The 139414-nt window shown below is 35.4% G+C and overlaps 1 protein-coding gene and 2 long non-coding RNA genes across 8 annotated transcripts in view; 2 read left to right on the top strand and 1 right to left on the bottom strand.

Annotated features, from left to right (window-relative positions):
• Window positions 1-18854: 18854 nt before the first annotated feature.
• On the bottom strand, window positions 18855-89751 carry LOC141386128 (uncharacterized). Its single transcript, XR_012407266.1, has 3 exons — window positions 89527-89751; window positions 71494-71586; window positions 18855-22689 (listed from the first exon to the last, which is right to left on the bottom strand). It is a non-coding gene; the product is annotated as an uncharacterized lncRNA (long non-coding RNA).
• A 20757-nt stretch (window positions 89752-110508) lies between these two features.
• vegfc (vascular endothelial growth factor c) overlaps window positions 110509-139414 on the top strand; it is a 58128-nt gene continuing 29222 nt past the window's right edge. Inside the window, 4 exon segments of one of the 6 annotated variants that reach the window (NM_205734.1) lie at window positions 110509-111049; window positions 131827-132040; window positions 132261-132448; window positions 139054-139193. In NM_205734.1, coding sequence (NP_991297.1) covers window positions 110939-111049; window positions 131827-132040; window positions 132261-132448; window positions 139054-139193 — 653 coding nt within the window. In that variant the 5' untranslated portion in view covers window positions 110509-110938. 6 annotated transcript variants of the gene reach the window in all.
• LOC141386131 (uncharacterized) lies at window positions 128077-131243 on the top strand. Its single transcript, XR_012407270.1, has 2 exons — window positions 128077-130472; window positions 130615-131243. It is a non-coding gene; the product is annotated as an uncharacterized lncRNA (long non-coding RNA).

Here is a 139414-nt window from a genome sequence, read left to right as displayed (position 1 = left end):
TAAACATTTGATTTGTTACAAGTTCATATTAGTAACCTCAGCACAATCTCAGAGTAAAGTGAGCAGCTGAAGTCTAATTTTGCAGTAAATGTCCTTTAAAATGAAATTATAATCCTAATATAAGGGTTGCAGATTTTTAAAAACTGTCTGTCATCAGTGTTGAGTATTGTAAGGATAGCCTGGCCTGTTTGAAAATAATTAACAGCTGTAAATATTCTTAGAAATTTAGCAAAGTAATCTAAATTATATAATGGTAATTAGTTTATGAATATTTAAAATAGTTATATAGCTATATAAATATTTATAATATACTTTTTTATCAATTTAAATAACTTAAAATCTGTAACATTCTTTTACATTAGGCTTTTTTCTTGCAATACCCTAATATGCTGTGTAATGTGAAAGAAACACTCCAAAAATAACTTGTCTCATATAAATTGAATTATACTTCTGAAAAATGTGGAATTTGACAGATAGGGTAGGCTATAGTGAGCAGTGTGACAGGAGGAAGAAAAACAGATTTTGATTTGTGGCACTCTTTTTCTCTGTTCTCTCGAGTCTGTTGCTCTTTTCTTTGCCCTTTCTTTCCCGCTGCAGGGGTCCTAATCAGGACAAGCCTCTCTCTACTAACAGCCTGTCCGTCCCAGATTGACCACTCACTGAGAGTTCGCCTTCTCTGTTACCAACACGCATGCAAAATCAGAGCAAAAAGAACACACAAGAACATGTAATTCCCCTTTCTCTTCATGCAATGCTGGATCTATGAATTAATATAATACATATTCTACTCAGTTTGTAATAAAAATATACTGCAATTGCGTGGTTTTGCTCCAGGTCTCATTTTACATCAAGCTGTTTCTCGCTACAAAATTAAATAAAAAATTAAATATCAAAATAATTTATTTACATCACTGCAATATCTACAGAATAATTCTTAAGACTTTCTTGAAATCCTCGTAACAATTTGCAAAAATTCAAGTAAATTCTACTATATACTATTCTTATATCAAGTGCAATTAACATGTTGATGTCATGTTAAATTCTACTTCATGTTTAAGCTAACACTCAAAATAATTAAGTTAAAGTGATTCGATTATCTTTAAGTTTGATTCTATATTTATTTAATCAAGTAATGTCAAGTTCTTTTTTTTAGTAGAAAGAACATTGCTTTTATCAAATTAAGTTAAAGTTATTAGTTACAAATTAGTACACTTGGTGTAACTTAATTAAATTAAGACGCACATTAACACTCAAATGAAATGTGTTATTTGTTTAAGAAAATTGAACCCAAGAGCAAATTTCCTATAAAAATGCTTACTGATCAACAGAGCTATTGTTGGCACAGGTATGCCTCTCTGAGTGAAGACTGGCAATGATGCTGATAATAAAAATGCCAAGACCCAAAGCAGTGCTACTCTTCTGTGGTAACTTAAAAACTGAAATGAGATGAGCTTTTATTTATTATTTAAAATTTGCTAAATATTTTAATTGAATCCTATGCAAAGAATGCTGGGAACTATACATCAGTTACTAAACATTTATTATTAAAATGTACTTAAAATATTACTGAAATAAAAAATGTTGACTCAACTGTAAATTGTAAGGCAACTTGCTGCAGAGCTTGTTATAATTAACTCAACCTTTATCCCAAGTACTGCGCTTGACTCGGTTTAAGTAGAGTAACTGAAAAATGTCCTGAAGCTGGTTGCCTTAAAATTTTAAGCTGACTCTTTTTTTTACAGTGTAAGTTTATAACAATTAAAATGATTTAATTACAAATAAATTAATAATTGTCATTGAATCATCATTATTTTGCAAGGATGTTATTTTATTTATTTATTATTATTTGTTTATATGTATATAAAAGCAAAAACTTAATAAAAAAATATATACAAAATAATAATAATAACATAACTTTTTTCCACTCATTTCATTTATCACATCAATGTTAACATCAATATCAATGTTAACATTAATATTATAATTTAAATAATTATGACAGCATATTTATTACATTTTACCATACCAAAATGTCTCTTCTTTTTTCAGGGTACATGTCTTTTGACTTTTGATGGTTTCATTATTTTCATTCACCACACCACACAGTTTTTTAGACTGTATAGTTTAATACATGGTTAATAAGAACACTTCAGGTAACCTGTCCATGCTGGCATTTGCCAAATCCAGCATTGCAAACAGTGCACAATTAGGCCTTAATCATGCATTAAACATGTTGAGTGCAGCTAAAAATGTGTTTGTAAATTAATGCTGATTTTACCTTATACATTTAAGTAATTTATTTATCCAATTTCATCAAGAAATAAAAAAAGAACTAAAAAAAACATGGTTTTTACACCTTTTCTAATGTCAAGTTTAAGATTTTTTAAAAATTTATACCAGCATGTTACATGTTGGACAAATTAGACATTTACTCTACATACACATACTTCATCAAGCCTAAGCCCAATGAATTACTCTCATATACTGTCTTTATTAAGATTTTATCCAATATTATTTAATTAATACTACATATTTACTAAGATAAATTATGATAAAAGCCACACAATTACATTTCAAGCAGTCTCTGATACTTTTTAAACATTGCAAACACTATATTAAAACCAATATTTTTCAAATTAAGAAAAAAAGGTATAGTATATAATGATTATTATTAGAGCTGGGCAATAATCATAATTAATCAGATCCAAAATAAAAGTTTGTTTTGACATTAGATATGTGTGTATATACATTTACTATGTATATGTGATACAAATACATAATTTACAAAACAGTTTTGTTACCAAGATATTGAAATTTACATATAATTTGCATCATATACATATATATTTTATATCTAAATAGAAATAAACATTTTCTCAAATGTATACATGCATGTGTGTATTTGTAAATACATAATAAATATACACCGTATTATACACAAGTATTTAAGTCAAAACAAACTTGGATGTAATTTGGATGCGACTATTGCTTACGATTAATTTTTTTGCCCAGCACTAGTTAGTGTATTACTGATGTTTTTGACTTGCATTACATTTTACCTTTAACACTTGTACCCGTCTAATTATTGGAGGGAAATTGTATACCCTGCAATGCCTATTTGAGTTACAGCCATTTGTTATTTTTTTTAATGCACCACCAGTTGAGAGAAACAAGTCTAAACAAATGTGATTCTTAGGATCAACAGAACACACATAAAAATGAAAATACTTTGTGAGTGTGGTGTTAATCGATGCTTCATGAGTAAAAGATTTCAAAACAGATCAAATAAACAGGGAAAACATAATAATGGGACGGGGGATGTAGGGGATATCTCCCGCAGACCATGCCGAAGGCAAAGGGTTCAGTAACAGAGACTGATTGCAAATCAATATCCCTCACTTGTACTGCATATCGCACAGCTGAAGATTTGGAAGTTGTAATATTGTTTTATGGCCTGATCTGAGTCTTCACACTCCAATATTCTTCATTGCATTGTCTTTTTTTTCTCATGTCTTTCTATCGATTGGTGCCCATCTCTGTCTCAACCGGATTAAAATTTTCAGCATAGCCATCCTGAATTATGCAAAGCATTCAAAACATCTTTTACACCCCAGCACCTCAGTTTAATCAATATTAATAGTTTTGAATCATCTTTCCCACATGGCTAATCTTGATCCATGCACAAAAGTGCGTTTTGAGCTGGACATGGGGGAGAACGGGTCAAACTCGGGAGTGTAAACAATAAATAGGAGGAAGAAATAGAGGAGGCTGATAAAACAAACGTATAAAATAAGACCCTGAGGGAACTACCGAGTTGTTTATATACGAAAAAGACCATAGAGGACAAGGAGTCGACATAAAACAGCCAGGCAGTGAGGAGTGAATCAACATCAAATCAATGTTTTCATAGCCAACCCAGGTCTTCCTTATCGTACGTTAGATATGCTAATCCAATCATGTTCAGAATGGCGAAGCAGCAAGCAGATGAAGGGACGAAAGCTTCGGCAGCAAGTCCTAAACTGCACAGCGTCCAGTTAAGCTGAGCTAACAACACACACAAAAAGTGTGTTTTTGTTTGGAAACTGATGTAAAACATTTTACACTGTTACCAATAAAGCCTAAGCTTCAGTGATGGGCTCGAACGGACCCCCACTGAATCGAATTGATTTGTGGAGAAAACAACACTTAACTTATAAAGGGCAATAAATATTTATGAGATCTGAAGTTATCCTAACCTGATGGCCGGGCGATGGTCGGAAAACCCCATTCCGTCCATCATCTCCGCATTCATTATTAATCACTCTCGTCCAATTGTGTGTATATGCCATCTTTGTTTAACTGTGCTGTCATCATGTTGCAGATGAGGTAAATAAACTGACACTGAAGTGTCATCTCCCCACGATGGAGGAGGAAAAAAGGCGTTTTCCATTGAGGAACTACATCGATTTCGAGAAAGCACCCGAAAACCTTCCTCTATGGCTAATTATAACTCTCCACACCTGAATATGAAATCGCACTGAATACATTTTAGGGTTCACTGAGAAGCTGGAACAATATTTGCATTGCTTTATGCAGGTGCTTTCTTTGAACTGTCAAACTCATTTTTCCCCCGTTATTGACTTGTAGAATACGCGGAGCCATGTTGATATTCTGGGGGACTCATCTGAATGCCCGCTCCACTATATTTCTATATCTGCTAATAAATATCCTCTCAGACTTTTTCACCCAAAAAAAAAAAAAAGCGCATGCAGATTTTGGCTGTCATGTATGTCACGGTCACATGCAATTAGAATGATGTGCCACCCAATGACATTAAATAAATAAATAAAAAATGCACTCTTAAAAGTGAATCCCGGTATCCCATTATAATGCAACGCATTAGTACTGTCTAACAGTTCATTACAGCTCGGGGAGCAAATACACATATAAAATAGAATACAAACATTATCTGTTTTATTGCTCTGCACTGCTGACAGAAGGTTTCAGGGAGAGAGGAGGAAAAAAAAAACATTTTACAATAATGGTTGCCTCGGGCATTCTGGGAATGCTGTGAAAATTTAAAGTTTAATTTATAATGGATAATGATCACAGTCCTAAAATGAAAAATTTGAAAGACTTTCAGCAGATGTAATGATTCCAGAGACAAATGACTATCCCTGCTATTGAATTTAACATTTTGATTATTGCCTCAATGAAATTTGGAGTGGGAAGGGAAAAAAAAAACGAAAACTAAGCAAAACAAAACAATGATAATTGTTATAAATGAATGAATGACCGATTCATCCATTCTTGGTTATTGCAAATGAGCAGATATGCTATGAGCCTTGCCAGGAAATGGAATAATTTGCCATGCAACACCAGATGTGCAGAACACCATTCATTCCTTAATCCTGTCTCTTGCGTCTATGTGTAGGTGCATCAGTGTGTTTACATTGAGAGTGTTGGTTAGAGTGTCATGTTTGAGGAAAATCTGTAGTCATAAATCATTTGCAAACAATCCCATCTTCATGGATCTTTAAACAAGAGCTACAATTATGTGGTATAATCACCTAATATTTTAATAAAGGTTTTATTTTGTACCGTTTGATAACCAGGTACTGTTTAGAGCTCCCTCTAGTGATGTTTAACTTGCTTTCTCTTAAATCTCCACAAAAGCCCTGATGTATTTTGTCAAGTGTGGTTGAAATTCTTCATCCGTGGGTCTCTAAGTAGGGCACCATGAAGAAAAAAAAAAAAAATACTGCAATTTGTGTGTGAATGAGCTACATGCTGCTTTAATTTAAATGAGGATTTGAGGTTTTCTATAAGCAGAAAAGAAACATTTCCCATGAGAGTTGCTGTCATTCACCTTAAAGTTCAGTTTCCTCCGAGGGAACTCGTCATGTTCTCTGTGAAAATGTTACTCAAAAAAAACGTATGAATAATTAGGCTCAGATCTCAGATATAATTGCGCCAAATCATGAACAATGAGAGCAAGGGTCTTGATGAAACTAACATCAGATTTTTTTATAATAGAACAATTAACAAAGAAATAGAAAATAGCTAAATTACAATTTCCCACAGGAGACTTATATTTTTCTGATGTTTACAAACTTTTCCTCACTCTGTTCGTTAAACACATCCTCTTTTGAACTTCACCCCCAGATGCACTCAATATTTAGACCCACAAGCCTCTGGTGTGTACCAAAATAACACGATGGGTTAGACTAATAGCTGCAATTAATAATTTCACATCTGGGTGAAGAGTAGAATTTAAATACGGTCTGACCAACACCAGCCCGATGGCACTTTCTTTATGAATTCAAATCTCAGTGTGGATCCCTAAGGCATCTTTTAATATGAATGAGGATGTTGAAATATACAGATTAGAGAGACAAATCTCTCTGGCACACATAAGACGTCATCTAGTTCATTCCGGTTTTAAAATGCATTGACATCCACATAGTTTCAGCATCTGTAAGTGGCTTACTAAAGTGTTAGGATAAATTCCATAGACAACCATTTAATATTTTAAATTGTAAATCAGGAACATTAAGTCTCATTCAAATTTCATTCATTGCATTCTGTTTTTCAATCCAAGGTGCATCTCACTTTACACAAAATTAGATTATACCGCCTGACATTTAATTCTTAGAATCACAAATTTCACACCATAAAACAAAAAAAAAGAAATAAAAAGCAAAAAAAACAAAACAAATAAAACCGAAAAAAATACAATATTTTATAAACCTCGAGGCATAGATGAAGTGAAACAAGAATTTGATCCTATGCGTATTGTTTTCTGTTGTGAGCAATATAATACTTTTCTGTAGGCCAATATTTTAAACATGTATAATTTAAAATACCTAAATTTGGACAAGAGTTATGAAATTTTGGTTAGAGAACAAATTGAACCAAACCTCTTATATAAATATGATATAATACACAAATAAATATATACTATATAAATATAGTTGTTGTTGTTAGTAGTAGTATAATTATCATTACTATTATTATTTTTATTATTATATTATTGCCATCATCATCATCATCATCATCATCATCATCCTATAATTATTAATAGTAAATCGAACTGTAATTAGTAGTAGTAGTAGTAGTAGTACCATTATCATTACTATTATTATTATTATTATTATTATTATTATTACTATAATTATTATTATTATTATTATTATTATTTTATCATAATCATCCATATTATCATTTATTATTATTATTATTATTATTATTATTATTATTATTAATAATATTAATAGTAAATCAGAACTGTAATCGCTACAATTTCTTTATTTCTTTATTTTTTTTGCATTCCTACAAAATATATCTGTCCGGATTTAAAATTACTGTGTGTGAGGAAATAATGACCGCATTTTTATTTTTAACATTTTAACCATTAGCATGTCAACTAACAAGCTTCTGCCAACACACTTTTTTATTGCATTTTTTACAATAAAATTCACTTGTCTAAGCACACATCTTTTATTTTTTGACTGAAAAAGGCTGTGCATATATATATTAATGATGTGTACATCTGCTGTCTCATATTTTCTGCACCAGAGCACACGCGCAGGCAGAAAGACACACAATAGTGTGGGCAATTTTTAGTCTGCCTTGTTTCCATTTTGACCGCTGTGTGGGCAGAGGACTAGTCTGGCAGAGGGGATTATTCATGGCTGACAGAAATTAACATGCAGTCTAAACAGACTCCTTCTGCCTTCACCGTTACACACAGACAGCCATTGCTCCCTTCAGAATAACAAACCGTCAGCCTTTATTCCGCAAGCGCATTGTTAAATTGAGAGTTTCACGTGCGTACAACTAATTCAGATTACTGTGCAAAAGGTCTAACAAGCCTTCAAGATACACAGGAGGATCAAGTTCACTAGCCCAAACTCCTTTTCCCGCCAGCATCTACAGGAAAATCACAGTGCATATCAATGTTCTGGCCCGCTCCTGGAGTCCACTCATAGCCAAGGGCAGCGCTGTGAGTTCGAGTCTTGAATGGCATGCTTAAAAAAACAGCAGTCATGGTCACTGGGCTCTTACTTTGACAAACGTTCCCCCCAAATCCACTCTGCCGGGCGTGCGCCGGTGAGACCTCTCTGACAACAGTGCTACATGGGCTAGTGCCAGTGTGCTGAGAGCTCCAATTACCCAGCAACCCTTCTCCCTCCGTAGCCTGCTTCATCTCAGTCCCAGTGACCTTTCTCAACCAGCCTGGGTCCTACGGAAAAAGTCTTCGGGTTTTGGACCGTTGCCATTTCACTACCTCTCTTTCTCGCTCCCAGTTTCCCTTCATCCTCCCCTGGAGCCGCAGAGACCTGAGGGCCAGGAAATAAGTGAGGAGTATGATGTGGGCTTTTTATAATCAGCTGACGTGACAAACTTGCCCCGCAGAGAGCAGGCGCTTTAATTTGGTCCCTTGCATGGTACGCAGCCAGCGGCCCCTGTCGGCTCGCTGATGCGTTCATTTGAAACTCTCTACAAACGCTGGATGCAGGAATCATTACGGACAGATAAAACTGGCGGCTCATATACAGAGCTGATGGCACACGGGGAGGCAAGAGGCCGGGGGGACGAGTAACGAAAGTAAATAAAACCGGCAAATTCAGGGACCACACAAACAACACTTTGAAGGAGGAGGAAAAAGTGTGTGCTTGCAAAAAGCTGTTGTATTTGAAATAAAATGCTGCAGAGACTTTTGGAGTGAGCTTAAAACTGCAAGTTTCAAAACTAAAGAAAAAATAAAGCTTCGAGCATTCAAGCAGATGTCGTTCACTCAGCTTGTAAAAGTAGAAATAATTTTGCGTGCGGCACGTTGTGAAACAGAGTGGAAAAAGTGAGAAATAGGCATATTTCATTTCATACAAAAGAATTCACATCCTTTGCATAATACACAACAATTAATCCCTTGCCAATATGGACCGCTGCTCTGAACCTGAGGAAGTCATCCAAGCATGAATGGACACAGCATCACTCCGTGTGAATGCAAAAATACGCACAAACATTCATAAACAAATATTTCACACACACACGCAGGTGAGAAGTGTGAAGTCTGAACTTGATGTTCTGTCTCTCACTGTGATCTGACACTGACCCTTTCATCCACGCGTACAATAAAGAAAAGTTTTAACTGCTCTGTCAGCTTAATGAAGGTCTCATTTGCACTTTGTTTAATTGTAATATAAAAGTCTCAGATTTGTATTTTGAAAAGCCCTTAGGATGAATAAAAAGTTTTGGTATCCGAGCACTGGGTGATCCATTATTGAGATCTCTTTTAAAAGCTGCTCATTTGAGCATATCCGGAGAAATTATTTTCCTGAGAGGTTTCTACATAATTGCTTAAGAGATGTAATTGAAGCTTCAGCAATGCAACATATGTATAACATGCGCAGCAATGCAAGTATAACATTTGTTTTTTAAGACTTTTCCTCAAATTCCAAAAGCTTGATAAAAAAGTAAAAATGAAAACATTGTTTAACACATGCTTAATAGGAATACATTGCTAAAATTATATTTTTTAAAGGGAATAATGCAAGCATTAACACAAACGTTTCCTTTTGCATTGCATTCATTTTGATTCCTGATATCTATAAATTAACTTGACTTCGAGGGGGCGGGGAAAGCCGCTGGGAGGATGGGGAAACTAATATAATGGTACATTTATACCATTATTATATGGTATATTAATACCATCATTAATACCGTAATATGATGGTAGGGGAAACACATATATATATATATGTTCATTTAGAATTAAATATATTTTATGAACCTTCCACCTATTAAATATATTCACTGATTTACAGCATTTAAATTTTAATATAAACATTTAAATATGTTTTATAGTTATATCAACATTTAAATGTATATAAACAGCCTTTAAATATATATATATATATATATATATATATATATATATATATATATATATATATATATATAAAATCTATTTTGATGTTAAAAAAAAGGTGAAAATAATTTCTTCTTAAAACCTTCACCTGCATTTTCCCCCCTCGCAGAGTCTAGTCTTGAACAAAAGCATGAGCATTTCAAATGGCATTTGGAATATTTAGCATTCTCAAAGCCTTGAAGCGACTCTGCCAGAAAATAGATTTCACATATTAGAAATTAACTGGCAACCGAGTGAAGAAAAACATTGGAAAATACTAGGGATTTGGTGAAATATTTCTACATAACAATAGCATACAAAAAGAACCCATGGGATGAAAGAAAAAAAGGCTGATTAAATGTGCAAGTAATGGCTGAGATTAAATCTTTTCGGTTTGACTTTAGCTCTCATATATGCTCTGAGTTTAGCTGACCAGCACTAAGGCGACAATTACAGAATAATAGAACTAATTAGAGCATAATTTCTGCAAGGACAAAGCAACAGGCATGTGTACTAATTCACAGCTCTAATGCCTCACAGCTTCAGACTGTGAATGTTACTAAACCAAAAAAGCCAGCATTGTTCCCTTTCTTCCTTTTTTTCTGCAGCATACAATAGAAAACTGCATGACAGGAGCATCAGTCATTACATAAAAGGTGTCTTTACTATTTTAAGATCCCAAAAGGTACAACAGATGAAAAGCAAAGCATGCACACAAATGGAATCGTGTCCTGTTAAACAGTGAAAAAGAAACAGGACAAGAGAAAAAGATACAGCGCTTAAAAATACTGGGTCAGTTTAAATGAAACCTTACTCCAGTGACAGTTATGGCTGGGGAAGGTTTAACCATGAACATATCTGAATTCAAAAAGTAACAAAACTGTTTCACCTGTCTCCAAGAGTGCCCCTGAACACCCGGTCGCTGAAAACTAGATGTCTGCACCTTTGCAGGCAATCATACTGAGTCCTTAACCAGAAGCCTTTCTCAAAAAGAGGACCACAGTGTGACAACAAAATGGCCACTGCATCCTTCACTACAATAAAATGCACACCAGTTGTCTTGCAGTGTAAAATTAATACTAAATTTTGCCAGCATAACAAATTTATACAGTAAACATTAATATATTATTATTTTATCATTATTTTATCACCCCTGTTGTTAAAAAAAGCACATAAAGTGGTTCCTTTTCACTCAAAATAGTCAATATGTTTTTAGAATGTTTTTTTTCCCAGAAACACTATAAAAAACTCTAATTCACAATGAAGTTGCACCAAATTTAGAATACAAATACATTTTTTTAATGTGTATTTAATGCACTTAAGCTTTAATAAAAGGTCTTCTGTCCAGCAGGACTAATTTCTGTCCATCTTAAACATCTGTTAAACAGCTAAACCTTAATTTTGTGAATATTTTAGAGTACACTAATCGTATTATTTTAAAGGTAATCGATGTGAACTAAAGGCCAAAAAAGGGAGATTTTCCCCCCACCAAAATAATGTCAGCACTACTCCAGAGTCCTTTATCAAGCTCAATATGACGAATCGAAATATCCGCCAACAGCACGGTTATATCAACATTATTCAAAAAGATAGATACAGTGCCAGGATTCTCACCCTTAATGAGGGCAGAATGATACATTTGCATGATCCTCTTGAATGCCTTAAGAACGGAAAGAAAGACAGGGCGGGAAAAAGAAAAGATCTAAAGATATCAGGAAGAGTCATCCTTTGCTGCCCTTGTCTGCAGGGACCAGAAGCCTTTCATGTTTTGTCACTCACTGGCGTTTGGCCTCACAAAATGACATTATCTGACAGAAAGCCTCTTGATATGGATGATAATTTGACTGGTGTGTGATGGGGGATTTGTGCTTTACTGAAGATGGATGGAATTGTTTCTTCAGGATCAAGAGCCACACCGTCTAAGAGAGCAAACCTTCTCGTCACATTGTCATGCCCACCGAGCGAGTGGGTGGGTTAGATCAATGGCGGCGGAGCGAGGGGGATTACGCATAATAGTTCCGCTTTTGAAACGGACAATGCACAAGTCAACACTGGTGAGTATGTCCGCACATCAGCTTATGAGCTTATTCCATATTCAGTGTTGTTGGCCGCTAATCTCTAACAGTCTGAACTTCTGATACATACATGTGCCAAAACCCACCCAGAGATGGAAATCGTCGAAATGGCGCAACAACAAAATAACACCTCGCATTCAAGGAATCTGAGACACAATTACACGATGCACATCTGCCACAATTATACATTCCCGACCGGTTATGGCCTGGGCTGGCAATCAATTCATAGTAATAGGCCAAAAGTCATAGCAAGTTAATCTATAGCTCAATCAATCTGAATCAATATGAATGCTGCCCGAGGGTAAAAACATTATCTGAACAGATACGGCCAATTATACCAATGTCACTGCATGCTGCCATGCTCCAATCAGGTAGGCATGCTCCATAAAGGCATGGAATATACCTGTTCAATTTCAGCCTTCCGCTGTGGTGAATGTTAGATGATGAGAACATTCGAGAAGCGTTTTGGCGAGGCGAGCGTGTCAGGCCTAGTTATGGGAATGACAGTGACATGGGGTGGCATTATAACTGACATGCTGTCATAAGAGCTGCTCCAGTATGGCAGTGAAGCCACTGGTGCTGGAGGGTCTCAGTAATTGGAGAAACTTGGGTATGGTGTCGCCCACCCAGAAAGCAGTAGCCTTACTAAAAGACGTCCACATATCGTCACTTGGCAGCAGAGGTACACATACTGGGTGGCTCATTATCGAAAAAGTGGCCGTTGGAGATGAAACGCAGATGGTTGCTTATCCTCCTCGTTAAAGTCTCCAAACTTGCAAAGTCGCCATTGATTTATCTTGCATATAATGAGAAAATTGAAAACCAAAGTAAAACAAGTTATCTGTGCATGTCTGGCTTGCTTTTTCCTCTCACCATGTCTCTCTTTCACTTCCACACATTTTGTATATTGGTGTTAATGAGAGCAAGGCCACCTAGAGTGGTGAGTAATCTAAAGCGGTACATTTCTGAGACTTTAAAAACTCTTTTTTATTCTCAAATGGTAGAAGCAAGGAGAGAAAGAAAACGAGCTGATGTGGACTGGTTTACAGTGCATGGGTTCAAACTGCCGTAAGTCAGATCTAGGCTTGATTACTAACCATAAGAGGGGAAGCTGAACACAACAACCAGAGCAGTAGCTTTACCTTCTCTAATTGTGTAGAGTGTGAACCACTAAATGCCTCTAGATTTGACAATCCTAGTCTATCTGTGTAAACATAAAACCTGTGCAAACAATTTAGGGCATGCTGGAGTATATAACAAGGTCGAATTGATTGAAATGCCTGAAACTTAAAGTGTAAATAATATGATTAATAAGTCATGCAATCTTGCGCGTCAATTTAACATAATCTAAAATTTTAAATATAAAAATTTTTACAAGTGAAAATTCTACAAAACTCAGCTAGTCAATTTAATGTAAAGTTTAGTGTTAGTTTAAAGCAATTTGAAAATACTGTTAATTTAATCCAACAAATATGTCAGCAGCCATTTTTTTAACAGTGTACGGATGACATTTAAAATGATCACAGCATCTGTTACCAAATGTCAATACTTAGAAATAATTTATTAATTATCCCCCTCTCGTTTAAAAAAAGTTCTAAATTGCACTCAAAATGAATGAATTCAATAAAGGACCCAAAAAACACCATTATTTCAAGCTTGTACAGCAACTTTGTGTGAAGAATAGATAGAAATGTAGGATATTCAATAATAATTTTCCCCTTCAGTGCAACCAGAATATTGCAGACAGCGAGTTTAGCAAAGAACCAGATCAGTCAGTTTAGTGAATGAATTTTTCAGAACGGTTTCGTGAATCGGATCACAGACAAGATCAAAACAATAACTTGTTCACAAATAGAATACAAATGTATATAATAACTTCTCAGGAACAAAGTAGTTATTTTATTAAATATCAAGTTCCTAAAAATTCCTCATATAAAACTTTGCTATGTCTTGCTTTAAACCTGAAATAGAGTGCACATAGACTGCAACTTTTATGATTATTTCAAAGATTCAGTCAGACACTGTGGAATGCATGTAAAGGTGCTCTGAATTAAAATACATTTACTTTAATGAGTGATGTGATGATATGATGAGGCAATATCAAATTTCCTGTTGCTATAAGGTGCTGAAGATTTTATCACGATATACGGTATTATCAAGATATCCTCAGCTGCAAAGGTTATGAAAAGGTTACTTTAACAGGTATAATAGCAAATATATTATATAGTTTAGTGAAGTGGATCTTTCGCTTTCAAGAAAGTGGTCTTAAAACTATTAAACAACACCTATTCTTGTCTTGGGACAATAGAAACTAACTCGGGAACCGAGACAACTGTATAAAGGTTAAGAGTAAACAAATGTTTCAAAAATAAAATGCAAAAGGATAATAATTAACAAAAGGCAACACTTTACAAAAGAATTGTCAAATAAATAAAAAATAAACAGTGAGAAAAATCCAGAATTATCACAGTCAATATTTAGATATTAGTTAATATATATATATATATATATATATATATATATATATATATATATATATATATATATATATATATATATATATATATATATATATATATATATATATACATATATATATATATATATATATATATATATATACATACACACATAAGAGCATGAGAGAGAGCTGAAAAGCATGTACAGGGCTGGAAATTATCTCTTTTACTTGGTAGCATTTAAAAAGTTTAGGAGCACCATTTCTGCACTTCAAAAACACTCTGTTGATCCCAGCTGGCGAATCAACATTCACAGCATGATCGCTCTCATCAGCACTATTATTTGTAACATTGGGTGGGTTTGCAAACCTGTGTACTTTTTAATCGCGTCTTCCTCAAACTCCAGCCGTTTGCATTATCCGCGATCACAAAAGCTCCCTGTGATCTGACAGTGGAAAGTGTTAGTTTAGTTAAAGCACCAGACAAAACAACAGAAATTTAAATATCGCTATTGAGAAGCACAGTATACTGCACTTACTGCATACCAACTAAAGGGTAAGGTTTACAATCTAATTTATACATATTGAACCTCTTTAACAATATTACATTTACGTACTGAATGACTGATATTTTTTAGCTTGGTTTGCACTTAAAGTTCTAAAATTTTTAACTTTATTTTATTTTCATGATCAGAGGTAAACTATCTGCTGCTGCTTTCAGTAAATAGCAATAAACATAATGGCAATAAAACTCACATTATTAGCATTTAACACTGAATAAAGCACATGAGGTGTATCTGAGGTGATCATTGAAATAGCCAGCCTGACCTCATGAGAAAACTTAAGTATTTTACGTTTTGTCAATTTAGTTGCTAATTCGTATGAATTCGTATGAGTTCAATCGAATGAAATTGTACAATTTTTAAGAGGCGTGGCACCTAAACCCACCCCTAAACCCAATCATCATTGGGTGATGAGCAAATCGTACTAAACTGTATGAATTAGATCATACGAATTCATACAAATAAGCCGCTAAATTAAAAAGTTACAAATTGCCATGAGATTGTGTTGTCATAGCTTCTGTTGTTCAGCTGCAAGCAATTGAATACATTTCCAAAATATACATTTTAGGTGTTGGTTAGGACAAAAACTCTGTTTAATATGGAAAACATTACTTCTATTACATGCCGTTGCTTTTATTGAGAACACGGTTTAAATCAGCCTTTAGGCTCGAGAGTCAGGCTTGCTCCTGTTGATGTGGTCAATCTGGTAACCTGCTTTGAACCAGGAGTGCAATACCTAGTTCAACCACTGGGTGTCAAACTTACATACTGCACCTTTAAGTCTCCAAGTATTTGGAGCTGTCTGAAATCCACTGCAAATTCAATGTGAATATTCTTTAAAAAAACACTCTAAAAGTTTAAATAATAAATATTTATTGACAGTATTTTGAAAAGCCGATGATATCATCGTTGTGTATTTTCATTTTTATGACATATTGTATTATTGAATATTAACAGAAAATGTAAGACAGTGTACTGTTTCTGAACAGTACTTTCTATTAGTTTGGCTAAAAGGGCAGTTGGTGGCCTTTTGAGTTCAGCCTCCCTTCCATGTTCTTCTTAACCCCCAAAACAGACAGACACCATGCTGTTGGCACATCTCCCCAGCTCCGATCTGCTCTCTCTTATTAGTCATGGCTCTGACAGTGGCCACACGCATGCACACACACACACACACACTAGGGTCCAGAGCAATTAGCAAGGTCAGACTTCTAACAGAGGCCACGGCCAGAGTAACCATGCGTGGTGAACAGGAATCAAGAGAGCGGGAGACATCAGGGGGATGCTGGCAAAATGTTGGTATAACACCGCTTACAAAAAGCAAACAGCAGACTGATGGTGACAGGGTGTGAGGAGGGAAAAAAGACAGATACACTAGCCCCTGGGTGAAAGGATACAGCACACTATGCTACTGCAGAGGCACACAGGCAGATGGCCTTTAATTGGAGGGAAATCCCAATTTATTGGCCCGAAGATGCCACTGGAAACTGAGCGTAAAAAACAAAAAGCAGGCAAGGGGCCGTCAAAGCCACAGACGTGCACGACCGCATGCAAAGGGGTCGATCAGAGACTGTGTGCTCTGCATGTAAACATCTAAATACACGTGCAGATGCACATGTAATATTTCCAGAACATCCCTGAATCACTCCAAATGAAAAAGAGTCCCATTTGATGCTTCCATATCCTCTCTCGCTCACCCTCGCTTTCACTAAGAGGAATGGGAGACAAGAGTAAAATGGAATTCTCCCTTTTCCCCCTATGGCACTAAAGACACAGAGGGTAGGAGGCAGAATGATGGTTTCATAAAGTGAACTGTCTTCCCAAATGGAGAGGAAGGATGGCATAAAGTCAAGCTGACACTGACAGTAACTCAATCCGCCTCTCACACACACAAGAGCAAAAAAGGGGGAGACTGTACATTGCTGCTCATTTAGCCCTATTGGGCCCAATCCCCCTGGCATCTTTTTTCATTAACAGTGCAGGACCTCGTTTGTGATTGTTGAACGAAACACTCTTAACACATAGGCTGTCTGTCGCTTTGCGTGTTCTCAGTACAGGGAAGTGCAGAGTGCGATTTAGCCATGATGGCCAATCAATGGCGATAACAGACCAGTGAGTCTTAATGTGCATTGGTTACATTGTGAATATATAGAGCCTGATTTTTTTTTTTTTCTTCTTAAGCTTCCCTCTTACATGTATTATGTTGCCATGTCCTACACAAATGTGGCCATAGATTTTCAATGTAGACTAGGGTCTCTAAATATAAAACTACAAAAAAACTATTCAGGATAAACAGCAAAATCAGTCCAAGGCACTCGAAAAAATGTGGTAAACATATTAAAAAGCCTTTATAGACATGGCTTTTCTTTAAAACTGCTCCTATGAGTTTTGGCAAACAACTACTTTCATCAGAGTAACAGTGAGAGAGAGAGAGAGAGAGAGAGAGGGACCTTTTGGATCAATAGCTTAAAAGTTAAAAGACTTCCAGGCTTAAAAGGCAAATTAGATTTTTCTCCTTTTTTGTAAAATTTGTTTCCTTTTTTTAATATGTTCTAAAATCTTTCACTTTAAATTGTTGAATATGTATTTATGTGTGTATATATGTATGTGTATATCTGTGTGTGCGTGTATGTATGTATGTATGTATGTATGTATGTATATATATATATATATATATATATATATATATATATATATGTGTGTGTGTGTGTGTGTGTGTGTGTGTGTGTGTGTGCGTGCGTGCGTGCGTGCGTGCGTGATTGCGTGCGTGTGTGCGTGTGTGTGTGTACGTGCATGTTTACGTGCATTTATTTGTAAATTATACTAGGTATTTGTCTATATATATATATAACTATTTTTGTGGTTTCATTTAATATAGATCCACGTTGTCTTATTTGAGAAATGTGTTGTCTAACGCATAATTTAAAAAAAATAATAATAATTTTGTTTGTTTGTTTGTTAAGTTTTTTTTTTACTTCTCCCTCTCTTAATACTGAATTAATGATGATTGTTGAGTTAACCTTGTGTTCAATATAATATTTTAGTATTGTTACTATGTTACATAGACCATTTGTTACTATGTTACTATGACCATTTATGTGAAGCTGCTTTGACACAATCTACATTGTAAAAGCGCTATACAAATAAAGCTGAATTGAATTGAATTTAATATTGTTTAGATATTCTAATGAGTCATGCAACCATAGCATTCAAAAGAAACTCCAGTCGCACCGGATCACTGTTACCCTGATAAAGGCAGTTGTTTGTGTAGGTGCAGTTTTAAGGAATAGCCATGTCAATAAAGGCTTTTAAATATTTTTTCCCAGATTTTTTGAGTGTCTTGGACTGATATTTGCTGTTTATTTTGATTAATTCATTACCCAAAGAGCACTGACACATTATTTAAACTACCCCTGAGCACTTTTTGTTTGATTTGTGACTAATTTGGATGTCTGTGTGAATAAATGTTTGCTTTTTTACACATATATAGTACAATTGTTTTTATCATCTGCCATCTGAATGTGAAACGTCATCTCCAAATCTGCCAAAGGCAACTTAACTCTAAAATAAACATGTTAATATTGTATAAAAGAGTGCACTTCTAAAAGTAGTACAAATATGTAATATTTTTAGAAGTAGTAGCAGTTCTAGTATTAGTATTATTACCTCTACTTATTAAAATTCATCTTAAGTGGACATTATCATAAAATTGAACTTTTAATATTAAAAAATCTGATATTTGTAGTTATAAATCAAATATTTTTTTGTGTAGATCCCTAATTGTGAGACATCTGAGATGCAATTAAACAAGTATAAAACAGTTTGAACAAAGAAATTGAGTGAGTCATCGCAAACTACATTCTCTCCCATATGTCGCTTTTGTCATTAAGCCCAGCTTTATATAATTAAAACACGGTTTCCAAGAAACAAAATCATGCAAAAATCAGTAAAAACAATATATAAAGCTTCTCTGTAATCATATTTACACACAGTGATAAATGATGAAAAGGATATAACACTTCACACGGTCATTTATTTTACTTTTTTAGTTAACTTGAGTCTTGCATACTCCACAACTTGTGTCACCTCTCTGGTTGAAGAACACAAATCAAAGCTGTGTATAATGATTGGGGAGAAAGGGAGCGTGGCAAAACGATTTGCATCTTCACATAATTAGTCATGGGGCGTGAGATGGCATCTCTTCCCACCATCCTTCTCAACGGCAGGTCCCGCACCCTGGTAATGGACTGGTGTTCAGTAACATTGTGCTTTTAGTGTGCGAGGGGGCGGGGGGGGAGGAAAGGAGAGCCGCAGGTCACGTGACCTCACGCGGTGGGAAGCGTGAGCAGTTCAGCGCTGGTGCGCATTCTCAGCGGGGAAATTTGTCCTAATAAAACGTCAGGCCCCGAGCAGAATGAACTGTAATGACTTTCTGAGTTCACTAATGGTCAATAAATCTTAGATTAGAGAGGCCCGGCACAAAACCCCGCGCAAGAATAAGCCAAGCGCTTTCATGGACACACACACAGCCATGTGGCATTGGACGGAATTTGATGAGTTTATTGTCTTAGTTTTCCTGCATTTCCGTTTGATTTGCATAGTACAGCCTAAGTCTTGAAAAAGTTGAAGGGTTCAACATGCATTAATGTTTTAGAAAAGCATTAAACCAAGACAGCTGCAGTTTCATCTTTGGCTTCTGATTAATTTCACTGGGGTTTCAATAAAGACAGGCCCGCAGAGAATATATGTTTTTCAGATCAATTTTTAAAGATGTCCATAGGCTATCCAGCGGCATGTAAGAAAACAAAAAAAAGTCTGCAGATGCACAACAGAAAGAAAGAAAGAATAAAGTCAAACAAATAAGATCTATTTTGGTTTTAATAAATAAGCAAAATAAAGGTGATGAATGAGTTGGAAGATGACTTGACCCTGCTAACCGAACCCTGCGCACAGATTGCCTTCTTTACTCTAATGGCTTCACTTATCATTTGGCAGCGGGGGGGTCACACTGAACGAATTGCACTGTGGACTAAAGGGGAAATTGGTGTAGACGATGCGTATCAATCATATTACCCATGTACATACAGCGGTCGCTCCACTCTCCTCCCACAAGGAACAAAGAAATGAGCTAGCGATCGCCTCCGATTTGACATTACTGAATGGGGTGTGTTTGGAGAGCGCATTACGAGCATTTTAAGTTGAAATATTAATATGGATGTTTCCTCTCATCCCGCTTAACTTGATTGTTTTGCTCTCAAAAAATCCAACAGAGGGAAAAGCAAAATCCAATTTGAGACATCAATCAGAAGAATCAATCATTCAAATGTACAAGCTGACATTATTGTAACCTTTGCCTACTTAAAGAACATTTAGGGAGAGGACAGCCACTACTCAATCAAGACACAATAGGACCAAGTTCCCGCCAGGATAAAATACGCTTCCTGCTCTTGGCTCCCCGAAGAGCAATTCTTCTCACTTTAAACTGACTGGCTGTGATTTTTGGCACTTCGGCGTCCAAATACGGACAGGGAAGCAGAGAGCCGTCTGATTAATGTCCAATGTACCGAGTCTACTTGAGGACATTCAGTGCTGCAATATGTTGCCTCCATCCAGGCGTGCCAACTGGCAGCACAGTACTGAGAGGGACTGGGCATTTGATGGGGATTGGCACACTTATGGGTCACTTGCTAAAGAGTGCAACTGGCGCACAGGCATGGCCAGAGGGAGAGGGATTCAGTGGCCCTCGCAGCCCACAGACAGCTCATATTTTAAAAAAAAATGAAATAAAATAAATCCCCCAATGCACTTCAATGAACAAGTAATACCTGTTTGAGACAGATTTAGGGTTTCAGGTTTTCATTTACAGTAAGATTCACTACTAAGTTCAAACATATTTCATCATGTGCAGGGTGATAATGCACTATAACAGACATTGAAACAACAAAAACACACAGAAAAACAGACAGAACAGTTCTGCTAAACTAGACGATAAGTTAGAAAGGATAACAATAATGTTTGATGTTTGATATTAGATACATGCTACTATTAAATCGTTCTTAAATACTTAGGCATATTATCACAAAATAATTACAATAATAATAAAAACACCAACGAAAATGATGCCATTCAGTAGGGCTGGGCGATAAAATCAGTATCTGTATTTATTGACTGAACACCATTGTCAATATCGAAAAAAAAAAGTTCAGTATGAAGTTTCAGAAGGAAGCTCTATAGTTTTATTAAAATGCGGCTGCTGAGAATGCACCTTGGAAGCAATGGCAATAAGCTTAGTGTGTATGTCATTTGCAATGGAGGCGCGCAACTTGCATGAAGCTAATATGGGAGCATTGCGCACATGTTGCGCAAGCAGCACACACAGTACGCACGCACAATTTTTAGGCAAATGTAGTTGAAAACATCTCAACTTTCCTGAATGTCACGAGCACACCGCGATTCAAGCAAGTAGAACCAACCTGTAATAACGGCAAACTAATTACCTTAGACAAACACAGCGCACCCAAACACTGCAGTGATTTTTACTTTTATCTATAAATTTGGATCGAAGTTGCAGTAATTGTTTGTCCATTTGTCATCCCCTGAAAAATGGTTAATTGTCACCTAGTTACAGAAAGACGGCAGGGGAGAGCGAGCACAAAAACTGAATCAGGGAAACCATGCACTCACGCTTGTCACTTCAGTTCAGAATAACAACACACGTGAAAATGAGTGATGTGCCTAGCAGCAGTGAGGAAATTGTAACTAAAAAAGGATGTAAGGATGTTGCCAGAGTGGCTTTTTGGTTTCTTTTCTTGTGCATCCCAGCCACTAGCACCCCATCTAAAAGATTTTTTTTAGCATAAAGAGATGTGATGTTTAGTTAAAATATTTTGTTTTTGACTATAAAACTAACTGCCTCAGAAAGGTTGGTAAATTAAAATAAAGTGGTTAAATAAAACAAAATCTAAATATTCCTAAATGGATTGTTAGAAATTATTCAATAATTATCGATATGACTGATTTGAAACATGAAATCATGATCATTTTGTTTTTTTGCAATATTGCCCAGCACTACTTATTCAGTGCTTTCTTAGTTGTCTCAAATTTAAGAATTTTACCTTGACATGTATTTTCCCTGGAAAAAAATGTTGAGACTGAAAACCGAACAGATGCAGTGAAGCTCTGGTCTTTACATAAAAGTCTTAATACATGTGTTGCGAAATCAAGGTGACACTATTCATAGCCGAGTGTTTATTTGGATATCTTAAAGGTCACCACTCCATTGTTTTTGGGCAAATTAAAAATTGTATTGGCTGCAGAGCTGAATGGGTGTAGCGAGCGCAACCCAGTGGTTTAAATGTGTTCATCTAGGCGTCATAATGCTCTCAAGTGCATCTTGAACTTAATTGTGTGTAATTGCACACCGAGTTGTTTGATGCACAGCAAGAGAAAGAGCTTTTGGATGGAAATGGCATGGTGCTGTATGGAGCCAAGTGCTGGCAGGGAGTCTCAGGCAGCCGGGGACGAAATCTGTGCTTCAATGTGCGGGCATGTGTGTTTTTCGTACGACTGATCACACACACCTCATCTTTAGAGTGGTCCAAAGAATGTGTTGTTTAGCGTGAACAAGCCTCTTCAGTGTCGACTTTAAAAGAGTAAATGGATTTCTTGGAACACAGTCACAACGCTACAGCCCAAAGATACCTGGATGAAAGGAAACATGAATTAAAGGTCTACTCGGTACAAATCCAAGCTGGTTAATGGGATAAACATGGATGTTCTTTTATCTTTGGCACCAGCATTTTTGCTATGTGCAGCTAAGCAGTGTCAGATAAGGTTGCTGTCGCTTTCTTCTCTGGCTTTTCAGGTCACCGGACCATGCACTTGTCATCATCACAACGTGAACGTGACAGACACAATAAAAGTCAAACAGCATTTATAAAGCTCCGTTCTTACTGCTCATGCCAGTGGAGGGCAAAATGGCATTGGTATAGAAGAGAAAGAGTGAACAAGATATATACAGCACACACACACACACACATATATATATATATATATATATATATATATATATATATATATATATATATATATATATATATATATATATATATATATATATATATATCTATATAGGCTGTGTACGTGTGTGTGCACATTCAGGTAATGCTCACTAATGACCCATCGGGGGGCTGTCAGCTTGGACCGGCGGGCACACTGGCTGAGTCCACTTGCTCCCCAGGGGGACAGTGCTGAAGCCATGCACTGCCCTGTGAAGTAGTTGATCATAAATATTTCAGCCCTCTCTCACACTCACTTTCTCTCTCTCTCTCTTTCTCTCTGTATCCATCTAATGCACAGAGGAATTTTGGCGGCCGTCATGCCCCCCTCACTGCACCTGTCACACACCCTCTAATTTGGGCTCTCTAGAGAGGCTGCTCCCATGTGGACAGCTGTCCCCAGGGGAACCATCCAGCAGCAGACCCCCAGGAGCTGTAATCACCCACAGCACCTTTAACAGAGGAGGGAAAGGAGGGGACCAACTCTGAGACTATGCAGAGTTCATTTTCTAAAGAGTTGCTACAGCCTTGCCACCATACGGGTAGAACAAATATTTCAATTTATATAAGCCATTTAATTTTAATTCAGATTAATCTAAAACAATAATAAAACTTAGTGTAATGCAGAAAGCATGCAAAGGTTTTCTGCTACTGATGCCATTTTTATATTGATGGTCATTATTATTATTTTTTTATCATTATTATTATTATTATTATTATTACAGAGCATATACAGGAATCAAAGTGTGAAATTCAATACTTTTAAGACCTTGTTTAAGACTCCATACATTTTAATAGCTTTAAACCACAAAACAATGACGAGATTTTAACTTACAGTATATTTACAAAATATTAATGTAAGTAACTAATCCAAAACTAAAACATTATTTATATACTTAATAAAGTCTATTAAATCTAGCCAATTCAGCAGATTGGCGCAAATAGAACTGCAGAAATAATGGTGTTGCCTTGATTACTGCAGTAAACAAAGCAGCATGATGTCAAATCTAGCAGGATTTCATTGATTTCATAAACTACACAGCATCCTGATATTCACAAATTTAATTCAGGCAAACTTTAGCATAAAAGCATACATTGCATAATCAAAAATGATATAAGTTTACCTTGCAAAATAGCATTAAGAACTTTTTAATACTTTTCAAGATCCCACGGACACCCTGTGTTATTACTATTCATTCATTCATTTTCCTTCGATTTAGTCCCTTATTTATCAGGGTTCGCCACAGTGGAATGAACCACCAACTCTTCCAGCATATCTTTTGCACAGCGGATGCCCTTACCGCTGCAACCCAGTACTGGGAAACACCCATACACACTCATATTTACACACATAAGCAAGGCAAGGCAAGTTTATTTATATAGCACATTTCATACACAATGTCAATTCAAAGTGCTTTACATAAACAGGAACAAAAGAGACAAGTATAAAAAAACAAATAATAAAAATTATTTAAAAACAGACAAAACAGATAAAAACATGTTAAACTATGTTATAAAGTAATGAAAAATTAGAGAAAGACATAATAGTGCGATCTGTCGGACGTAGCACAGTGCTCATTCAGCAAAGGCACAGCTAAACAGATGTGTTTACAGTCTTGATTTGAATGTGCCTAATGTTGGAGCACATCTGATCATTTCTGGAAGCTTACACAACAGTTTATTCAGTTCACCTATACCGCATGTCCTTGGACTGTGGGACACCCAAACATAGGGAGAACATGCAAACTCCACAGAGAAATGCCAAATAACCCAGCCGGGACTCGAACCAGCAACCTTCATACTGTGCTGCCCATTATTATTATTATTGTTTTAAATTCGCCAAGCAACTAATGAGACATGTACACAGACTTAAATCAAATTGCTTCTATAAAGCCCTGACTAAATTTTACCCATCTCAATTTTTGACCTCTCCTTGCTATACATTTAACCTAGAGATATGGTTTCTGCTTTAATGTACTTGTGTGTACCTGAAAAAAAAACAAAAAAACATTTAATATACAGTACACATTTGTGGCTTTATTATTTCTATTATTTTATTCCCCAATTGACAACTGATGATGCTTAACTTAATCAAAAATGTGACCACAAAATGTCACAAAAATCTTTTTTTCAATTATATTTTTAAGAGCACATTGTTGTTCCTTCAACAGTTGCTTATTAAAAACCAATTCTGACCCAAAGCATACAATAAAATATTGACAAAAAAATAGAAACACACACACATCAACACCGATGCACTGAAGCATTATAACAACCTGCTTAATATCCTGTTAGTGCCCCAACATACAGTACATCCAAAAATATGGTAGGACCTCTAAGTGCATACTCACACAAGGTACAGTTGCCTTGAACCAAGCCAAAGCGCGATTGTTTCCCTTCCCTCACCCCCGACGGCCTGCACTCATACTACATTTTGCCTTCCAAACCTGAGCACATGTCATCTATGATGCGACTGTTCAGTTTAACAGAAAAGAAGTGCTCTCGCTTAGCACAGTAGAGATTGCTTTAGCTATATCATTTTAATTGTTTGGGATGCAGTGACACACAGTCAAGTATTTTGCCAAACAGATCCACAACTTTTGACACTCATAAATAATCACCAAAATCATCATCCTAAATGCATTAAGAAGTTTGCTGAAGGTGCAGCTGACATGCAGTGAGGAGGTTACGTCTCTTATAAACTACAGCAGTTTGCGTTCATTGACCAATAAGAATGATTAATAAATCCATATGAAACAATCACTTATAAGTGACGTTGTGTCTTCAGTTTTAGGCTCAAGTCCGCTTTGCACTCATACTACAAGCATACCGCACCAAAGCCCCACCAAAACCACACTTTGGCACACCTCTTTCAACCGGGCCAGGGCCAGCCAAATGAACCGTACCTGGGCCCGATACGGAGCACTTACACTTCTCAAACAAACTGGGAAACGGGCCTAGGCACAGTTCAGACAGCATAGCACCCTAAAAGAGCCCTGTTATGTGGCACCAAAAACGTTAACAGTTGATCATTCAAGTCCTGTAGGCTGCAAAGTGAAGCTGACATGGATCAAACGGTCCACCAAGTTTCACAAACGTTTATCTAGATTAAAGTGTAAGAGATTTGGTACATAGCTTGGTACACACTAGGTACACATTTCAAAGTGTCTAAATTATTACACACTCTCCAGTGTCCATCTTAGCATGACATTGCTTCTGGGCACAAAGCAAAGATCACAATGGAATGATTTACTGAGTCTGCTTTGGAAAAAAAATAGACAAGGCTGCACCTCTAAACACCTTAAGGATAAACATGAATGCTGACTGCCAGCCAGAGCCCATCATAACATCACTGGCTGACCTCACCAGATCTCATGTCTGAATGGGAGAAAATCCCCACGGTGATGTTTCAACATAGTAAGAAGCTTTTTCAGAAGAATGTAAGCTGTTGTGAAGCTTTTTGAACAACCCGTGAGAAAAACCTTTAAAGAACATATTTTTACAAAAAGTTTTTGTGATTATATACAAATGACGATTGTTCTTGGTCCTTTTTTGAGCACAAATGGGACGGGTGTCATAACAACTGAAACATGAAATGTGATGTTTTAAATGAAACATGATAATTTCTCTGTTCCTTCAATCAAATTTTATAATTGGTGTTCATCGGTGCCAGTTATAGGCTATGTGTGTGTGTGTGTATATATATATATATATATATATATATATATATATATATATATATATATATATATATATACATATATATATATGTATATATATATATACATATATATATATATATATATACATATATATATATGTATATATATATATATATATATATATATATATATATATATATATATGTGTATATATATATATATATATATATATATATATATATATATATATATATATATATATATATATGTATATATATATGTATATATAAACTTACATAAAGACTGTTAAACATCCCAAATTATCATGGGATTATTTAATCTACAGTCACTGTCCCACCGGTGGGATGTTTTTAGGTTAATATTATTACATTTATTTTTCTTGACAAACTATATATCATATGCATGTCATTTTCAAGTCTGAGTTCATTTTTGTGTTTTTAAAGAATTCCTCCCTCACACACTTTCAAAAGGACAACTGCTGGAAAACTGTCAAAAAATATTCTTAATTGCAGTTTGCCACTTTAAACTTGTGTCCTCAGTGCCCTTGCTCAGTGTGCAAATGCCATTAAGTACATCCTGTAGGAACACAATTTTCTCAAAACTTGAGGAGAAAGGACACAGTGTTCCTCTTTTAAAGTACACACCTGAGACACAAACAGAAGTACAAAAAAGTAACATCTCTGTGGTCTTTAAGGAACAGATGGTATCAGAACCAAAACATGTTTTACATCGAATTGCTTGGGAAAAGACACAACAATTCATTTAAGTGAAGGGGTCTATTTATAAAAGCACAAAGGGGTATTGCCCCAGTATATTTGGGATGAACTTGAACACTGCTAAATTCTGAGCAACCTAACGAGAAGGTTTAAAAATATGCATAGAAAGTTTTCATCCAAATGCCAAAGGCACCACAAGAACCTCTGAAAACTTGTGAGGGCAGACAACATCTTCATATTAAATGTTAGCTTTTTTGCCACCTGAAACTGTAGAACAAATATATGCAAATGGAAGGAAAATAAAGTCCCTTCAAAAAGCCAAATGTCTAAAACCATAAATATATAAGAAACATTTAAAGAAAATGTCATACTGCACAAATAATAATTCACCACCAAACTAAATCAGGTATGCCATCCTAGAGAATATTACCCATGTCTTAAATATTCCTTCCATGACATACAGTATGGCTGAAACTCATATCTATAGGACAGAAGCTAAATTACCCTACATTGAAGGTCATGTTCTTTACTCTTGTGAATTTGACAGGCCAGACATAGGGGGTCAAAGAATCAAAAGCTTCATTATAAGAATACTCTAAAAATGCTTAGTTGGATTTTCAACTCAAACGGTAAGTTCAGACCATTGGGTAATAACAATTGACAATTGAATTCACAATAACTGAATTGGTTTAACCCAGTCAGACGATATAATCTGTAACCCAACAGTGCTGGGTTGGATTGCAGAAGTTTAAACAAAGTTTGTCAGCTCTCCTTGGTGCTCTTAACCGCAAAAGGAAATTTATGAAAAAAAAAAAAAACTAATAAAAATGTATTCTTGAAGAGTTAATTCCCGCATTTGAAGGTATATAGTAATATTTTATTGTTCACTGGATCAGTAACATCCTTTTGTTTTTCCATGTTTGTCTTGTGCTTTTTTGTATATATCTCAGGATTATTTTATTTTTATTTTGAATACAGTCTGTGCTTTAAAACTCACTAAAAATGATGTTGAGACTCTACAATTGATGTTTTTCACAACATAGAAATTATGTTAACAGGTAATAGGTGAACAAAACAGTGCATAATGAATTACTTTCTCATCAATCCAACAAAAGATCACTCTTTCTTTTAAATGACAATTCTTATATTTATAAAGTCAATTTTCTTTTTCATTTTGAGTGTTGATAATTTTGATAATTGAATGGGCATTTATAACAATGTACTTTGTGCTGCATTACCTAGTCCGTAAATAAATAAAAACACCAACCTCTCACTGCTATGATCAATGTCTATTTTTATCTTATTTAGAAAGTTATTAGATTATTTTTTATTTGAGTTGTTATTTATATTTATATACTATTAAGTTATTATTTTTATGTATTTATTACAAAGTTTATTGTTTATTTATGAATGTGTTATTATAATGACTTCCAAGGTTGGGAGTCTTGGACATGTAAAAAAATAAAAATAATAAAATAAATAAATAAATAAAAGGTCCATTGTACATATTTATTGACACATTAGCCAAAAGTGATGCCTTTTTTATTGCTTTAACCATTGTTGCATAAATTCTTGTGAGCGATCAATTGAAATAAGTTTTACTTATTCTTGTCCCAACTTTATCCTTTAATTCATATTTCCAGAAGTTTTCCTTTTCCTATCTTTGAAAGTGTTGCAGTAGATGACTGATTGAAAATGAATAAAAGGTTTTGAAATGTGTACTGCAAGTGTCAGAAAAAAAGTCAGTTCCAGACATATTTTTTTATTTCACAAATCAATATAAAACCTTTAATAAAATTTATAAATTTGCTTCCAACGTATTGAAAAATTCTAATTGATTTGGAGTTGAAGGTGAATGAATAATGGCTTTTTTTTTTGGTAAGCTTTCATGTTAAGGGTACTTAAACACTTTAAAGCTTTTTGTGTTATTTTGTCATAACTTATCCCCATCATTCCACATCTACAAGACATTTATTCATGGTCAAGCCACAAATGAAAATATTTCTAGTAAAATCTTAGGTTTTTGTCTCCCCATTGACAGTCTATGAAAGTACTTCTTTAAAGATTTTTAACTCGTTTAAACTAATCCAAATTAATTGAGCAGATAAGTCTATTAATTATTTTCTGATGAGATACTGTTGCTTAAAGCAGTCATGTCTCTTCAGAAATTTTTAAAGTGGCAGTTGTATAAAAAAGGGGGATGGACAGAATTCATTGATAGCCAGCTTTCATTAAAACATCTTTTTTTTTCTGTTGGAATGACAAAATGGTAAGGAATACAGAATAAATCATACAGGTTAACTAAAACTTTGAGGCCAAGACACAAAATTGGTAAACAAAAAAGTTACATAAAAAGGTAAATGTGTTGTTACATCGAGTCTACAACTGGGCCAAAATGTTTCAGCATAGTGCCAAGGTCATGAGCTTCGGCCTATAATTGACAACACTGAGTTATTGTTGACTTGGTGTGTTAAAAGTATTTTTTTTTCTGAGAGGATAATTTAGAGACAATTCTTTCTCTCTTTGTTTTACATTGGGACCACAGATTGGGAACCCAGATACTATGCCTGAGTATCTGAATTCAAATGAGTCAACTAAATTTCCTTTTGTGCTCAGGGTTGGAGACAACCAGTGTTTTCAAACCTTTGGAGCATAGGCAAAGTTGCAATGGATGTTTGATTCCACAGTATTTGACATATTGTGATATACTGTTTTTTTTTTTTTTTTCAAAACAAATAGAATGTATCCTCATTTTTAGAAAAAAGATTTTTCATTACTGAAATATTGCTATAGATTTGTTTTGTCTTTATCTGTTATTTACTATTTTTTGGTTAAATGTCTTACCTATTTTTTTACCTAAAGGTTAGTTTAAAAAAAATCACAACCCAGCATACTGGGTCAAATCAACAATTCAACTGGTTGGGTGAAAACAACCTAGCTCCTTTTATGACCTAGCACAGGGTTACCAAAAATAACCCAAATTGGGTTGTTTGTATCCAGCATGTTTTTGACTACAGAGTTCAATCAAAAAATAACATTTAATAATCAATTCCAGCTCAAATGATTACCACAGAGTCACATAGAAGTGTTTTTTTTTAGAACTCAGATTTGTTATTTTTTATACTATTAAATTTTGCCATTATAATTATTGTGCTTTTATAGGTTGCCCTTCCTGCCACTTTCTGGCTCCATTTTCAAACTCAGTTTGCTTGGATTGAGATGTCTAAATAATGAAGGAATTTCCATTTTAAGTGAAGTTTTTATTTCAGTTCTTTTACAATCTAAGAAATCCTGGCTTCTTTAAACCTCAATCAGAAAAAAATATGGACAACCCAAACATTGGTTAAATTTGATCCTATTATTTTAATTAAAAAAAAAAAAAACTAAAACAAATACACCCAGAATTGGGTTACAATAAGCCAGTATTTTCATAGTGTATTCATACATACACCCATCCATCCATTCATCCTTCCACTCGTATAAAGGACGCAACTATAAATAAACTATATCTCAGGGTTGTCACAACAAATCAGTAGTAAACGCATACATACACCCACACACGCACGCACGCACGCACACACACACACATCCTAGAATTTGAATAAAATTAATTCTACACGGACGTTTAATTCTAAAAATGGTTTGCTATCTCAATTCAAACATGCTTATTGAATAGCAATTTATGAATACACTTGCATTAAATTGGGATGTATAAAGGTTGCGTAAACCTGGCTATTTAACAATTCAGGGATTCAAATTCACTAAGTAAAAAGGACCATGAATTTGCCAGTCCATCTCACATCTGCCACTAGATCAACTCTTTCAACAGTTGTTAAACAGGATCTATAACTTAGAGTGTCTTGTGTATATCTAATGACTCGTTAGTCTTTTGAATATCTCGCTCTCTGGTAAAATGTTTTTGGCAGGGTGCAAACTGAAGTTATAATTTATGTAACCACAATGATTCAATCTGACTATTAGGTTATTGCACAAACTTACTGAACTTTATACGCTTTTTATTTTATACCCCATTATTGATTATCATTATGATCATTCTCAGAAAGAATGAATCCAACTCAGAATTACTGAATGTGTTGCCTTGTAACTCTACATGGTGTAAGGATTAAAGATCATGTTAATTGGGCATTGTTCAGTTGTTTTTCATTTTTAAACAAGACACAAATCAAGGCATTTAAAAATGGTAAAATAAAAAAATATATATACAGTTGAAGTCAGAATTATTAGCCTCCTGAATTATTAGCCCCCTTGTTTATCTTTTTCTCCAATTTCTGTTTAACGGAGAGCAGAATTTTTTTAAACACATTTCTAATCATAATAGTTTTGATAACTTATTTCTAATAACTGATTTATTTTATATTTGCCATGATTACAGTAAATAATATTTGATATTTTCAAGACTCTTTTATACAGCTTAAAGTGACATTTAAAGGTGTAACTATATTGATCAGGTTGACTAGGCAGGTTAGGGTAATTAGTAATTAGTCAAGTTATTATATAACAATTTTTTTTCTGTTTTTTTTTCTGTAAAGGGGGTAATAATTTTGACCTTAAAATGGTTTAAAAAAAATTAAAAGTGCTTTTATTCTAGCTGAAATAAAACAAATAAGACTTTCCTCAGAAGAAAATAATATTATCGGACATATTGTGAAAATTTCCTTGCTCTGTTAAACTTATTTTGGAAAATATTTAAAAAAGAAAAAAATTCAAATAGGGGCTAATAATTCTGATTTCAACTGTAAATAATAATGATTCCACTATTAGGTCTGAAAGTTGTGTTGGAACACTCAGGTTAAAATATAGCTGTACAATGTGTCAATATTACTTTCAGTCGTTAATTTTCAGCTTAGTCCCTTATTTATTAGAGGTCGCTACAGTGGAATCAACCGCCCATGGTTGCTTTACCTGTTACATATGATATAATTTGCACTGATTGTTTTTAGGTTTTTTTTTTTTATTTATCTATTTTTTATAACACTTAATAATGTTTGTCATGAAATAACAGCAGTGACCAAAGCAGTGGCTTATTTTAATCTGCTAAACAGTTTAACAGCAAAGCATTGCAGTGGATGCATACAGTATTTCCAATTCTTTAATGTGGCATGCCAGTTAAATTGGTGTTCCTTTTTATTTATTATTATTTTTAAGCCTCTAGCTAATATTATATGTGGACCTTGGAGAACATTACAACATAAAAAAACGCAGTTCATGAATCATTTAAGCTACATTTTTGATTCTGTATGTGATCCTCTTTCTCCATATTCAATGTACATTTTTCAGAGAATGCTGCACGAGTGCACTCTGCTTTGAAGACAGTTCTCTCATCTGCAGTAAGTGTTTCCTTCTAGCTTCATCCTTTGAAAGCAAAATTCAATGGCGCACTTAAAACAGAGGAAGCTGCTCTGATACCTGTGCCAGACTTTTCACTGTGTCCTTGAGGGAGATCATCATGTTTGTCTACGCTAACCACTTATTAACTTTGAATGAGTCTTAATGTGAATATTCATGAGTATAAATACGACAATATCCATTTAAAGTTTATATGGCTTAAATTATTCAGAGTAGCGTTCATACATTGCACGTTAGTAACTGCTGATGAAACATTTAAAAAAAACCTCAAAACAAATTCTTTGGATTGGTTTACACCCCAGTTGAGAAATCAGAAACAGATGTGTGGGTTACTTAAAAAAAAACGTCAGTTGGTTTTATTCTTCCTCCCCAAGTCTCTCCCGTAATCTACAGGGCTTTACAAAGCTGCCATTGTAAAAGCTGGCAGGTGTAATCACTCATAATAGACATTGTACCACATTCATACACCTTCATTCAATCAGACCATATTGTACAGTCATAAATGCATGTACTGCTCACACGGGGAAAGCATGGGCAGATACAACAGTCTGAATGAACTCCCCAGATGGCAGCCCACATTCATGCCCAAAAAGAAATTGTAAGGGAAAAGGAAATAATGTTAATTACTGTAAACAAAATCTGTCAGACACACTGGTATATTTCAGCCCAAGTCGGCGGGCTGGGCCCAGCTTCATGGTTTTGCATGCTAATCTTTTATTCCCGACCCCCTTCTTTCTCTCTGTGATCGCTTTACGAGCTCAGCAGAACTGCTGTCACAGCTGCCATCGGTGGCCCTGTTATCTCTTTGTGTTTTGCAAAAAAGGAAGATTAGGCATTAAATATCTTTTCCCATCATGCCACTAATTGTTCCTTAACTTGCTTCCTGCTCGGTAAAAGCGCAGAGACTCATACAGATGATAATGTCACACTGCATGAATTGGGTGTTGATTTGATACACAAATGTAATTGTTGTGTTTAATGAGGGCAGGCGACGCTACAGGGTGAAGATGGTTTGTTTAAGTCTTTAAAAACTCTTCCATCGGCAAAGTTTAAAAGTTGACTACGGCATTGAGCCAGGAACTTTTTTTTTTCTCCAAATCATGAACGCATGAGCCATTTCATTGTTATCAAGCGTAATCAGATTTTGTTTTTTCTTTAAATGGACCTTATGTTATAAAATCGCTGATTAGATTTTAAATGACTCTCTATCACCATTGTAGCTACAGTATTTTTTTCTTTAGAAATAAACGCTTTAAAATCATACTGTAACTAATGAAATGGGTGACCAATTGCTTCTACGGTTCCAAACTAATTATGAGTTTATGTCAGCAGGGCTATTCAGAACTAATTATGCCAGACAACTGAGACTTATGTTCCGGTTCATTTGCAAAGAGTGTGTGAATTATTCTAAAAAAGAAAAAAAAAAACAATGGAGAGGAAATGTGTTATTATCAAATATTCTGACTGACGAACACGCTCTCAATGAGGCCCTCAAGGTAGGGAGCTGCAGTCGAGATAACAGACACTCTTCACAAACACTTGCTGAATTAGAGTTTATTCAGGAAAGGAGTTGAAGCTGTGTGGTGAGACATGGCCAATTATTAAGAAAGTGTTAAGAAAGTTCTGGAGACCAAAAGTTTTTAATTTGTATTATTAACAATTGAACTAATTGTTTGAGGAAGAATTCGTGTTTAAATAAAAATACTGCCTTTAAGCTGTTGCCCTTCAACCTTCAGTTACAAACGTACAAGATGTTTTTTTTGTTTTTTGTTTTTTCAAAAGGAGATTGAGGAAACTTCAGCCTGCCAAAAAGGGAGGAAAAAAAACTTAAAGCACCATAAACACTGTACTACATATATTTTAAATCTATAGATGTCATTAACTTCTCTTGTGTGCAGAAATTGCAATTATAGATCACTGTTAATCTTCCCCTTCAGAGAGGATCATTGGGTATGTGGATTAAAGTTAATAATTAGACCCAAAGTCTAAAATAACTGAAAAATCTTTAATTTGCAAATCATGGATGGAGGAGAAATGTGACAAAAGTGGCAAGTAACGGCAAGACAACTTTAAGCATCTCTGAAACAGCAAGGCTTGTGAAATGCTCCTGCTCGACAGAAATGAGTTTATAAACAGTGTTCGTTAGAGGAACAAAAATCTCAGACAAAAGTGCTTTCATGCCTAATTAAAATGAAAGCACAGAACAGAATACCATTTAAGAGCAAGGGTCAACCCCTGGTGGTTCGGCGGTATGATTTGTGTATAGAGAGGATCAACTCTTCAATGTTTATTGCCACCCTTCATAGAAAGATTGAAAATACGGGAAAATACCTTTACCGGATAATAGCAGGATGGAATTGTAAAATACAAGAGAATCCCAGAAAAAAACAGGAAGGTTGACAGGCTGATAGTTATATGAGAACTGTCACTACTATGTACAATAAAAAATTTGAAGTGCATACTAGCATTTGATCTAGTTCTTGGAGCATTTGAAGAAGGCATGGACATGTGGGCCATGCACTTTCTGAACTAATGCTTCCAACATTGTACATAATATAGTGAGATGCTTTGACCAAAGTTTTGCTGGGATACTCTGGGTCTGCCCATTCAAATGGTTTGGGACTTGTGGAGCTGTATATAGATGGATTTGCTCTAGGGATGTCCCGATACAACATTTTAACTTCCGATACGATACCGATATTGCAGCCTTCGGTACAAACCGATACCAATACAAATCCGATATCAGCACAAATCCTGAACACTTACACACCTATTTCGTTAAATGGAATGAATGAACGGCTAGATCAAACTGAGAACAAAGTCAGCAACAGTAAGTATGGAAATAAACAACCAATTTATTAATTATTGGTTGCATTAATGTGAACCTTTTACATAAGAATATATACAAAAGTATTAAAGAATAAACATTAAGACCCTTAAAAATATCTTAATTGAATAAACAAAAAAAACATATTTTTAAAGTGCAAAATACTAATTAAAGGTCACTTCAGTTATTTACTTTTTTACCATCAGCAAATGGTAAAAACTGCTGAGAGCAGGAACCTAAGAAAAACAATATTGTTAATTGAGCAACTGCTAAAGGTTCAGTGTCCAAAGTTTCAATATCACATAGAGCTTCTTGATGAATTTTTGATACAGTTTCGAGCTGAAAAATATCTGTCACACTGGGCAGCAGAAATAGGAAGTTATTCTTATAAGTTATTGTTAAGTTAATAAAAATGTGCAGTATGGTTAGTACAAAAATTAACATGATCAGATCTATTTCATCTGTATTTGTATCATAAGATTATGGCTGTATCAATGTTACCAAACATTATTAATTTTAAAATAATATATATTGCACATTTTATCTTGAGCATAAATATTCCTGCAGTAGCTGGATTGAAACACACCTTTTCTAAACAGCACATAAAATAATGTGACTTTTAAGAATAATTTTATTTATCAAAATTCATTTTATTTGCTTAATATATTGCACAGATTCCACCCAACTGCCCACATGGGAAAAGTACAACAATAAGACAGAACTGCAAACTCATGTGCAAATCTGACACTGTTTATCAGAGCACTTTATCTTTCTGGCCTTTTTAAAGAAGAGTTAAACATGGGAATGCCTCTAATAAAATTTTCCTTCTGCCTAAAAAGTAAAACCATTCTTTTTTTAAACTGTAATGGCCCTCAGCAACAAAATGATTTCTTATTCTTATTTAACAGACAATTAAAACAACAAAGATGTTTAGCATTTAACACCTTTTACATGACATCGTTTCTTTTTAGTGTGATCAAGTAAAAAAAAAATGAACAAAAAAAGAAATCCACTATTTCACTCCTACTATCAATGTGCACCACTGACAGGTCAAATCTCTCTCTCTCTCTCCCTCCCAGAGATTGAGATGCACTGGCCAAAGTTTGCCTATAAAGTAATGCAAAAACTCTGCTATAGAAAACGAAAGCAGAATCCGGGACATGTTAGGCGATTTAGAAATTTTGGCTGAATGCATTAAGTCCCAAATTGAGGACATTTCCGAAAAAAAAAGAGTTTTGTCACCCTAAATAATGAGCTGGATTTAAAGCGCATCTGACTGCTTATATCTAAGATTTTTAACGCAGTCCGATACAGTTTTTTGGACTGATATCGGACCCATTTCCGATATCAATGTCGGATCGAGACATCTCTAATTTGCTCTTCATTGTTTGAACTTTCAGCAGTGTAACCACAATAACCTGAATTCAACTCTGAAAACTGGACTGACACCGTTTTAATTTACTGGAACTTCTATGTGTGCAATATAAAATGCAATATAAAATCTTACACAAGTGCAATATAAAATGTCTTAACATTAGAAAAATGTATTTAACATTTAAGTTTGTGTGTTTTGTGTGTTAATCAATGTCTTACTAGGCCTACAAGAAACTTAGTTGTAACTAAACTGTGGTCATCAATAAAGTGACTGTAGTCAACCACCTAGGGGCAATCAAAATGTTTTGGCTTGACTTTTCAGGATATGTGTGCGTAAACAGTCAACATAATTGTGAATAAACAATAGAATTTACATCTTTTTGATGATCAACTCTATAAATGACTCTTAATGGCACTTGAAGAGGGCGAGAATGATAATGTTGAATGTGTGGGTGAGACTGAGCTCATATCTAGAAGGCTGGCAACTTGAGCTTTTATTTCTTTTCAGTGGGTGGAGAAAATGGAGGCTCAGTCTCCTGACCACACTGCAGTGACCTCTATTAACTCCAGTACAGGGTGAAACCACAACCCGTAGGGATGGACTGTCTTCAGATTCTCCACTCTCATGTGAACGCATATAAACTTGTAGTGTTTCTTGCTTTTGCACCTGCATTCAAAGGCAAATGGTTATTCTTTTGACAGAGAATCAATATAAAAAGCTGTCTCTAGAATTTATACAGTGCATGGTCCTGTTAAAAAAAGCGTGATTTATTTTGCAAAAGCAAACAATGCATGAGGAATATTTAACTGTACTTAATTACAGCATCAAAGTTTTTTGTTTTAGTTTAACTAGACACTACTTGACAAATATTTGAGATAAATTCAATATTAAACTATTAATGTCAGTTATGGTTCAGATATGACCAGTGTTGGGCACATTCCTTTAAAATAGTAGTTCTCAAAGTAGGGGTCAGGACCCGCCTGGGAGGTTGCGAGACAATGACAGGGGTCACTTGGTGATTTAAAAAAGTCAAATAAATTTTATTAAACCATTAGAATTACAATATTTTAACCATAACCCACAGAAGATAAAAATAGTAGTTTTTAATAGTAAAAAACAACATGCAAATGAAAATCCGTTAGCATTTCAATTAATATTCTTTATAGGATCTGTGCGTTTACATTATATTAACAACACAGCAATAGTGTCAGCTGCAGCAAATTGATTTTATAGCACCATGAGGTTAAACTTGGACACCTTTATGGCAATCAAATACATTAAAAATAAATACAGGCCACAATGAGAATGATCTCTGATTAGTGGTATACAAAATTAAACCAAGAATAGACTTGTGTTGAAAAAATTTTGCCCACCGGTCTCATTACGTGAGGGTAATGATAAATTAAATTACTAGATGACTAAAAATGATATGGTTGTTAGGCTTTTGCACGTTTTTGTGTTGCCAATATGCTCGTGTTAATATAGGCCTATTGTTGTACGAGCAACGTTTCCATACTGTATGTATAACTAACTAAGAGGACTTTGGGGGTAGCGAGTCACTGGCATTGTTATTTTAGGGGTTGCGAGCTGAAAAGTTTGGGAACCCCTGCTTTAAATGAGTAATTACTGTAGTTATTGGTGCTAGTTACTTCTCACTAAATAGTACCTGAATTAGTAACTGAGTAACATAATTATAAAATTAACTAATAACCAGGGAAAGTAACTATTGCGTTATTAAACAATCTATTTTGATAAATGACTATAAAATGAAAATGTTTAATTTTGTTGTGGGACAATGTGAGAAACAATGACAGCATGTCCTCAACTATATATATCTACATGGTATTTTGTTTAATTCTGTCTGAAAATATATGAAAAAATATGAGTTTTATAAGTTTCATTTGCTTTGAAGTCATGGCTTTGTCTCCTCCTTTGTTAGCGTTATCAACTTTGTAGCCACAAATTTTGTGGCGGCAAGAGGTCATTAGATTACAATTACTTGTCACCGACGCAGAGAGACTCTTTTTTTATCCCGGATGTAAGTTGCACGATACAAAAACATTCTTGCCTTTTTACCTCAATGAGGTAAAAGTAGAGTTTTTATTTCCAGTTTTCAAGGCTAAATTTGAATTTGTTGCATTTGGTCTCCTGGTCGTTGGTATGTGCGACTTACTGTGCATGTGATTAACAAACGATGAAAATGTACTCTAAGCCAATTATCACATTCTCAGTTACACTATGTTCACAGACACACCAATCACTGTTTAATTATGTGTCCCGCCCCAGCCCCGAACACACACACACACACCCACCCCAGAGAAAGAGAGGTCCTGTTGGCTGAGAGAGAGGCTGCTCGAATGAAAACAGCTTTAGTTTTTAATTATAGTAACATGCATAATATTGTCAGTAATGGTAACGGCGTTGTAACAGTGGAAACCGTAATCAATTAAATTGCTGAAAAAAGTATCGCCTTTAATAACGCTATTTATTAGCGCTGTTATTCCCATCATTGTATATTACTGTGTTCATTCAATAACTGCCTATAGTAAAAATGAACATGATTTGATTTAGAATAAAAACAGCAAAATAAGTTGTTTTAAATGTTACAGTCGAGTCTAGGTATTAAGCAGTATAAAGTTTACATGTAAAGTGTACAATATCCATGTATTCATTGCACTTAGAACATAGTAATAAATAAATACCTTCATTATGTAGTCAGCCAATCACAATAAACTGCACAAATGATTTATAGAGAGAATTAAGTAACCACTGATGAAACACAAACTCATATTTTGCTCATTGTGGTGAATTCTCCTGGTATACCTGACTCGGTTTGTGCCTCCGACCAGTTTATTATAGACTCGAGTCTGAAAAAACCTCTTTCATGAAGACTCTTCCTCAGTTCATCCTGTGTATTTGTATAACGTATTCTACACCACCCACAACGACTGATGCACAGGTCCATGCCTGGCATCCATGGCTGCTTTTCATTTGCTTTTAATGACTATTTGCTCAATGTAACAAGGCTCTAAGCCGTTCCTCGCCAGCCAAGGGGCTTCACAACGATGTGGGCAGACAGAGAGAGAGAAGTCACAGTCTATTGATATAACACCAACCTCTTCGTGCGAATGCATATATAAGACCACACCTGAGCTGCGAGCTGTTTCACAGACTGACAACACGAGCCGACCCTGCCGCTGAACCACATCGTCCTGCTGCGAGACAGAAAGTGACTCCAGAATGAATATAGTGATAAAAGACATCTAAAATGCAGGGTGTCATTTATCTCACTTGTCTATACATAAAGCATAAAAGCCTTTTAGTGACTCTAATTGGGCTTCTTGTAACCATGACGCTGCCTCGCAGAAGGCTGTGATATATTCAGTGCGAGCAACAGCAAAATTCCTTACGCTGATCAAAACAGATGTTGCGAATAGATTTAGAGGAGTCATATTGCTGCCTCCAGGGAAAAAATAAGTGCTGCTGACGTGTGGCAGAACAGAACAGGCACCTATTCAGCACCTCATTCATACCCTGTAACGACCCTGATATGAGCAGTTCAGTCAGACAGAGTTTACAAGGCATTTACTCAGTTTATATTGCTCTTATTGTGTAATGTCTGAGCCAGATCTACTTTGGAGCACGAAGATGGATACTTCGGCACAAGTCCACCCAGGACTTTTGACATCTGGAACAAATGGTGTAACAAGATCAATTATCCGCACCATGTCTCTTATTGTGATGTTTTATAACCTGCGTGTCAGAAATCCTATCTGCTTTGTTAAGTAATCCAATAGCTGGCCAAAGACATCAGGGCTGCATTATCATGTCTGAGCATCAGGACAAACAGAATTACACACGGGCTTTGTGTGTGATCATGGGCTGTCAGATGCATTTCAGCGAGAGGACAGTTCCTCACTGTTTACTGCACATCCGCGCCTTTGTTGCAATAAGTGGAAAAATAGGTAGTGTGTGAAAGAATAGCAAAAGATAATAACAGAGAAGAAAAGTGCATGTGAAACAAATGTGGTTGACGAGGACTGCTGAAAAATCCAACCTCAAGTTACTATAAATACTAATAACCATCTAAAACAAGCTAATATTTGCTACTACATTTAATACCCATGTTTTGAGATAAAAAGAAACTTCTATTTGGAATTCTATTTGGCTTTTCTAATAATTTTTAATCTTTCTTAAATTAATATAGTACATCAATTACGAATATATATATATATATATATATATATATATATATATATATATATATATATATATATATATATATATATATATATATATATATATTTTTTTTTTTTTTTTTTTTTTTTTAATTGAAAATGAGAACATTTGAAATATAATTGTCAAATAATATTATAATATATAAAATAAAATGCAATTTATCATATAATTTTAATAAGGTATTATATGAGAAATGTTTCCTATAATGAACACATTAACAGTTTATAATGAAACACCCGCACATGTAGATGTGAAGATTTTTTTTTTAAAATATCTTCCAATATAATATCATTGAGTAGAAAACATAACAGAAGCGTGTGCATGTTAAAATAGGCTTATTAGTCGACACTGTAAACCCAACGTCCATTAAATGTGCAGTAATTTAGTGTTAATGACTCATTTTACATCATTCTGATGCAGAAACACATTACAATAAGTATTACATTAAGTTATGCATTACACATTAAATTAGAAAAACAAGACATTTAAGTTTTCATGTTGCTGTCTTGAAAAAAACTTTTTTTATTCTACAAAAGTGTATAATGCATTTATAATTGTAGCTATATGATTGCCTATGATAATAAAATGTAATCTTTCGTGACTGATGCATGTACCAATCTAACAAACACACACAAAAAACACACTAAAGAAACTCATTCCTTGGAAACATTGATCATTTTAATGTTTAGATATAGTTTTAAAACTGAAACTTTTGTTTAACCAAAATAAAGTAGCTTAACAAGGTTGCTCTGAAACCTCACATATTGTGTCATTATGATGTAAATCTTAATTACATCAAGAAATTAGAAACATTTGTGTTTTGAGTGGGAAGTTGTTGAATTCTTGATATTCAATCACAATAACAATGTCGTTCATGTGTACTAAAGTCTGAAATTAAACAAAAAAAATCATTCGTGACAAAAAGATTATATTTTGGCAACGTTTATAATGAAACTGATTTGTTTATGTACAAACTGTTACATTAAAAGCCCAATATTGTATTGTTTCAACCCTCTATGGTCTGAGGTGATTTTGGGGCCCCTACGATGTTTTGACATGCCCTGACATTTGTGCTTATTTCAGCTACTTATTACATAGTACTGGCCAACATGTATCTTTTTTGTATTCAGCACAAACTGTGCGACAATAATATGTGAGAAATGCTGATGTACATGCTTGCATTAAAAAAATGATGCATGACTAGGCTAGAATATTTACTTCACAATTATATAAAAATGTTGTTGTGTGTAATGTTTGTTGCGTAATGTTGTTGTGTAATGTTTTCTCTCATTCAAAGATAACATTACAATGATTTACAATTTGTTAAGTTTGTTTTGGGTCATCTCAGCTCTATGCATGAGTGACAGTGGTCATGAATAATTCACACCTTGAGAGACAAAAGATAATCCTCCACTCAACCATCAAGTGCATTGTAAAGCAATGTCCAGCAGCAAAATATAGGCCTATGATGAAAAGCATTGAAGTGATATAAACCCAACAACTATCTTTTGGCTTTTAAATTTTTCCTTACGTTAAAATAGGACCCAAATCTCAGTGATTTTGAGGCCCACCACAATGTGACATAGGAGTGCAGTTTCCCCACCACCAAATTGATTGACAGGCGCCATGTTTCTATTATAGCGTGTATGCAATGCATGTTGTCAACATATATATATATATATATATATATATATATATATATATATATATATATATATATTTGCAAATATACTGAGAATAAAATATTTGTTACAACTGTTGTGTAATTTTTTGAAGTTTAAAACTTTTTTTAAAACCAAGCATATTCATAATAAATTAAGTAAAATCTATATCTATATGTAATTCTTAACCGCGGGTGTCAGTAAATATTAGTGTGTGTGTACTGCAAACAGCATTTGTGTGAGACTCATCATTTCAGAAAGGCTTGAATAAACTCCACCACAAATACATGCTTAGTATTTTTGACTAATGAAATGTATTTCAGCTTCATCCTAATCTGTCTATGTCACTGTGCTATGTATCTGCTGTAACACAGGACACGCACATGGAAATGGTAGGTGGGGGGAAAAGCAAATCATTTGCATTTAAAGCAACAGGCTACAAAAACAGCTACACTGTACTCAGGCACCAAAATGAGAAGATTCTGGAGGCTATAATAAATTATCTGATGGGTATTTCGAACTGAAACTTTAGACACAATCTGGAGACCCCAAAGGCTTGTCTTACATTGTGTAAAAGTGGTCAAATATGTGCCATTTAAGATATGTATTGCATTGTATTGTGCAACATTACATTTGAGAACTGCAGTACTTAGCACATTGTGTATAGTTTTTGCATTGTGTATAGTTATTGCATTACTTTTGCACTGCATTACTACGAAACAAAAGAAAAGCAAATTTAGGAAAAGAGAGAGTAAGAAGAGAGAGAAAAAGGAAATAGAAAAAAACGGAAAAGTGCAAAAGCAAGCCAACACAGAGGAGCAGGTGTGGAGCAGCCCTAGAGTTTCTCCTCTCCAAAACAGCAAAAAAATAAAAAAATAGCACACAGCTGCCAGCACACATGTCTCATTTATAAACATTTTACATGTTTGTGCGCGTGTGTGTGTGTGTGCATGTGCGTGTGCGTGTGCGTGTGTGTGTGTGTGTGTGTGTGTGTGTGTGTGGAATGCAGCAGCGCTCCTTGCAACTAGAGAAAATGTTACCAGCCTGGCAAAGTGGGCTGGAATGGCAAGGCAATGGTGAATATGATCATTTGGGGAGGGCTTGATATTTTTAACCTGCTGGTGGGAAAATGTGCTCATTAAAAAACAAAGACAGAAGGAGAAGGCAAATTGGTCCCATTTATGGCTCCCATTCCCTTCTCCCTTCCTCATTGTCTTGCCTGTATGTTTTGCTGCATGCGGCGCTCTGAAAACGCAACTGATTGCGCTGAATGTGCTGAGAGGGAAAGATGCTCCATGCCCAGCAGGGGAATGTGGATGGCATATGGAAAACAATACGTGCTTGGAGGAGAAAAAAAAAGACAGAGGCGGAAACTGAATGAGAAAGGGGGAATGATGTTGGAGACAAATACATGGTTAAACTTGCCTCCGGGCTGAATACTAGATGGTCACTGTGACCATAGTAAAGAGAGAAAAAACATACACACTTCAAACTTGTGAATGTACTGTGAATGTACAGTATGATGTGTATGACGAGTTCATGTCAGCAGATGTCATACTGCATAAATGGCACCTCTCATCCAACAATCCATGTGTCATCCAAGTGTTTCCCTGGAAGTGGATAAAGCAACCCTGACCCCATATAGAAAAAGTTTAGGTCAAGTTTGAAAATAGTTGGATGAATGGACAGATAGATGTCACTGCTTATTTCAACTCATCAAATAGACAACATATAGGGCAACAACACCATTATATTTTAAAACTAAGGCATTTAATATGTCACAACTAAATAAAAAAGCCAAACACGTAAAGTTATTTTCCTTTTAGGTTTTTTGCTTCAAATTATTTCATTGTCACCTTCCAACCATGTAAAACCAACTCTGGTCTCATCAAATGGATGAACGAATGAACGAATAAAAAAACAAACAAACAAACGAATGAATGAATGAAGGAATGAAGGAATGATAGAATTAAGGGTAGTTCATTTAAGACTAAGGAAAACATTATACAGTAACTTGTAGATTATTCTTCTCACTACTTTGTGTTACATTTAAGTTAAATAAAATGGTGGTTAGCACCTTCGCTTCACAGCAAGAAAGTGGCTTCCTGGTGGGTGCTCTGGTAAAGGCACTAAGCTGAAGAAAAATGAATGAATGAATTAATTAATTAATGTGTCATATATAAAAAGCCAAAGCTAAAGAAAAAAAAAACATTTTTAAACTGAACATCACAAAACCCATTAAACATTACTTTACACCAGGTCTTAGAAGAACTGGTAATAATTAAGTAATGTAAAATGAAAATAAATTGAAACTGTAAATATTGGACATGCAAGTCAGTGCGACCATTAGATAACCTCAGAACTGTAAATGTGTGTGTTTTTAAATTACTAAAATATGAACTTCCTCAAGGATATTTCTAATAAATATTGAAAGGGGTGTCTGGCTGACCAAACCTTTAGGAAAACCCTGCACTGCATGAACAAACATTATTGAACATGAAAGTAGGCTTCCAGAACCAATAGTTAATGAATGTAACTAACTAGATAATGTTTGAGATATTTAACACTGTGTCTTTTTGCAACTTAAAAAATTATTTATTATTTGTAGACACTGCATGACTTGTCCCCATATTACGTAATCCCTAAAAGCAAAAATTTACTAACCTTTTACTCACCCTCAAGCGTTTCTAAACCTCCACAATCTCTTTTTTTCTGTTTACTTATAGGAAGAAATTGTGAAGAATGTTTCAAACAGGTAGCCACTGACATTCATAGCAACAATAAAAATAATAAAACAATTAAAAATTCAACAATTAAAACAGGCCTGGAACAAGTGGATAGTGAAAAAGTGATACACTTTTCATTTTAAAGTGCACTACCACTTTAAAGGTTTAGCATCTGATTACATAATCCATATTACATGTAATCAGTTACTGCCCTGCAACAAATGATTGGCTTTTTTCAGAAACATCTGTATAGCAGTTTTTTAGAAATCTTTATCACTTAAGAAATACACTCTGCCCACTTTATTAGGTACACCTATCCGACTACTCGTTAAAATCAGACAAAATCAAATGGAATCACTTGTATTGTCACATCAGCAGCAGCACGTGTGCTATTATGAGTGAAAAGCTTAGGTGCGGGCTCCAGACAGTACAAAATACAGATAGTGCAAATACAACGACAGTGCAAAAAACAGACAGTACAAAATACATAAGCATACTTCTCAAAAAAAAAGGGACAAAGTAACATTGACAATGAATAGGTGTCCACATAGTTGTAGGCAGTATTGTTTCAAGTATGGATTGGTTAAAGTGCAGTACATGCTACATATTGATGGTGTGCAGTGAGGGGTATGGAAGAGTCTGTGTGAGGTGTGTTAAGTGTTCATCAGCCTGATAGTCTGAGGGAAGAAACTTTCTTTCAGTTGGTTAGTGCGTGACCGGATGCTGCGGAACCGTCTACCTGAGGGTAGCAGAGAGAAAAATCTATGGCTCGGGTGGCTGGAGTCACTGATAATTCTATTGGCTTTCCTCATGCACCGCCTGGTGTAGATGTCCTGGAGGGAGGGAAGCTCACCTCCTACTACGCGTCCAGCAGTTTGCACAATCCTATGTAGGCCTTTGCGATTGCTTCTGGTGCTATTCCCATACCAGGTGGTGATACAGCCAGACAGGATGCTCTCCACAGTGCAGGTGTAGAACGAGCGGAGGATGTGGGGGCTCATTCCAAACCTCCTGAGTCGCCCGATGAAGAAGACGCGTTGTTGTGCCTTCCTCAGCACTGCATCTGTTTGAGCAGTCCATGTCAAATCCTCAGCAATGTGTACTCCAAGAAACTTGAAAGTGCTGACTCTTACCACTGGTGTCCCGTTGATGGTGATGGGGGCTATTTAGTGGCCATTTAGTGGCTAATTCGAATGAATTCGTACAATCTAATTCGTATGACTTGCTCATCCCCCAATGACGGTTGGGTTTAGGAGTGGGGTTAGGTGCCACGCCTCCTTTTTCAAATCGTATAATTTCGTATAACTGAACTCGTATGAATTCGTACAAATTAGCCACTAAATTGCCAAAATGTAAAATACTTATGTTTTCTCATGAGATCAGGCTGGGTTTTAGCTGATTTAGGTATGGGCACAATAGTAGCTGTCTTAAAGCATGTGGGAACCACAGACTGAGAGAGCAAGAGGTTAAAGATGTCCATGAAAACCCCCGCTAGCTGGTGTGCGCATGCTTTAAGTACACATCCAGGGATGTCATTTGGGCTCGTAGCTTTCCGGATGTTCATGCGACGAAAAGGAAGGCTACGGGCCATATTACATGTAATCAGTTAACGCAAATTTCTAATTAGCCAATCACATGGAAACAACTAGATGCATTTAGGCATGTAGACATGGTCAAGATGATCTGCTGCAGGTCAAACCGAGCATCAGAATGGGGAAAAAAGGACATTTAAATGACTTTAAACGTGGCATGGTTGTTGGTGCCAGACGGGCTGGTCTGAGTATTTCAGAAACTGCTGATCTACTGGGATTTCCATCTCTTGGGTTTACAGATATTTAGGGCTGTGCAATTAATGTAAAATTTGGTTTTGATTTTAATTCTGTCTTCTAACAACTATAAAAAACCATTAATCAAGATCAAACGATTATTGCATCATACATCGCACCCTTTCCAGTTGTACGCATTTGTTGCTCTCCAAAGCTCAGTTTCACGTGAAAATTACAAACAGCATTTACTCTAATGTAACTTTTGCAGCATGGGATGCGGGTTTTTGGTGATTATTCATATTAACCCTCTTTTGTGTAATAAACAAACGAGTGGAGAATAAAAAATCATGTGAAAGAGAAACCTTTAATCAGAACTGCACTGCTCTTAAAGTGACAGCACGCAGTATTCCTGCTGCCGACTGTTTTTATCATTAATCAAACAACAAAAGTAGAAAATCACTCACTGCTCTTGACTAAAGGACTGCTGTAGCTATAATTAAAGTGAAGATGTATTTTATAATAATAACTGATATATTTTATCTTTGCTATGATGACAGCACAACATTTTACTAGATATTTTAAAAAATACAAGCACTCAGATTAAAGTGCAATTCAAAGGCTTATTTAGGGTAATTAGGCAAGTCATTGTATAACAGTAGTTTCTTCTGCAGACAATCAAAAATATATACTGCTTATTATAGGGCTAATAATATTGACCTTAAAATAGGTTTCAAAATATTTAAACCTGCTTTTATTTTAGCCAAATTAAAACAAATAAGCCTTTCTCAAGACGAAAAAATATAGGAAATACTGTGAAATGTTCCTGAATCTGTTAAACATCATTTGGGAAATATTTATTTTAAAAAAAGTAATAAAAATACTTCACAGGAGGGTGAATCATTTAGACTTCAACTGTAATCGTTTTGAATAGTCCTAATTACAATTATTACTAAAATAATCATGATTATGATTTTCCCATAATCAAGCAGCCTTACAGAGAATGGTCCAAAAAAATAAATATCCAGTAAGAGGCAGTTCTGTGGGCGCAAATGCCTTGTTGATGCCAGAGGTCAAGAGGAAAATGGCCAGACTATCTCAAGCTGATAAAAAGGCAACAGTAACTCAAATAACCGAGGTATGCAGAAGAGCATCTCTGAATGCACAACAGTCAAACCTTGAGGCAGATGGGCTACAGCAGCAGAAGACCGCAGCAGAAGACCACACCAGGTAGCCACTCCTGTCAACTAAGAACAGAAAATTGAGGCTACAATTTGCACTGGCTCACCAAAATTGGACAACAGAAGACTGGAAAAACATTGCCTAAATCTATGCCACAAAGGATTAATGCAGTTCTGAAGGCAAAAGGGGTCCAACCCTGTACTAGGAAGGTGTACCTAATAAAGTGGCCGGTGAGGGTGTAGTATGTGAAAGAGGCTTGCGATACCACGATTGGTGTTATGTACTGTATGTAGGAAGTAATCTTATATTAGCAATGCTTCGATAACACACATTGTTTTTCTAAGCACCGGGCACAGAAACTTAAAAGTTTAATTTAAAGAGAAGTCACAGGTGGTATTTTGATGTACCTGTTATCAGACTTGATGCTTTATTACCTCCGTCATTGGACAGTGGGGTGTAATTCTTAGGGGAGATTAAGGAACGAGGGTCAAATGACACATCTTTAATGAGCTTTTCAGCTTAGACATCAAACTAGCCTATCTGTTTCAACACCTCTCCGATTAAGTACTTAATTAGGGACTGGCATTTCCCACTTAGCCTTTCCATAACATCTGGGTTAAATTTGTCTGATTTGGAGGCTTTCATGCCAGTAATTATTTCAACCTTTCTTAAATGTCACCAAGGCTGAGTTCTGAGATGCCACACTGGGGCCTCTCCTCCAGAACGGGTCCAGTCATTAAATCAGTAGCCACCCATGGACGTTCCAGAAACATCTGCACTGTTTGACAAGGTCTGAGAATAGTGTTTACCCGAGCTGGGTGATGTTCCATGCTCATCATGTTGTCATATGTGATCACTTATCTCGCACAGGAGGGGGAGATTATGGTATGGGTGGTTGGTGGTGATACTTAAAACCAGCATACATTGACTTCTGAAAGGATTACGCATGTTCACAAGTGTTCCTCTTTTTATTTCAGGCACAGATGTTTATGGAATAGGCATGCTGATGAGAAAAAACAAATACTGTACTTGTAAACTAAATACTGAGCATAAAGGAATAAATTCATGGTAAAAAATAAAGTAATAGAGAAGAAACATGGCTGAGATTCCAAATACAGTATGCTCACCTCTAGCCATCATCAAATATTAGAAGCCCTAACATGTCTCGAACTCCATCCCTGTCCGACAACTACACTTCTGTTAAGGCCATATTGGTGAATTTATGAATTATTGATGGATCTTTCCTTGTAGGAGAAGCAAAGTTGCCCTGGGGTACACATTATGATACTGTGTATGCCTCCGGGCAGCCCGGTTTGATTTGAATATTAGTATAAACGAAAACACTAACCCACTGTTTATGAACAACATCTCTGCAATGATATTAAACCTCACACCAGCCAAAAGGAGTTACAAGAGAGTGCCCAACGGTCACCACTACACAAACCCACAGTTTATGTCCTTTCATCTTCTGGTAAACAACACACATGAATAAATATAAAAAAAAAATATTAATCTCTGAAGTCTGTCTTTTCATTAATGACATTGCCACAGGCATGAAGTCAGGAAGGAAAAGTCACACACAATGACCAAGTCAGGCAAAGTCACAAGCGAAGGTGGGGGGTCATTTTAATAAGCTGTCTGCCTGCAGGCGGGATATAAGACACACCAAACGTACAAAAAGTTTCCACTCGAGAAGTTTCATTAACATTTCATTTATATTTTTCTTTCTTCTTTCTAAAGAGTAAGAGAAGTGAAGGAGGCAGAAATAAAGTAGCTTGTCAGATTTCACGACTTTGGCTAAAAGGACTTGCACTGACACTAATTTACAAACTGGATATTGCTCTGATTTCAGTGTAGGCAGCTGCATTATTCATGCAACACTCTCTTCGATTCAGTGTTTACTGTTCTTTTTTCCCCCCCTTTCTTTTTTTTAGCTTGTGGATTTATGTCTTAACCTCCAGCACTTACTTGTGATACATTATATTCATTACAATTACTAATGGAGCCTGGGAGAAGAGCATGGGACACATTTGTAGTCATGGCATATAATGCTGTTGTCATAGTGTGCCGTGGATTGCAGATTTGGATGGAAGCAGTTAGTGGTGGATCTGGTAGGCTAATTGTATTTCTCTTCTAGCAAATCATTGAGACTGAGCCCTTTCACGCCCTTCTTTTCTGACAGCAAGATATTATCGTGCCGTTAAGCTAAGGATAAACATTAGCACAGGCTCACTGGGAAAAAAAAATAGATAAAATACAGTCAGAGCTTCTTTCTGCCTTAAGCTCTGTAATGCACAGGTAGCGAGAGACCGTCAAAGAACATCATTCTCAACAGCTGGAAACATATGGTAGGCGAATCGGGACGGAACAATAATTTGAATATTCATTGAGCTGCACAGTGAGGGAACGTGTTAATTTAGTAGACATATATCATGAAGGTCAATATTTTAACTGCTCAAAATTAAACAGCAAGACAAAAAATTTGTTTTTCATATTGAAGATTAAAACAACATTTATAGTATGGCAAGTCCTTAAGACATGATAAATCTGTTACAATAATCAATTGTTCCATGCATGAAAAGATTATCATTTATATTGCACAAACCTAATCCGTACTGTGTACTTTGTAATAAATAGCTATTTATGCAACATCCCCACAGATTCTGCATAAACTCAGTTAGATAATAATATCACTGCCTGGTATTGCACACTTCTTATTTCATTTTTTTTTTTAAATATTAATTTATAATACATTGTAGACAAATTCTGCAAAAAAAAAAAAAAAAAAAAAAAAAAAGCCATTTCCCAGCAAACTAAACTAACTAAATGATTACTGCACCCCTGATAAAATGGAGTGAATTGAGACTCTAGCGGCACTGTACTGTATATAGCACATATTTCCAACAAAAACAGAGTAATAGACTCGGATGCACTTTTACACTCGGATACACTCACCGGCCACTTTATTAGGTACATCTGTTCAACTGCTCGTTGATGCATATTTCTCAGCCAATCACATGGCAGCAACTCAATGCATTTATGCATGTAAACATGCTGCAGTTCTAACTGAGCATCAGAATGGGGAGGAAACATGATTTAAGTGACATGAACGTGGCATGGTTGTTGGTGCCATATCTACATGCACAACCATTACAGAGAATAGAAAAAAAGTCCAGTGGCAGTTCTGTGAGTGCAAATGCATTGTTGATGCCAAAGGTCAGAGGAGAATGGCCAGACTGGTTCCAGCGGATAGAAAGGCAACAGTAACTCAAATAACCGAGGTATGCAGAAGAGCATCTCTGAACACAACACGTCAAACCTTGAGGTGGATGGGCTACAGCTGCAAAAGACCACAGTGGGTGCCACTCCTGTCAGCTAAAAACAGGAAACTAAGGTGACAGGAAGATCGAAAAAACGGTACCTGGTCTGATGAGTCTCGATTTCTGCTGTGACATTCGGATGGTAGGATCAGAATTTGGCATCAACAACTTGAAAACTTGGATCCATCTCACCTTGTATCAACAGTTCAGTCTAGTGGTGGTGTTGTATTGGTGTGGGGGATATTTTCTGGGCACACTTTTGGCCCATTAGTACCAATTGAGCATTGTGTCAACGGCACAGCCAAACTGTGTAATGTTGCGGACCATGTGCATCCCTTTCTGACCCTATTGTACCCATCTTCTTATGGCTACTTTTAGCAGGAAAACGTGCCATGTCATAAAGCATGAATCATTTCAGACTGGTTTCTTGAACGTGACAATGAGTTCACTGTACTCAAATGGCCTTAACAGTCACCAGAGCTCAATCCAAAAGAGCACCTTTTGGGATGTGATGGATTGAGACATTTGCATCGACGATGTGCAACCGACAAATCTGCAGCAACTGCGTGATGCTATCATGTCAATATGGACCAAAATCTTTGAGGAACAATTCCAGTACCTAGTTGAATTTAAGTCACGAAGGATTAAGGTAGTTCTGAAGGTGAAAGTGGGTCCAACCCAGTACTAGTGAGGTGTAACTAAATAAAGTGGTCTGGGAGTGTGTATGTGAATATGAGTGCCAGTGCTTATGCCAACATAGGTTCATTTTGAAAACATACCCCTATATACATTTCTGGAGGTTGCGAATTATGTAGCCAGAGGAACGTTTGGATGCATTCCGTCTTTTAAACGAATGTTACAGGCTGGTATGATGCCATTCCTCTTTGCGCCTACCAGCTGACCGCTTATGTGTGGATGACTTTTTACTGCTGTTACAAGTTTGTCAAGTGGCTCATTGTGTACCTCAATGGATTTGAGAGGCAGAGCGGAGTTTGAGTCCAGCAAAGAACAATTCCAGAAAGCAAGTAAAATAAAACAAAAGCCAAAGAAAGTTAAACAAGTAAATAATCAAGCTGCCGCAAGGGTTTTTCTTTATTTGGACTGCTTTTAAAAACATTGTCGGTTGGGTTTTAGGGAAGTAGATGGGCGCTGGTCAATAGCTGCTTTTTTTTAAAAACACTATCGGTTGGGTTTAGGGAAGGGTGTGGGTGGCATTATCAGTCAGTCAGTCAGTGAGTCACAGTCAGTCGACAACAGCCTCTGGTAGATTTACGCAAGAAGGGCAAGCACAAATAGCACTTACGAGAAAAATTTCAGATCTCGAAAATCATACACAGCGGCCTCTGCTGGATTTGCAAAAGATGGCATATATGGCACTTTCCAGAAATGTATATAGTGGTAAGTAATCAGAATAAGCATGATTTATGCACACCAAGTATACTGTGAATGACTAAAAGTGACAATATGCACGCATTAACGCTGATAAAAATATAAGACCTGTATACTTTGGGCTTTGGAGCAGGGGTCTCTGACATTTTCATGATCCCTCCTTGGGTAAAGAGATACTGTGAGTACTGTTAGGTATTGGCCTGGCATTTAATAAATCTAGTACTAATGCAGTTTTTGCATTGCCAAGTGACCGATCTCATTTGTGTTTTTTTATTATTATTATTATTTACTACTTTTTAACATGAGGCAAAATTAAACATAAGTTGAACTTTAGTTTTGGTGATTTATACATTTTCATTTTATCCATAAAATTACCATGAGATCCAAAATAATTGGCAGACCTCATGCAGAACTGCCACAGACTCCCTGTTGAAGACCCGTACTTTAGAGCTTTCAAATCACCCGCAGCATGATTATCTCAACGGATCACACCCCTGATTACTCTAAGTCTGGACTCATTAGTGCATTTGCAAACAACCACAAGAACTTTGTGATAATTTGCTGTGACAGTCATAATAGTGTGAAATTGTTAGCATTTGTGCATACGATAACGATACTATCCAAGAACAACTTTAATATAATGAATTCATATGTATCTGTCAATTTAAGCGATAGTTAACCCAAAAATTCTCTCATTTACATACCCCTTTACTTGTCACACAATTATTCGAGTTTCTTGATATAATTTGAAGAATGTTGAAAACGTGATTATTGACTTCCCTAGTAGGAAAAACAACTACTTTGTATTTCAACACTGTTCAAAATATCTTCTTTTCTGTTCAGCATAAAAAAAACATGACCATAAAAGTTTGTAACCACTTGACGGCCAGTTATTTATTTGGAATTTAATTTAATAACATTTCTGTGTGGAGTTTGCATGTTCTCCCCATGTTCACGTGGGTTTTCTCCGGGTGCTCCGATTTTCCTCACAACTCCAAAGACATTCACTACAGGTGAATTTGGTAAATTAAATTGGTCATAGTGTATGTGTGAGAATGAGTGTGTATAGGTGTTTTCCAGTGATGGGTTGCAGCTGGAAGGGCATCCGTAGCATAAAACATATGCCTGATAAGTTGGTGGTTTATTCCCCTGCGGTGACCCCTGATTAATAAAGGGACTAAGCCGAAAAGAAAATGAATAATAGAATGAACATTTTTTTGTGGGTGAACAATCCCTTTAACACAAGCTATTTTTATATGGAACACAATAGAAAAAATCTTCACAGAGATGTTTTCCATAACACATGGAAACACAACATGAGATGCATGTCCATTGCATTTGTAAGGAAAATCATATAAATTAAGTAAACATCGATCTCAAATTTATATAAATTTTTGGACTAACAATTACGTGCATTTTATACTCTCAGTTGCTTAAGATTCCAAGGGTAATTACATAAAATCACATCAAACTACAAAGGCATATCGCAAAAAAATTGGTAAACTGACAGCAGAACCATGAACAAATAACTAATTAATGTTTTATTTTTTGAAATATGTTGCAAAAAAAGGCTTACAGGGTACAAGACAGAAATCATGTGGACAGCATTGCAACCATTTGAACTTTCCTTGCGCAAGATAATGACACTGTAGTCCTTATCAAATGCATATACACAGAGCCAATCAGCCACATCCCTCCTGCCAGACCTACCCATCAAATTTCAGAGAGAAAGAAATAGAAGAGACCCGGGAGAGACCCATTCTCATTTACACCGAGGCTCATCTCCATGTCTGTATGCTTATTAACACTTCTGGTTGTGGCGTGTCAAACATCTCTCTCCCATACAGACAACCCAAGCCTGACTGCTCTAATGTGTGAATGACACCTGAATCACCAAAAAGGTCAAGACCGCCAGTGAGCCTACACTTAGCAATTTTTTTAGTGATTGGTTTCTGAGTCTCCTGAAGAGTAACAGAATGAGGGTTTCTGCACATTTTAGGTCACTATGATGTTGGCAATGTGGAAAACACATCCACAAGAGAGTGGCAGAATACAAGCAAAAAGAAGCAAAAATAAGATCCTTTCTCTTTTCTTTTCTTTTTTATATTATATGTATATTTTATGATATAATTTTTTATATTACAGTATTTGCATAAAAAAACAGAATCCATGAAAATTAAAATGAAAAACAGAAGTTGCGCAAAATATTACATTTTATAAGCCACTATTATTGTTTAATTTATTAATTGCAAAAATGGTCATAATAATTATAGATAATTATAGTTTTATTAAGTCAGTAAAACTGAACGCATAAAAATTAAACATACAGAAAATCATAGTAAACGTCTACTGTTAGGAATTTCATATAATTTTTCATTATTCACTATTATAAATACAAATGATAATTAAATAAATTCATCTATATATATATATATACACACACACACACACACGCACGCACACGCACACACGCACACACAAACAAACAAACAAACAAACAAAATACAACCAGGTAAAAAATGGCCAGAGATTAAGTGGAATATGATCAAATATCATTTTCTTTCAAAATCTGTTCAATTTAGCCAATCATAATATAAAAAAATTAAATGCTAGAAATAATATAAAAAAAGTCTAAAGTGGACAAGTAAAAGAGTGAAACAAGTGCTTTAAATTTGTTTGAGTTTGCAAGGCCAAAAGAGGCCATAGTTAAGTGGATAAAAACGTACAAACTGACGCTGGACCACTTTTTGGTAAAACCGGTAAGAGAACATCTTTAAAAATGGTTTGCTTTTTAGAAAAAAAAACACACACACACACACACGCACACGCACACGCCACACACACACACACACACACACACACACACACACACACACAAGCACAAAAATAGCATTGAGTCCTTGAGGCTGCATTTAGTCCTTTTATTCCAGTTTACAAGATGCTAACCTTGCCTGGAGCATGCTCTGAGGTATCAAACACAAGGATATCTAAAGTACCCACTTTCTTGCGAAAAAGGTGAGATCTGAGATTTTCACTCTGTTAAGATAAAGGGCAGGAGTAACAAGCTATTCAATCAGTAATCGGAAAGTCAAAGTACACCTAAATGCAGACACCAAGTCAAACTGCAATGAAACTTGCTGTTTTAATGCTATACAACTCATTTCTCATCACTCTGGGTAAATATTAACTGCTATTACAGTATGATACCACGATAAAAACATTTATGAATGGATTGTATAGCAAACAGTTCAAAAGGTGAAGGAGAAAATAGTTCCCCACACTACTGTACAGTCATGCTGGTTCTATAACATTTAACTTCAGCATAGTATATGAAAAAAAAAAAAAAGTTTACAATTTTTTTAGTTTTATAAACCTACCTCTCGGTAGCATGATGGGAAAAAACAACTAAATTACAGACACATTTCTACAGACAACCTCACTAGAAAATCCATCTTGAGCTGCTAGCTGTGTCTTGGAGCAGTAACAATCCCACCTACCGGTTGATCTTACTTACCAGCTTAAGGTGAGAAAGCTGGATTTCGGAACATGGACAGTGGTGAACCACACGATGACATGACTGCACTGGTTTGGACCAACTAATTACCTGTTACTGCATCAACCCTTAAGCTTTACTTTACAACAAAAAATGTAGCCTTTAGATTTAATAAATAAAATTATTGCAACTTTTTACAACTTCCGCCCACAACTAACTGAAATGTTTTGTTGATTAAATTCTCATCTAATCGGGGTTTGATTAAATTCATAACTCTTAACTCCACTTACAGAAGCAGCTTCTTAACCAGTGACTGGCAAAGGCCCACTGTCACACCTAGAGACACAGTAAGAAAAAAAATTTGAGAGAGAGAAAGAGATAGTGAGGAAGGAAAGTCTTTTATTGTCTCCCCTGTAGCTCATTAGGCTTCTAGCTGTCCTGGAGGAGCAGCCACCGTTGACAGGGAAAATAAAGAGCGGTTTACAGGGCGCACGAAGGGAAAGGGGAAAAAACAGGCCAACCTTGCCGCTCATTATCTGCAATTCACCTTCAGCCTTAACATTTTTTTCTTAATTAAAGACGAATTGAAGTGCAGGGGGGAAATAGCCGACAATAAGCTGCAAAGAATCCAAATGACTTAAATAGCGGATAGTTTGGTGAACAAAAGGCAAGAGGAAGAAGAAGGAAAAAAAAATCATTCTAACTCGTTTAAGGTAGAGTCTCCTTACTTTATTAGATACTAATCTAATAAACATTCATGTCACTATTGCAAAAATATATCATTGATATCTTTTTCTTTTTTTTTAAGAGTGTAGAAAAAGCAACTTTTGGTGCTGCTACCAAAAGAAATTTGAAATGGATTTTATTCCATACTACTGAGCACAGCAGAGCCACCGCCCCAGCAGTTGAGACTCAGTCTGTGTTGTCAGGTAAGCGGGCGAGTGCCCAGCACTTCTAATGCTCCATAAACGCACACAAGAACTGCATACCCCCCCCCCCCTCATCAGACCGACAGGCCGCGAGAGCTTTGAGCCGTGACCTGCAATTGTCCACAGGAAACCTTCACAAAGCGCGCCGCTCTTTCCACGCTTAGGTGGCTGTTAATGCCATGGTGTGGAGTGTCAGACTGGACGGGTGATGACTTCTCTGTATCAGTCGTCATGCAGAAGTCTGCCGCTATCAGTCTGCAAAAGTACATGTGCTATTGTTACAAGCTGCAACAAGTTTGGAAACTTTGAAGCTCAACTTTCCAATTAAATCTGGCAGTTTGGGACAGAAAAATGTAAAAATAAATAAATAAATAAAACAATAACGTGGCAGGATGATGGGTGTAATTGGTCACACTTAAATGAGCATCCAATAGCTGTGCCAATCAGAACAATTCAGTGAACATTCCATTATTATGGAAGCAATCACAACTCATTGGCACAGAGTTCCTTTCATTCCAATAAATGGCTATTCAGGTAGCTTCCGTGCTTCGTCAGTGCAAGCTGATGGCATATATTTTTGCCATTAATGCCTTGGACGTCCACAGCCGCCCTGGCTACAATCAAGGATTTCTGGAGAGAGGTGATGACACGCTGTAATTTAGTGCTCTTTGTTTCAAACAAGAGGCCTCTTGGCCCTTTATAGACAGACAAAATGAAAGCTCCGTCAAAGCTGCCAGCTCGTGTTTCCTTGTCTCCAGTGAAATGAGTTTTAGAGAGGCTTTCATAGAAGTCAGAAAGACGAATGTAATTAGGACGGCGGAGAAGTGGCAGAAGTTGCGTGTCTCCCGATGTTATTAAACATGCCCTCTTGTGAATGTACAGCCACCTGTGCATGCGAGCAAGAGAGAGCGTGAAAAAAAAAGACACGTGCTCACCTAATTCAAAGTTATATGTACAATAAATTTATTGTTCCAAATAAGTTAACAGATTAGTCCGCCTCAACCCCAGAGGTCCTTTTCCTTTGCAGCCGAGGTTCGCAAATCTCACAGGAGTAGTGAGAAACTAAATTGTCTTTAGCATCTACACAGCCTGCAGACAGTCTTCTAACAAACGCAGGATGTGTCAAGTGTATTGCTAATGGTTAGGAGGGGCATTAAAAAAAGGGGGGCAAATGATGATAAAACAGACACTTTCAAAAGAAGAGCAAAGAAAGAGAGAGACGCACGGAGAACAAACGAAAGAGAAGCACAGCGAATGTCTTATAAAGGGCATTTATGATGGATGAGGCTATATTTTAAAAGGGCACGCTCATTTCATTGATAATCTTTAGTTCTGATCAATATTATAAAACAGTGCAGATGGGCAAAAAATAGAGCAAGATGTTTTCCATAAACACACGTTTGCCCTTGTGAGCGTTCTTCAAAAAACTTCAGAGCAATTAACTTTTATGGTGTCATTTAAGCACAGAGGATCTTGTGAATAAAATATGATGTAAAATTGTATTTGTGAGATGAATAATGAAACAGGAGAACTAACATCGGCCCTGACTGGCAGAGGTGTCTGCGGTGTAACAGCAGCTCTTTGTAATCATATATTTCCATACATCTTGTTGATCTAATATTTGCCTCACTTTGACCATCTGAACCAGATAGGAAACGAGCGACAAGACAATGACATTCATGTTCGCCAATACTGCTGATTTCAAGCAATACACACAAGCTAAAGGTTTTACACATCTCACATCATATGCAGCTTTCCAAATGAGAAGTTTTTATTTACAGAAATGCATGAACAGAAAAAAACAATCATCACTTTTCCTCATTATAATTCAGTGGCTGACAAGATGAGCTATCTCTGCTCCGCCAACATTAGTTTCAGTGTTGGGAATGGCTGGTTTACCCGTCATATATTTGTGTCTGTATTGATGGACTGATATTTGTTGTTTGACATATTGATGACAAGATGTCTCTGAAAGAGTATATAATATTGTTTACAAATCACTAAATAACAGACACAAAAAACAGACATTAGACAAACACATCTACTTGCATATTAAACTATGATTGCACTGTTATAAAAATACACCAGTAAAGCTTAAAAATTAGGGATGCACAATATATCGACAGGCATATCAATATCTTTAAGCCGATAGATTATGTAATTGTAAAGAACTGCTTACCTTGCACATGCGTGGGTCGAACTTTTACAAACTTGACAAATTTATGCCGCATTTTCTACAGTAATACTAACTGTATTTAGCTTGTATTCGCTTGTATGGTGGCTCTAAACTGTCAAAACATCTCTTAAAACACTTTTTTGGACATTACATATTTATAGGTTTCCCAGAGATGGGTTACAGCTGGATGGGAATTAGCTGCGTAAAACATGTGCTGGAAAGGTTGGCGGTTCATTCCGCTGTGGCGACCCTGGAATAATAAAGGAGCTAAGGAAGAAGGAAATGAATGAATGACATATGTGTATACATGTACATTACTGTAACACGTTTTATTCACAAGCATTTGAGCTGGTATTAGTTCTTAATTCTGTCATTTTAATTTTATTAAAAAAAAGGCTATTTACCTGTTTGTTAACCAAATCCCATTTTGTTATTTAACCTTTTAACGTATTTTTATGTAACAGTCAAGTTGCATGTTCATTTGCTGCGTGATGAAAAGGAAATAATTTATTTTTGGCATGTTAATTTATGTAAAATCATGAATATAGGTCTATATAATCACCTTGCAATTTTAAAGTAATTGCTTTTGCTTTGAGTAAGCTATTTACTTCATAAGATCAGTTCAAACTTTTATGTTTAGTTAAGTTTATGTTAATTTTTTTTATCAATTTTTGAAATATTTATATTTATCAGCTATAGAGTGTTAGTTATTGGCCTCCAAATCTTAAGAGTTATCGGTTATCGATATCGGTAAAAAAAAAAAATTATATCGGTGCATCCCTATTAAGTATAAAGCAATTCTATTTTTAAAGTTTTTTTTAAAGATATTGATCTTAACTAAATAAAATAAATACATATCAAACATGATACAGTTTTTTATTTGCATCTCAATGTATTAAATTATTAGGTAAATAAACAGCACATTAATGCAAAACCATTAAGACAGCTTTTAAAAGCCAAACTATGGGTGTGCTCCGAATTGAAATGCTAAGCTCATTTTTGATTCCTTTAGTCCGCTGATGCTTATCAAACTTCTGAATGTCCTCTCGTGCCCTCTCCTGGAGCCTGGAGGAACAGACTCTCATCTAATACGAAAACCTTATTCCAAACCATGGGTGATGTGCTCTTATTGCAGAAAAGGCTGTGGGTATTACGACAGGTAAAGAGTGTGTGAATAAGTCTCTGTGGACATGTAAGGTTTGCTTCTGTCACCACCATGACTGGAGAGAGGCCTTCACCACTGCGTCTCCACTTATTAGGAGACGCAGACACCTGACCTGCTAGAGAAAGGTTACATCCACCTCAGCATGTAAACTGCATGAAGGCATGTCTAATGTAGATTGTGCACTCACATTCAATCACATTCATGCATACTAAGATGAACCCATGAATATATATATATACACTCAATAATCCTGGCTGCTTAACAGCTCACTGCAGACACAATTCAAATTCTGCAACTTGATTTAAATTGTAAAATTAAGATTCAACCAAATTCAATTAAATCCAAAGAAGATACGTTCACATATAAAAAAAAAAATTAACAAATTTTGGGGTTTTAAATAATTGAGGCAAAATAAACATCATGACAAAATAAATGATATTACGGCTTCATAATAAGGTTTACGATAGGGTTTCATTAGTTAATGTATTTACTAACATGAACTAATTAAAAACAATTCTTGTATAACATTTATTAATCAAAGTCCAAAATTAAGTAATGCATTATTAACATCCAATGTATTTGTATTAAATGCAATGTTCATTGTTTGTTTGTGTTAGTAAATACATAAAAAGTATTATAATTATACATTAATAATAATCAATAATTATACATCAATAATTATACATTTATTCTATTTTCTGTCCTTTTTTACGTCACTAATCAAATAAATACAGTAAATTTGTGATCTCTAGCCATATTTTATTTGTAAGCAAGAAAGCAAGTAGGTAAACAAGCAACTAAACAAACAAGGATATTAATTAAATAATTTACTGCTGAACTAAAGGATGCTCTTTGTAACTAGATGTTCTGAGTTTCTATTCTATTCTATTCTATTCTATTCTATTCTATTCTATTCTATTCTATTCTATTCTATTCTATTATATTATATTATACTATATTCTATCCTATTCTATTCTATAAATTAATTATGCATAATATTGCTTTCACAGGCATGCACATTTTTTTTCCTTCAACTGTTATTTTTTTTAAAAGCACACATTGTCTTTTCTGTCTATTGAAAAATAACAACACTGTGTTACTAAATAGGAGTAAAACATGTTAAAAAGCACTATTGATCTATTAACAAAACAAATGATTATCTTTATAATGTAATTAATGGCAGTATTTATTTGGAGATACATAAAACTTGTAATAAAGAATACAACACTGATTTTGCAATTTATTAAAATACAGTGATGTGTTGGCGCCAATAGCCTAGTGGTTAGTGCATCGACACATAGCACCGAGATGCTCAAGCGACCAGAGTTTGATTCTTGGTTTGAGGTCCTTAGCTGATCCTTTCCCTATCTCTGCTCTCCACACTTACCTGTCTGTACATCTCCACTGTTCTATCAAGTGTAAAAACCCCTAAAAAACAATTATATATTAAAAAGAAAATACAGTGATGTTATCATAGTTTTAAAAACAAAAATCAGCAATTATCATTCCATGAACAAATTCCTACTGCATTTGAAATATTCAGAAACCGTTTGTGATATTATGATCAGATGTTTTCTTGCAGGTTATATTTATGATAATAATAATAATAATAATAATAATAATAATAATAATCTATAAAAATGTAAAAACAGATTTCAATCTGTGGCACCAAATTGCTGTACTGCTTGCTCAAAATAAGAAAACTCAAAATTGAACAATGACCCATTTTTATATCAGCTACCTGCAAAGACCTAGCGAACAAATCCTGAAAAACAATTTATTTGCCATAACACAACCTAATCTGTTTTTTTACAAGCATAACAATGCCCAATTTAGTTATTTGATAAACGGGCAACTCAATAAAAGGAATGACCTGCATGCAAATAGCTGTCAATGACACATCACGGTCTCACAATCAGAGTTGCTTTCGTCTCGGCCTGTTGACCCGCGACACAATCAGCGGCTCGCACACATGAGAGATGCCGCACTTGTTTACCTCCCTGGTGACAAGTCACTTATTTCCGACATCAAGAGCGAGATGCTCCTGTCTGACACCTTATGGGACTGAAGCTGCCCAGGGCCCTCTTGATAAAAAAGGACAAGCAAGTCATTTATAGAAACAGTGTTTCATCTCTTCTTCAGTCTCTCACACACCTTTTTTCCTTTAAATGAGCTGTCACATAAACCGCTGCTGCATTTGCTCGAACTTTCCCATGCAGCGAAACATCGACTACAAAAGACTAGAAAAAAAACAAAAGCATAATAATAAAACAAAAATAAAACAATGCACTCGAGATTCATTTCAACTTCATCTGTGTCACTCGTGGTCGACGGTGATTTCCAACACACCCAATTAGTCTTACTAAATATAGCAGGCAGGCTGTGTGTGCGTGTGTGTGTAGGAGTACATGAGAGAGTGTGCCATGATGATGGTTACCATTGGGGGAGGTAGTTAAGGAGCGTGTTTGGGAATACACATCTCCTGGACTGCCAACATACTAGAGATTTAGAGCTGGGATAACAAGACAGAGAAGATATGGTCCACGGGCTACAGTCTTCCGCCACTTATTACCACCTACCACATGCGTCAAAAAGAAGAGTCAAGCGAAAAATGTCTCCTCGTTCCCACTTATCATAATTATCTGCGCTTAAATGTAAATTTACAAGCTACCGCTGATATTTAACAAGGTCTTGATTCCCCTCTGATTATTTCAGTAAATACAGTAGAATGTATGGAATCGAGTACATTTCAGCAAATATAAAGCATCAGCACTGCTTTGTTCATCTGAAATGCTTTAATAATACTTAAACATATAAGTTTTCACCTTCACATAGGATGCATTGGATCAAGTATTTTTATTTAATCACACTCAAACCTGTCTGTACAATAAACATGCAATAATACACAAGGCTACCGCTCTCATCTGAACACACTGCGCTGTCTTTAGAGCTGCCACTCATGCATAATGCATATTACACCAGACCTTTCCCCTGCACACAGGAGCATGCTGTAGGTTTTACGAGAAGTCTGTAAAAACCAGCCTATGGTCACCTTTTGTCAACAACCCTATTCGGTTTATTTGGCCTGTTTCACACCCTGTGACCTTTGCTGTAATGGAACCTTGTTTAATGTTGTGTCAGCAAAGTTCTTAAACAGTGACTTGCTGCTTTTAGATTCACCTGCACAACCCCTAAAGGCTTGAACTGTGGGTCACATAATATTCTGAGGATGCCAGCAGAGGTTGAGCAAAGACTCCACTGCAGTATCAGGGCTGTTTCACACAGCAAGCCTAGGGCATTTTGTTCGAGGAGGCAAGGTAAGGAATGCGGCCTCAAAATTCAAATATGAAAAATAAAATATATTAAAATAAAAATTATTAAATGAAATTAAATGAAATCAATTTATTATTTAATTAAAGCCATACTGAAATTATTCAAACTTGTTAATGTAAATTACGGTTTGCACGGTATTGGAAAAATGTGACATTGCGATATATTTTATACTGTATATTTTCTCTGCAATATACAGTTGAAGTCAGAATTATTAGCCCATCTGAATTATTAGGAAACGTCATTTGGATGTTTATTAAAAAATAAATAAATAAATCAAAGAGGGGCAAATAATTCTGACTTAAACTATTGTGATATATTATGTAATATATTGCAATATAATATCACCAGATGACTTAAATAACTCTTTTTGCAAAGACTTTAGATTGATTGGTATGATTTTATAGAGTTAAAATATAGATATGTTTTCATGTAATTTATTATATACATATAACAAACATAATACAGTTATAAATAAACACAATGGAGCAAATATTAAAGTTAAATAAACTGTAATTTATGTTTTTTTCTGAGTAGAGTCAGTATTCGTTTACAGAAAATTAAAGAATCAAATGTAAATTAACAATGCACAGTCTTCTACATATAAATTGTTCAATAAAATTAAACTTCTTTATGCTCTAAAAAAATGCTTTAAAATCTCTTAAAATGCTTACCTAGTCACAGGCCTTAAAAACACATGCAGATAATTCATTTTCACTCTATTGTGCTTAAATTCTGCAGTTTCCACTAATCGCATGTCTCTTGACCCGTGGTTCCTGGTCATCTATACTCCAAACTCAACACTGAATATCTTGCGATGTGGCTTTTGCGGACACGCACACATTGCCATCTCAATGTTCAAACAATATATTGTGCAGCCCTAATGTAAAGTATGTTCTATTAGTTTCAGAAACTGCATAAATGTGAAGTATGGCTAAATTTGAGTATTTGTAAAAAAGCTAATAGCCATTTAAAGTGTGCTAACAGCTATATAAAGAGTGATCAATAAAAATTAAGAATTACTTGTAATTAAAAAAATAACACATGGTAATTAAATGACACAAATAACTGTAAACAGATTAAATATTTTAGATACAACAATTCTATTCAAATTGTTTATTTATATCAAGCTTTTACAATGTAGATTGCGTCAAAGCAGCTTAACAAAGAAGTTCCAGTAAATCGAAACTGTGTCAGTCCTCCATGGACATATTTTTTAACCGTTACTGAACGATTGAATGAATGAATGAATGAATGAATAAATGAATGAATGAATGAATGAATGAATGAAATGTAAACATACAGTAGTTTGAAGTCTATGCTGTAACAGACTTTGTTGATTTTTTTTATTATCATTTTAATCTATTTCTCCACTACCAACTAGAAAAGAGGCTTAGTATTGATATACTTTTCAGGCCTCAGAATCTGTAATCTGCTAAAATGCATTTAAAAAACCTTTAAAGTTTTCTAAACACCGATAACGGAGCCGTTTTAACACGCTGAACTTCCCAAAAAAAAAAAAATACTTCTTCAAAAACTTACAGAAAGAGTCTCTCCAGAGGTGAAACTTGGAGAGCTCCATCAAAAGCAGAGCTATGATGCAAGTCTCTGGAGCCTGTTTGTTAAATGCCTGAACAGTGAGGCAAAGATGGCTCTCTCCAGCATCGGTCCATCCTGACGGGCGCTGTGGGAGCAAAGAATGGTGCTGCGGTGCGGATCCGCCTGCACTGCCATAAGACTTGTAAAACAGGTCTGATCAGGCCCTACTCTCCATCTCAACTCTCACGGCTTGACTGGCATGACACGGGAGGAGGCTGCTCAAAGGGTAGAACGTGTGTTCTTGTCAGGCCGTTCCGGTTTTCATGCGGGTATTTCCTAGCAATAAGAGGAAGAGGAAGAGGCGTTGATGCCATGCTTGCCGAGTGCATATTCAATTCGCCTTCATCTTCAGTGAAAGGTTTCATGATTTTGCTAAGCTGCAAACTGACAGGCGTGACCGGATTGATCCGTCACGCATGTAGAAACTCAAGATGCCGAGACTGCGCAAGATCAATTGCAGCGAGAAGGGAAAAAAATTAAGAGAGAAAACGTTGAAGCAGCTCAATACATACATTCCTTTATACAAAAGACTGCAAGGTGTGGTGGCAATATGCAACATTATTCTAAAACTCTAAAAGAAAGGAAAAAGAAAACAGAAACATTCACAACACAAAAACTTTAGGGCAATGCAAAAAACAACAACAAAACTATAATTGTAAGTATTGCATCCATTCTGCCACAAATACAATTGAAGCCAAAACTATTCGTTGCTTTTTTTTCCTTTGAAATATTTGCCAAATGTTCTTTAACAGAGCAAGGAATTTTTCATAGTATTTGCTATAATACTTTTTTTCTGGAGAAAGTTTTATTTGTTTTGTTTTATTTAGACAAGAAAAAAATCAGTTTGAATTTTTTTTAAATAATTCAGACAAAATTACTTTTTCGATTGTCTTCAGGACAAACCACTGTCATGCAATGACTTTCCTAAATACCCTAATTTGCATAGTTAATCTAATTAGCATAGTTTAGCTGTTAAATTACACTTTAACGCTAAGGATGTAACGATTCACCTGACTCATGATTCGATGCAATTTACAATACTAATCTTAATATGATTTAGTCTCAATTTTTAACAAAACTATTTGAAAAAAATGTAGAGCCCTTTCATTCTTTTTCTTAAATGCTGCAATTTTTTATTTTTTTTGCAAAATAATACATTTTTAACCATGACTAAATTCATTCATTCATTTTCTTTCCAGCTTAGTCCCTTTATTAATCTGTGGTTGCCACAGCTGAATGAACTGCCAGCTTATCCAGCATATGTTTTACGCAGCGGATGCTCTTCCAGCTGCAACCCAACACTGGGAAACACACTCTTGCACACACTCACATACACTATGGCCAATTTAGCTTATTTAATTAACCTGTACAGCAAGTCTTTGGTTGGTGGGGGAAACCAGAGCACCCATGTGAACATGGGGAGAACATGCAAACTCCACACAGAAATGCCAACTGATGCAGCTGATAACTGCGCCCATAACCAAATTGCTATCTTAAAAACATTCCAAAAAAAAAAAAAAGAAAAAAAAAAGAATTATAACGTGCTGGGATTTTACATTTTTACAGTTTTCTGGCATAAGCTGAGGTCTATGCACATTTATAATGTCTCCTGCTGAAAAAAAAAACGTTTTCATTGGGGATTAAGATGGCAAGGTGTGGAGAGGTAAACCAGAGAGCAGTGTGTACAAAGGTAGTCAATAGGCCCTTTGCTCCAGGCAAGTGTCCCCTGGCAAAAAAAAATATATATTATAAAATTACTAATTATGCAGTAGGATAGAAACAGAAGTTGAACAAGATTATGAAGATGAATAATTAATATTACTTGTATAATTAATTAGTATCAGCAGTGTTGGGCAGTAGGGTCACTACAAGCAGTGACGCTACTAGCTTAACTACATTTCTCAGTAGCGTGGCGGTAGTGTTGCTACTTTCTAAACCAAATAGCTTTTCAGTAGCAAAACTATTTTATTAGTCAAGTAGCGCAGTAGTGTCCACACAATACATTTACAGATCGCTGATCAATAAGTGACAGCATCGACATTTACAGAGCTGTGAGGCTGGTGTCTAGCCTATGAAAGTAAATCCATATGATGGCGAGAATGACGATTTCTTCTTCTTTCTAATTTACGGTGTTCGACAACAAAGTTTTTGGTGCGTCTGCCACCTCTGGTGAAACTTGCTTGATGGAAAAATGACTGAGGGAGGAGTTATATTTGAAGCAGGATTCCCCGTGACCATACCTCAAGAAGTATGTTACAATGCAATAACAAAAATATTTTTGTGTATTATATATATTTATGTGTATATATATATATATATGTGTATACACACACTATAATGCTTATTCTAAAATATTTACCTTTACTATAAATGACTATAGTATTTTAAATGTGTAACACCTGGTTTTATTGGATTTTTTGTTTTAGCTGTTATATACCATAATGTGTTTCTGTTTAGTACAGCATATTATACAGTAAATAACTGAACTATTCTGCCTCATACGTTTCATTGACAGTTTTATTGATCACTAAGATATCATTGACTTGGATTTAAGTTGCTTCGATTTAAAAATTTAAACTGTAAAAATAGCTTAGATGTAGCTAAGCTACTTTTGCCATGTAGCTTTTAGCTTAGCTTGCTACATTTCCCAGGGGGTAGTTTTTAGTGTAGTTCAGTTACATTTTAAGTAGAGTAGCTAATAGCTTAGCTCACTACATTTTTCAAGTAGCTTGCACAACACTGAGTATTAGTGTGATACACTTACAAAGAGATAATCCTCAACATTTTTAAATATTCAATAGGCAGATGGTTAAAATATGCTTAAACTAAATTGAAAAGGAGAGGGTAAAAATAATCTAATACCTGGTTCTGTAACAGAACAACTTTCTCTTTTAAGTCTAAAAAACATCTTCACACTTTGGCCATGAAAACACTGATGCACCGTGAGATCGTCGAAGCAAGCGGAGATGTAAATCATCCAGTCTGCTTGGTTTGGTTTATTAATAGTTTTTTTGCAAATAGACGTCTGCGACAGTAGTTATTCTCTGTTATTGTTATTATTATTGTTATTCTCTGAATTGTTAAATCCCTGCTCACAGCTGAATACTAGTATCTTGAAAAATATGTAGTAAAATTGTATTTACTGTCATCATGGAAAAGATAAAATGAATCAGTAACCAGAAATTAGCTAATGGAACTATTATGTTTAGAAATGTGTTGATTTTTTTTTTCTTTCTGCTAAACTGAAATTGAGGGAAAAATATACAGGGGGCTAATAATTCAGGAGAGCTAATAATTCTGACTTTAAGTCTGTGAACAAGAATTGAACTAAATGCAAGATACAAAAAAAGGTAAAACAGCTCCTGAAAAGTCCAGCACAGTCAAATTTGACAGAAAAACTACTATTAAATGAGAGACAAATTACTGCACAAGAGGGACATTTAGCAACTCCCATCACAGCTTGTGCTAATGCAAATTGGCAGGTAAACAAGTGCTATTGGACTCGGCAGATAAGTATTTTTCAATCAACCTCACAATTTTTTCCCCCACAAACAATCATTCCAGTAAACTGTGAATGCCCTTTGTGGGTGAAATCAGGTGCTATTTCTCTCTCTATTTAATTATTGCGAGCTGTAATAAGCAAGAATGACAGACCAGGTGCAATAACAATAACCTAACCAAGGTAACAATATGAATAATCCATCGGTACTGAAAAAAGCCAATAAGCATTTACTGAAGCGTGTTGCCACCATCGCATTTGCTGATGAAAGTGTTCAAACTACAAGCCTCATTTTACTTTGCTTATTCTTTTATATGCGCGCACACACACACACACACACACACACACACACACACACACACACACACACACACACACACACCATTCTGATTGTTGGCCTGCTTTCATAATAACCAGATAACATACAGTACAAAAGCTCTAACGCTTATGATGATATAACGCAATGGAACAAAATGATCCTGAATATGACTGGCACAGAGTATTGGTGATCAAACACCTCACACCATGTGCCAATGAGTTAGTGGACAAATCCTTAACCCCAGAAAAACAGGATGGTAAGCCAAGCATGGCTTTCTACTGGTTGCGCACTAAAGCCCAGTCCTAAGAGCGAGCAGGAGGGAGTTGAGCTCTCCTCCTGCTCTTCTGGCACAAGGGCACGTTGATACATCACGATTCCTGGGTCGCCGCCCATCCGAGATGAGCATTTATCTTTAGACAACATTATTGGCTAATTCAAACAACTGCTGCTATGACAGCACCCGCCGCTAAGATATATCTGGGGTGAGGAAACCTAATAAAAAAATAATGAAAAATAGAAGAAATGTATTTATTCAGTGTCATCCTCAAATTAGTTTTGGATATATCATGCACATGATTCTGAGTAAACATTGGAGTAAATGTTATAAATCAGAAGTGGTCTGTTGTGTTTAATAGGAAGCTTGTGTTCTAGCTTACATTATAAATCTGTTCGCAATTGTTTTGGAATAAACATGTTCTTCTTACCATGTACAGCACTGCAACAATGATGGTGTGCTCATGTTAGAGACACTGATATTGCATATTGCCCAGTTTGCCAAGCAAACTATTATTTTCATTTTATGGACCAAAACTTTTTTTTTTTTTTTTGTCTAAGCAATTGTCAAATCAATTGTTTTAATAATAAAAAAAATCTGTATACATTTTTTTATTAAAAATGATGCTAGCATTGTAAATATTAATGAAAAAAGCATTAAAGATGCATATAGAATATAAAAGCACCTCACATATTAGACAACAATTCATTTGAAATCATTTGTCACTATTCAAAAAAGACAAAGATAAGGTTGAATGACTTTCTGTGTCCTTTTTGCAAGTGCAAAATGTGGAATCCTAAATCTATGAAGCAAATTGAATTAACAAAGCACTGTGTATGCCCTTCTGTGATTCCTGCTGTGAAAATTAACTGCAGAATCAAATGGAAGGTTTCTGCGTTCAATTAAAATCAATGTCCCTTCCCTGAAGTTGCAGCTTGCTGGCAAAGTGTCCTTGTGTCCATTAGGGTCTGATTAGGGGAGGCGTGTAATAAGCAATCCTTCCACTTGCTGCAGAAATTATGAAGCAAATGGAGCAGAAGCAGAGGAAAATGAGAAAGCCAGCTTTTCTTTTCTTCTTTCAACCATAAGTGTTTATGAGCATGTACATGCACTACACTTGCCCTCAAGACACAAAAAGCCATACAGCAGCACTCTGCTTAGTGTAAAGATGACTGCACATGAACAAGGTGGAAAAAAGTCAATAAAAACAGCTGAAAAGGGGATGCACACGCATGGCAAAAATCAATTAAAATTGAGAAATTGGGTCATGTGGAAAAGTTGTAAAACATTTCAGAACCAGTCTATATCAATCCTCAATTTATACAAAAAAAAATGAAGAAGAAGACGCAAAAATATGTGTGGAAAGCTATGAAAAAAAGGGAAGAAAAATAGGAATGTGACCCCCAACTTACTCGCGTTCAGAGCAGCAGCACATTCTGAGATGGATGAAAACTGCAGCGCGATGAGATTTTCTGTATATGTCACAGCACATCAGATAAACCTGGAAATCTGTATATTAAAAAAAAAAGTAAAACCAAATTGAGAAAAATTTGTGATTCATCATAAGATGCATAATTCTACAATTATCAACAAAAATATTTGAACAAGCATTGCAGATGACACACTTTGTTCAACAGTTTACTGGTCAGTTCATTGGATTTGATTTGTAGGTTATAATAGTATTCCGTTTAATTACAAACCCAGTATTGCTGCAACAAATCTGTCATTTCCATAAATATAATTAACTTGGGCACCAATTATGAGTGCCTAAATGCTGCTGTAATATGCTTGGAAAGCTAGAAGAAAAGTCAAAATTTGCACTTTGATTTGCTTACTAAGTGATGCTGAACAGTGCAAAAGATTGTCTATGTTTGTCCGAGATTTTTTTGAAAGGGAAAATATTTTATTTTGTTAAGATTTGTCAAGTAGACAAGTAGCCTAATTAAAACACCAGTTACAAAATAACTCGGCAAGCAGTGAAATTTCAACATTATAAGAAAGGACAATAATATAAGTAGCTGCTCATGCAGCCTTGTTTGTGTGTGTTTGCATGTGTATTTGCGTGTGTGTGTTTGTGTACGTGTGCCCAAACCAAATGTGTGCATACAAATGTACAAAATCATATGGTGACAAAAATGCAAAATGATGGGTTTTTATTTATAAAATAAGTTAAGCAACAATACTGTGACCAAAATTGCTGTTTTTAGGTCAATATCAGCAAACCTCAAATGTGATTTTATACAAGTTCAATAAAAGTATGTAATATTAAGTAGACATATGCCGATTTTCAATAATTCAATATCATGATAATGGATAAGTTGGCGGTACATTCCACTGTGGCGACCCCAAATTAATAAAGGGACCAAGCCGAAAAAAATAATAATATATGAACATGCATAATGAATATTAATATTGTGGCCATTTCATAATACTATGAATAATTATTTATTATTCAAACTTTCAGTGTTTTTAAGAATATCTAGATTGTATTTGCAGTGGTGTTCATAACTGCCACATAGCTCAAACATTAACATTAATCTGGCCTATTGCTTAAATATTTACTAAATATTATGTTATAAGTCTATTGTACAATTGCACTGTGCAATAAGGCTCCAGTAGTTAACATTAATTAAACTAACCTCACCACAAAAACTACAAAAGCTTTTGTTAATCTTGGTTGATGTTAATGTCTGAATTCCTAATACATTCAAATCAAAGTCACAATCTGTTTACAAGTCATAAACTTTTTATTAAATATGGTTAACATCTAATAAAATTCAGTTGTGTTTTTAAAACTTGTAAAACATAGTAATTGTAATGAAACTAGCTTTTTCCTCACTGTTAATTTTAATGCATTAACTGACCTAATGAGACTTTATTGTAAAGTGTTACCTGTTGTACTTTAGCATCCTTCTGCATTTTAATTTGGTTGAAATGTTTACTCTGACCATGTACAGATAATAAAGAAAGACTTTTTCTTTGTTATAATACCAATTAATATAGGCTTTTTTGCAGCTTAGGTCAAAAATACAGACATAAAAGCTTCAGTAATTATTTGCAACGAAAATTTTATACTAGCAGAGGCCTATACTGTAAGAAACTGATATTTTATACATATTGACAGATGAATGACATCTCATAACAGTTACGCACTAATCTCGCGATGCAAATTAATTTGAGCTACAATAAACAGTAAATGCCAGTGTAATTGCATCTAAATGTCACCTCAGATGCAGCTTCTGTCTTCTCAACATTGTATTTCATTGAAACTCATTTCATTTTATTATAATAACCCTTTGGTGTTTTTTTTTTTTTTTTTTTTGTAATGAAATTATTGATGAGATGTTTAAAAGTCTAGAAAGACGTATTATTTATGAAACATCCTCCATAACGTAAATAAATGCACTGGACATCAATTAATAAGGCTAAATGATATAAATGTATTAATTCAAGTCAGAACTGAAGAACACTGATAAGTAAATGGTTTCAGAAATTACAATTTGCAGTGTTTCATACAGAAGCTACTCTTAAATCTTCTCTGTGACCAAATTTGAATTTTCCACTGTGCATGCTACTGTTTCAGGCAGTGAAGCAAACTGTAGGAAAATAAGAGACTAATGAATAATGCAATGAGATCTATATTCAAGTTCTTGTATAAGTTTCATCTATGCAAACAGAAAATTAACCATTGTTTATTTAACTGCTGACCAACTGTATGTTTTCACTGTGGTTTGATTTCTTGCATTAAACTCTTAAAATATACTGTTAAATATAAAGGTAACTATCACAACCATACACTTATGACTACAATTGCACTGACAATTGCAACTTACAATCACCAGAAGATGGCAGCATACTTCACATTTTGTTGTCCTACTCCTATGAACGAACAGTACTGTCAATTACTACTTTTGTTCTCTAGTTTATTTAGTCTTAAAAGAACACAGACTACCACTGCCTTCAATGAAGTAAAAATTGCACTGATCACATCTGATGCAAGTACATCCTGTCCTTTTTCCAGACCACATGGATACTTCACACCATATATGTATGAAGTCTGACTCCACAACTGCTAATCTTTACCTGCTTTATTGAGGAACTGAACCTCTTCAAATCCACAATGACCACTTTTCTAATTGTAGATTATTACTGTCTGTAGATTTTCATGTAGATTATTACTGTCTGTAGATTTTCAGGAGTTACAGATGGTTTCTTTTAGTAGATGAAAATAACTTGGGATTTCTTCCAAGGTTCTGAAAGTGTTCAGCCACGGTTGCTCTCTAAAGCATGATACAGATGAGATGATCTTCAAATTTTAAGTAATTCTAAAGTCTTTAGAAACCACAGCGGATTGTAATAAATAATAAAAGAGTCGCTTTATGCTGTCCTAATGGTATACAAGCAGGTCTCTGTAAACACCCATTCCATGACATTTTTGTTGCTGCCATATATAAAAGCTTGCATCATCTGGTTGGTGAAGCTTTGAAAAAAAAAATATGACATTGAAGATTTTCTAACATTTTTCTTAACTATTGCCTATCAAGAGTTTAAGGTGTTTGGATTAGAGAGGCTCTGACTTGATCAGGAACAAGAAATTAACTTAACAAATAGAACATATTTGAGGATATTGTGAACACAAAAATAAGGTTGACTTTAATGATACTATTCATACAGATGATATAAAACGATGTAAACCAAAGTGGCTGTTATAACAGACAGGAAAACAACTTAATTTTATAAGCCTTTCCTTTTTTTCCTATTGTTTTTATGTCATGGTTTTTCACCTTCAAAGTTAGATATTATTCGCTAATATTTTGCCCTAGAAGAATTTAAAGATCATTAGCTGTTCATAAAAATATATACTCTGACAACTTCACAAATTTAATAAAAGTTTAATCAGTAAAACAGCACAAACCTGTAAAACTGCCAATAAAAGTACAGTAAATGTGCATGAAGACCACACTACTGTATGTGCCTCCCTAGAAAACACTGATATTCAATATAATTGCATAGGAAATTAATGCATGTAAGCAATTCTGTGCAACCTTGCCATGAAAAAGTTTTCACCAAAATAAGCAAACTGTTTCTGGGTTTTGAAGCGAGTATTTTACAGTGCTTTAGAAAGGCTCAAAAATGCATCTGTAATTTTTTTGTCACATCCATAGCGAATGTGTATTTTCCTTAATTAATGTACACAACATGTTTACAGACTGATATTTTTTTCTGGTTCCATAAATCTGTGGTCAGTTGCTCTGGAAAATATAAGCAAAAGTGTTAATATAATGTTAACACAATACTGTATGTGAATTTATGTATTGAGTTTTTACTGCAAATGTTACATCCATAACGCTGGAATCGCACCAGAAGCTATTTTTGTAATTGTACTCTGGATGAGAGAGATTGGTGAAATGATTGGTGAATTTTTTTTTATTATTAAACAACTGAATAGCAAAACTGGAGATCACAAAATACCCTGCTGAAAATGTGACAGCTTAAAACTGACATTTAAATAAACCTAAACACTCTTATAGCAGCTCAGAAAAATGTCATGGTTATTTCACAGTTCTGAATATGTTCATGCAAGTATGCACTTGATTTTCATTTAATCGTTCATTTTTGCATAAAGTCTGATTTATCCATTTCATCTGTCACTGCCTGAGGTGGTTTTGCTTACACTATTTGACATATGACAAGCTACAAAAAGCTATGTCCACAACTAGTTATTTGCATATTATTAAATGACAGCTCAAAGGATCAAATAGCTAGCTATAAAAAGCTAATCCTATTTACTGTTTAAGAAGCTGCACATATTGAATAGCCTTTCATTTTCTTTTCACTAGGTCTGGAAAGCATCTTTAAGGGACTGAATCTGATTAATGCAATGCAGTACAGCTGTATTAACCTCTCTGTTGGCATTCAGGATTTACAGATGATTCATTCATCACCTAGCAAATTAGTACCTGGTGGCTGTTATTTGTCAGGGAGGTCTCCAAGCCACTGTTTTGCATCCTCATCATTTTGACTAAGACCTGACATTTCAGGCTAACATATTTTAAGTTTTTTTAGGGGTGGATTTGTCAGTTTCACTAGATTTTTAAAGTGTGGTTATGATGAGGAAAATGTAAATATTTCTTTTATTCTATAAATTATGATCATATTTCATACATTTTAAAACATTATCACAAAGCATTGTTGCCTTCAGAAAATTCTAATTTGTCAAATGTTTTCGTGATTGAAAAATTAGGGTACGCCTCCAAAAAGTTACGAAATGTGTTTCTGAAATTAACACTGGAACAGTGTTGTCTAAAAGTGAACACAACCATCTAAAAACAAGGCACTCTTTTTATTTTACACTTTTTTATACACTTTTACACATTTTTCTGCAATCCACTCATAAAAATAAAGATTTATTGCAAATAGAAAATATATAATAATAATAATAATAATAATAATAAATTCATTCATTTTCTTTTCAGCTTAGTCCCTTTATTAATCTAGGGTCGCCACAGCGGCATGAACTGCCAACTCATCTGGCATTTGTTCTATGCAGCGGATGTCCTTCGAGCTGCAACCTATCTCTGGGAAACATCCATACACACTCATTCACACTCATACACTACGGACAACTTAGCCTACCCAATTCACCTGTACCGCATGTCTCGGGGAAAACCGAAGCACCCGGTGTCCACAGAAACCCCAACTGACCGAGCCGAGGCTCGAACCAGCGACCTTCTTGCTGTGAGGGGACAGCACTACCAACTGCACCACTGCGCCAATAATAATAATAATAATAATCATCATCATCATCATCATCCTCATCATCAATGTGTAGAATTCAATTTGAAACATTTTCAATCAGAGATCAGTGGTTTTGTTTACAAATTTTACTACACGCTTACTAAAAAAAAAGGGAAAATTTTATTTAAATATGAAACTTTAAAATAGAAAGAGTGATGATCCAAATGTGATCCTAAAAAAAAGTGTGCTTAATTGTAATCACGGAGGGCCTAAAACATTTTTATTTTTTAAAACACTTTAACAAATTTTAATGAACAGAAACCAATTCATCTTAAAACAGGCATTTTTGGACCTGGAAGTACTGAGAAGGTCAACATCTAATGGCATTTCCAATCACATGTAGAGTCTTAAGAAAATGCCATTTGATATGGCTTGACAAGTCCTGCCCACACACTTTAGATCAGTCAAAGAGGCAAAGACTGGCCTTCATCAAAAGAAAAACATTGATCATAATTAGGCACTTTAAACTGCTTTCTCTTGAGGCTGTCCAGGAAGTGATTCTGAAGACTTGAGATATTCATGGAGGTTTTCATGGAGCTTTCCCAGAGGAACTCTGTGGCATGGTGAGGATTTTTTTATTTTTTTATTTTAACTCACTATGGACACTGCAAGTGCCATTTAGCTCTGAAACTGTCATCGGGTTGACAGCATAAGATAGGCAAAGTTTTTGTTGGCACTACTAAACAGGATTTAGTGTATGGGAAATGTCATGGTGGCAACCTAGCTTAAAGTATACTAAAGTAGACTGGACATGAGTTCATTTGTCAGTGTGCGCGAGCAAATACCAGTCCTTAATAGTCCTGATCTAAGGCTGATCTGAGCCTTATTTCCAAATAATTCCTTAATCATTAAAAGATGTTTCACAGTTATTAACATGTGAATTTATGAACATGTGAATTGTTATTAATACCATGGTATAAGAAATCCATTATTTAAAAACTCAAGAGGAAATAATGGCCCTGAAAAAGCACATCAATCGTTGATCTTGGAGAGATTCCATTCTCGGTTCTCAGCGGGTCAGAGCGTTGTCCCCAGAAACAACAGTGACAGAGGCCAGAGCTTTTGAGGCTGCTATCAGTGAGACATCCTCTCATGTGGACCTCGCAACCCCAAATTGAGACATGTCAACAGCGGAGCACTTTATTTAACTTCTGTGGGAAGTGGGAGGCGATGATGTCTTCTCAGAGATCATTAAAGCAAAGGATTGTTATTTATCTTTGACTGTCATGTTCTGCTTTTATGTTTGATACCTCAAAGCAGGCTGGCATTTTTCAAAAAGGCATCTGTTCCTGTTTGGGGTGAAAATGAGATGAAATCAAATTAATATAAATCACATTCAGGAACAATGGACACTCAAAAATGTGGTGGTATTAGGCTTAGGCGGTATTACGGTATTATGGTATACCGCAGGATCTAAAAATAGCAACGGTGTCAGTTTCAATACCGTTATACAGTCATAAAATATTAAAAATCCTTTATTTAATGCCTACAAAAACGTATGCGTGATTGTCATTACGGGACAGTGTGGCGAAGAGAGAGAGAGGGAGAGGGAGAGGGAGGGGGAGAGTTGAGGTGAGGTGACGAGTCGCGATCCAAAGTGACCTGCAGTTTGGCAGTATTTCCGGTTACGACTGGACAGAAGGGAGACGTGGTAAATATGAACTAGAGGTCTGCATTAGAGCTGAAGATCTTTGCCTGAACCCGGCGAGACCCGAAAAAATCCAAATCCCTGCATTAAAATCCATCCCTGCAAAGGTGAAGCAAATGATGACAAAGAAATAAAAAAGCAAATTTTGATGGCGGTCGAGCCAGTCACTAGCTCAGAAGGAACGGTCATTCTAGCCACCAAGGTATTTCAGCGGTCACTCATACACTGCGTATTACGGTAGAGCACAAACCGCAAGCTAACAGGTAAAAAGAGGAGGAGACTCGCTACATTGAAACTGCTGTAATGGAAAATTAAATGGATGGTCCTGGCTGGTAGAAGATGAACAAACAATCCTGCCCAAAACTTGCAAAATTAGCCAGATCAGAACTCGGCCTGTAGCAGCAGGAAAGGGTGTTTAGTGCTGCTGGACCCCGTGAGAGCAGGACTGCGCTAAAGCCAGAGGATTTAATAATGTTCCTCAACAAAAACACGTAGCTTAATCTTGGTGAGTAAAGGGTTTTTAAATTATAAATGAATATTAATTAAACCATATAATAACCATACAGGCTAATGTTGCCATTATTCTTTTAAGATTCAACTTCACCGTCGCCTTAATGCCAGATTGTGAAGAGAAGTGGCGAAACAAATCTTGCAGAGCCTTTATCTTAATTTAGTTATTGCCAAAATACCCGTCATAATTTAGAATTTATTTTAATTTGATTTGTTAAGCAAGACTTCATTTCATTGTTGTCCAATTTAATGGCTAAGGGTATGTACCTAAGTTAGGCCTATTTAGAGTGCTGAGATGTTACGATGTTACGTAGGACTTATTTAATTTCTTTGTTCCAACTTCCAATATAGTCTACGTTTGTTACGAATTAATTATGTTAAAACATATAAATGAGTCAATCTTCAAAAAAATGCAATAGAGCTGTGTGCATGAGCACATTTGTATAATGTCGGGCTATAAACGGGTTCGGGCTTTATAAAGCTGTCAATCAAAATGTACCTGTCGGACTCTGGCACCATCGTGCCTAAAATTTTGGCTCGAATACAGCTCTCTGCATTACCGCTGCTGTACCACGGGAGCCGACCAGATTTCTTACGTGGGGGAGAGAAATTTCTGAAATTTCTGAATAAATCGCGGAAGCGATGTGTGTGTGTGTTTGTGTAAGAGAGAGAGAGAGAGAGAGAGAGAGAGAGAGAGAGAGAGAGAGAGAGAGAATTTTTGAATTTTGAATACACTTTTATTTAATACAAAAATTTTAAACTACAACATGTTTCATTGCTTTAAACAAACACATTTCAAAATCACACTACATTTTCTTCAAAAATCAATACATTATTTTCAACCCAACACAACATATTTTTTACACTCCACATGTCTTCAAACTTGTCCAACTCGTTCATTGACAAATAAAAATTAAAATCATGCCTTATTCTTGCTCTGATAAGCCCTTTAAAAATCAGTTCAACTTTATGATTGGTCTCATACAAAATCTTGTGCCTCCTACTCATGTATATGGCCATTTTTGCTTGTCCTAATATAAAATTTAACAGACGCCCTTTTCCTTTTTCTTTCTTTCCATATTTAAAACCAAACACAAACATCGTTTTTGTAAACATCTCATCAACGGAAAGGAAAATAACCTCCAATAAATTGAATAAAGACCCCAGTCTTTCACAATGCATAAAACAATGAAAAATTGTCTCTCGTTCATCACAAAAAGGACATTTGTCAGGCACAGTTGGATTCAGTATTGAGATAAAAGCATTGACTGCAATAATACCCTTTAACACCCTCCACTGAAGATCTCCAACATTTTTAGTCAATGGTGGTTTGTAAACTGAACTCCAAACAGGCATAACATCACTATCAACATTTAAATGTTCTCTCCATGGTGTATCAACACATTGTAATTTTTCTTTGTTTATCACTTTTACACAAATCTTATACAGAATCTTGCCTCCCATTGAATCAAAAATAATGTCTCTTGAAGTCTTTAAACTCTCCATTCCTGAAGGATTTTGTTGTAGGACCAAACTTGGAAACGAATCCATTATATTTGGCACTGTTCGTAATGATAAAAAGTTCCAGTCTTCTTGACTCAATGTCTCTCTTAGTTTTTTGAGCAATAAATGAACTTTTCTTGTTGATCTTATATTCAGTCTTTGAGCGACTGCATCAGCATTGTCCAGATTATCTCCCGCAACTTCTATCAAGTTCTTCATTTTTGTCATTTTTGCATTAAAAAGCAACTGTTTTAAACCAGGTGTTTTATCATCACAAAGGTCCAAGCGTGCGCCATTTATTAGTGGTTCTTCTAAAAACCAATATAAAGAGTTATGAGACAACATTCTTTTATTCTTTACTAAACACCAGGCTCTTCTAACACTCTCATAGAAAGGAGATATACATTTTAAATCAAATTTAGAACAGTCCAACAAAAAAAGGTTCTTTCCAAAACCCCATCCACCAACTTTACCTAAAAGACAACTCGTTATGCTAGTCCAAACCACATCTGATTTATATAGAAACTTTTGTACAAATTGTAGCCTAAAAGCTGCTTTTCTACTCATCAAATCTATAATACCTTGTCCACCTTCTTCTTTTGGAGAGAGAGAGAGAGAGAGAGAGAGAGAGAGAGAGAGACAGAGAGAGAGACAGAGAGCGGTGCTGTTAGTCGCTTGGCGCACTCTCTCTCTCTCTCTCTGTTTGTGTGTGTGTGTGTTTGTGTGTGTGTGTGTGTGTGTGTGTGTGTGTGTGTGTGTGTGTGTGTGTGTGTGTCTGCGTGCGAATGAGAGGAGTGTCCCGCGCAGAAGAATACAAACAAGACAAACAAGTGACCGCGAGCCTAAGGTCCCAAATAAGGTATTCAGTTTCTGAATGGTTTAGGCTCAAGCCAGCAGTTTGGTGACGCTGTCTGAGCCTTACGTCATATTTTTTTTTATTACGCACGGTAATACCGGGGTAAAATATGGACGGTATTGAAATTTGGATATCGCTTTCCAGATTCTGATTTTCTGTAATATACTTAACATATATACTATAAAACATAATATTCGTAAGAACTGTAACTGACAGCATACAGTATATACAGTACACAAAAATATACTCATTGCATTTTCTAAAAATAAACTATTCAAAATAAATGTTTTACTTAAATAAAAATGAACAAATTAGTCATCATTAAAATAAACGACGGGGCGACAGTGACGCAGTAGGTAGTGCTGTCACCTCACAGCAAGAAGGTTGCTGGGTTGCTGTATTGAGCCTCGGCTCAATTGGCGTTTCGGTGTGGAGTTTGCATGTTCTCCCTGTGGTCGGGTAGGTTTCCTCTGGGTGCTCCTGTTTCCCTTACAGTCCAAAAGACATGCGGTACAGGTAAATTGGGTAGGCTAAAATGTCCATAGCGTATGAGTGTGTGTGTGAATGAGTGTGTGTGGATGTTTCCAGAGATGGGTTGCGGCTGAAAGGGCATCCGCTGTGTAAAAACGTGCTGGATTAGTTGGCGGTTCATTTTTCTGTGGCGACCCCAGATTAATAAAAGGACTAAGCCGACAAGAAAATGAATGAATGAATGAAAATAAACAACAGTTTGACAGCAAACACTACTATTGGGAAAATGAATCGAGCTTACTAAAAAATATTGGGTAGCATATCTCTATAATCACACTTACAGTTTTCTGTTGCATATGTCTGCAGTGAGATTGGCTTTTAGATCAATAAAGTGTAAAAATGTCCATAGCTTATTATTGTTATTGACATAAATTTTATTGCGATTTGATATGACATCGTTTATCGGCCCAGCCCTATGTATAACTATTATGCACTATAGAGGTCTGTTGGAGCAATTCAAATAAAAATGCTTGGCTTGAGTAAAAGATTAAAAATATGTTTAAGACATTTTTAAAAGTGTCTTTAATTATTTATTTTATTAAAATATGCAACTAGTTAAAGTGTTTATGTAATAATTTATTAAGGTTTATGCTTAAAATATTTTTTCTCGTAGGGCACAAGTTCGGGGTTATAAAGTACAACAGTTTAAAATATTATGAAAAAGCGCACTGGCAAGAGTGACCTATTCAGAGCTCATAATCCATTATATAGTATAAATACAATCAGTTAATAAAGCAAAAAATAAATAAAAATAAATAAATTACAATGCCCAAATGTGCCTAAATTTATATGCATCATAACATACAGCAAATTACATAAGACTGACATTTTCTTTGACACTTCCTATTTGTTTTAGATAAGAGATCTTCAACCAGGTTCTATAGCACTGGCTGAGAAATAGAAGATCTAATTAATTTGATATACTACAATATAAAGTAATAATAACAACTTAAATTTTATGATATACATTTTATATATATAATATAAAGTTAAACAGCAAATGTGTGTCTCTATTTGAACTGCTCAATCTAGATTAAATATAAAAGTTAAAACACATTTGTAAAAACTATTTTCTAACAAAAGACTCCACATGAGGTAGAGTAAACGGTGAGGTAATTTTCATTTTGGGTGAACTTTAAAGGTCAGTGGAAGTCAGAGCATTTAAAGAGTGCATTAGTCTTTATGACTGGAAAAAAAATACACAAAAGACTTAAATCTCAGAAGCAGGATACTGTACTCAAACAAACTGACATATCTCTTGAGAAACAATCAGACCCTCTGAAAGTAAGAACAGTCGTGGTAGGTCATGAGAGTGGTATGACTCCCCAAAGGGTCCTTGAGGAAGCCTCTCCAAATGGCTGGAGAGAAATGGCATTCCTGTCTTTTTCCTACCAGACTGTACCCTAGTCACACACATACAAAAAGGTTGAATTCCACAACAGAGCGTGGTGCGGAGTGTTGTGTGAGTATAAGAGTTTTTCAATCTTTTAAATCTACAGATATCCAAATATGACTATCCTTAAACAAAGGATCCTAAAATATTATATATATTTTTTTATAAAGATCTAATATATACAAATACTACAAATATAGGTCTGTAATTTGCTGTACTCATAACCTGAAGACAAACTAGTCTTTAAATAAATATTGACATCTTTTGTTTAATACTGTAAATCTGCTTGCTTTACACAAATCTACATTATAGTGCAATTTATGTAAACATAACATGACTTGAGTGACGAATTGCTAACCGTGTGCTATCATCAACTTTGTTATATGTCAGATGCTAAAAGTAAGAGACAATCAACTGAATTCAATGCTTTTTAAGGATTTTAAATGCACAACACATCACAAATAAGATGGCAATATAATAGCTTAAAGCTACAAGTGCTACCGCTATTTAAAAAATGTTGGTTGGTTGTAGGGCTGCACAATATTGGATATCTGACAATATTTTGTTTTATTGCAATATACAATGCAATATCGATATAATTTCACCAAATGATTTGAATGATGATGAGGATTTGAATTTGAAAAGATTTATTAATTTATAAAGACTGAGATGATCAAGGTTCTTTCTATGCAGTGGATCTGCATGAATTAGAATAAATTAGAAGAAATAAATAAATAAATAAACATTAGTTTATGGTTTTCTAGGGAGTCTAACAGAATTCAAATACAGAAATTACACAATCAAATGTAAAATAACATAATTGTATAAACAATTGTAACAAAATAATATTGTTTAATATATTTTTTTTTCAATCTTTAATAAATAATTGAATCATGCAATGCGACTATTGCAGATACTCACATTGCAATATTGATGTTCAAACGATATATTGTTCAGCCCCAGTTGGTTGGTTGATCATCGTTGGCTCCCTAGTGAACCACTGTTCCATGTTCTTAGGATTGCAAAGAGTTTCTGATAACTGTTACTGAGATTCTATGGCTACTGATATTTAAAAAGTAGCGCATTTATTTTAAACTGTGATCAAAACTGACTAGAACTAGGGCTGTGACAGTCACTGGGACAACCGCGTCACCGCAATGGTCAGTTGCCACTACGGTTGTCCATGCCACTGGGTCAGTAGGTATATGAAGTCACACACTCTAAAACACGAATTTCTGTTATGTTGCCAAGTATTACATTTCTGTTAGACTATAACGTTAGGCGCGATTCAACAAATTCAAGTCCAGCCATGAATCTCTTTGTAATGTAATGTGTCTTTATATTGCACATTTATAGTGTGTGGCCATACATCCAAAGCGCTTATAAATCATGAGGGGGGTCTCTTCACACCACAACCAGTGTGGAGCATCTGGTTTGTAGCATGGACGATACAATGTTAGCTACCGAACAACGGCGCCAGTGCGCTCACCACACAACAGCTATAGGTGGCATGACGAGACAGTGATAGAGCCAATAAGGTGGATGGGAATGATTGGGAGGCAATGATCGTAAAGGCCGATTGAGGGCGTATTCACACTATGTACAGTTGCCTTGAACTGGGCCAAAGCATGCTAGTCCCCATCCCGTTTCATTAACAATCATAAAGTCCTCATGCTGCAGATATTAGGTGCAGTGAGGGGTTAGCATCTTTAATAATCTATGATACTTTGTGTTTATTAAACAGCAAGAATGATTAATAAATCCATATGAAACAGTCCCGTAAAAGTCACGTCTCGTCTTCAGTTTCGAACTCTGGCTCGCTTTGCACTCACACTATAAGCATACAGCGCATGAGCCCAAGTGAACCTCTTTTAACTTGGCCAGGGCCAACCAAGTGAACCGTGCCTGAGCCCGATTCAGAGTACTCACCCTTCTCAAACAATCCGTCGAACCAATAATTAAAAAAAAAAAAAAAGCTATTTGTAGGGTTTTTGTTTTAAAGAGTTAAAGTTATTTAATATTTAACTACATTATTTATAGGCTGTATTGTGTTGTTTCATTAACGAAAGTTTAAACACGTACGTTTGAACAGATATTTTAGCATAATTCTTTGGTCTTTGTTATTTCTTAATTTGTACATAAAACGTAAATTAACTTAGGTAGGCTACTTGGGTAAGTACAGAGGCATAATTTGCAGGTGGTACGGGAGGAAAATTTTTGCCAGTGAATATTGTTCTTACCACTTTAAAAAAATAAATAAATAAATAAAACACCTTATGAAAAGGGTGCAATAAAAGAAAAGCATGCTTTTAATCCTTCCTCATAATCGTACATGCAACAAACCTATATAGTGCCGACTAATTACAAACTCTAAAACGTCTAAAGCAAGAGGAGTTGGTTGTTAATATTAATGCTCACAAACACAAACTGTGTTCGTGTGATAAACGCCGTCACTGTGTTGTGTCTGCGATCTTTTCTCGTTGAAGAACAGATAATTTATGTTATTGCCATCTCCCCATAGCCAGGTTTTCATCCACAGTTTCCTTTAGTAGGCCCGACGCCAGGATGTCAAAAGAACTGAGGGGGCATTTAAATCTCATGGGGGGCACTTGACCTCGGCCCATGTAAATAGAATTGCTTTAAATTAATACTAAAACACTGTGTACGGACAAAGCTGTTAATGTGCGTATGCAGTAAAAAAAATCCGTTGTATGAAACACTGTGTGCGCGGAATCCCACGCGTATTGTCTTTGTACATCCGAATTAACATGTAATTAAATGCAACAAGCACAGGCGCAAAACTCCTCCCTGCCTTCTCCCCCATATAAATATGGTTAGGACTCCACTTTGGAAAAAACTAATGAAAAAGCAATGACAAAAGCAAGCAAGAAGAGAAACTTCACAGAATGTGAATTGGAGGTGCTCCTATCGGAAGCAGACCATAGAAAAATGATGTCATTTGCAAGTTTGTCCTGCGAATTAATAACAAAAAAAAAAAGAGAGTGGGAGAGTTTAACTGATGTGGTTAATTTCAAGAATAATATCAAGAAAAATATCTTGAAATACATCAACTCACAAAAAAGCCACCCATCACGCACCCTGCCACCTTGGACCCTCCTTGCTGTCTCTCTTTCCAAATTTGGATCCAACTCAGCACAGAGCTCCAAGAGGATAGCTCTTGGAAATCTGAAATAGCTAATAAGCCAGTCATCAACATGGGCAAGAAAATCACTGTAATCCCTAAAAAAAATGCATTCCCTTTGGATTCGACCATTGACAATGTCCTCTAATAAGACTAACACTGCCTTTACCATAGACTAAGGGTTGTATACATTTGCAAATGCTTTTATATATGTTTTAAATCACATAATTCGTAAAAAAATAAATAAATAAAATAAAAAGTGTCAATTTGATCAATTATGAATTAAAAGCAATGTTTTTCACACGTGTTGGTGCGATACTTTGTAGTGTGCAATTTAACATAATTGCCTTTAGGAGTCACCAATGGAAATAAAACAAACACACACAAGAAATACACGTAAACCAGACATGAAGTTAGCGTGGAAAAATGCACACTCTCATGTTAATTTCATCGTTAGTAAATCCAAACGTGAGTGTGAAATCTGGCGTACGCAACGTAAGTTTTTGTGCGTACGCTGCGTTGATACATGAGGCCCCTGATCTCTGAACTATTTCTTTAATTACACTATTTTCATAATTTAATTGCTTTTTTTGTATTCTAAAATATCTAAATGTGTGTTCTGAAGGTTGGAATGACGGGAGTGTTAGTAATTAATGACAGAAAGAATTTTCACTTTTGAGTTAACTTCTGTCACTGATCATTTTAATGTCATAATTGACAAAAATTGTCACCGTCACAGCTCTAACTAGAACTAGGTGCATTTATTGGTTTTATTGCACACCTTCTATTCAGCTAGAAAAAAAATAATAATTCAAAAGACCCTAAATAATTAACACAAAATACCTCACAGCAAAGAAGGTCGCTGGGTTAGTGGTTAGAACCTCAACTCAGTTGGCGTTTCTGTGTGAAGTTTGCATGTTCTCCCTGCGTTCGAGTGGGTTTCCTCCGTGTTTCCCCCACACTCCAAAGTCATTCGGTACAGGTAAATTGGGTAGGCTGAATTGTCCGTAGTGTATGAGTGTGTGTGTGTGGATGTTTTCCAGAGATGGATTGCGGCTGGAAGGGCATCCACTATGTAAAACATATGCTGGATAAGTTGGTGGTACATTCCGCTGTGGCGACCCCGGATTAATAAAGGGACTAAGCCGACAAGAAAATGAATGAATGAGAGAAAAGCATACAGCACAGTGATGTATTCATCTAAACACATCTAAATCTCTGCAGCATGTGTGGTATAGAAACATTCACTAAAATAAAAACATTGTTACCCTGAAATCTTCTTTGTACACATAAAACCAAAACTAATCAAAAATAATTATAACTATAATAATTATAAGCAGATCAAGGATTTTACTATCACTAAAACTACACAATTCAGTGACCGGACATTTAAAGAGCCCATCTAAAAAATCATTATCTTTCATGATGCTTGTGATCCTGTGTTCAAAGCAGAAAATAATAGTCCCAATAACATTTAAAATCACAAAGCAGGCCAAGATAGACAGAGTTTCAGAAACAACAAAATATGGGGAATTCGGGTCCTAGAGGAAATCTGGTCATCATTTAAAAATTCTAGGCATTTATGGGTGCAAACTTCTTTAGTTTGTTGACCTTGAGTTGCAACAATGCTTCAATGAACCCTGATATCAGTAAGAGGAAAAACATTTTGTTTGTTCTGTACTCAAAACAAGCCTTTAACGGTCATGCAGATTAATAGCTTTTTATAAATATCTGAAGCTCACGTGTAAGAAAATTTCCAATAAGAGCTCTGTCTTGAGGAAATGGTTTATAACAGAAGACATGACAGTCTCTCTCTGGCCTGGGTCCACAGAGCTGATTGATTTGGATTTTATGCAAAAAAATGTAAGGATAAGAGTGCAGGTTCTCTGCTGGGGGTCTGGCTTGTGTTAGAATAAAGAGGCCAAATGGGTCTATTGAGGCTGCTGTTTCCATAGAGAGCAAAACCGTGGTTTGTCAGCTCTGAAAGGGAATTTATGAAAGAGATGCTGAAAGATGGGCTCCTGGTCAATATTCTGCTTTGAGCTATGTGCATGGCCAAAATCTCACATATCTTACATTGTTATATTGCAACTTATGTTTGCCTTCCAAACTTTTGTTTCCATATCTTTTAAAATTAACTAATTTCCCCATCATTAAACACACAACCGCAGAATCATTTCTTATTACATTGAAAGTATTGTGCTCATGTCATGTGAGCTGACACTCACTTACTTATCTTCATCTTTTCTTTTTTTTAAATCAGGAGTCGCCACAGTGGAATGAACCCAATTTGTGATCACACAGTGCCAAATAATTATTCATTCATGGCAAATTAAAGGCTGAAAACCTTTGCTATTAAAATTTCACCAGACTAAAAAGACAAGAGAGCAATAACACTCCAAGATAAATATCTACCAAGTTGATTCCAGCAGAGAATGTAGGGTAACAAAAGCTGAAGTGTGTTTAACAGCACAAAAGGCCACAGAGAAACAAGGCACTAACTGTTATATTCGAACCACAAATCATTATTTCATTCAAATCACAGTTCATTCAAACAAAACGAAAACCATAAAAGTGAGCAATAATCATCAAGAGGCATTATGCTGCTTGTAAATAGAATGAAGATTTCACAGCTGTGGAACATGCTGTTCCTCAGAAGAAGAAAAAAATCTTCCTGGAACATATGTTCATCTTTTTGTTTACAAACAGCTGTGTCTTATGAGCTGTGTCCATCCACAATAACACTGAACTCCAAACAAGTCACAGTGTTTCATTAAGCAGTCTACAATAATTTTAGCAGCTTTGTTGTAAAAGTGTGTTAATGTAAAGAGAAAATAAAAAACACGTTTGATACGGTAAACATTCTTTAAACTTACCCAAACGTTTAGCCCATGGCCTGTCGGTATGCAACTCAATTAGCATGGCAACGATATTAGCAAAACATTAACAACGTCTAAGAACACACTTCTGTTTCTGCTTACTTTGCTTCAAAAGCATAACAAACCCTTTCAGTAAGTGTAAATAGTAGTGCGCATACAATGAAAACCGAACCATTTAGCGTTACTTACCCTCGTGTAGTTTCAACAAGTCATGAAGTTTGGCACATGAGGAATGCAAGATGTCAAGCTCTAAACATATTTTAAATATGTTTATTGTTGTATAAACATACTGAAATATAATCGTTGCTAACTCACAATCATCCACAAATACGAATTCTCGCCCGCGGGATTGATGTTTGTTTACGTAAGTTAAGTTAGCGAGGAGCACGTGTGTGGCATCAAAGCGTGAGCATCAGGATAGCGGCAATGCAGTCTCAAAATAAAAGGTAAGCCTACTGTACCTGCCGCACTGTCAGCTTACCCCTGGCATTATAGTTTAATGTTTTTAGAAGTTATAACACGTAAACAAAAAAATAATAATAAAATAAAATAAAATAAAATAAACAAAGTAACCTTCTAACAATTTTCATTCATTCTCTTCTTCACTTATTGCTTATCAAAGGTATGGTAATTGTTTCTGGCCATTACAGATCACTGAAAGAAATCAAACATATTTTTAAACAGCAGACGAACATTTTCAGTTTGTTTGTTTTGTGTCTTTTCAAGCAAGGTTGACCTTGTGTATGATTTGTATTCAAGTATAGGCCTACAGCATGTGTGGCATATATCACATGGTAATTTATAATGTTATATTTTAGCACAAGATACATTTTCTGTCTGTTTCCAGGACTTTTACTCCTACAAATACAGTTTAAATGAAACAGAAAAGGATTCTGCTGCAATGGTCAGTATTTACAGGTTATATAATGTTTATTTATAAAAGTTTTCAATAGGGTGTCCCGTTTTAAAAGTTACACTTATTACAAATCTTTTTTAAAAAGGTACCGCAAAGTGACAGCTTTAATTCAAAGATTGTTTTTGTTTAAGATATTGCAAAAACCTCCACAAAATCTGAGCTGAACACAAATGCTATTAAGGTACCCTTTATTATTGACCAAAACATACTTTAAAACCATCTGTTTCAACTGGATTTTAGAAAGGCAGTTCCAGAATGGTATTAAAATAATACTTTCCATCAAGTATGTCCTCAAATTCATATTAAAATCACAAGAGAAAACCACCAGACGATTCCAGACGAACCTGACATTTGAATTAAGCAGACATATACATGAATTGGCTGACATTGTATTTGTATCTTGGTGTGGTTTAAATGGTGTGTGACTACAGGAACATTAAATCTCAACCCCCCTCGCCTCATCCCCTTATTTTACTGGAGTAATATAGTCTCTCTACATGAGGCAATATAAAACTCAAATATAGCAGTACCACTCAGTACACAAATCAAATGGAATGTTCAGCCTTGTTTGAGCAGAGGCACCACTGAATCCTATGCCAAAAAATATACCTACTTTATGTAAGATGATCCTAGATCTGCACTATATTGGCTTTAAGGCCAAATCTTTTCTGAGAACTAAAGAAAATTAGCTATGATTGAATACATTAGCTCAGTTCCTGTTAAAACTGTCTTTATCTTCTGCAGAACCTTCTTTTATATACATCTGTTTCTAAAATAATGCTTATTAATATATACTGTAAATACAGCAATAGACTGAAGAAACAATTCACTGCAAATTTTACCATAATTTTTAGAGAAACATCTAAACTCTAAAGTGTTTATAAAGTGCAATATTTTTTTTAGGAATTAGATGCTTAATTATTAATGTCAAATTACTCTCGTGGCATGTTTAGGTTTTAATATGTGCAGTTCGAGAAAAAAAAAGTGTCCTCATGTTACAGTCACATTGGTTTTACAAAATGTATTTATTAATCCTGACATAGATACTTTTGAAATTATTACAGTGTACCAAAATATACTATCAAATGTCCAAATAATAAACTAAACTAAAGGCTTTTGGACTGACCATAATGCACCTGTATTTACAGTAGTTTTACAGCTGAAACTTGGTGAAAGTATGAGGTGGTAATTTATTGAGATGGAGACTTGCAGAAGCCTCTGTGTGTATCGGCCCTGGGTTTTCGTGGAGCCTGACCTTTCCGTTTTGTGGCTTTCCATAAAACCCCAGCCTTGACAGTCTTTCAGTTCTTGATGCTGACATTGCACTGCATTGCATTGCAGAACACATTCATGTTAAACCTCTGTTGAAAGTGTACACAGTTCTGAGAACACTGTCACTCTGTACAGTAGTAGCCCTAAAGTAATGTCTGAGGAAAATTAACTTTGTAAAGTTATCTTTGCCTTTTATTTAAATATTGATTTACATTTTTGCATACTTTTAGCAGAATGAATAGAAATAGAAAAAAAACAGAAGAAGAAAATATACTTTCAGTCTGCTTTTTAAGTACTTATAATATAATTTATATACTTCTGTGCATATCATGTACATACAAATGTATACAGCACTACCTTTGATTTATTTATTTAGTTGATTACAATGATGTTAGAAGTTCTGTTACTCTCAATAGCCTAATTGTTTTACTTTTTGTTTTATAGAAAGTGGACTAATTTTGTCCAAGGTAGCAATAAAATATGACACTTACTATTTATGCTTACTGGCCAAAGTATAATGAAAATTATATGTGAACTTTACTTAATTACACTGTAAAAATTTCCAGGTTTTCACAACAAGTTACTGTAATTTTTCACAGTAAATTACATTAGTATCCCTTCACAGTATTTAACTGAAAAATTCACAGTAATATGTTGTATTCATAATTTTATTGTGAAATTACGGCAGGTAGCATGATTACAGCAAATTACTGTGAAAAGGGCTATATCTTTTGCACGTTAGTTATAGAAATTCAAACCTTTTTTAAACTCAACGTAGAAATTAATACAAATGAACTTTTAACAGATAATAACAGAATGTTATAGCCCCCAAAACGATTTGGTTACCAACATCTTTTTGATTGTACTGCACCTTTATTTAATTTTATACAGTTAACTTAGAATAGGAAATAATATTTAATGAACATAACTGTGTGCTTAGCCAAAACATAATAAACTGGAATAAAAAGTAATTAATTAATGAAACCAAAGACTGTTAAACAGCCAACAATTATTTCAATGTCAGGGTAAATGTCTGCTTTAGACGGTTTCATGAGTATTGGGCACCTGTCATCGCCTGGAGGTCACTAATCTCAGAATTAAATATATATATATAAATTATTATTTTTTTATCTATATAAATAAACCACAGATTAGAGTTTTAAACAACATTCTAGCATGAAAAACAGTTAAAACTTCATTTTCGGACGCATATAGAGCCATCGAAGACGGGGCAATTGTCCCAATGTCTAGCCTGAAGACAGGCGCCTCTCGGCGGATACATGAGTAAAGAGCGCCGTTACCGCCTGGAGGTCATAGATCTCCGCTACCGGCAAAACACACTTAAAATTACACACAATCTTTACTTACAGTCCACAGATTTGAGTTTTGAAGAACTACATTCTCGCATGAAAAAGTGTTAAAACTTTATTTCATTACATATTACAAGCAATATTTATAATATTATGTGCCTTCTCATCCACCATTACAGCTTGATGCAGCTTGGTGCGAAATGAATCCTGGGAGGAAAAAATAATAATTCTCAATACACTCCAAACGAACTTTATTCTTATTGTTAAAGTCAGAGATATGTAATATTTTGAATGGCGAAGAAAATAATTAACTTTATATTTCAATCAATATATTACTCTTGCACTGCTTCGGTTCAGGACTCGTGTGACATTGAATCAGATTCAGATTTTATTAGACGTGTTCATGAGCTCGAAGTGATCAACAAGCAATTCGTGTACAAGCAGTACACGAACCAAGCAATATGATGAAATATTAATGAATTATATGTTTGCGTCTTACAATATTATACAAAACGGAATCGCTTTCAGGCGAATTCGACTCTTTACTGTTCACTTAAAGGAGCCGAATTCGACTCTTTACTGTTCACTTAAAGGAGCCGATTCATTGAACAGAACTGACTCGACTCGACCGCAAACAAGCGCCATCACCACAGACAACGCCGTCGTCTCTTCACCCAACGGATTCATCCTCGGTAAGTGTTAAAATATGACTTTTGTCCGTTAAATGATTGTTGTATGTGTATTTCTGTATAGTGCGTGTCATTTAACAGGAATTTACCGAGTACTTTAGTTGTACTCGCACGTACAGGGTTTAAGCGCGCCTTTTTTTAAAGCAAGAAATTAACGACGCCAGATGGTGATTGTAGTGTTTTCTGAGGTATTAGCATAACGTTAACGTTAGTTCCTGAAAAAAGAAAGGGAATTTTCTTTAATTAACTTCTTGTTAACTGCATTTTCTGTTTCAGTACAAGACTGAAGTAAAGGTGAAATGACTATAACGTTAAGGTAAGCTCTGACCTTCACTTAAGTTAACGTTACGGTTAGTCACCATCATGTATGTTAATTTTGTTCACTGTAACGTTAACGTTAAGTTAGTTAAATAAACTAAACTCATTATGAAACAAGTCTTAACTGTTTTATTAAGTGAGGCTTATAATACAATTCAGTTGTATTCTTTTAAACTAACACTAACACAGTACATATTGTATATTTCTCACTGGTGTTAATGCAGTGCTAACATTTACTAATGAGAACTAATTGTATATTGTCACTAACTGTAGATTTTATTTTTTGGTGTTCAGGTGTACCTGATAATAGCTAAAGTGTGAGGTGAGTGTAAATTCTGAGCACACAAATATAACCTAAATTCATTATCACAATCTAAACCTATATATATATATATATATATATATATATATATATATATATATATATATATATATATATATATATATACAGGGCTCGAAATTAACCTTTTTGCTTGGTAGCACCGGTGCTCCTAACTTAAAAAATTTAGGCGCATCAGCCAAAATTTAGTCGCACCCACCAATTAAGAGCACCGTTACTACAAGTTTTATACAAACATATTTATTGTATTTGAAATGAACACTAAACAAACTAACAAGCAAAAAAACATTATATATATATATATATATAAATGCAAGCTTGAGGAAAATATGTGTCAACGAAATCCCGTTATCACAATAAAATATATTTTTATAACAGAACTGAGTGAGCAAAAGATACACGGAGCGCTCACCTGCCCTGCACGCACTGCTTAAATGAATCTGTTAACGGTATAACTGTGCTGTTCTCACAAGTGCTGTCTGATATTGCACTAATGCTTTTGACACATATTGTAGCTTATTATATGCATACATGTTAATAGCAATACCGGTTTATTTTTATGAGTAGCAATATTAGTTTACTCAATGGAAGCCCGTTCGCGATGGTTTACGTGGTGTTCAATTTTACATATAGCTGTCCCTTGCATGGCGGACAGCATCTGGCGATTTATATGAAGGATTAAACAGGAGCTCTCGTGCTAGATGTGGCAAACAGTTACCTGAAAACTCCATCCCACAGACTTTACATAGCGGACTTGAAGCCAATGGAAGTCTTCTACTCTTGGAAAAGTGTAGATAGTGGATTAACATTTAGCACATGATCACTACTAAGATGTTTCAGTATTTATAACTTTAGATGTCATGGTTTCTAAAACAAAATCTGTCAGTGTTATCTTCATTCTCCTCTTCAGCGCTTTACAATTTTTCGCGGTAGTTGCTCTCTCTGTCATCCCAAGCCAGAAGCGCTGACTGAGTGATTGACAGCTGATATTAACCAATCATTCGCGTTCAGTGCTAGAGCAGTGGGCCAATAAGAAGAGCGTGAAGGCGGGGCACGCATTACGGACTTGGATTTGTTTACTGCAGCAAGTTGACATGACAACTGTTTTAAACCATTCCTGAGCGCTGCGTTTCACGTTTCAAGTGCAGAGATGCATTCTGCGTGAATGTCTCCCGAATCCGCGCATGTGGTGAACATTTTACAGTAAAAACTGATCGCACATAACAATTTTAAGCACTCGCAGAAATGCTCCCAAATATATTTTAAGGTCGCATAGATAAAATTTCGGGCGCATATGCGACCAAAATGGTCGCAATTTCGAGCCCTGATATATATATATATATATATATATATATATATATATATATATATATATAGAGTGTGTGCGTGTGTTAGGTTGAGTCTTATTCTACTCTTATTATATTCAAATTTTTTTGCAGCCACAGCCACTGATGTTGAAACACTGATGCTACCAATCAACCCTCGCTTGATTATTAAAGGTAATGTTGATGCCTTCCTCATTTTTATTAGATTTTTAAATGTCAGGTCTTTCACAGATTTGTTGTGAGCAGTTTCTTGTACAAACTCTTTTTCTTCTTCCAGAAGTTCCACCAGTACCTCCAGTAGTAGTAAATATTAGACAAAGATTTTTTTAAACTATAGTTTTTATTTTTATGAGCAATTTTACTGGGCATGTGTGTTTGTTTGCTTGGTTTTTAATAGGCAGAGCATGGAATGTCAACTTTGTTTCTACAAACAAATTTAATTATTCACAAACAACTCTAATTTAGTCCTTCTTTCCCCCTTTTAGTCTTATTCCTTGGAGGGTCGAGTGGTCATGGGACCTCACCTGGATTTCACAACTGACTTTGAATCTGGTCTGAAACTGAAGTATGCTGAAGTTGCCTTTTGCACTCTGGAATTTAAGGTAATGTCTACAATAAATATTGTAACTGAGGGCTTGTTTTGGGGGGGGTTAAACAAGGAATGTATAGGAGCACAAGTCATGACTCCCCTTGTCCCCTTGTTATAAAGGGCCGTGTTGCAGACACAGATTGTTTGTCTGTGCTGGAGACCAGAGGGGAAGCTGTCTTTAAAAGGATGGGGCTCTTATACCATATGTGAAGTTACCTATTCAGGTGAGTGGATTACATACAAGTCATTGCAAATGCATAAATAGTGGGAAATTTTTACTGGGAAGCACAAATTAAGTGAAATTCAAAAAACGTTGAAAAATATTTGGAATATTTGCAAAAAACTTGATTGAAATGAATACAACACAAGTGCTATATCACTTCAATCAAGTTTTTTTTTGCAAAATTTTCCTAATATTTAAATCATAAAAAATTAGCTTGATGCAAGAAACATCCTGCTAGTATTCAAGAGCAAGTGCTGTGATGCATGTGTTAACTTTGCAATAAGTGTGAACCCAGCATTAGATTATAGTCTGTAAACAAGATGTAAATCAAATCAACTGTTTTAAAATGCTCTGCCTAGGTCATTAAAACCACTATTTGTTGTTGGACTGTTCTTGATTGTGTGTTTGTGATGGAAATGTTTTTCAGATGTTTTTGTTTAAATGATTGCAGTTTGACTGAGCTACAGTATTGTCAGCATGTTCAAACTGAGCTAACAGCAATTTTGCTCTGTAGTGCAGCAGTAGTGTCCCAGTAGTGTTGTATGAAGCTAACTGTTTGTCTGCCATTTTGCTTATAGGTGCTTTTTGGGCACCAGTTTGGAGATGGAAGACAGACGAAGTCAAAGAAGCAGAGAAGACACATCAACCAGCAAGTGTGTAAAATTATCAGGAAAATGATTGACCTTGAATAGACGACTGCCTAATTTAGCAAGAAGTTTTGTCTCTCTCTCTCATGTAAATATATATATATATATATATATATATATATATATATATATATATGTATGTATATATATGTATGTATGTATGTATGTATGTATGTATGTATGTATGTATGTATGTATGTATGTATGTATGTATGTATGTATGTATGTATGTATGTATGTATGTATGTATGTATGTATGTATGTATGTATGTATGTATATATATATATATATATATATATATATATATATATATATATATATATATATATATATATAATGAGAGACAGAGAGAGCGCACTCTGAAGCACTGCTTTTTATATGTATGCTACATATGATGTCAGATTTTTTTATGAATATGTTCTTATAGTATTTTTTGAGGCTTCACCTTCACCTTTTGAAAGTTTTCTGAAATGTTTACACAGATGTCATTAAGCTGTTAAATAAATCTGTAAAATGTATGCGTGTTTGTTTTTATTTTGATTTTAGAGTCTTCTCAGATCACCCAAAAATGAAGATTCGGTCGTCATTTACGCATCCTCAGGTTGTTTGGACACAAAGAGGATTATTTTATATTTTTATTCCTGTGTTTAACAAAAAAACATTTTTAACAGAGCTGGAACAACCTGAGGGTGAGTAAATCAAGATAGAATTTTCATTTTTGTGTGACCTAAAATTGCTTTGAAATTTTACAGCACCAAACTGTTAAATTACAGTAATCCGGGATATAATTGTAACTTTACAGTTAAATCAGGTATTTAAACTGCAACCTACTGCTAAATCACAGTAATCGTTTTGCAAATTCACAGTAAAATATAGTTAATTCTACAAGATAATACTGTGAAATCACAGTAACAGACTTTATTATCTACTGTAAAGTTACAATATATTGTTGTAATTTCACAATAATTTAATGTGACAAAACCACAGTAAATTACTGTGAACTACCTCACAATAATTAACTGTGAATTTACATACAGTAATTTACTGTGAAAGTAATGCAATTATTAGCCAGTAATTTACTGTGAATTTAAGGTCAAATTTTTTACAGTGTATATAATTTAATAAACTTGCTTATTGAAATATGTGCAGGAGAATGGCTAATGAAATAAAATGAAGAACTATTAATAAGGTTATATAGTTCATTCATTCATTTTCTTTTTGGCTTAGTCCCTTTATTAATCGGGGTCGCCACAGCGGAATGAACCGGCAACTTATCCAGCATATGTTTTACATAGTGGATGCCCTTCCAGCCACAACCCAACACCGGGAAAAGGTTATATCACTGTATATTTTATGTTCTGTGCTTCATGTTTTTAATGCATTTTTTTTTGTAAAAAATAATAATATTCTACTACAAAACTACAGTTTTAGTTTATGTTGTTACTGTTTTTTTTCCAAAATAGTTTTGACAATTAAATACTAGAACACTTTTAATGTTTGCCTCTTGTTAAGCAAAATAATAATAATAATAATAATAAAATATTTATCATCATTTGGTGATTTAAAAACAAACATTGTGCAAATGTACCATCCAAATATTACTTTTGATCACAGATTACTCTATGTGATCATTAATGTATATTTTATGTATATTTTTAATTTTAACCAAATAATATAATGGTAGCTACTGAATTTTATATTGCCTAAAGAACAGAAGACCATCATTTGCAACTCTGCAATGACAAAACTTTCTAGTGTCTGCTCTGCCATAGCTTTACATTGTATGAGAAAAGTATTCACAGTATCTCACTTTTTCCACATTTTGTCATGTTACAGCCATTTTTTAAAATCGATTAAATTCTTTAAATATTACATTTATTATTATTATTATTATTATTAATCACATGTACAATACTTCTGTTGCAGCACCTTTGCAGTACATCCTTAATTTCATTTTGATCATGATGCTGCAAGCTACAGACATGCATTTGCAAACTTTTTGAAGAATAACATCAATTCCACAAAATCTAAATCGACAACTGGAAAATATGCTGCAGAGTAAATAAAAATAGCCAGTATGGATGATTTCATTGGCTTGAAATACTAATAGTGGCTCGGCACTGAAATCTATGACTGTCTCTCCTTACACAGCATTGTAGATTCAGAACACAACACCTAGATAATCGTATTTAATGCATCATGCATATACTGACATCATTTTAAATAAATAAAAAAAAACATATTAAATCATGATCTGTTTTAATTTTACTGTCTTAAATTTGTACTAAGATGCATTACGTCATCCTAAAAGACAAAGGTCTTCCCTTTTAAATTCCTGTAGTTTACCAAACCAAGGTAATGAGGTCATGTTATCACTGAGAGATATCCCAGTAATGAAGAGCACTAACACTGTTTTGACATGTAGTAATTGTGTTTGACTTTCATTTGTCTTTGTGTGCATTTCAGAGATTCAGAGAGTTTGTTAAGTTCAGTAGGGGGTGAAATGATGCATCTGCCCATTTTTTAAGTACCTATAATGGCACCAATGCATTAGAATAACATCTTAGAAAATCATAAAAAGATACCATATGAACATTATTGATCTCAAGTCTTAATGAAATCAAAATTTAAGTTTGTTTATTTAACAACAAGTCATAGAAGTAGGTTAACTAGCTAGTATATGCTCCAAAGTTTAGAAAATATAGTGCTCAGCATAATTAAGTACACCCCATTTTGAAAATTAATATTTTAATCATTTTTTCAGTGAATATAGGCAATGTATTTTGGTGCATTTAAACCAAACAGATTCATTAAACAAATTTATTTATTAAAATAATATTTTAGCCAACCAAAACATATTTATAAATTGAAAGATAATACAATTAAATTCAAGCAAAATATTGCAAAAATAAATAAATAAATAAATAATACAACATAAACAATTTTAACTAAAGTTTGCTTCTCTTGATTTTTCCTCTTTTTAAAATTTGTATTTCATATTTTTCCTATAAAATTTAAATTTGGGTGTACCTGTTTTTTGATTGATCATAAGTTATTTTGATAGATAATCTCTAGGTTTGGCTTCAGTACTGACTAATCTAGCGTATGCACAAATATAATATTGTATAGCTTCCTATTTAAAAAAATAAAAGATAGATTTGTGTGGAATATACTTTTATATGCCAGGCACTGTATCTAGATTCAAAATGTACAGCCTCTCAGATCCACAAATATGGGTCAGAGAATTTGATGACATCACAGTGCAATTCATAATACTAAAGATGCAGCTAAAACCAGTCAAAATATTCACAAAAATATATCATTTTATATATTTTGAACAGCACAGTGCTATGTAGAGGATAAAATGAGTCATATAGAGCAAACGTGTTCAGTAGTGGTGAATGAAGTCTGGGTTTGAGTTAGGGTTACAAAAGCCCCCATAGTGTGCCTTGTGTCAGGAAAGTACAGTGCAGAACATCGGCGCAGACGACAAAATATATTGGACCCATTTTTAATTCTACTTAGAAATATATATTTTAAAAATGAAGGAGATTAGAAGCATAAACAGTTAGACAGACTCAACATTACTATTAGGCTATGACTATCATCAGCTGACAATTAGCTATGACAAAATTCAACTTTACTGCGCTCTATGATACAAACAAAATGATTGGCTCTGTCGTTGATGGTTTTCCTGTTTCAATTTGCAGTAAATATAAATTGTATCAGCTCAATGAATTTTTCAAGGCATGACAGGTGATCTTTAATATACAGTATTGTCATTTCACTCTACTCTCAGATTGCAGAAGTGAAAATTTGATGAAAGATAAACAGTTCTTTGCTAAATACAAATTGAGATTAAATGCCCCTTGAAGCCTCAGTGTTCAGTCTTTGTGTGGTACACATGCAGATTTAAACGCCTGAACTTGGCCATGACACCTACCAATCCAAAGTTTACTATTTGACAAAAACTTATCTGTATTAATGTGAAATAAACAAGCTCTTCAATGTCTTAAAAGATTGCTTCTCGGATAACTAAGCAGGTTGAGACATCAGTGTGTGCAGTTCTGAGGACAAGAAAAAAAAGCCCTATTAAAGGCAAGAATTCCCCATTACTTAACCAAAGCCTTGAAACACACTGGGTTTGTTTCTCCCAGCGGATTAGTCCGACAGAACCTGGCAAACATTCATGGGAAACATACCTCCTCTCTCTATCTTTCTCTCTCTCGTCAGCTAGTCTGTAGGGGTCGTTTTCCTAATTCACAAGTGATCTGACCTCAGCCTTTTGAAGAGTAACAGTTGGTTTTGTTTTCTGACTGGCAGGTGCTCTGCAACCAGTTCTCATATGATAATATCCAGTCCATGAAGTTTCAATACTGCAAATCAGTTGCTACTACTCAAACAACATGTACTTTTAGGCCTAAATAATACATACACCCTCTGTGAACATCCTATGTGGATATATGTACGGTTGCACATTTGGCTCATGAGACTTCAAAACATGATGTATTAGCTGTACTGGTTGACCTTTAAAACAAATGTTTTATTAAAATTCATTTTGATGTACATCATGGCCCCACAACAATACGTCAGTCATATCTGTAGTAAAAAGCAATGCCATGCTGATACAGCCCTGACTGAGTCCCAGAAGTCTTTGCTTTGAGGAAACTTAATGCCAAAATCATCTAGTCTGTCATCACTTTTACTGGCATTTCTGTCCTTTACACTTTTTGTGCCGCTTCAGCTCATTTTCTTTGGCAGTACTGTATTTGATTTCATAAAATATTCCCCTCATATTTCTACACTGTGGTTACACAACTTTTATGCGAAATGAAGAAAAGATTTCTTTGTAAAAAATGAATCACTTCTGTTATCTTCTTAGAATTATTAGAAATTTGTTTCTGAGCTGCTGAAACAGTTTTAGCTCTATATAAAGTTATTAATTAAGACATTTGCTGATCTGGAGAGTCATCAGTCAAGATTCAAATAGCACGTTTTGAAAAGGTCAAACTCCAAATGCCCAAAGACAGTCCAGTTTTGACTTTGTTATCTCTACGTAACCCTTGTGCAAGTCTTCGACAATGACTAAGAATACTAATATGTTATCAAAATGACACACTCACCACTATTTTTGCCCAAATGTCTTATCACTCTGATGTTCAGTCAAACTTGTTTCCTCATGTTTCTAAGAAGAGAACTATTTCCTAACATGTCAGAGACTTTTCTCCTCCTTAATCTACAGTCCTCTAAATAATTATTATGTTGGCTAAAAAGATCACATTATAGAATGAACTCCTAACAATTAGGGTTCTTTTGATATTTATGCACATGCACACAAGAGAAAATGAGCATGCACAGGTTGAGCTGTAAAAATTTGGGATGAGGTCATGAATAGTGGCCATGGGAACCATATGCTGCTACATAAACTCTTTTACCATTAGTATGGCTCGTTTGATTATATCCTTAAGAAAACAGATTAAATCTCAATATATGTTAACGCTGAGAGAAATGGCCCACTGTATATGGCCAGCGAAGCTTAAAGGGCCAGTTTGAACAAATCTGTCTGTTAGACAGATTACAGATTATCTTCTGTGAAAGTCTGAAGCACCATTCATCTACACATAGGGTGATCTTTGTGGGTGTTAGTATAGAAAGGTTTAGGTAAACCTGAGATAAGCTTCTCAAATTTGTGCGATAAAAATGTACGTGTTTGTCAAACATCTCCTTGCACCTTATCATTCATAAAAGGAAATAAACAAAGGTTGGAGACAGTGGTCTCATTAGTGTCCTTTAATTATGTACACCACATTCTACACAAAAACAATTTCAGACATATCTCAAGCTGTCTTGAAAAATGTGAGAAAACAGTACATTTAGTACTAATTTCATTACACTATACCAAGAAAAACAATTTGTTTGTGACTATGCAATTTGTTTGCAGCAGGATAGGCAATATTTATACAGCCGGTCAGACTGAGGGAGATGTGTGCTCAGTAATTGCTTTGTTTAGTGAAGCGGGAGCCATGTTAATCCTCATTCAGAGTTTAACATAAACTTCTCAAGAAGACTTATTTCCATACGAATGCAAGCAGGCCAGAGGTGGAAGGTCTCTCTCTCTCTCTTTCTCTCTGCCCTCCCTATTCTCTCTGTCTTTAGAGTCTCTTGAATGCCAAAGTGTGTGTGTGTCAGTATGTGTGTGAGCAGGAATGTTTTTACATGTGTAAAAGATCGCTTTTAAGAGGTCACTTCACTGGTCCCTTACTTTGAATTCTTCTCAGTGAGGGTAATTTGCTGGGCAAATATGTCAATGAACCGAGGGTCAAATGGCACTGGTGTCTGTGAGTGTCTAACCTGTGGTTTGGACCTTTTTTATGAAGTGCCGTTTAGTTGTCAAACAGTCCCTAATATGGCAAGTAGAAGCATGGGGCTTTCCCATCTATTTCTATTATTTTCTAGAATGTCGTGAAGGCAGAAATTTTAGGATTTATATAACAGGTGTCTTAGCTGAATTTACTCTGAGAGAATTGAATCCCTCAAAGTGAATGCTGATTACAATACATGTTCATTTTTTCATGTTTTGATTCTTTATAGTAAATTGAGTTATTTCATCAAAATTTTGTCATTCTGCTGGACTGTATCACCAACTTATGCTACAGTTCTGGTTCTCGAATCTGATATATTGAAGTAATATCAGCACCCGTACAGCCTCTTTACCCTTTGTGTATTACTCCGCCCACATACAAAAACCAGACTCTACAGATCTAAAGTTTAAAAGATGCACGCTCAACTGTTTAATTGTCAGCTTAGGATTTGAATCCAACGCGGAAGAAAGTAGTTCCTCATACAAAAGGGTTTTATGACTCTCCATGTTTGATTTTCTTTTTATATTTTTATATGCTGTCAAACAGTTGTATAAATGCAATATTACACTCGTAGCAGTGCGATATGGTTGTATATCGGCACCGGTGGGGGCACTAAAGCACTCGGCCTGCAGCCTCCTGCCAACGCACGCCTCCCACCAGTGGCAATATACAGCCATATCGCACTGCTACTCATGTGATATTGCTCATATATAATATAAATATATATATATATATATATATATATATATATATGGGGGGGGTCAAACATATGACACTTCTGAAGAAAGTAGCAGTTTACTGTTTAAACACAATAACAGCAAAATATTTTGTATAAACACACAAAACTACACACAACAGGTTTCTTGTATTGCCATATTCCCCCATTTGTTGGTTAATTAATTGTGTCAGCTGTCAACTCTGAAACAAAGAAACTTCAAAACCACTCCTTATCTCAGTCACAACACGTTTCCCTTCTTAATCACTGAAACATGGGCCCTTCACTTGATTTCCAGCTCCTGTTTGACATGGAAACATCTGCTCAAATGTCTTTCTGCATTACATACAAGTTTACCACACGTCTGTACACATTAAACATTAAATGCAAAAGTATGTATGTTTCTATCCACAGGTCTTCAATGTCAAAATACTCTATACTTTATTACAAACAAACCAATGTGGATGCCAAGGAATGCTGGAGAGTGCAAGATTAGGCCTGCCCCCCATGACCTTGCCATCTTATCCTCATCGATCTATCCTACCCAACACAGCCGTTGTTTGAAACACAAGGGACACCACAAATTCCAGCATTAACAGGGTCCAGCGCTTCCCAAAGCAGTGGCTCCAGTCACAGGACTCCCACATCCATTGTTTCCCAGTTCCGGCAGGAGCAATTCCCAGTGAGAGGGAACAAGCTGTGCACACATGAGCAGACAAGCAAAAGTGGTAGACAGTGCTGGGTCACTGTGCCATACCCTCATAAATTCTTGTGCCTTCCTTTTAGGGGCCACAGACTGACTCAAGTGATCATAGGTGATGGACAATGAAGTTAGTGGACCTGTGTGTTGACTAGGTGTAATTCACTAGGACAGGGAATTAAATCAGACCGAAATGTCACACCGTTAAAGAAAACAGTTTATTAAAAGTTTTCTGCATTTTGTTTTTTAGATATACAGTTAAAGTCAGAAATATTAGATTTTTTTAACTATTTCCCAAATGATGTTTAACAGAGCAAGGAAATCAGTATGTCTGACAATATTTTTTATTTGTGGAGAAGGTCTTATTTCTTTTATTTCAGCTGGAATAAAAGCAGTTTTTAGTTTTTTAAACACCATTTTAAGGTCAAAATTATTAGCCCCTTTAAGCTATATTTTTTTCGATAGTCTACAAAACAAATCATCATTATACAATGACTTGCCTAATTACCCTAACTTGTCTAATTAACATAATTAATCTAGTTAAGCCTTTGAATGTCACTTTAAACTGTATAGAAGTGTCTTGAAAAATATCTAGTAAAATATAATTTGCTGTCATCATGGCAAAGATAAAATAAATCAGTTATTAGAAACTGATTATTAAAATTATGTTTAGAAATGTGTTGCTCTCCGTTAAACAGAAATAGGGGGAAAAATAAACAGGGGGGCTAATAATTCAGGGGGGCTAAAAATTCTGACTTCAACTGTTTACTGATTGGCTGATAGCCGTGCGATATTCTGCAAATAATAGCACTGGTACAGCCTCTTCACCCCTCACCTTTGTGTATTACTCCGCCTATACAGCGACAAGCAGAGCACACTCTACAGTTTGACAAATGTTCCAACTGTTGGACAACATAATGTACCTTTGTGGCTTTTTTAGTCAAGAATGTAGTTGTTTAGATTGAAACTATGCAGTTTATTTATAATAATAATAATACCTATTTTAAAATATTTATAATTTCGGAGTATCTTTATATTTATATATTTCAGTGCATCTGCCGCCATCAGCCTGTCTGGAGGACCAAAAAAAGTGACGGTTGTCGTTCTACCACAAGATGGGGACAAACGTAAATTGATGGCATTTCACGCCATTCAGCCTTATAATCTTAAAATGTGAGCAAAAATTACATCGGCCTGGTTTTATTGGCATCTTTTGTAATTTATTGCCTAGATTGGTTATGTAATATACTGTATCTTAAAAATTGCAGTACATTTTCTATTATATATTGTTTAAAACTACTAAAAATGTTAATGAAAGTTATCTTGTTAAACTGCTGAGTAAAATGTTCAATATCAAAAGTTGTCAGAGCAGATTTCAAGATCCCATAAATTTGAAAACACAATTATATATATATATATATATATATATATATATATATATATATATATATATATATATATATATATATATATATATATATATATATACATACATACATACATACATATATATATATATATATATATATATATATATATATATATATATATATATATATATATATATATATATATATATATATATATATACATACATACATATATATATATACATATATATATACAGATCACAGTTTACTGACTGTAGTTTTATAACATAATGGCATTTTTATTGATGTGATTTATCAAAGTACTGTATGCAATAATAAATTACAATTCAAGAGTTCACACTTAGATATTGTTTGACAACTGTTAGCAGGTTTGGCATGCTATCCCGGGAGAGAACCCTGAGCTCGGAGATAGTTGAGCCCAGGGCTCCTGCCAGGTCTATAGAGCATGTGTGGGGAGTACGAGATCAGGTGGTTCTCGAGAGCTCCCCGGTGGTAAAGGAGGAAAGGAGGAGAAGGGGTGGATGGGGGTTTCTTTGGAAAACGAAGATAGGGGAGTAGTTCTAGCTAGCCTACTTATAGTGAGTTTGGAATAATCTGATTGGCTAACTAATGAATGTAAATTGGTGGCCAGCTGCAGTCAATCATATCATGTTCTCCTCTCGAAATTAGTTTGTAAAACTTCAAAAAAAGTGACATTTTTTTTTGTTTTTAATTTGGCTTTTGTTTCATCCGCATCGACTTGAAGCCATTTTTCTCCGAAATCTGAACTTAAAATACACATTTCTTGGTGATGCAAATGCATTTCCATTTATCCTGTACAAATATTTTTTTTTTATCCAATAAAATGTTTTAAAGAGTGAAAAGTCCCTCATTTCCACCTGCAATTGACAAGCACAAAATTATGTTTGATTTCACATCATAATTAATTCCTCCTCTTTCTTACCTAAGAACCTTTAAAAGACAATCTACAGATACTACCCAGATGAGAGTAAACAGATAAGAACTTGAAAAGTAACTTATGGTCAACAGACTATCTAAAGGGGGACCATCAAAATAAACCAAAGTATCATATTTAATGTGCAGCAATAATCACTGAACAAAGGAAAAAATAATGTCAGACAAAACCCTCAGATCAGCTTTTAACTGGCAAGTCGGTAATCTCCTATAATGAAGGCATTAAACAAATTACACATAAAGCGACTTTAATATGAATAGATTTCTTAAGAAGAGAGCACAGGGTTTAAATAAGGACACCAGTTCCAGCTTACTTTAGCCAAATGAGATAAAAATGAAAAAGGATGTAAATGGTCATGTAGAACAAAAGCATGAAAGCTCCAGTCAGCTTCTGAAACTCTTTGAGACTGAAGCTAAGTATGTCAAAAGTCTTACTGAGGAAATCAAATGCCTTCCAAATGAGATTATATCAGTTGTGGCAGAAATTTCTAAAGCAGCTCCAGACGCCTGGCTGACGATGTTAGAAGTTCTCCAATGAAATAATGTGTTTAGTAATGTCAAAGCAAAAGCAACCCTGTTAATCCTTATAAAACCAGTCTGAACTTTGACCTTTTAGTATTAGTCCAATCAAAGCATTCAGGAAAGCAGAATAAGACAGTTCTCGAGCAAAGAAAAGTTAAAGAAAAGTTGCCATATGTATTGGCCACTTAAAATTATAATACTGACATGCATTTTTTTCTTCAAATTTGTGACAGCAAATTCTGTAAGCAATTATTTGGAATTACTATTTCTTCTATAAGTAAGAATGTTTGGCCATTAAGAAAATTAACATGTACAAAAGTTTATCATGCAACTTTTTTATTTGAATAGCAAACTAAACCAAAACCTTTCTTTCTATTGCTCTGGAAAACAACCCTGGCAATTTAAATATGCATTGTCAAGTATTTTCATATTGATGTATTCAGTATTCAGTGTCATGGCAAATTAGGATATCATTCACAAACCCTTATCCCCTGAGCTAATTCGAGCTAGACCTTTAGTGTTAACACTGAATGCATTTGACAGCGCATGTTTGGACTGCTACTTAAAGTAGTATTTGAGAAGATCACAAAATTAAATGCAACCATTTGACAGCGGTGAATGGAACACAAGGGCTAAAGTGGGACTTGCATTCCACGGCATTAGAAGAGCACTCTGTGAACTTGAGGACTTGAAGACCCCCAAGGAGAAAGAGCCCTCCAACAGAATTTAAACGTAGTCTCAAATGCAGCTCTCTTTGAGTAGGGTGAACTCAGGTAAATTTTCTTCCACATTTTGAGTCATACTAGTTAGCACCGTAAAGGTGGCCCAGTTAACCACGTTTCACTTGGGAAATGTGTCTAATTTTACAATATACTGCTTGATTGTTATCAGTTTATTAGGTTTGCAATTTTTAATACATGCATTGGTACTTATCTTCAATGACAGCATACATACCATAACATACATAACACCAGTAAAAACAGATGAAGTTATTTACAAAAATGTATACATTACATGAAATGACAATTTTCAGTTAATAAATATAAAATAAAATCTGAAATCATTCATTTTATTTTTGGCTTAGTCCCTTTATTCCTCATTTAACTGCCAAGTTATCCAGCATATTTTTTTACACAGCGAATGCCCTTCCAGCTGCAACCTATCACTGGGAAACATCCGTACACACTCATTTACACATAAACACTACCGACAATTTAGCTTACCCAATTCACCTACAGTGCATATCTTTGAACTTGTGGGTGGAAACCGAAGCATCTGGAGCTCAAAGCTAAGGCTCAAACCAGCGACCTTCTTGCTGTGAGGCAATCGTGCTATACCCACTGCACCACCGTGATGCATAAAATCTGAATACATTTTAATATAATTCAGCCAACAATCAAAGTTTGCTTTCAGTTTACCCACCCTTAAGCCATCCGACGTATAGGCAAGGCAAGTTTATTTATATAGCACATTTCATACACAGTGGCAATTCAAAGTGCTTTACATAAACAAGAATAAAAGAAACAAGTAAAATAAAAATAAAAACAAATAATAAAATTGAGTAAAAAAAAAACATAAAAACAAGTAAAATGTAATATAAAAGAATGAAGAAGAAGAGAAAAACATTTTAGTGCAATCTGTTGGACGTAGCACAGTGCTCATTCAGTAAAGGCACAGCTAAACAGATGTGTTTTCAGTCTTGATTTAAATGTGCCTAATGTTGGAGCACATCTGATCTTTTCTGGAAGCTGATTCCAGCGGCGAGGGGCATAGTGGCTGAAAGCTGATTTACCCTGCTTTGACTGAACTCTTGGAACTTCTAGTTTATATGATCCTAATGATCTGAGTGATCTGTTGGGTTTGTATTCAGTGAGCATATCTGTAATGTATTTAGGTCCTAGGCTATTTAGTGATTTATAGACCAGTAATAATACTTTAAAATCTATTCTGAATGTAACTGGGAGCCAGTGTAGAGACCTGATGACAGGTGTGATGTGCTCTGATTTTCTGGTTCTGGTCAGAATCCTGGCTGCAGCGTTCTGGATGAGCTGCAACTGTCTGACTGTCTTTTTAGGAAGACCAGTGAGGAGACCATTACAGTAATCCACCCTGCTGCTGATAAAAGCATGAACAAGTTTCTCTAAGTCTTCACTGGAAACAAAGCATCTGGTTCTTGCTATGTTTTTGAGATGATAGTATGCTGATAGTTTGCTCATATAGGAGTCATTTGTTCTGCAGCAGAACATTAAGGAAGATTTTTAGCAAAACCATGCTCCTTTATGATTCATAAAAGTGTGAGTGAATAGCTACTGGCACTTTAAAAGTAAAACCACAGTGAAATAAACATCAGATCAAAATCAATACCCATGGCTTCTGATGATAAATTGTGGCTTATAAAGCAAAAAAATTGAAATGTGCAAGAAACTGGACAATATTTACAACATATCATCTTCAATAAAGCCAAGGCAAATGGATCCAAGGGTCCATAATATTTATTGTAGCGTACAAAAAAAGTACAGCAGGTACTATTTTGGTCCTAATGAAAATTACTAATAAAAAAGTAATAAAATAAAATAAAAATAAAACAAAACACATGGTTTATTGTTAGACCATACAACCACAAATTCACCCTGGTTTATCAATCTAACAATCGATCTACCAACAGTATCTATAGATCTATATTTACTTTAATTCTGCCCTATTATAAAGCGTATGCCCTTTTTAAATTTTATTGTAACTGAATGAGAAAACACGACCAAACGTAATCGTTTGCATAAAAAGTATAAGAAGAAACGGCATTTCTGAACTATTTCTTTAAACCCCGACCTTTTAACCTTAGCCTGCAAACGATATCTTTGAGGTTGATGATGTGCGCTCGTGCGCGAATTGCCCTCAATGAGTTTGACGTGCTGTAGTCACACCTGAGGAAGCGCGCGTGCCGTGATATCGTCTCTTGATGTCTCGGAATGTGTCTAACCGCGACCAGAGAGGCAGGCTGTGGAAAACTGAGGGGGAGGGAGAGGGATCCAAAGTAACAGCGTGAAATTGCATAAAACATGCCATTGGGCGCCCAGCGCACTTCCACATTGATCACTCTCCGCTCGGAGTGGATGTTCACAGCCGCTTGTGAAGAAGGAAACGGCTCACGGTGCTTTCCATGGACCAGTACCGAAGTGACTTCTTAAAATGTTGGATGTATACATGGGTTTTATTTTAGTTTAAGGAAGGACAGAGTTTTCTAGAAACCTGCTGCTGAAAGCTGAAAAAGGGGAACTTTCAAGAGACTCTGCTCAGACTTCAGAGATTGTTTTTTTTTTTTTTTCTAAAATGCACTTATTTGGATTTTCTGTCTTCTGTCTCGCATTGTTTTATGCAAACCTTGCTTTCGAGTCAAGTCACGACTACTATGAATACGATCAAGATCAAGCAGATGCCATGGTAAGCACCAGCAAGCTCATTTTTAAGTTATTTTACTCACTATATTGGTATAATTCGAGTCATAATATATTGACTATGATTGACCCCCCTCGGAATGAAGAAAACTAATTACACAGCTATTCTTCTGTTTATTATCAAACGTATTAGTGCTGCCTTGATTATTGAAATATAACATCAACAGTCAACATCACCGGCACTGGTAATTAGACTGTTGTAGTTATTATTATATTCTGCAGAAACACATGAATGGAACTTGTATAGTTCATTGTGTAATCTGTTAAGCAAGGGCAGAATTTTCAACCATTTAGGGTATGATGTTACATTCAAACCACCATGGTGGTTACCTTTGACCTTACCTATTATTATATAATGGTTACCATTTTATGTCTTTGTGGTTTTGTTTTGATTTATTACAGTATAAATTCAACATCGTTGTTAATAGCACCAAATAGGTCTGGCAAATTTATTATTTGCATATTTTTAACCAGTTAAAATTTTTCAGGGGTTATAAAGTTTAACATTTTGATGTACAAAATATTTTTTTTCTCTTAATCATTTACGCTGTAATAGTTTAAAAAGGAAATAATTTGAGCACAATTATATCATCATAAAAAGTGAAAGCAGGTGTCATTGCTTCAGATGTAAGAAGTGCTTTCTCTCTTTTTGTATGAGCAAGAAAGAACAGAAAGTAAATGTTAAAAATACACAATTATCAATATATTTCCAATTGGTGGAATTATGTCTCCACAGTGACTTGTCTTAACCAAAATCAGGTATCTTTTTGCTGCTTTTGGCTCATATACTCACCCATATTATGCTTTAAATGACAGCAATTAAGCAAGATTACTTTGACAAAACATTGTGTCTTTTTATCCACAGCAGCAGTAGACACTTTGGAATTTTACTACGTTCAGTGTATAAATGATACCATATGCTACACGTAACAATGTGGACGTCTTGACAAAATCTTGAAAAGCTTCCCATTGGTAATGTGCATGGACATGGGCCGTACACTAATCACGACTGCCTAAAATTAGACTTTCTTTGTTTTCACTTCACTTTCCCTTAAACTCCTTTGGGTCACTGTGAAATTCAATGGTTATTAAGATTCATTTAGCTGGAATTCACAAAGAGGAGGGAAAGTTAATTGTGAGTGCGACAGCAACAACATAAAAAAGCTGTTGAATTTCTAATCGCTTGTTTTCAGGCCACTTGGGGCATATTTGTCTTGAGCTTATGCCATGGAATTGAATAATTGTTCTAGAATTGCACATGTAGCTGAATGTTATATGAATGCATAGAGAAGGTGACTCAATAATTCATTGGGCGTCAGTCAGCGTTCGCCTAATATTCTGATCTTATTTCTCTCCCTTGGACTTTTCCATCATGGCCATCTGTCATCTGTTTGGCAAAGTTGTCTTGAAATGCATGAGTTATTGTGATTGCAATTATAAATTACAAGGGTTGTACACGTAGAGAGAGTAATTGTCTACTAAGACTATCTTTCTAAAGTGGTCACCTGGGAAATGTGGGTGCTTGGAAAGTATATGAGGTGCTGGGACCCTCTGATTTGTAGTCTTAAACTCAGCTGCAGTATTGACCTCATTCATTGGAACTGACGTATGGCTTTGTCATATGGCTCAACAGAAACTCCATCATTTTTAACTGGGATGTTGACTGCTTTTGGGAATGCATATGTTAATGTTAATAGCTGCTATGTTGCAAGTCTCTTGAGACCCCCTGGTTTAAGTAAGCATTATATTTCAGCCTGCATGGCTGTCTTATGTCTAGTGATAAATATCTACTGTATGAATAAGCCACCCATTATAAACCACCTCCAGCTAGAACAAAACCACTTTCCCCCTCCTCCAAACAACACTGGCTGATTTCTGCTTTTTGGCGATAACTAAGGGATTCCCCAGGGAAGTCTTTTCTAGAGTCAGTGTGTGGTCATGTGTACTTCCCAGGTAGGGAAGTTAGTACAGGTGGAACAGATTACCCACATCTGTCTCTCTTATCTTCTCCACTCTAATAGCCAATCCACCTGCCAGATCCGCTCATCTTTTAACTTCAGATTGAGCACGGCTACCTTTCACCACTTTCACAACTTTAGAGGAGCTTTCACCTGGGGGAAGGGAAAGTGATGACATAAGCAAGAAGACTTCAGGTCCTTTAAGAGGTCAACAGTTCAAGCTATCTTTGAACTATAGGTAACTGCTGCAAATTGGGTTTTTCAATAGATTTTATTTCTCAAAACATTGTACAGTGCTGTACATTTTTAAAGAACTGCCATGTTTAAAAGTGTTCAAAGTGTACAATGTGTTTTTGAAAGGATTATTCCGTTGATGGCTCATTTAATGGATAGTTTCTGTTTAGATGTGACTCAAGTGGCAAGGGTTTAGGAAAAATAGATTGATTATATTGATGTTATTATTCAGGTTTGATTTTGTTGATTCAGATATTGATAGTTACTTTTCAATATTAGTTAGACTTTAAATCAACATAGGCTCATTGTAAACACAGTATGTGCTTATTCTACAATTTTGTAAAATGTAAAACATGTTAATAGAGGTGTGTTTCATTACTTGTTTAAGATGACAAATCCACTAGAGGGCATTGTCTACATTTTAACGAATATAAAATACATTATGTTTGCAAAAATCACACTACATCCTTTTTAAAATCATTGAGTTGCTGTTATTTTTACACTGCATGACTATTTGGGTAAGCATTGAGTTGCTGCTGTGTTCACTTTGCATGTTGGATCAGTGACATAAGGACAAACTGCAAGACTTTACTAGAAACAATCGCTGTCGACTCAGATCATAGAAATGATAAGGAAAAAAAACTATCACAGGCGAGACTAGAAATGGTACTCTGCAATAAGTATTTATAATAATTTGCCACTTGTGCATTGATTTTTAGCGAAAGGGCAAAAAGAAAACAGTTTTTGTTGTAGGAAAATATGCAGATGATGCAGGGAACAAAGATTATGTCTTCTGTATCGCAAACCTAAGAACTAAAGTTTAGCTAAGTTTCGGTTAAGACCAAGACCTAGATTAACTGAAGTTTTAGCTTAATTATACTTTGCTTTTATATGTCGCTTTTAAAATATGCTACTAAACAACCTGGCCATAAGGTTGTCCAAATGGAGATAAAATTGTAAGGCAAACATACGGCATATGATTATAAACCATAGACCCTTTTAAATTGTTTGGGGGTATTTATTTGGGGTTTTGCAAAGAACTACATCAAAATATTCACTTTCTTCTTGAAAATATGTCCCTGTAAATAAACATCTGTGAAAAGAAACAAAAAAGGTTGGCTTCATATTACCCAGTAGTGTTGATTTTATCTAGAAACTACAGCACATTTTTTGTGTGGTTTACAAAGAGTTTTTTAATTTCTAAGTACAAAAAATGTTTCTTGATAATCTGACAAGTGAACTTGCACATTTTAATGTTGCTAACATGTCTAATTGATTTGACAGATTTCTTATTAATTCCTTTGTAACTGAATCATTGAAAGTATTGAAATCGTTCCATCTGATATTTTATTGATATATTAGTGAACACTTTAATTACAGGATCAAACAACATCAGTTCGATTTTGGCAGGGGTGTCCATTAGATGTTGTGTGTCATGGTGATTTTTAAACAATAGGTGTTGGAGAACAATCAATCAAAGTTTTATCATATATAGCGTGTCAGTGTGGATGGCAGTCAGTGCTTGATATGAGAAAATTAACAATGTTCCATGACATCCATAAGGTCCACCAGTTGGTGATATTGGGGTTGTCAGGTGGAATTATGAAAATAAGGGTTTGTGAACCAAATGCAACAACACTTACTCTCATGGACAGATAGACTAGCACAGAGATGCTTTTGATTAAAAATTTCTGTCAGTTATTTCTGTAATCTGTGGTGAATTTGTAATAATCTTATCATTTATGTCTTCTGCTTTGTCTATAAACTGGTTGTGGATCTCAGTCCCCTTTAACAGAGGAATTCAGCTCTGACTGTGGCCCAGCAGTGTGCCTGAAACAGCTGGGGGACTTTCAGTGGTCTTTTACAGTTTTTTTCCAGATCCAAGACCCCTTTTGCAAATTGTCCCTGCAAGAAGATACACTAAAGTGTGTTAGAGTAGAAAATTCCAAATCACAAAAATGAGTAGACTTATTTTAACTGCCTTCTTCTAGGAACTTTCTTATCACTCACATTATAGTGTGTGGCCACTCTGGGAGTGTAAACTGCTCAAGTATGGAGACCAGACCCTTGGTAATAGACTGTTAAGTAGTATTTCTCATTTTTTGTCTTATGTATCCCCAGAGTCCCATCTTTAAGCTTTACATACACTTTTATTGACAGTAAATCAGAAATGTATTTCTTTTTAGTCATTATACAAGGTATAATGTAACATTATCATTAATATTGTAAAACTCCCCACCAGTGATTTATTTTAAGCCATAAAAGGAGGGGAACAGTAGAGTGTGGATTTGAAAACCCTAACCAACTAGCTTGTCTTCTTTTAATGAAAATTTCAGGGTGCATTAATGAAGAAACTTTTCAAAATTGTAGATTTTCTTATTGTTTATAAAATACATTAAGATTGGACATTTGACAAAACTGAAGTAATTAGCACTCTCTAAAATACCACAGAAGCAAGAAATTTCACCCTCCAGTGGATATGAAATCATTTGTACAAACATAATGAGAAGTCAAGACTTGCAGTGTGGCAAAGACTTAGAGATTAACAAAGATTTAGAAAGTTACAAAGGAAATTGAAATCTTTCTAAGCCCCTAGAATCACTGCTCTGAAGGATAAAATGGGTTTTGTGTACTGACCCGTTAATAAAGTCAGCGTGAAAGAGAAATGAAAAGGTAGTGCACATGTAGGCCATGATGATCCTATTAAAAAAAATGTACAGTGGTGTAGAACATCGACTGCCCTTTTTAATAGTTTATAAAACCATCCATAAATGCATGTTGTCTTGGAGACCTAGAAAATGGAGCACTAAAATGTAATTCTTTTTATGAAATCAGGGTATTATTGAACATAATGGTCATGCAAGAGAGTAGTGCATTGATTTACAGAATAATCATAGTTTTGCAATATTCATTAATTAATTTTCTTTTCGGCTTAGTCCCTTTATTAATCTGGAGTCGCCACAGCGGAATGAATTCCCAATTTATCCAGCATATGTTTTAAGCAGGGGATGCCCTTCCAGCTGCAACCCATCTCTGGGAAACATCCATACACACTCATTCACACTCGTACACTACAGACAATTTAGCTTACCCAATTCATATACTGCATGTATTTGGACTGTATGGGAAACTGGAGCACCCGAAGGAAACCCACGCGAATGCAGGGAGAACATGCAAACTCCACACAAAAAAGCCAACTGACCAAGACGAGGCTCGAAAATGCGACCTTCAAAACAAAAGCACTATCTACTGTTCCAATGCGTCGCCCGTTTTGCTATATTATACAAAACAAAATGTGTAGTCCTTTGCATTTTGTATTGTTTTGTGTGTCACTCTTAATATTGTAAATATAATTTCTTGGTATTTTCTCTGAGTTCTGAAATTGCATTCCTTCTTGTGTGGAATACAGAAAACACACATATTTTAACTCTATGTCTGAGCTGCTCTTTTCCATTCAGTGAAATGCGGTTATGAGCAGAAATTGCAAAGCTAGGAAAATAAATCACACAGAAAAGAAAGTCAAACTTGTTTGGAATGACATAGCAAATGATGATAGAGTATTCGTTTTTTGCTAAACTAATCCTTTAAGCTTTCTTAAGACTTTAAAAGAGATGTGCAATTCACATGCCAAGACTTATGAATGAACACTTGCAGAGTGGATGCTGCTTGAACCTTACTAATGTCACTCTTGACAGTTTCTGTCCAGGCAGGATATTTGCTTCATATAATGCTTTAAGTATGCCAAAACAAGAACCATGTCTCCCCTACCCCCACTGTATTGGCATAGTTTTTTTTTATGTGCCTACAGGGAGTTTCATTGGGATTTTGTGTAGAGCTCTATTATGATTTGGAGAGCTGAAGAATTGGGTTACAGAACATTAGAACTAATATCCCTGTGGTCTTATTGAGTAGTGGGCAACCCTCCAGGCTAATAGCTTTATTGCACCACAGAAACCTTAACCAAGTACACGTCAGAAGTGCACAGTAATTGCATCCTGACACACGCCCGCCTCAACACGTGAAACGGATCAGATCAAGAAAGCAAGTCTTTCTCAAAAAGGAAGCGAGGTTCTTTTGTGACCAATCTGTGGATTATTTTTAAAGTCAGGAGGAAATCAAAATATACCCTGTTTATTTTCTTAATGCACATTGCTGGTCTTATTGTGCACGAATTATAATTGCATGGTTTTTGAAATATTTTGCAAAAACAAATAGTTTGCTTCCATAATCTAATGAGTGGCCCTGCCCCAGAAACCGCTTTTAATTTTGGCGGAGATTCAGAGAAAACTGATATCACTTCTATCAAATGTAGCCTTTTTTCAGTTAGTGTTGATGTACTTGGCGATAGCACAAAACTTGCAGTGCAACCCAAGGCAAAATAGGTGTTTATATTTCAAATTGCTTTTAGAAACGATGTTTATTCAAGTCATTGTATTTCTATATCATTTTATACAATGCAGATTGTGTCCGAGTAGCAAAAACAAATCAGATATGAAGTTTCATTGATATGAAACAAGTTAAATTAATTAAGCACATTGAGGTGCACAAATTTGCTGGTTGATAAATGTACTTATTCAGGCATTGTCCTCTCTTATTACCTGCTCTGTGTTGTATCCAATGCTGCTAGCTCATTTTAATAGATCTAGCAGGCTTTGGACTGGAAAAATAATTTCCATGCGGATGATCTGCTCTCAAGAGTGGACGCATATGTGCATGAATGTGTGTACTGATTCCAGCGATGGTTTAGAATCATATGAGAGGCTGTAATATTGCATTCATGAGCTTCGTAGTGGAGTCCTCTACCTTGGGGAACATCTCAATTGCTTCAAGAAAACGAGACAGATTAGGATTGTCTGTCTGAAATGTGGAAAGACTGAATGCCAAAAAAGGGTCTCAGTTACTTCTTCAGACTTGCGGCCAGACTTATTCTCCAAGGAATTGGCTCTCCCCTAGGTCAAAGGCTCAAAGCTTGCAGCCAGTTCTAGGGTTTCTAAGAGATCATTAGAGGGTTAATGATATCTTAGATCCTCTTCCTCTTCTCCTGGGTGTCAGTAAATGTAGCCCCAGACATGCCCTCAGCAGTCTTCAACCACATCATTCAAGTTCAGTGAGCTCAATACTATCCGCAAGCCTGCTCTCTGGAGTCCAATACTTGGGATGAAAGGTATGTCTGAAACAGATGCAACATGTGTTCTTGTGCATATGCAGCACTATTAGAGTGTCCATGTTCCACCTGAGTTCAGTGAGCAAGTATGATGCTCTGTGATGATGTCTGTAATGCTCCCCAGTGACCGGATTTGGCCTTTTCCCTTGTGTTGAAAGTAGTGCAATAATAGCTTTGACTTTGTCTTTGATTAATAACCTATTCTAAGTGTGCAGAAGCAATCTGGTTAATCTGGCCGAAGATTTCTATGCCAATTTGCACACTACAACAATTGAGGAAGAGGCCTGAAAAAAAAGTGGAAAAAAGATTATACTTATTTCTGTAGTGTCACTATGACACCTAATGCTATAGCAACACTTGCAATGCATTTCTAACAGGACATATTGATCTCGGATGGGGTATTGAGATGTACCTTTGAACTGAGGTGCCTAAAACGGGCCACTTTGAAGGGCCCTTTAGAATAAAGGATTTCAAAGGGTACAACTGATGGACACTTCAGGCCACCATGATTCTTTGCGCAGGGAAGTTGTCCCTATGCTCTAATCCTTTCTTTCTAAGCTGTCAAACCCTTTGAATGTATTTGTCCATAGGGGTGAATCCTCCGAATGAAAAAATAGCCAATGAGAGCAAGCGAGTTTACTAACTAAAGCTGCGTTCACACAATGAGTGACTCTCAGCGGCAAAGTGACAAGGGACCATTCATTTCAATGGAGAGCGAGCAACCATTGGCGGCCAGGTGGGCGTGTCGTACCACACAACAAAGTTGAGAATCCTTCAACTTCATGCAAATGAAGAGCAACTTTGAGTGACAGCCAATACGAGCATCAGTAGAACCTACGTGATCCTCTCCCAGCTCCTGCTGGTTGTATTTTCCATGCTGTAGGCCCACACAGATCTGCGTTTGCAGGAGATAAATAGCCGCATTTACCGAGAACAAACTTTTTTTTTGATCCTCTTTGTAAATAGGCATTTTATGTACTGATTCCATTTATAATTAGTGTTTTCTCTAAACAATGTTTACTTTCAGTGGCACGTAAACTCATTCGCTCTCTGTGAACAACATCATTAACGTTACCTAAGCAACCCCATGGTGGAAACGCCCACTATCGACATCAGTCGCCACTCAGAGGGACAGGCAGCTACAAAGTCGCTGCTAGTGTGAATGAGTGTGAACCATATATATTTTTTCATAATATATATTGATTTATGAATACATGTTTGATTTTGTTTTTATATACACAATTATGTCGTCAATCTGTTGTATAAATGCAATATCACACAAAAATTATATATGAGCAATATCACGCAAGTAGCAGTGAATTTTTCTTTTTTTCTTTTTTGAGATATGATGAGTTGTGGGCAGCACGGTGGCGCAGTGGGTAGCACAATAACAGCAAGAAGGTCGCTGGTTCGAGCCCCGGCTGGGTCAGTTGGCATTTCTGTGTGGAGTTTGCATGTTCTCCCTGTGTTCGCGTGGGTTTTCTCCGGGTGCTTCAGTTTCACCCACAGTTTAAAGACATGCGGTACAGGTGCATTGAATAAACTAAATTGGCCACAGTGTATGTGAGTGTGTGTGCTAGAGTGTGAGAAATAAAGGAACTAAGCCGAAAAGAAAATGAATGAATTAATGATGAGGTGTGACTCAATTGTGTACTTATGTACTATGCATGTTTTTGCATATATAGTCCAAATAATGTGTTCATACAGAAAATTCCCCTCAAAAGTGCACTTTAAAAACCTGGGTGCTACACTATTTAAAAATGTTGGTCAGAACATACACAATTGTCGCAACCTTTTTGAGCTTTCAGACTCTTTAATTAAGAATTACCTTATGAAGTTTATATACTAGTGCAAAAGTACATGTGCATAATGAATTCTTTGTGACCCAGTTGTTGTGTCTGTGGAACTGCCAGTGTGAAATATTTACTACAGACAGCAAATGCAACCTGCCCTTGTTCCTTGTTGTCGATCCCAGTTGTAAGAGCAACAAATAATAACTTGTATGGTTGATTATCTGGAAAAGTGGCAGAAGATAGATTTTTCTGATGTATGATCTGTTGAACTGCATCCCAATCACCACAAATACTGCAGAAGACCTATTGGAACCCACATGGATCCAAGATTATCACAGAAATCAGTCAAGTTTGGTGAGGGACAAACCATGATTTGGAGTTACGTTACGTATGGGGGCATGCAAGAGATCTGCAGAGTGGATGACAGCATCAACAGCCTGGGGGTATCAAGACATTTGCGCTGCCCATTACACTACAAACCACAGGAGAGGGCAAATTCTTCAGCAGGATAGCGCTCTTTTTCATACCTCAGCCTCCACATGAAAGTTCCTGAAAGCAAAGAGGGTCAAGGTGCTCCAGGATTGGCCAGCCTGGTCACCAGACATGAACATTATTGAGCATGTCTGGGGTAAGACGAAGGAAGAGGCATTGACGATGAATGCAAAGAATCTTGAAAAACTCTGAAAGTCCTGCAAGAACACTTTCTTTGCCATTCCAGATGACTATTAATTTGAGTTATTTGAGTCATTGCAGAGAAGTATGGATGCAGTCTTCCAAGCTTATGGGAGTCATGTTACAATATTAATTCTTTTTCCACTGCACCATGACTTTATATTCTATTCTCTACATTATTTCTGTTAAGTGACAAGACTTTTGTCTAAGCAAAGTCAGACCTTACTTTCCTAATGAAATAAATAAAAATCAAGGCATGATCATATTTTTAGGAAGGAAGGAAAAAAGAAAAATCTCAGCAGATGTGAGGTCTTGTGGTTGGCTGAATTGTCAAGTTGGCATTCAAAGAAATCAAATTTTAACATTTTAAACTGTCTGTGCATTTCAGCAGTATTTTAAACTTGTTTATACCAGTTGTCTCAGGCCTTCAGCTTTATGATTATAATTGTTGGTTATTTCTTAATTACAATTGTCCAGTATAGATATTTAATCATTTTAGAATCATTAAAAATCAATAATTGATTTTGTCGTTGACCGGTTAGCTTTGATGTGAAGTTTCTACAGTAAATTAGATAACAGAAATCATTTAATTATATTATCGATTTCATCACACTTTAAATTTCCACTTTATATTTTTTATTATATTGTCATGTAACTAATAGTGATCTGTTTGTCTGTTTATGGGGTATATAAAAATGTGAACTTACAAACCATGAATTTATGAAGCCTGATGTTTTGATTAGACTTTAGTGTAGGAGTCTGGGGTGACTGTAATGGAAATGAAACTGTATAAACCTGGCATAAATATGAGGCATTTTGACTCAGACTAAAGGAATTCCTTCAGTGAGGGTGCCTTCCAGAAACCTCATCCAAAATAGCTCCGGATGCTGGTATCAGCTAAAGGGATAAACGCTAACCTCATTGCCAAAAAAGGATCTAGTTGTTTTTGTCATTGTGTCAGTTTTGTGGTTTGCTTCAGGAAACACTAAGCTGTCGAGAGACCTTGTGTTGCTTCGGGGTGTCTGCTGTGTGTCTAATGATACACATTTTATAATTGGCACCAAATTGTTGACTCAAGTTTGAACTTTAAAATATTTGCCAGTCATGATGTGGTCTTATTCATTATTAGGATCCTTTGCGTGCATGGCATCAAATTTTGTTTTTGTCGCAGTGGACACGGCATTCGGTCCTAAGTGTTAATCCCAGATGCTTTCTATTGTGATTCATTCAATGAGACATACTTTCTAGCATTAGAAAGGAAGTGTTTGTTTTTATTGGTTTACGGCACAATGCTGCTCATGTCTGGCCACTGGTGTTGTATGCATCTATCATCAGGTCTATCATCATTTCATCACTTCACATGAATCACTGTTCTTTAGCGCCAAATGCAATCTTGTATTGAGGCCATTCACTCTTAAACTTGATTAATTGGCTGTACTCTTTACTTTCTTTCCATTAAAAACTTGGACACAATGTGTATTTAATCTTCATATGAAATTAGACATGCATTCATTTAAAGAGACAGTTCACCTAAAAATCTAAAACTTGCTTTTACTTATACTCACTCAGGCCATTCAAGGTGACTGTTTTCCTTTAATTCAACGTGTAAGATGATTTTTACTTGGTTGGCAATTCATAAAATGAAAGTCAATAGCTATGTTTCCATCCAAAAAATGTAAATTAGATTTATGCGTAAAACTTGAATATTACATAAAACATTTGTGAATAAAGCACTGTTTCCATTCAATGAGTTAATGAGAACTAAACGATAAACTGATAAACTGGCATCAAATATCAAAAGGAAAAATTTAATTTGCTGTGGTAGGAGAAACCACATTGGGCCTTTATTATTCTAATGAATTACTTGAGCCTCAGAAGACAAAGTGTGGTGGATTTTGGGGGCCACTTTTCTGGAGTTTTGGAAGTTTTATTTATTTATATATATTTTTTTGAGAAACTCAACATTTCGGGTGGTAATAATACTGAAACACTTTGATGATGAATGTTGGATAAGGAATTTTAGTATCACCAAAAGAACATGTTTGATGTTATGAAATATAGTCAATCCACTGGTTTGTCCATCAATGCCATCACACTGCAACGTTATCACATGATCTGTTAAAACAAAAATGACATTACTTTTTTGATGTGCATTCTGGAAATTAATCAGTAAATAGTGTCCATAAGATTCTGACAGTATGATAATCTTGGATTAAAAACATCACTGTTTCACGGTATTGTAATTAATGCTTTAAAGTATATTCCTTTTAAATGTCTGGGTAAAAAACAAAAAAACTTTCACCCTTTGAGCACATTGTATTTTATTTTGAGAAACATTTAAAGTATTTTGGAACAGTAAACATGTCAGGCTAAATAATTCAAAATAATCATTGACCTCTGCTGTCTTCATTAATTTCAAAAACCACCTAAAAAAAAACATAACAAAAAAAAAACGTACATATACTGTAGGAGCAGTATAGCAGAAAATTTTGGCAGTTTTAAAACCTTGACTTTTCCAAACCACAATTTATCTTGAAAATGTTTATCCTCCTATTCTTTGTATACAGGTGAAACTAATTTGGAACGACTTTATTTTGATGATTTATTTTGATTTAATTTGATGAACAAAATCTTATAAAGGGACCATCAATATAAAATGATACCACAAAATTAATAGCCGTGGCTTCTGATGAAGAGTGATGAAAACCGGTCTATGAAAAAAATCAGAAAATTTCTGATGCATATTAACATATACCAAATTAGAATCTGTAAAGTCAGTTTTATGTTGGTTGCATATGGTGACCCAGTATTGCACAATGCAATGAATTAAAAAAGTAAACATAACAACGACATAAGCTCACAAATACTCCATAACATAACATTAAAAGGTTCACAACAAAATAACATTAATAAGCAAACATAAACTCCCAACACAAAACTTTTAGACACAATGCACATATCTATAATGAGTCTTTTGATGAGTGTTTATGCTCATTTAAAACACAATTAGTTATTTTTATAAAACCAATATGGATATCTTAATATCTTTCCTAATAACCTTTATCCTAATATCTATTGTAATATATATCTAATATAATTCTCACTCCTTTTTAGATCACATGAATTGAAGATGCTTTGGTAACAGCATCTCTTTGAAACGCATCTGATCACGTAAAAAATTATCCAAGTACCAGAAACTATTGACAGTGAAAAACGGAATGCAGATGAAACATATTAAGATCAATCACTTGCTGAATTGTGAGAATTTTTTGTGCTGTCGGTCTCAAAGTAATCAGCATTTCACTGGCCCCAAGTGGTTGGTAGAATTCCATTGTGTTGTGGCATAGGTTTTTTTATGTTGTGAGCTTATGTGCTTTTTAGTGTTATTGATTTTGTTGTTGTGTCGTAATCTTATTTCCGTGTTGTAAGCTTATGTTGTTGTGTTGTGAGTCTATGTTTGCTGTCTTAAATTTTGCTGCATTGTGCACTACTGAGCCACCGTAGTTGCAGCATCCAGAAAAAGCACAAGAATGAACAGTACAACAAAAGGAATTTATAAACACACAGCATCAGCTCACGTGTGCACACACATATATCATTATGCAACAGGGATCTTGCGCTCCAGACTGTCGTGAACACACTCAAACTGAAGCTATGAATTGAAAGTGTCCTATACAGAGTGACTGTTTTTTTTTTTTTTTTTGTACTGTAATACCTCAATGTACTATCAGGAGCTATTGGTATTAATTTGGAATTGTATTTTATAAAAATCAGATCACAGTTTCAGTTAAAATTCTTCTTTCATTTTCTAATGAAGTAAAATAAAAATCACTGACATCTTTGGTTGCCTGATAGTAAGTAAATTACCAGCAAATTTTTATCACTTAATACTTTTCCAAGTTACTGTATTACAAAAGTAAAACATTGAATGGCATTTTTGGGTCAGACTTCATGGTTCCCATTTCATTCTTTTCACATCAGTCTCTTTTTTTAGTTGCTACTGAATCATAAAAATAGGGCATTGTATCTGTGTTTTTACAATTACCAAACCTGAAGTTTGGGACTGACTCACGTGTGAATGTGTCTGTATGCTGTGCACCACACATCATTTTCTCAGTCTCCATTGTTTCTGGTAGGAAACAGACTAGTGTGTTATCTCAGGAATCACTGTAAACAAAGACATGGAAGAGGCCACATACAATAGTCTTGTTCATGCTCTTTTTGTGGTATTTAAGTTTCCTGAATAAACAGAAGGGAGTCAAAGCAGGGAGAAGTGGTCATTTCCTACAAGGATTATATTTTTCCTTTTTCCACGATTATAGAGCCATTTTCCTCATTGTGCGGTACAGCTAAATGTTTGCAGGTAACCATGTGGGAATCTTGTTCAGCTACTATGTCACAGGTTTAATGATAACATTTAGAACTATGCAGATTGAGACTCATATTTCACATAAATAGTTACATTATCATTGTTGAGGGTGGGATACTGGCATAGCAAAGTGTCCACTTCATGAAAAAGGACCTTCAAGTTTATACTTTATGCTTATAATATTTTTAAGGCTTAAATGTGTTTATGAGGGGGAAAACAATGTGTGCTTGTGTTTCATTTGTAAAAATAAAATCAAGCTATTTTTTACATATCTTACTTCAATTTTATACTGCTACTCAGCTAACATGAAAACCTCAGAAAGCCCATCCTTAATGGGCTCTGATTGGTCAGCCAACAATGTGCTGTGATTCGCGGATCGGCTCCACTTCACGCCTCTACTAGCATGTGCTTTGCCTTTGCTTACATCCTTGCTACAACATATAGTAAACGCTAGAAACTTGAGGTGTGAACTAGGGCTGCACGATACATCGTTTCAGCATCGAAATCGTGATGTGCGCATCCGCGATAGTCACATCGCAGGAGGTTTGCTTTTTTGCAAAGCAAAAAAAATATATAAAAATAATTATATCTATATATATATATATTTGAAATTTATGCTCAATTTCGATTATCGAATCAAAAAATAGAATCGTCGATGCTGCCACGCCCCCATGTCACATCAGCTTGGCTTGCCAAGCGGGAAAAAAACAGGCTTGTTGAAGTGCTTGTTAAACTGCAGAAGCAGGAGACCCGTCGACAGAACTTAAACCCTCTCCTCTTTCAATGAAGTCGCCGGTGTGTAAGCATTTTGGATTTCCAGTGAGTTATGTTGACAACGTTCGTGTTGTTGACAAAAAAAAACACAGTTTTGCAAGTTCTGCTATGTACGTATTACATACGGTTCGTCCGATAGACAACACCGGCATCGCGATCCTCTTCCCGTCCCCGTTGCAAATCCGCTCGCGAAAAGTAAACAATCAGGTCCTGTTTACACTGTCTTTGTTTTTAAATGGCATTTTAGAACGACAACGATTGAACATCCACAGTGGCGTGTAGCATTTCTGAGCAGCCCTCCTTCCTCTCTACCTCTGAAAATGCACATCACGTGACCACACAGACACAGCCTTGCGCTCGAGACAGCAGGTCCAGGCAGTCAGAGGACTGCTTCAATCTTTCACTCACTTGTACTTAGTCATTTTAGCGCACACCTCAGATACTGTTGGCTGGTTTCTGTTGGTTTGCGTCTTTTTTACCGACGCCATTATAACGACACAGATCACGGCCTATTCACGAGTCCTGCAGAAAAAGTGATTGACAGGTGGTAATTATGTGTGTATCTTGCCTTTATTTATTTACTGTATGATTTGTTTATGGGTAAAACAAAGACCATGCAGGTCAGGTAGTTTAAACTGTAGGCTACAAATAATTAATTGGTCATTAATTAATTAATTAATTATTTATAATCGAAAATCGAATCGTGCCTTTAGAGACGAAAATGTAATCAAATCGAGGATTTGGAGGATCGTGACACCCTAAATATATATATATGGGTTGAGCCGAACCTGAATACGGTATTCGGAAAAGCACGAATAGCGGGTTTTTACCAATACTTATTTCAAACAAATATTATATCAAAAAGCTGTGTTTCCTCATGAGACCGCAGTGCATGCCCGCGTGAGTGAGTGAGTCGCACACAGTTGCACACAGCAACAGAGAAGAGCTTGACAGAGCGAAAATTACTTAACTGCATTACTATTTTTGTATATGAACTGGGTTCCAGAGGCAGTTTATAAACTTGTAGCGTACTTAAAGCGGAGTTTAATCGGTATATTATTCCATTACGCTGCATTATTGACGTCTGCAATCTGTTGCTCTCTGCTTACGTAAGTTAGTTCTGTTAGCGCGGTAATTAAGACAATAGACTGTTGACAGAGTAACGTTAACGTTCGGTTATAAAGGTTAAAACGATGCTTGTGTAGTTGTGTCGAATTGTATGCACTTATAGGAGTTTTATGGTACTTGCAGACAGCAAGATATATGCTAAGCTAGTTAACCTTAGCATTGCTTCCCATCACTCATAGATATATACATCTATGGCCGTCACTTATTAACTTTTAGGCACCCAAATAGATGAGTGAGGCTGCTGCTGAGTCATTCTTGGTCCTCCACCAGCCAAAAAAAAAAAAAACTTGCTCCAGTTCTTTGTGGGAGAATTTTACAGTCAGTGGTGCAGCAGATAAAACAGTGATACTGTATGTAATGTGTGCAAAAGTTAATCTTAAGTATATATATATTTATATATTGCAATATATATCGCAGGGAAAAAAAATATTGCAATGACAATTTTTTCCAATATCGTGCAGCCCTAGTGTGAACCTACACTGGTCTCACGGTTCGGTTCAGTTACAATTATCATGCCAACGATTCGGTTCAATGTGATATCTCGGTGCATCACGGTGCATTGACAATGCTTTCCATACACAGCTTTGTATTTTCTTCACAGCACAGCAATTCTTGTGTTAAAATGTATAAATATATTTATATTTATATACTACTTAAAATACAATTTTATCCTTTAATACAAACACACACATGTATATATATATATATAAACTGTACCTTTAAACAACATGAGCGTTTATAGCAAATAAACAAATATAAAAATCCCGCTGTCTTTCTGTTCTTTGTCTAGCAAGTTCCTTCTTACACCAATTTAATTAATCGCACGCTCAACAGAAAGGGCTGCGATTGGCTCTTACGTGTTGGTGTTGTTCACAGATGAGTAACATGGAAAAACGGCAGCATCAATCACAGCTAATTCATGATAGACAAGGTGGAGAAAACTCTGCAGACATGAGCTCATGTCTGAATCCAGAAGTATCACTGTAACAGCTGAGAGGAGAGGAAAAGTCCCGCCAGCAGTCAAATGGGCACAGTGAGAAAGAGAGAAATGAAGTTTCCTTTCATTCTCTCAATCGCAGTGAAATAGGACTTTTGCTGTAAGTGTCATTGAAAGACTGTCCAGAGAACACACACGCAGTGAAATTGTGCCCAGTTTCTGCGTTAAGTAATTGGAGCTTTGTAAATACTCGCGCTCGCCTCCCTAGCCATAGTGAGCTAGGGCGAAAAAGCGGAAATGAGATAAATAAAATGGGGTTTTCTCTGCTGTAATATTACAGTGCCTCTGTGGCCACGCCCCATCACTGCACGTTTCCTACGTAACTTGAAGGGTTTATAACATCATTAACCCAGTTGCATTTTTTTGTAGTCCTCAAACTTTGTTCAATGCTTTGCTAATCTAACTCCGTAAAAACTCCTTTGCATTGAATTTTGAGTGTCCTACATTCAAAGATGTTGTTTATGTTTACACAGCTACATCACAGAAAAACTAAAGTTTAAAATATGAAATCGTAGTGGACCACCACTTTTTTAATAAAATAAAGTTGTTTGTTTAAAGGAAAAATGAGAGTAGGGAGCCCTAGAAAATATTGTACTTATAAATTCTCTCTTGGTAACTTGGTTATTTGCCTAATGATATTTTGACCTTAAAATAGAATGTTTAATCATGTCAAAGGTGATACAAAGCGAAGAATCACCAAAGACTGGCCTTCTTAAAGAGGAAACAAGAGGCCCAAGTTGTATTATTATCACTTCTTAACACCTCCGCAAGTGGGAGGAGGGTTTTTTTATCAACAGCTATGATCAGCTATGTGGGTAAACTGGGCATAATTCCTGGAATTTCCCAGACAGCAGTATCTTTTTCCATCAGGGACTTAAGGCTGTTGTCAGATGCTGTTGGTGTTTCTTGCAAACTTTTATTCTGCTGGAAATGGGGGAAGGTCAAGACTTGGGGGTTTGATTGAGACAGACATGGCTCCATCGTTACAGGCAACTCTGGGTCACATCCATCAGCTTACTGAGTAAGCAATATGTCAATTGACTTGGTCACAAGAGACCATTGAAGTCTGACAGTTACAGTAATTCATGTGAGCCTTTATTTGCATGGCTGAGTTTCTCACATTTTGACTTATACAGCTGTTAGCTGTATCAGCTGATTGATTTAACCCCTTCAGACCTGAATTATTTTCCAAATTTCAGAAAAATGGGATGTCATGTGATGTCATTGTAATGGACGCAGGGTCTGAAGGGGTTAAAAAAAAGTGATGAGTAAACATTTTTGTGATGTCTGCATGATTAAAGACAACATGCCGGAGTTCAATTAATATTTGTTGCTTTTATTTAAGATTTTAGCTGTATGATTTGCTGTGGTTATGTAACCTTGGGGTGCAAACTGTTTTACTTAATTGATGCCAGTAATACGAACATGGCAAAACAAAAGAAGTAATTTCTCTTCTCTCTGGGATATGTCTAATATAGCATGCTTAACTGTAATGGGAAGTCAATATGCTGGAATATCCAAGCACATAAGTTTATTTCTACTTTTGATTGTGTCAGTAACAGGATAGTCACCATTTCCTTTTTGACATCATAGAATATATTTTGAGTCTGAGTGGGACTTTTGTCCATACAATGAAGATTGGTGGTAAACAAGTACAACACAACACAACACAACACAACACAGTTTCAATAGGTGTCAAATACTGTTGCTTTGTGCATGATGCTTGTGTTTGTACCAGTGCCTTTATGACAATTCCTAAAGAGCAAATGCATTGTGACAAAATGAAAAATTTGTGTTTTGACATTTATAATTAACTAAAGGACTTCTTTCTGTAATAATGACATGAGCCGACTGTAATTTACTGTAATTCACATAAAGTTTAAAGTTGATAAACCAGATTCCTTTTCTATGAGATGTTAATGTCATTGAAAAATTAACAAATGTTAATTAAGGTATAAAATACATCCAGCTGGTGTACTTTGGAATAAAGAATAAAACGTAACATGCTTATCAGCAGCCGGAAGGGCTTTATTGTGTGGAAACAACCTCCTCACATGTACTTTATTTCGCTTATGTTTATTCTTTGTTGCAAGTAGCCATGTAATGAGACACAAAATATTGTTCTGAGCCGTACTAGTGACAGACAACCACATATAATATATGTGAACATATTCATTGAAGATCAAGATTATTCGAAGTAACTGGATCACCATGGTTGTTATCTGGGAATAATGCTTTATTATATATAAGTTGCTTACACTTCATTTAATTTTGTTATGTTAATTAATCAATATGTTATGTTAATTAATTGCTGTGTAAAGTTTTGGATTGGTGCCCAAACCCGGTCCTGGAGGGCCAGTGTACTGCAAAGTTTAGCTTCAACCCCAATCAGACACATCTGAACCAAGCTGATCAAGCTTTTCCTGGTAGGAAGTTTTTCAGCTAAACTATGCAGGACACAGGTTTAGGCACCCCTGGCTTAGAGTCATTGCATGTACATATATTTTATTGTTATTTCTATAGCAAGTTCATGTAAAGGTATACCAATGACACAAAAAAAAAGTGTCACCCAAACTTTTGGTAACTGAAACAAATTACACAAAGAAAAGATTTGTTCATGTTTAACAAATATATTAGTCACAGAAGAAGACTTTAGCAGCCTGTTAAACTGGAGACACATTAATCTGTATACGTAAATAAATAAATAATGAAATTGCCGTAGATTTTTTGGGAAAGTGAAACTGATATTTTTTTAAGCCAGGTCTCTCTGTTTTTATGTATCATGTATCACAAATCTATTTATTTTGTAAAACAATTATGTCATCACCCCATTTGTGTCAAGTCAAATACCGCTATATACTGCAATGCAACAACAACAACCACTACCAATGTGGACTACTCGCACTTGAAGTTTATGAGAATGCCCTGTCATCGGCTCTGTTTTTAGTGTATCTCTGTGGCAGAATTACAGAACCATATACTGGTCTGGCATGTCTACTGCATTGTTTTGAGTAGTTTTAGCGGTTTTGCGTATACACTGATATTTCTTAAGACAATACAGTGCTTACAGATTTTTTTAGTACAACAAAAATACATTGTTTTGAGTCATTTTAGGGGTTTTGTGTACATGGATATTTGTTGAGACCATGCAGTGCTTGCAGATTTTTTTTATGAAGAAAAAATAATGAAACTCTGGCTTGGTGCATATTCAATGAAAGTTAGTATAGATTTAGATTAAATATTGCAGTTTTTAATTAATTCACTTAAATGTAAAAACAAAACAAAAAACAATAAAGGCCTTATGGAAGCCTTTGAACAGCAGAAAGTTCACAAAAGAATGCAGATTTTATTTTTAATAAAAGTGTAACTTCTCTTTCTAAACTAATGTGGTGCTGTAATTTATGTTTCCTGTGACTTTTAATGCCATTCTGATTGTGTGACCGGACAGTTTAAAAAAAAAAATTGTTTTGGAACGATGCAAGGGTGAGTAAATGATTGCATGAACTACCCCTTTAAATAGGAGTCATTCATTTGTGACCACAGTGGTGGGTATGTGTTCGTCAACTTAATAATTGTATATATTTTTTATTGTGACAGAGCTGTGTCAATGTTAGTATGGGGCACATGATTGCAGAATTCTGAGGCTGTTTCTATCCTGCTTGTCTGTGTCTCAGCAGGAGCATTCAGAGCCAGACCTGGTGGAGCAGTTGCGTTCAGCGGGTAGTGTGGATGAACTCATGAGGATAGTTTACCCTACCTACCGGATCATGCTGAAGTGCCGTTCCAAGATGGGGTCGCGCTTACTTCGCAGAGAACCAAGCTCCACAGAAACAAGGTCGGAGGAGGCCTCCTTTGCGGCTGCTTTCATCAATCTTGAACTTTTGAAAAGTGAGTGACTATTAATTTAGAACCGCCAAAGATTGTGTTGGCAGTATTTTTCTGTCATTATTGTCTGACAGCCAAGAGATTTTGATGCTTGACAATACCCAAAAAAGGATCTTTAGAATGCCAAGAATGTGTCAGATTATGAACACAGCATGTAAAGCATTTCAGTGGTGGCCTTTTTTTTAATGTTTCTCTTCTTCCTGTCTCGCTGCACTTCCTCCAGGTATTGAGATAGAGTGGAGAAAGACGCTGTGCATGCCACGCCAAGTTTGTTTAGATGTGGGGAAAGAGTTTGGGGCTACAAACACCTTCTATAAACCACCCTGCGTGTCTGTCTACAGATGTGGGGGCTGCTGTAACAGTGAGGAGCTTCAGTGCAGGAACATCAGCACTTCATACATCAGCAAGACGGTGAGTCAAAGTCATTCATGTATCCACATCCACAAATCTGAAGGGCAGTGTTATTAGGAATATTGATCTAAATACTGGTATTTAAATATTGATTTATATATTTTTTTTATAAGTAAATGCAATGACCTCAAAATTCTTTATAAATTCTATTAATTAAAAAAAGTTTATATGATTAATTGTTCAATGCAATGCAGTTTTTTTTGTAATCATATGTAAGAATCCTATATCATGTAATTAAAAGATTATCAAACATTTATCATCATTTGACACTCTTTAAAATGAAATTAAACATTAAAATATAAAATAAATATATAGATGGCTATAAAGGGCGGCAAGGTGGTGCAGTGAGTATCGCTTTCACCTCACAGCAAGAAAGTCGCTGGTTCAAGCCTCGGCTGGGTCAGTTGGCATTTCTGTGTGGAGTTTGCATGTTCTCCCCATGTTGGCGTGGGCTTCCTCCAAAGACCATAGAAGCCAAAGACATATGCTTTAGATAAATTAGTTAAGCTAAATTGTCCGTAGTGTATGTGTGTGAATGCAAGAATGTACGGGTGTTTCCCAGTGATGGGTTGCAGCTAGACAGGCACCCACTGCGTAAAACATATGCTGGATAAGGTGGTGGTTCATTCAGCTGTGGCGACCCCTGATTAATAAAGAGAAAATGAATGAATGGATGTCTTTAAAAATCTGTTTAAAAAATCTGTTATGCTGATTGACATTTTAAACTTCGTTTTTTGTTGTTGTTTTTGAAACATTAAAATAGACACTTGCATTTCAAATACTTTCTAAGTTCATTTGATTTGGATGGTATAATTGTAATAATTGTTAGTAATGCATATATGAGACATTCTACCAAAAACGGTGTGGGACATGAAATAAAAACATAAATTCATTCATTCATTCATTTTCTTGTCGGCTTAGTCACTTTATTAATACGGGGTCGCCACAGCTGAACGAACCGCCAACTTATCCAGCAAGTTTTTACGCAGCAGATGCCTTTCCAGCAGCAACCCATCTCTGGGAAACATCCAGGCACTCATTCACACACACACACATATGCTACGGACAATTTAGCTTACCCAATTCACAGATAAAAAACAAAACAAAACAAAAAAACATAAATACAGTGAATAAAAAGTATTTCATGACAAAAAATGTCTAAAATAGACAAAGTATATTTATGCGAGTTGTTCTGTAATGGAATTCTTTTGGTTCTCAGGTTTTCTTTTTTTTACTATTATTAAAAGCACTTTACAAATTTACAAACCCTGTCATTGTCCCTGTCCTAAGCCAAATTGAACCTACAGCTTTAATAATTTTGTTATTCTAAAAACTGTTATTTAAAAAAAAAAAAAAACTTTGAAATAGCAAGTCTAAGATGTTATCATTCACATCAGTTGATTAAAAAACATGAAATTATAAATAGATTCCACAGATAAATACTATTTTACAATTGTCCCCATGTTTCTGTAAGTCAGAAGAGATAAAACGCGTTCAATACACCTTTAAGGCTATACCTATATAGGTAGTGATATTATTTGATGGAGGAGAAACTGGCAGTGATCAAGGATGTGTTTTATCATTGAATTGTATGATTTTATGCTTGCTTTCATAATTTTTTTGAGGAAGACAAGGTTAAAGGTCAGGCTCGGTCACATTTCTTATGAGTGAAAATGTAAGTTTCTGGTAAAATGTCCCATATAATACATATTCTTTATTTTACAGAATTGTTATGTAATAGATTAGAAGAAAATATGCTTAAATTATACAAGGTTATGAAGGAAAATATAAAACACACACACACACCTATACATATAAATATATACAGATTATACAGGTTATCATGTCTGTATTTGTTTCTGTATTTGTCGTATTTTTTCCTAAATTACATCCAAACACTTATTTATTTATTTGCTTTGGTGGATACTATTGCCTAACATCTATTTAAATCTAGTCCTTTCTTTAGGTAGTAAACTTGAATAATCTTTAATGAATATATTTATAGCTTATTCGAATAAAAGTGTCTGCTTTTGTTTTAAAGCCTGCTCCCCTGTGTAGAGATGATCTGTTAAGCTTTGATTTACAGAGATGTGGATGAGGCAGGGGTTTGGTTGGGAGGTCATGGCTGTGAATTATTTGCAAGTAGGCCACCTTTAATTGCCCACTTATTTTGGGTGGGCTGACCTTAACAGGCAATGGGTTCTCCTCTTGTGATTTAAACCATGACGCCCTCCCACCAGTTGAGCAGCCCGTGCAGGTCAAGGTCTCCATGTCCACGCTACTGCGCCGGAGACGCTACACTCCCATTCTGGGCACAAAGCCTGAACAGCAGATGCAACGTGAAGATATTTCAAAATATTTTAGTAAGATTTGGATTATGAAATTACAAGCTCCAGGATTCATTGACGAAACGACTGGGTCAAGAGTAAAATATGTATCAGATGATTGCATTTTATATCAATGGTATTAAGATCAATAAGATATTTACTTTTAGCACAAATGTAGAATAATTACAAAATAGACGTTTCAAAACAGACCTTAAAACACCTAAGCGACTGAAATATTAAGATGTGGATCATGAAATTTTGTATCTTATGGTTGCATTTTTAATTAATAGTATTAGGATTAACAAGATATTTACGATTATGCACAATGTGATATAAATACAATATCAAGAGAGAGATTAAATAGACATCCAGGTTTATCTGACCCATGTCTCACCTGCAGCTACATATGTAAACTATTAATACTGCAATACATTTTTTTCTTCTTTTCCATCAAGACTGGTTGACTGACACATTTACAGAGTGAGCATGTGAAGCTTTTGGGATCACTTGTCCTGGTAAAAGCAGTTCTGCAAACATCAAAGAGAAAGAGTTTTTCCCAAGCTTTTGTCTAGATTTCATTATACCAATTCAGCATACTGTATGTTGTTGAAAGCTAGGCTGTTAATCCTCCCATTATTCTTGTTTAAAATGTTGCTTTTAACCCCAAAATGAAAATTCTGCCTTGGTTTTCTCACTCTTAGTTTATTGCATATCTTTTGAGCTTTTACTCATCTTTGGAACACAAATAAATGTACATTTTTCAAAATAAAGATTTCTGTCCCTCTACGGCAAGCATGATATTTTAAATCACAAAAATAAAAAAAATAAATAACAAATCAAGTAATTTAAGCAAAGTCTTTTAAAAGTATATGATTGCCTTATAGTGTACAATGAACAGGTTTAATGTTGGTGCTTATTCACGTATTCAAAAAAGCCAGAAGCTAGAACCATGCTTTGATTTACAGCCAAGAACAAACTTTATTGGCTACTGCATGACACACAAGAATAAATCTCTTTCTTTCTCTGACATTAAGAAAGCATATTTCCAAATTTTAACTTTTTAAAAAAGTAAATCAGCTTTAAATCAGCTAAATGGGCTTCACAGAAAACTTGATTCATTTTAATTATTAATATTTTTGACATTTTTGGGGTGATAAGAGTGTAGGAACAGAAATCTCAGCTTTCAATAATACTATCTTCATTTGTGTTCAGAAGATGAACATGTCTTATGGATTTAGACAAACATTAGTCCCTTTCACACAGTGATACCGGTAAATATCCGGAAAATTTCCGGAACGACTTTACCGGTATATTCAAAAAAGCGCTGTTCACACAGGTGAGAACGTTACGGAATTTTTCCCGGAAAAGAGTATTCACACATCCATTCGAAAATACCGGTAAATTCTGACATCATTCACCAGAAATGAGCTTTAAACGGCTGCGCTTGTGTTTGTAAACATTTGACTACATTACAAACTCTTCGGATGGATCAGTATTGAGTACAACTCTAATGAAAACATAGAGAAACACTTTCGCATGTCGAGATGTTCATGATATGTGTGTGTGCTTGCGCTATGGGCGCTCACGGGCACACGCAAAGCTTGAAGGTAAACAAACAACGGATTATCATAAACATTTTATCGATAATTATTTACACAGTTAGCATTAAATAGAAACATTATCTGACAAACATCTAGCAGCTAAAGGTGTCTGGAAAAATATTCAAAGGCTTTTATTCTCATAAATCGCACGTGAATGCGTCTGACTGTTCTGATTGGCTAAAGCAGGTGTCTCACGTCAGCACGTTCTAGACGTGCACACGCTCTTTCCGGCAATCTTCCTTCTGCATTCACACAGCACAGAATTCCGGCAAATTATCGGTAATGTTAAAACTTCTCTTTCCGGAAAATAGCCAGAACGAATTTACCGGTATTTTCAAAAAGGGCCTGTTCACACATACAACCTTTCCGGAAAATTGCGTATGTGTGAAAGGGGCTATTGTGAGATTTGGGAGTGATCTAACACCAAAATAATCCCTCTAAGATTGTCCTTGTAGTTTTGATTAATTCCTCTTTTATGTAGTACATTTTCACAATACTGTATTTTAATTTTGTAGCAAGTGAAGTTCATTTATAAACTAATTTCGAGAGGATCACATGCTTATGATTGCTTGCAGCCGGTCCTTTATTATTCAATTTATGATTCACCAATCAGACAATTCCTAAGCCACTATAAATACCCTAAATTCCATATAACAGCCATCTTCCTTTTGAAAAATCTCCCCTTCCATCCCTATTCCCCTCCTTTCCTAGATGGGTGGCACGGTGGCCCAGTGGTTAGCACTGTTGCCTTACAGCAAGAATGTCACTGGTTCTAGTCCTTACCAAGCCTGCCAAAGTTTCTGTGCAGTTTACACATTCTCCCAGTGCTCATGTGGGTTTCCCCCAGGTTCCCCGGTTTCCTCCATCCATCTAAAAACTTAACTTAAGTGAATGAACTAAACCAAATCGGCACCATGCTCTCAGTAAGTAGTTATCTCTTAAGAGCCATCACTATCAGTTCATTAGCTTCTGAAGTAGGGGAATTCTCAAGATCTATCTGAGCTCAAGCTCCCCTCTCGCCTTGCAAATGGGGGGGAGCCCTAGCCGAGGATCTTATGAGCTCAGGGCTCTCTCCCAGGACAACAGCATGCCAAACAAGCTTTATAAACAATCATCAACTAAGTGTAAACTCTTAAATATATTTAGATGTATGTGCAGATGAATAATGGCTGCATGACACTTACATGTATGTATATAATGCAGAAGAGTCTAGAATCTGACAGAGAGGAAACGGTCAAGTATTGTGGAATCGAGAGGACTGGAATATCCCATAATTTGCTTACTCATCAGACATAACAAATGTATGTGTGTCTTGAGAGTGATAAGTTAATCTAACAGGAGCTGAAAGCGGGAAGCTTAACATTCCAGAAATTTTGGAAGCTAGTTTGTTTGTTTGTCCTGCTATAAGAATTTGCTGCTTTGGTTTATGAATTATCCAGATTTCTTTTGCAACCGTTATTCGTCCCAAAAAGAACAGTAAATATAAGAGTTTGATGAGTAGACTAGACCATAAAAGACCAACTGTGAAATTTATGTCATCTATGATTAAGTTTTTGTTGTTCCAGGTCTCTATGACTTTCTTTCCACATTCATTTCTGTGCCATAACAGTTATCATCTAAAGCCTTCAAAAAGAAAGAAACCATAAAAGTTTTCTAAAAGTTAAATTTTAAGAATGTTAATGAGTGAATGTCAATCTTTTTCTCATTTAAAGCTATTTTGTGGCATCAGAAAATTGTGAATACAAAACAAGTCATATGGACCAGATGTATGATGCTTTTATTGTGTATTTATGTTTATGCTTTTTTTTTCAAAGTTTGAACAATAGATTTTTTTTTTTGCTTTTAATTTTTTAAACACCATTTTAAAGTCAAAATTATTAACCCCTTTAAGCTATATATTTTTTTTTCGATAGTCTACAGAACAAACCATCATTATACAATAACTTGCCTAACTACCCTACTTTGTCTAATTAACCTAGTTAACCTGGTTAAGCCTTTAAATGTCATTTTAAGCATTAATAGAAGTGTCTTGAAAAATCTTTTGTAAAATATTATTTACTGTCATCATGGCAAAGATAAAATAAATCAGTTATTAGAAATGAGTTTTTAAAACTGTTATGATTAAAAATGTGTTTTAAAAAATCTTTTCTCCGTTGAACAGAAATTGGGGGAAAAATAAACGGGGGGGCTAATAATTCAGGGGGCTATTAATTCTGACTTCAACTGTATGTGCTATATTTTAGCTACATATTCTCATTACCACTACTTCTAATTGCTCATTCAACATACATTCTTAGGAATGTTTCCCTATAGCTGGAGGAAGTTGTGATTTATTGGTGTAACAGTATTTGCCTGCCTTGCAAATTATCTAGCACAAGTTCCCCATTACCCATTTCCCCTTACCAGTCTGTTTGATCATACTCTAGTTGTGGTTGTTTGAACACTCAAAGATTTCAGAGAAACTCTGTGTAATCTCGCAGTTGCACAACTCATTTAAACATAAATCTTTTCATTAATCTCGATTCAGATATAATTGACAGACCACATTTCATTTTGACATCCAGCACACTCCTTAAAGATTAAGTAACCTTTCCTACGATTTCACATTTACGTCAGATAGTCTGCATTAGTCTGATTTCACTGAAAATATGACCTTTCTTCTATTTTCATCCCGCAGTTGTTTGAAATCACAGTTCCAGTCAAGCAAGGGACCAAACCGGTCACCATAAGCTTCGCCAACCACACTTCCTGCAGCTGTTTGTCAAAACAAAATTTGTACCGACAGCAGCACTCAATCATACGAAGGGCCCTAACAGAGTAAGTGTTCAAACACACAAGTGTTTTTCTTTTACATCTACAGTATTTTCATTTTTCTGTTGCTTTGAACGCTTAGAAGGTTTCAACAGAATGTCATTATATTCTAAAACACATGTCTATTCCAGGTGAAATATTTGATTGCACTGCAATTACTTGTGTATGGGTATACTGAACATATTAAAGCTAGAGTTTCAAATCTATTTCAAGTCACGAATGGAACA

The sequence above is a fragment of the Danio rerio genome, chromosome 1 (assembly GCF_049306965.1).
Source record: "Danio rerio strain Tuebingen ecotype United States chromosome 1, GRCz12tu, whole genome shotgun sequence".
NCBI lineage: Eukaryota > Metazoa > Chordata > Actinopteri > Cypriniformes > Danionidae > Danio > Danio rerio.
This window is presented reverse-complemented; position numbering and strand designations above follow the sequence as displayed.